This window comes from Heterodontus francisci, chromosome 12 (assembly GCF_036365525.1).
Source record: "Heterodontus francisci isolate sHetFra1 chromosome 12, sHetFra1.hap1, whole genome shotgun sequence".
Classification (NCBI taxonomy): Eukaryota; Metazoa; Chordata; class Chondrichthyes; order Heterodontiformes; family Heterodontidae; genus Heterodontus; species Heterodontus francisci.
In genome coordinates, this window is record NC_090382.1 from 120,694,851 (window position 1) to 120,839,029 (window position 144,179).

Below are 144,179 nucleotides of genomic sequence, written 5' to 3' on the forward strand. Positions count from 1 at the left end.
AGGCTGAAAGATGGAGAGAAAGTGAAAGATGGAGTGCAGGTGAAAGATGGAGAGAAACTGAAAGGAGAGAAAGTGAAAGATGGATGGAGAGTTGGTGAAAGATGGAGAGAAAGTATAAGATGGAGAGAAGGTGAATGATGGAGAGGAAGTGAAAGATGGAGAGTGGGTGAATGATGGAGAGAAAGTGAAAGATGGAGAATGGGTGAAAGATGGAGAGAAACTGGAAGATGGAGAGAAAGTGAAAGATGGAGAGAAAGTGAAAAGAGAGAAGGTAAAAGATGGAGAGAAGGTGAATGATGGAGAGGAAGTGAAAGATGGAGAGTGGGTGAAAGATGGAGAGAAAGTGAAAGATGCAGAGTGGGTGAAAAATGGAGAGAAGGTGAAAGATGCATGGAGAGATGGTGAAAGATGGAGAGAAGTGAAAGTTGGAGAGTGGGTAAAAGATGGAGAGAAGGTGAATGATGGAGAGGAAGTGAAAGATGAAAAGTGGGTAAAAGATGGAGAGAAAGTGAAAGATGGAGAGAAGGTGAATGGTGGAGAGGAAGTGAAGGATGGAGAGTAGGTGAAAGATGGAGAATGGGTGAAAGATGGAGACAAAGTGAAAGATGGTGAGAAAGTGAAAGATGGAGAATGGATGAAAGATGGAGAGAAAGTGAAAGGTGGTGAGTGGGTGAAAGATGGAGAGAAAGTGAAAGATGGAGAGAGAGTGAAAGGAGTGATGGTGAAAGATGGAGAGAAACTGAAAGGAGAGAAGGTGAAAGATGGAGAGCAAGTGAAAGATGGAGAATGGTTGAAAGAAGGAGAGAGAGTGAAAGATGGAGAAAGAGAGTGTAAGATGGAGAGAAAGTGAAAGGAGAGTGGGTGAAAGATGGAGATAAAGTGAAAGATGAAGAGAAAGTGAAAGATGAAGTGAAAGATGGAGAGAAGGTGAAAGATGGCGAGTAGTTGAAAGATGTCGGGAAAGTGAAAGGAGAGAGGGTGAAAGATGGAGAGAAAGTGAAAGATGGAGTGTAGGTTAATGATGGTTAGGTGAAAGATGGAGAGGAAGTGAAAGATGGAGAGATGGTGAAAGATGGAGAGTAGGTGAAAGATGTCGGGAAAGTGAAAGAAGAGAGGGTGAAAAATGGAGAGAAACTGAAAGGAGAGAAGGTGAAAGATGGGGAGAAAGTGAAAGATGGAGAGTGAAAAAAAGAGAGTGGGTGAAAGATGGAGAGAAAGTGAAAGATGGAGAGAGAGTGAAAGATGGAGAGAAAGTGAAAGGAGAGAGGGTGAAAGATGGAGAGTGGGTGAAAGATGGAGAGAAAGTGAAAGATGCAGAGTGGGTGAAAAATGGAGAGAAGGTGAAAGATGCATGGAGAGATGGTGAAAGATGGAGAGAAGTGAAAGTTGGAGAGTGGGTAAAAGATGGAGAGAAGGTGAATGATGGAGAGGAAGTGAAAGATGAAAAGTGGGTAAAAGATGGAGAGAAAGTGAAAGATGGAGAGAAGGTGAATGGTGGAGAGGAAGTGAAGGATGGAGAGTAGGTGAAAGATGGAGAATGGGTGAAAGATGGAGACAAAGTGAAAGATGGGAGAAAGTGAAAGATGGAGAATGGATGAAAGATGGAGAGAAAGTGAAAGGTGGTGAGTGGGTGAAAGATGGAGAGAAAGTGAAAGATGGAGAGAGAGTGAAAGGAGTGATGGTGAAAGATGGAGAGAAACTGAAAGGAGAGAAGGTGAAAGATGGAGAGCAAGTGAAAGATGGAGAATGGTTGAAAGAAGGAGAGAGAGTGAAAGATGGAGAAAGAGAGTGTAAGATGGAGAGAAAGTGAAAGGAGAGTGGGTGAAAGATGGAGATAAAGTGAAAGATGAAGAGAAAGTGAAAGATGAAGTGAAAGATGGAGAGAAGGTGAAAGATGGCGAGTAGTTGAAAGATGTCGGGAAAGTGAAAGGAGAGAGGGTGAAAGATGGAGAGAAAGTGAAAGATGGAGTGTAGGTTAATGATGGTTAGGTGAAAGATGGAGAGGAAGTGAAAGATGGAGAGATGGTGAAAGATGGAGAGTAGGTGAAAGATGTCGGGAAAGTGAAAGAAGAGAGGGTGAAAAATGGAGAGAAACTGAAAGGAGAGAAGGTGAAAGATGGGGAGAAAGTGAAAGATGGAGAGTGAAAAAAAGAGAGTGGGTGAAAGATGGAGAGAAAGTGAAAGATGGAGAGAGAGTGAAAGATGGAGAGAAAGTGAAAGGAGAGAGGGTGAAAGATGGAGAGAAAGTGAAAGATGAAGAGAAAGTGAAAGATGAAGTGACAGATGCAGAGAAGGTGAAAGATGGCAAGTGGGTGAAAGATGCAGAGTAGGTGAAAGATGTAGGGAAAGTGAAAGGAGAGAGGCTGAAAGATGGAGAGAAATTGAAAGATGGAGTGCAGGTGAAAGATGGAGAGAAAGTGAAAGATGGAGAGTTCCCAATAGATGGAGAGAAGGTGAATGATGGAGAGGAAGTGAAAGATGGAGAGTGGGTGAATGATGGAGAGAAAGTGAAAGATGGAGAATGGGTGAAAGATGGAGAGAAACTGGAAGATGGAGAGGAAGTGAAAGATGGAGAGTGGGTGAAAGATGGAGAGAAAGTGAAAGATGCAGAGTGGGTGAAAAATGGAGAGAAGGTGAAAGATGGATGGAGAGATGGTGAAAGATGGAGAGAAAGTGAAAGATGGAGAGTTGGCAATAGATGGAGAGAAGGTGAATGATGGAGAGGAAGTGAATGATGTAGAGGCGGTGATAGATGGAGATAGGTGAAAGATGGATTGCAGGTGAAAGATGGATGGAGAGTTGGTGAAAGATGGAGAGAAAGTGAAAGATGGAGATTGGGTATAAGATGGAGAGAAGGCGAATGATGGAGAAGAAGTGAAAGATGGAGAGTGAGTGAAAGATGGAGAGAAAGTGAAAGATGGAGATTGGGTATAAGATGGAGAGAAGGTGAATGATGGAGAGTGGGTGAAAGATAGAGAGGAAGTGAAAGATGGAGAGTGGGTGAAAGATGGAGAGAAAGTGAAAGATGGAGAAAGAGAGTGAAAGATGGAGAGAAGGCGAAAGATGGAGAGTTGGTGAATGATGAAGAGAAGGTGAAAGATGGAGAATCAGTGAAAGATGGAGAAAGAGAGTGAAAGATGGAGAGAAAGTGAAAGATGGAGTGAGAGAGTGGAAGATGGAGAGAAGGTGAAAGATGGAGGGAAAGTGAAAGGAGAGAGGGTGAAAGATGGAGAGAAAGTGAAAGATGGAATGTAGGTTAAAGATAGTTAGGTGAAAGATGGAGAGGAAGTGAAAATGGAGATAGAGTGAAAGATGGAGAGTGAAAAATGGAGAGAGAGTGAAAGGGGAGAGGGTGAAAAATGGAGAGAAACTGAAAGGAGAGAAAGTGAAAGATGGGGAGAAAGTGAAAGATGGAGAGTGAAAAATGGAGAGAGAGGGAAAGGGGAGAGGGTGAAAAATGGAGAGAAACTGAAAGGAGAGGAGGTGAAAGATGGAGAGAAAGTGAAAGATGGAGAGTGGGTGAAAGATGGAGAGTGAGTGAAAGATGGAGAGAGAGTGAAAAATAGAGAGTGGGTGAAAGATGGAGAGAGAGTGAAAGATGGAGAGTGGGTGAAATATGGAGAGAAGGTGAAAGATGGATGGAGAGATGGTGAAAGATGGAGAGAAAGTGAAAGATGGAGAGTTGGCAATAGATGGAGAGAAGGTGAATGATGGAGAGGAAGTGAATGATGTAGAGGCGGTGATAGATGGAGAGTAGGTGAAAGATGGATTGTAGGTGAATGATGGATGGAGAGTTGGTGAAAGATGGAGAGAAAGTGAAAGATGGAGATTGGGTATAAGATGGAGAGAAGGCGAATGATGGAGAAGAAGTGAAAGATGGAGAGTGAGAGAAAGATGGAAAGTGAAAGATGGAGATTGGGTATAAGATGGAGAGAAGGCGAATGATGGAGAAGAAGTGAAAGATGGAGAGTGAGTGAAAGATGGAGAGAAAGTGAAAGATGGAGATTGGGTATAAGATGGAGAGAAGGTGAATGATGGAGAGTGACTGAAAGATGGAGAGAAAGTGAAAGATGGAGAGTGGGTGAAAGAAAGAGAGGAAGTGAAAGATGGAGAGTGGGTGAAAGATGGAGAGAAAGTGAAAGATGGAGAAAGAGAGTGAAAGATGGAGAAAGAGAGTGAAAGATGGAGAGAAAGTGAAAGATGGAGTGAGAGAGTGGAAGATGGAGAGAAGGTGAAAGATGGAGGGAAAGTGAAAGGAGAGAGGATGAAAGACGGAGAGAAAGTGAAAGATGGAGTGTAGGTTAAAGATAGTTAGGTGAACGATGGAGAGGAAGTGAAAATGGAGACAGAGTGAAAGATGGAGAGTGAAAGATGGAGAGAGAGTGAAAGGGGAGAGGGTGAAAAATGGAGAGAAACTGAAAGGAGAGGAGGTAAAAGATGGAGAGAAAGTGAAAGATGGAGAGTGGGTGAAAGATGGAGAGAAGGTGAAAGATGGATGGAGAGATGGTGAAAGATGGAGAGAAGTGAAAGTTGGAGAGTGGGTAAAAGATGTAGAGAAGGTGAATGATGGAGAGGAAGTGAAAGATGAAAAGTGGGTAAAAGATGGAGAGAAAGTGAAAGATGGAGAGAAGGTGAATGGTGGAGAGGAAGTGAAGGATGGAGAGTAGGTGAAAGATGGAGAATGGGTGAAAGATGGAGACAAAGTGAAAGATGGTGAGAAAGTGAAAGATGGAGAATGGATGAAAGATGGAGAGAAAGTGAAAGGTGGTGAGTGGGTGAAAGATGGAGAGAAAGTGAAAGATGGAGAGAGAGTGAAAGGAGTGATGGTGAAAGATGGAGAGAAACTGAAAGGAGAGAAGGTGAAAGATGGAGAGCAAGTGAAAGATGGAGAATGGTTGAAAGAAGGAGAGAGAGTGAAAGATGGAGAAAGAGAGTGTAAGATGGAGAGAAAGTGAAAGGAGAGTGGGTGAAAGATGGAGATAAAGTGAAAGATGAAGAGAAAGTGAAAGATGAAGTGAAAGATGGAGAGAAGGTGAAAGATGGCGAGTAGTTGAAAGATGTCGGGAAAGTGAAAGGAGAGAGGGTGAAAGATGGAGAGAAAGTGAAAGATGGAGTGTAGGTTAATGATGGTTAGGTGAAAGATGGGGAGAAAGTGAAAGATGGAGAGTGAAAAATGGAGAGAGAGGGAAAGGGGAGAGGGTGAAAAATGGAGAGAAACTGAAAGGAGAGGAGGTGAAAGATGGAGAGAAAGTGAAAGATGGAGAGTGGGTGAAAGATGGAGAGAAGGTGAAAGATGGAGAGAGAGTGAAAAATAGAGAGTGGGTGAAAGATGGAGAGAGAGTGAAAGATGGAGAGTGGGTGAAATATGGAGAGAAGGTGAAAGATGGATGGAGAGATGGTGAAAGATGGAGAGAAAGTGAAAGTTGGAGGGTGGGTAAAAGATGTAGAGAAGGTGAATGATGGAGAGGAAGTGAAAGATGGAGAGTGGGTAAAAGATGGAGTGGGTAAAAGATGGAGAGAAAGTGAAAGATGGATGGAGAGATGGTGAAAGATGGAGAGAAAGTGAAAGATGGAGAGTTGGCAATAGATGGAGAGAAGGTGAATGATGGAGAGGAGGTGAATGATGTAGAGGCGGTGATAGATGGAGAGTAGGTGAAAGATGGATTGTAGGTGAAAGATGGATGGAGAGTTGGTGAAAGATGGAGAGAAAGTGAAAGATGGAGATTGGGTATAAGATGGAGAGAAGGCGAATGATGGCGAAGAAGTGAAAGATGGAGAGTGAGTGAAAGATGGAAAGTGAAAGATGGAGATTGGGTATAAGATGGAGAGAAGGCGAATGATGGAGAAGAAGTGAAAGATGGAGAGTGAGTGAAAGATGGAGAGAAAGTGAAAGATGGAGAGTGGGTGAAAGATGGAGAGAAAGTGAAAGATGGAGAAAGAGAGTGAAAGATGGAGAAAGAGAGTGAAAGATGGAGAGAAAGTGAAAGATGGAGTGAGAGAGTGGAAGATGGAGAGAAGGTGAAAGATGGAGGGAAAGTGAAAGGAGAGAGGGTGAAAGATGGAGAGAAAGTGAAAGATGGAGTGTAGGTTAAAGATAGTTAGGTGAAAGATGGAGAGGAAGTGAAAATGGAGATAGAGTGAAAGATGGAGAGTGAAAGATGGAGAGAGAGTGAAAGGAGAGAGGGTGAAAAATGGAGAGAAACTGAAAGGAGAGGAGGTAAAAGATGGAGAGAAAGTGAAAGATGGAGAGTGGGTGAAAGATGGAGAGAAGGTGAAAGATGGATGGAGAGATGGTGAAAGATGGAGAGAAGTGAAAGTTGGAGAGTGGGTAAAAGATGCAGAGAAGGTGAATGATGGAGAGGAAGTGAAAGATGAAAAGTGGGTAAAAGATGGAGAGAAAGTGAAAGATGGAGAGAAGGTGAATGGTGGAGAGGAAGTGAAGGATGGAGAGTAGGTGAAAGATGGAGAATGGGTGAAAGATGGAGACAAAGTGAAAGATGGTGAGAAAGTGAAAGATGGAGAATGGATGAAAGATGGAGAGAAAGTGAAAGGTGGTGAGTGGGTGAAAGATGGAGAGAAAGTGAAAGATGGAGAGAGAGTGAAAGGAGTGATGGTGAAAGATGGAGAGAAACTGAAAGGAGAGAAGGTGAAAGATGGAGAGCAAGTGAAAGATGGAGAATGGTTGAAAGAAGGAGAGAGAGTGAAAGATGGAGAAAGAGAGTGTAAGATGGAGAGAAAGTGAAAGGAGAGTGGGTGAAAGATGGAGATAAAGTGAAAGATGAAGAGAAAGTGAAAGATGAAGTGAAAGATGGAGAGAAGGTGAAAGATGGCGAGTAGTTGAAAGATGTCGGGAAAGTGAAAGGAGAGAGGGTGAAAGATGGAGAGAAAGTGAAAGATGGAGTGTAGGTTAATGATGGTTAGGTGAAAGATGGGGAGAAAGTGAAAGATGGAGAGTGAAAAATGGAGAGAGAGGGAAAGGGGAGAGGGTGAAAAATGGAGAGAAACTGAAAGGAGAGGAGGTGAAAGATGGAGAGAAAGTGAAAGATGGAGAGTGGGTGAAAGATGGAGAGAAGGTGAAAGATGGAGAGAGAGTGAAAAATAGAGAGTGGGTGAAAGATGGAGAGAGAGTGAAAGATGGAGAGTGGGTGAAATATGGAGAGAAGGTGAAAGATGGATGGAGAGATGGTGAAAGATGGAGAGAAAGTGAAAGTTGGAGGGTGGGTAAAAGATGTAGAGAAGGTGAATGATGGAGAGGAAGTGAAAGATGGAGAGTGGGTAAAAGATGGAGTGGGTAAAAGATGGAGAGAAAGTGAAAGATGGATGGAGAGATGGTGAAAGATGGAGAGAAAGTGAAAGATGGAGAGTTGGCAATAGATGGAGAGAAGGTGAATGATGGAGAGGAGGTGAATGATGTAGAGGCGGTGATAGATGGAGAGTAGGTGAAAGATGGATTGTAGGTGAAAGATGGATGGAGAGTTGGTGAAAGATGGAGAGAAAGTGAAAGATGGAGATTGGGTATAAGATGGAGAGAAGGCGAATGATGGCGAAGAAGTGAAAGATGGAGAGTGAGTGAAAGATGGAAAGTGAAAGATGGAGATTGGGTATAAGATGGAGAGAAGGCGAATGATGGAGAAGAAGTGAAAGATGGAGAGTGAGTGAAAGATGGAGAGAAAGTGAAAGATGGAGAGTGGGTGAAAGATGGAGAGAAAGTGAAAGATGGAGAAAGAGAGTGAAAGATGGAGAAAGAGAGTGAAAGATGGAGAGAAAGTGAAAGATGGAGTGAGAGAGTGGAAGATGGAGAGAAGGTGAAAGATGGAGGGAAAGTGAAAGGAGAGAGGGTGAAAGATGGAGAGAAAGTGAAAGATGGAGTGTAGGTTAAAGATAGTTAGGTGAAAGATGGAGAGGAAGTGAAAATGGAGATAGAGTGAAAGATGGAGAGTGAAAGATGGAGAGAGAGTGAAAGGAGAGAGGGTGAAAAATGGAGAGAAACTGAAAGGAGAGGAGGTAAAAGATGGAGAGAAAGTGAAAGATGGAGAGTGGGTGAAAGATGGAGAGAAGGTGAAAGATGGATGGAGAGATGGTGAAAGATGGAGAGAAGTGAAAGTTGGAGAGTGGGTAAAAGATGCAGAGAAGGTGAATGATGGAGAGGAAGTGAAAGATGAAAAGTGGGTAAAAGATGGAGAGAAAGTGAAAGATGGAGAGAAGGTGAATGGTGGAGAGGAAGTGAAGGATGGAGAGTAGGTGAAAGATGGAGAATGGGTGAAAGATGGAGACAAAGTGAAAGATGGTGAGAAAGTGAAAGATGGAGAATGGATGAAAGATGGAGAGAAAGTGAAAGGTGGTGAGTGGGTGAAAGATGGAGAGAAAGTGAAAGATGGAGAGAGAGTGAAAGGAGTGATGGTGAAAGATGGAGAGAAACTGAAAGGAGAGAAGGTGAAAGATGGAGAGCAAGTGAAAGATGGAGAATGGTTGAAAGATGGAGAGAGAGTGAAAGATGGAGAAAGAGAGTGAAAGATGGAGAAAGAGAGTGAAAGATGGAGAGAAAGTGAAAGGAGAGTGGGTGAAAGATGGAGATAAAGTGAAAGATGAAGAGAAAGTGAAAGATGAAGTGAAAGATGGAGAGAAGGTGAAAGATGGCGAGTAGGTGAAAGATGTCGGGAAAGTGAAAGGAGAGAGGATGAAAGATGGAGAGAAAGTGAAAGATGGAGTGTAGGTTAATGATGGTTAGGTGAAAGATGGAGAGGAAGTGAAAGATGGAGAGATGGTGAAAGATGGAGAGTAGGTCAAAGATGTCGGGAAAGTGAAAGAAGAGAGGGTGAAAGATGGAGAGAAAGTGAAAGATGGAGTGTAGGTTAATGTTGGTTAGGGGAAAGATGGAGAGGAAGTGAAAGATGGAGATAGAGTGAAAGGTGGAGAGTGAAAGATGGAGAGAGAGTGAAAGGAGAGAGGGTGAAAAATGGAGAGAAACTGAAAGGAGAGAAGGTGAAAGATGGGGAGAAAGTGAAAGATGGAGAGTGAAAAAAAGAGAGTGGGTGAAAGATGGAGAGAAAGTGAAAGATGGAGAGAGAGTGAAAGATGGAGAGAAAGTGAAAGGAGAGTGGGTGAAAGATGGAGATAAAGTGAAAGATGAAGAGAAAGTGAAAGATGAAGTGACAGATGCAGAGAAGGTGAAAGATGGCAAGTGGGTGAAAGATGCAGAGTAGGTGAAAGATGTAGGGAAAGTGAAAGGAGAGAGGCTGAAAGATGGAGAGAAAGTGAAAGATGGAGTGCAGGTGAAAGATGGAGAGAAACTGAAAGGAGAGAAAGTGAAAGATGGATGGAGAGTTGGTGAAAGATGGAGAGAAAGTATAAGATGGAGAGAAGGTGAATGATGGAGAGGAAGTGAAAGATGGAGAGTGGGTGAATGATGGAGAGAAAGTGAAAGATGGAGAATGGGTGAAAGATGGAGAGAAACTGGAAGATGGAGAGAAAGTGAAAGATGGAGAGCAAGTGAAAAGAGAGAAGGTAAAAGATGGAGAGAAGGTGAATGATGGAGAGGAAGTGAAAGATGGAGAGTGGGTGAAAGATGGAGAGAAAGTGAAAGATGCAGAGTGGGTGAAAAATGGAGAGAAGGTGAAAGATGGATGGAGAGATGGTGAAAGATGGAGAGAAAGTGAAAGATGGAGAGTTGGCAATAGATGGAGAGAAGGTGAATGATGGAGAGGAAGTGAAAGATGGAGAGTGGGTAAAAGATGGAGTGGGTAAAAGATGGAGAGAAAGTGAAAGATGGAGAGAGAGTGAAAGGAGTGATGGTGAAAGATGGAGAGAAACTGAAAGGAGAGAAGGTGAAAGATGGAGAGCAAGTGAAAGATGGAGAATGGTTGAAAGATGGAGAGAGAGTGAAAGATGGAGAAAGAGAGTGAAAGATGGCGAGAAAGTGAAAGGAGAGTGGGTGAAAGATGGAGATAAAGTGAAAGATGAAGAGAAAGTGAAAAATGAAGTGAAAGATGGAGAGAAGGTGAAAGATGGCGAGTTGGTGAAAGATGTCGGGAAAGTGAAAGGAGGGAGGGTGAAAGATGGAGAGAAAGTGAAAGATGGAGTGTAGGTTCATGATGGTTCGGTGAAAGATGGAGAGGAAGTGAAAGATGGAGAGAAGGTGAAAGATGGAGAGTAGGTGAAAGATTTCGGGAAAGTGAAAGGAGAGAGGGTGAAAGATGGAGAGAAAGTGAAAGATGGATGTGTAGGTTAATGTTGGTTAGGGGAAAGATGGAGAGGAAGTGAAAGATGGAGATAGAGTGAAAGGTGGAGAGTGAAAGATGGAGAGAGAGTGAAAGGAGAGAGGGTGAAAAATGGAGAGAAACTGAAAGGAGAGAAGGTGAAAGATGGGGAGAAAGTGAAAGATGGAGAGAGAGTGAAAAAAAGAGTGGGTGAAAGATGGAGAGAGAGTGAAAGATGGAGAAAGAGAGAGAAAGATGGAGAGAAAGTGAAAGGAGAGAGGGTGAAAGATGGAGAGAAAGTGAAAGATGAATAGAAAGTGAAAGATGAAGTGACAGATGGAGAGAAGGTGAAAGATGGCAAGTGGGTGAAAGATGCAGAGTAGGTGAAAGATGTAGGGAAAGTGAAAGGAGAGAGGCTGAAAGATGGAGAGAAAGTGAAAGATGGAGTGTAGGTGAAAGATGGTTAGGTGAAAGATGGAGAGAGGGTGAAAGATGGAGAGAAACTGAAAGGAGAGAAAGTGAAAGATGGATGGAGAGTTGGTGAAAGATGGAGAGAAAGTATAAGATGGAGAGAAAGTGAATGATGGAGAGGAAGTGAAAGATGGAGAGTGGGTGAATGATGGAGAGAAAGTGAAAGATGGAGAACGGGTGAAAGATGGAGAGAAACTGGAAGATGGAGAGAAAGTGAAAGATGGAGACAGTGACAGATGGAGAGATGGTGACAGATGGAGAGACAGTGAAAAATAGTGAGTGGGTGAAAAATGGAGAGAGAGTGAAACATGGAGAAAAAGTGAAAGATGGAGAGAAGGTGAAAGATGGATGGAGAGATGGTGAAAGATGGAGAGAAAGTGAAAGATGGAGAGTGGGTAAAAGATGGAGAGAAGGTGAATGATGGAGAGGAAGTGAAAGATGGAGAGAAAGTGAAAGATGGAGAATGGGTGAAGGATGGAGAATGGGTGAAAGGCGGAGAGAAGGTGAAAGATGGAGAAGAGGTGAAAGATGGAGTGAAAGTGAAAGCTGGAGAATGGGTGAAAGATGGAGAGAAAGTGAAAGATGGAGAGAGAGTGAAAGATGGAGACAGAGTGAAAGATTGAGAGAGGGTGAAAGATGGAGAGAAGTTGAAAGATGGAGAGAGGGTGAAAGATGGAGGGAAAGTGAAAGATGGAGAGTGAAAGATGGAGAAAGAGAGTGAAAGATGGAGAGAGAGTGAAAGATGGAGTGAGAGAGTGGAAGATGGAGAGAAGTTGAAAGATGGAGGGAAAGTGAAAGGAGAGAGGGTGAAAGATGGACAGAAACTGAAAGGAGAGAAGGTGAAAGATGGAGAGAAAGTGAAAGATGGATGGAGAGTTGGTGAAAGATGGAGAGAAAGTGAAAGATGGAGATTGGATAAAAGATGGAGAGAAAGTGAAAGATGGAGAATGGGTGAAAGTTGGAGAGAAAGTGACAGATGGAGAGAAGGTGAAAGATGGAGAGAGAGTGAAAAATAGAGAGTGGGTGAAAGATGGAGAGAGAGTGAAAGATGGAGAGAAAGTGAAAGATGGAGAGTGGGTGAAAGATGGAGAGAAAGTGACAGATGGAGAGAAGGTGAAAGATGGAGAGCGAGTGAAAAATAGAGAGTGGGTGAAAGATGGAGAGAGAGTGAAAGATGGAGAGAAAGTGAAAGATGGAGAGTGGGTAATAGATGGAGATAAGGTGAATGATGGAGAGGAAGTGAAAGATGGAGAGAAAGTGAAAGATGGATGGAGAGTTAGTGAAAGATGAAGAGAAAGTGAAAGATGGAGAGTGGGTAATCGATGGAGAGAAGGTGAATGATGGAGAGGAAGTGTAAGATGGAGAGTGGGTGAAAGATGGAGAGAAAGTGAAAGATGGAGAATGGGTGAAAGATGGAGAGAAAGTGAAAGATGGAGAGTGGGTGAAAAATGGAGAGAATGTTAAAGATGGATGGAGAGATGGTGAAAGATGGAGAGAAAGTGAAAGATGGCGAGTGGGTAAAAGATGGAGAGAAGATGAATGATGGAGAGAAAGTGAAAGATGCAGAATGGGTGAAAGATGGAGAGAAAGTGAAAGATGGAGAATGGGTGAAAGATGGAGAGAAAGTGAAAGATGGAGAGTGGGTGAAAGATGGAGAGAAGGTGAAAGATGGAGAGAGAGTGAAAAATAGAGAGTGGGTGAAAGATGGAGAGAGAGTGAAAGATGGAGAGTAGGTGAAAGATGGAGAGAAGGTGATAGATGGATGGAGAGTGGGTGAAAGATGGAGAGAAAGTGAAAGATGGAGAGTGGGAAAAGATGGAGAGAAGGTGAATGATGGAGAGGAAGTGAAAGATGGAGAGTAGGTGAAAGATGGAAAGTGAAAGATGGAGAATGGGTGAAAGATGGAGAGAAAGTGAAAGATGGAGAATAGGTGAAAGATGGAGAGAAAGTGAAAGATGGAGAGAAGGTGAAAGGAGTGAGGGTGAAAGATGGAGAGAAACTGAAAGAAGTGAAGGGAAAAGATGGAGAGTGGGTGAAAGATGGAGAGAAAGTGAAAGATGGAGAATGGGTGAAAGATGGAGAGAAAGTGAAAGATGGAGAGTGGAAAAAAGATGGAGAGAAAGTGAAAGATGGAGAGAGAGTGAAAGGAGTGAGGGTGAAAGATGGAGAGAAACTGAAAGAAGTGAAGGGAAAAGATGGAGAGTGGGTGAAAGATGGAGAGAAAGTGAAAGATGGAGAATGGGTGAAAGATGGAGAGAAAATGAAAGATGGAGAGTGGGTGAAAGATGGAGAGAAAGTGAAAGATGGAGAATGGGTGAAAGATGGAGATAAAGTGAAAGATGGAGAGTGGGTGAAAGATGGAGAGAAAGTGAAAGATGGAGAGTGGGTGAAAGATGGAGAGAAAGTGAAAGATGGAGAGAAGGTGAAAGATGGAGAATGGATGAAAGATGGAGAGAAAGTGAAAGATGGAGAATGGGTGAAAGATGGAGAGAAAGTGAAAGATGGAGAGTGGGTGAAAGATGGAGAGAAAGTGAAAGATGGAGAGAGTGAAAGGAGTGAGGGTGAAAGATGGAGAGAAACTGAAAGGAGAGAAGGTGAAAGATGGGGAGAAAGTGAAAGATGGATGGAGAATGGATGAAAGATGGAGAGAAAGTGAAAAATGGAGAGAGAGTGAAAGGAGTGAGGGTGAAAGATGGAGAGAAACTGAAAGGAGAGAAGGTAAAAGATGGAGAGTGGGTGAAAGATGGAGAGACAGTGAAAGGTGGTGAGTGGGTGAAAGATGGAGAGAAAGTGAAAGATGGAGAGAGAGTGAAAGGAGTGATGGTGAAAGATGGAGAGAAACTGAAAGGAGAGAAGGTGAAAGATGGAGAGCAAGTGAAAGATGGAGAATGGTTGAAAGATGGAGAGAGAGTGAAAGATGGAGAAAGAGAGTGAAAGATGGAGAAAGAGAGTGAAAGATGGACAGAAAGTGAAAGGAGAGTGGGTGAAAGATGGAGATAAAGTGAAAGATGAAGAGAAAGTGAAAGATGAAGTGAAAGATGGAGAGAAGGTGAAAGATGGCGAGTAGGTGAAAGATGTCGGGAAAGTGAAAGGAGAGAGGATGAAAGATGGAGAGAAAGTGAAAGATGGAGTGTAGGTTAATGATGGTTAGGTGAAAGATGGAGAGGAAGTGAAAGATGGAGAGATGGTGAAAGATGGAGAGTAGGTGAAAGATTTCGGGAAAGTGAAAGGAGAGAGGGTGAAAGATGGAGAGAAAGTGAAAGATGGATGTGTAGGTTAATGTTGGTTAGGGGAAAGATGGAGAGGAAGTGAAAGATGGAGATAGAGTGAAAGGTGGAGAGTGAAAGATGGAGAGAGAGTGAAAGGAGAGAGGGTGAAAAATGGAGAGAAACTGAAAGGAGAGAAGGTGAAAGATGGGGAGAAAGTGAAAGATGGAGAGAGAGTGAAAAAAAGAGTGGGTGAAAGATGGAGAGAGAGTGAAAGATGGAGAAAGAGAGAGAAAGATGGAGAGAAAGTGAAAGGAGAGAGGGTGAAAGATGGAGAGAAAGTGAAAGATGAATAGAAAGTGAAAGATGAAGTGACAGATGGAGAGAAGGTGAAAGATGGCAAGTGGGTGAAAGATGCAGAGTAGGTGAAAGATGTAGGGAAAGTGAAAGGAGAGAGGCTGAAAGATGGAGAGAAAGTGAAAGATGGAGTGTAGGTGAAAGATGGTTAGGTGAAAGATGGAGAGAGGGTGAAAGATGGAGAGAAACTGAAAGGAGAGAAAGTGAAAGATGGATGGAGAGTTGGTGAAAGATGGAGAGAAAGTATAAGATGGAGAGAAAGTGAATGATGGAGAGGAAGTGAAAGATGGAGAGTGGGTGAATGATGGAGAGAAAGTGAAAGATGGAGAACGGGTGAAAGATGGAGAGAAACTGGAAGATGGAGAGAAAGTGAAAGATGGAGACAGTGACAGATGGAGAGATGGTGACAGATGGAGAGACAGTGAAAAATAGTGAGTGGGTGAAAAATGGAGAGAGAGTGAAACATGGAGAAAAAGTGAAAGATGGAGAGAAGGTGAAAGATGGATGGAGAGATGGTGAAAGATGGAGAGAAAGTGAAAGATGGAGAGTGGGTAAAAGATGGAGAGAAGGTGAATGATGGAGAGGAAGTGAAAGATGGAGAGAAAGTGAAAGATGGAGAATGGGTGAAGGATGGAGAATGGGTGAAAGGCGGAGAGAAGGTGAAAGATGGAGAAGAGGTGAAAGATGGAGTGAAAGTGAAAGCTGGAGAATGGGTGAAAGATGGAGAGAAAGTGAAAGATGGAGAGAGAGTGAAAGATGGAGACAGAGTGAAAGATTGAGAGAGGGTGAAAGATGGAGAGAAGTTGAAAGATGGAGAGAGGGTGAAAGATGGAGGGAAAGTGAAAGATGGAGAGTGAAAGATGGAGAAAGAGAGTGAAAGATGGAGAGAGAGTGAAAGATGGAGTGAGAGAGTGGAAGATGGAGAGAAGTTGAAAGATGGAGGGAAAGTGAAAGGAGAGAGGGTGAAAGATGGACAGAAACTGAAAGGAGAGAAGGTGAAAGATGGAGAGAAAGTGAAAGATGGATGGAGAGTTGGTGAAAGATGGAGAGAAAGTGAAAGATGGAGATTGGATAAAAGATGGAGAGAAAGTGAAAGATGGAGAATGGGTGAAAGTTGGAGAGAAAGTGACAGATGGAGAGAAGGTGAAAGATGGAGAGAGAGTGAAAAATAGAGAGTGGGTGAAAGATGGAGAGAGAGTGAAAGATGGAGAGAAAGTGAAAGATGGAGAGTGGGTGAAAGATGGAGAGAAAGTGACAGATGGAGAGAAGGTGAAAGATGGAGAGCGAGTGAAAAATAGAGAGTGGGTGAAAGATGGAGAGAGAGTGAAAGATGGAGAGAAAGTGAAAGATGGAGAGTGGGTAATAGATGGAGATAAGGTGAATGATGGAGAGGAAGTGAAAGATGGAGAGAAAGTGAAAGATGGATGGAGAGTTAGTGAAAGATGAAGAGAAAGTGAAAGATGGAGAGTGGGTAATCGATGGAGAGAAGGTGAATGATGGAGAGGAAGTGTAAGATGGAGAGTGGGTGAAAGATGGAGAGAAAGTGAAAGATGGAGAATGGGTGAAAGATGGAGAGAAAGTGAAAGATGGAGAGTGGGTGAAAAATGGAGAGAATGTTAAAGATGGATGGAGAGATGGTGAAAGATGGAGAGAAAGTGAAAGATGGCGAGTGGGTAAAAGATGGAGAGAAGATGAATGATGGAGAGAAAGTGAAAGATGCAGAATGGGTGAAAGATGGAGAGAAAGTGAAAGATGGAGAATGGGTGAAAGATGGAGAGAAAGTGAAAGATGGAGAGTGGGTGAAAGATGGAGAGAAGGTGAAAGATGGAGAGAGAGTGAAAAATAGAGAGTGGGTGAAAGATGGAGAGAGAGTGAAAGATGGAGAGTAGGTGAAAGATGGAGAGAAGGTGATAGATGGATGGAGAGTGGGTGAAAGATGGAGAGAAAGTGAAAGATGGAGAGTGGGAAAAGATGGAGAGAAGGTGAATGATGGAGAGGAAGTGAAAGATGGAGAGTAGGTGAAAGATGGAAAGTGAAAGATGGAGAATGGGTGAAAGATGGAGAGAAAGTGAAAGATGGAGAATAGGTGAAAGATGGAGAGAAAGTGAAAGATGGAGAGAAGGTGAAAGGAGTGAGGGTGAAAGATGGAGAGAAACTGAAAGAAGTGAAGGGAAAAGATGGAGAGTGGGTGAAAGATGGAGAGAAAGTGAAAGATGGAGAATGGGTGAAAGATGGAGAGAAAGTGAAAGATGGAGAGTGGAAAAAAGATGGAGAGAAAGTGAAAGATGGAGAGAGAGTGAAAGGAGTGAGGGTGAAAGATGGAGAGAAACTGAAAGAAGTGAAGGGAAAAGATGGAGAGTGGGTGAAAGATGGAGAGAAAGTGAAAGATGGAGAATGGGTGAAAGATGGAGAGAAAATGAAAGATGGAGAGTGGGTGAAAGATGGAGAGAAAGTGAAAGATGGAGAATGGGTGAAAGATGGAGATAAAGTGAAAGATGGAGAGTGGGTGAAAGATGGAGAGAAAGTGAAAGATGGAGAGTGGGTGAAAGATGGAGAGAAAGTGAAAGATGGAGAGAAGGTGAAAGATGGAGAATGGATGAAAGATGGAGAGAAAGTGAAAGATGGAGAATGGGTGAAAGATGGAGAGAAAGTGAAAGATGGAGAGTGGGTGAAAGATGGAGAGAAAGTGAAAGATGGAGAGAGTGAAAGGAGTGAGGGTGAAAGATGGAGAGAAACTGAAAGGAGAGAAGGTGAAAGATGGGGAGAAAGTGAAAGATGGATGGAGAGTTGGTGAAAGATGGAGAGAAAGTGAAAGATGGAGATTGGATAAAAGATGGAGAGAAAGTGAAAGATGGAGAATGGGTGAAAGTTGGAGAGAAAGTGACAGATGGAGAGAAGGTGAAAGATGGAGAGAGAGTGAAAAATAGAGAGTGGGTGAAAGATGGAGAGAGAGTGAAAGATGGAGAGAAAGTGAAAGATGGAGAGTGGGTGAAAGATGGAGAGAAAGTGACAGATGGAGAGAAGGTGAAAGATGGAGAGCGAGTGAAAAATAGAGAGTGGATGAAAGATGGAGAGAGAGTGAAAGATGGAGAGTGGGTAATAGATGGAGATAAGGTGAATGATGGAGAGGAAGTGAAAGATGGAGAGAAAGTGAAAGATGGATGGAGAGTTAGTGAAAGATGAAGAGAAAGTGAAAGATGGAGAGTGGGTAATAGATGGAGAGAAGGTGAATGATGGAGAGGAAGTGTAAGATGGAGAGTGGGTGAAAGATGGAGAGAAAGTGAAAGATGGAGAATGGGTGAAAGATGGAGAGAAAGTGAAAGATGGAGAGTGGGTGAAAAATGGAGAGAATGTGAAAGATGGATGGAGAGATGGTGAAAGATGGAGAGAAAGTGAAAGATGGCGAGTGGGTAAAAGATGGAGAGAAGATGAATGATGGAGAGAAAGTGAAAGATGCAGAATGGGTGAAAGATGGAGAGAAAGTGAAAGATGGAGAATGGGTGAAAGATGGAGAGAAAGTGAAAGATGGAGAGTGGGTGAAAGATGGAGAGAAGGTGAAAGATGGAGAGAGAGTGAAAAATAGAGAGTGGGTGAAAGATGGAGAGAGAGTGAAAGATGGAGAGTAGGTGAAAGATGGAGAGAAGGTGATAGATGGATGGAGAGTGGGTGAAAGATGGAGAGAAAGTGAAAGATGGAGAGTGGGAAAAGATGGAGAGAAGGTGAATGATGGAGAGGAAGTGAAAGATGGAGAGTAGGTGAAAGATGGAAAGTGAAAGATGGAGAATGGGTGAAAGATGGAGAGAAAGTGAAAGATGGAGAATAGGTGAAAGATGGAGAGAAAGTGAAAGATGGAGAGAAGGTGAAAGATGGAGAATGGATGAAAGATGGAGAGAAAGTGAAAGATGGAGAATGGGTGAAAGATGGAGAGAAAGTGAAAGATGGAGAGTGGGTGAAAGATGGAGAGAAAGTGAAAGATGGAGAGAGAGTGAAAGGAGTGAGGGTGAAAGATGGAGAGAAACTGAAAGAAGTGAAGGTAAAAGATGGAGAGTGGGTGAAAGATGGAGAGAAAGTGAAAGATGGAGAATGGGTGAAAGATGGAGAGAAAATGAAAGATGGAGAGTGGGTGAAAGATGGAGAGAAAGTGAAAGATGGAGAATGGGTGAAAGATGGAGATAAAGTGAAAGATGGAGAGTGGGTGAAAGATGGAGAGAAAGTGAAAGATGGAGAGTGGGTGAAAGATGGAGAGAAAGTGAAAGATGGAGAGAAGGTGAAAGATGGAGAATGGATGAAAGATGGAGAGAAAGTGAAAGATGGAGAATGGGTGAAAGATGGAGAGAAAGTGAAAGATGGAGAGTGGGTGAAAGATGGAGAGAAAGTGAAAGATGGAGAGAGTGAAAGGAGTGAGGGTGAAAGATGGAGAGAAACTGAAAGAAGTGAAGGTAAAAGATGGAGAGTGGGTGAAAGATGGAGAGAAAGTGAAAGATGGAGAATGGGTGAAAGATGGCGAGAAAGTGAAAGATGGAGAGTGGGTGAAAGATGGAGAGAAAGTGAAAGATGGAGAGTGGGTAATAGATGGAGATAAGGTGAATGATGGAGAGGAAGTGAAAGATGGAGAGAAAGTGAAAGATGGATGGCGAGTTAGTGAAAGATGGAGAGAAAGTGAAAGATGGAGAGTGGGTAATAGATGGAGAGAAGGTGAATGATGGAGAGGAAGTGTAAGATGGAGAGTGGGTGAAAGATGGAGAGAAAGTGAAAGATGGAGAATGGGTGAAAGATGGAGAGAAAGTGAAAGATGGAGAGTGGGTGAAAAATGGAGAGAATGAGAAAGATGGATGGAGAGATGGTGAAAGATGGAGAAAGTGAAAGATGGCGAGTGGGTAAAAGATGGAGAGAAGATGAATGATGGAGAGAAAGTGAAAGATGGAGAATGGGTGAAGATGGAGAGAAAGTGAAGATGGAGAATGGGTGAAAGATGGAGAGAAAGTGAAAGATGTAGAGTGGGTGAAAGATGGAGGGAGGTGAAAGATGGAGAGAAGGTGAAAGATGGAGAGAGAGTGAAAAATAGAGAGTGGGTGAAAGATGGAGAGAGAGTGAAAGATGGAGAGTGGGTGAAAGATGGAGAGAAGGTGATAGATGGATGGAGAGTGGGTGAAAGATGGAGAGAAAGTGAAAGATGGAGAGTGGGAAAAGATGGAGAGAAGGTGAATGATGGAGAGGAGTGAAAGATGGAGAGTAGGTGAAGATGGAAAGTGAAAGATGGAGAATGGGTGAAAGAGGAGAGAAAGTGAAAGATGGAGAGATGGGTGAAAGATTGAGAGAAAGTGAAAGATGGAGAGAAGGTGAAAGATGGAGAATGGATGAAAGATGGAGAGAAAGTGAAAGATGGAGAATGGGTGAAAGATGGAGAGAAAGTGAAAGATGGAGAGAGAGTGAAAGAGTGAAGGTAAAAGATGGAGAGTGGGCGAAAGATGGAGAGAAAGTGAAAGATGGAGAATGGGTGAAAGATGGAGAGAAAGTGAAAGATGGAGAGTGGGTGAAAGATGGAGAGAAAATGAAAGATGGAGAGTGGGTGAAAGATGGAGAGAAAGTGAAAGTGGAGAATGGGTGAAAGATGGAGATAAAATGAAAGATGGAGAGTGGGTGAAAGATGGAGAGAAAGTAAAAGATGGAGAGTGGGTGAAAGATGGAGAGAAAGTGAAAGATGGGAGAAAGTGAAGATGGAGAATGGATGAAAGCTGGAGAGAAAGTGAAAGATGGAGAATGGGTGAAAGATGGAGAGAAAGTGAAAGATGGAGAGTGGGTGAAAGATGGAGAGAAAGTGAAAGATGGAGAGAGAGTGAAAGGAGTAAGGGTGAAAGATGGAGAGAAACTGAAAGAAGTGAAGGTAAAAGATGGAGAGTGGGTGAAAGATGGAGAGAAAGTGAAAGATGGAGAATGTGTGAAAGATGGAGAGAAAGTGAAAGATGGAGAGTGGGTGAAAGATGGAGAGAAAATGAAAGATGGAGAGTGGGTGAAAGATGGAGAGAAAGTGAAAGATGGAGAGAGAGTGAAAGGAGTGAGGGTGAAAGATGGAGAGAAACTGAAAGAAGTGAAGGTAAAGATGGAGAGTGGGTGAAAGATGGAGAGAATGTGAAAGATGGAAAATGGGTGAAAGATGGAGAGAAAGTGAAAGATGGAGAGAGAGTGAAAGGAGTGAGGGTGAAAGATGGAGAGAAACTGAAAGAAGTGAAGGTAAAAGATGGAGAGTGGGTGAAAGATGGAGAGAAAGTGAAAGATGGAGAATGGGTGAAAGATGGAGAGAAAGTGAAAGATGGAGATGGGTGAAAGATGGAGAGAAAATGAAAGATGGAGAGTGGGTGAAAGATGGAGAGAAAGTGAAAGATGGAGAATCGGTGAAAGATGGAGATAAAGTGAAAGATGGAGAGTGGGTGAAGATGGAGAGAAAGTGAAAGATGGAGAGTGGGTGAAAGATGGAGAGAAAGTGAAAGATGGAGAGAAAGTGAAAGATGGAGAATGGATGAAAGATGGAGAGAAAGTGAAAGATGGAGAATGGGTGAAAGATGGAGAGAAAGTGAAAGATGGAGAGTGGGTGAAAGATGGAGAGAAAGTGAAAGATGGAGAGAGAGTGAAAGGAGTGAGGGTGAAAGATGGAGAGAACTGAAAGAAGTGAAGGTAAAAGATGGAGAGTGGGTGAAAGATGGAGAGAAAGTGAAAGATGGAGAATGGGTGAAAGATGGAGAGAAAGTGAAAGATGGAGAGTGGGTGAAAGATGGAGAGAAATGAAAGATGGAGAGTGGGTGAAAGATGGAGAGAAAGTGAAAGATGGAGAGAGAGTGAAATGAGTGAGGGTGAAAGATGGAGAGAAACTGAAAGAAGTGAAGGTAAAGATGGAGAGTGGTTGAAAGATGGAGAGAAGTGAAAGATGGAGAATGGGTGAAAGATGGAGAGAAAGTGAAAGATGGAGAGTGGGTGAAAGATGGAGAGAAAATGAAAGATGGAGAGTGGGTGAAAGATGGAGAGTAAGTGAAAGATGGAGAATGGGTGAAAGATGGAGATAAAGTGAAAGATGGAGAGTGGGTGAAAGATGGAGAGAAAGTGAAAGATGGAGAGTGGGTGAAAGATGGAGAGAAAGTGAAAGATGGAGAGAGAGTGAAAGGAGTGAGGGTGAAAGATGGAGAGAAACTGAAAGAAGTGAAGGTAAAAGATGGAGAGTGGGTGAAAGATGGAGAGAAAGTGAAAGATGGAGAATGGGTGAAAGATGGCGAGAAAGTGAAAGATGGAGTGGGTGAAAGATGGAGAGAAAGTGAAAGATGGAGAGTGGGTGAAAGATGGAGAGAAAGTGAAAGATGGAGAATGGGTGAAAGATGGAGAGAAAGTGAAAGATGGAGAGTGGGTGAAAGATGGAGAGAAAGTGAAAGATGGAGAGAAAGTGAAAGATGGAGCGAGAGAGAGTGAAAGATGGAGAGAAAGTGAAAGATGGAGAGAAAGTGAAAGATGGAGAATGGATGAAAGATGGAGAGAAAGTGAAAATGGAGAGAGAGTGAAAGGAGTGAGGGTGAAAGATGGAGAGAAACTGAAAGGAGAGAAGGTAAAAGATGGAGAGTGGGTGAAAGATGGAGAGACAGTGAAAGGTGGTGAGTGGGTGAAAGATGGAGAGAAAGTGAAAGATGGAGAGAGAGTGAAAGGAGTGATGGTGAAAGATGGAGAGAAACTGAAAGGAGAGAAGGTGAAAGATGGAGAGCAAGTGAAAGATGGAGAATGGTTGAAAGATGGAGAGAGAGTGAAAGATGGAGAAAGAGAGTGAAAGATGGAGAGAAAGTGAAAGGAGAGTGTGTGAAAGATGGAGATAAAGTGAAAGATGAAGAGAAAGTGAAAGATGAAGTGAAAGATGGAGAGAAGGTGAAAGATGGCGAGTAGGTGAAAGATGTCGGGAAAGTGAAAGGAGAGAGGATGAAAGATGGAGAGAAAGTGAAAGATGGAGTGTAGGTTAATGATGGTTAGGTGAAAGATGGAGAGGAAGTGAAAGATGGAGAGATGGTGAAAGATGGAGAGTAGGTCAAAGATGTCGGGAAAGTGAAAGAAGAGAGGGTGAAAGATGGAGAGAAAGTGAAAGATGGAGTGTAGGTTAATGTTGGTTAGGGGAAAGATGGAGAGGAAGTGAAAGATGGAGATAGAGTGAAAGGTGGAGAGTGAAAGATGGAGAGAGAGTGAAAGGAGAGAGGGTGAAAAATGGAGAGAAAATGAAAGGAGAGAAGGTGAAAGATGGGGAGAAAGTGAAAGATGGAGAGTGAAAAAAAGAGAGTGGGTGAAAGATGGAGAGAAAGTGAAAGATGGAGAGAGAGTGAAAGATGGAGAGAAAGTGAAAGGAGAGTGGGTGAAAGATGGAGAGAAAGTGAAAGAGGAATAGAAAGTGAAAGATGAAGTGACAGATGGAGAGAAGGTGAAAGATGGAGAGTGGGTGAAAGATGGAGAGAAAGTGACAGATGGAGAGAAGGTGAAAGATGGAGAGCGAGTGAAAAATAGAGAGTGGATGAAAGATGGAGAGAGAGTGAAAGATGGAGAGGGGTAATAGAGGAGATAAGGTGAATGATGGAGAGGAAGTGAAAGATGGAGAGAAAGTGAAAGATGGATGGAGAGTTAGTGAAAGATGAAGAGAAAGTGAAAGATGGAGAGTGGGTAATAGATGGAGAGAAGGTGAATGATGGAGAGGAAGTGTAAGATGGAGAGTGAGGTGAAAGATGGAGAGAAAGTGAAAGATGGAGAATGGGTGAAAGATGGAGAGAATGTGAAAGATGGAGAGTGGGTGAAAATGGAGAGAATGTGAAAGATGGATGGAGAGATGGTGAAAGATGGAGAGAAAGTGAAAGATGGCGAGTGGGTAAAAGATGGAGAGAAGATGAATGATGGAGAGAAAGTGAAAGATGCAGAATGGGGAAAGATGGAGAGAATAGAGAAAGATGGAGAATGGGTGAAAGATAGGAGAGAAAGTGAAAGATGGAGAGTGGGTGAAAGATGGAGAGAAGGTGAAAGATGGAGAGAGAGTGAAAAATAGAGAGTGGGTGAAAGATGGAGAGAGAGTGAAAGATGGAGAGTAGGTGAAAGATGGAGAGAAGGTGATAGATGGATGGAGAGTGGGTGAAAGAGGGAGAAAGGGAAAGATGGAGAGTGGGAAAAGATGGAGAGAAGGTGAATGATGGAGAGGAAGTGAAAGATGGAGAGTAGGTGAAAAGATGGAAAGTGATAGATGGAGAATGGGTGAAAGATGGAGAGAAAGTGAAAGATGGAGAATAGGTGAAAGATGGAGAGAAAGGGAAAGATGGAGAGAAGGTGAAAGATGGAGATGGATGAAAGATGGAGAGAAAGTGAAGATGGAGAATGGGTGAAAGATGGAGAGAAAGTGAAAGATGAGAGTGGGTGAAAGATGGAGAGAAAGTGAAAAGTGGAGAGAGAGTGAAAGGAGTGAGGGTGAAAGATGGAGAGAAACTGAAAGAAGTGAAGGTAAAAGTTGGAGAGTGGGTGAAGATGGAGAGAAAGTGAAGATGGAGAATGGGGGAAAGAGGAGAGAAATGGAAAGATGGAGAGTGGGTGAAAGATGGAGAGAAAGTGAAAGTTGGAGAATGGGTGAAAGATGGAGATAATGTGTAAGATGGAGTGTGGGTGAAAGATGGAGAGAAAGTGAAAGATGGAGAGTGGGGGAATGATGGAGAGATAGTGATAGATGGTGAGAAGGTGAAAGATGGAGATGGATGAAGTTGGAGTGAGTGAATGATGGTGAAATGGGGAATGATGGAGAGAAGTGAAAGATGGAGGAGTGGGTGAAAGATGGAGAGAATGGGAAAGATGGAGAGAGTGAAAGGAGTGAGGGTGAAAGATGGAGAGAAACTGAAAGAAGTGAAGGGTAAAAGATGGGAGAGTGGTGTATGATGGTGAGAAAGTGAAAGATGGAGAATGGGTGAAAGATGGCGAGAAAGTGAATAGATGGAGAGTGGGGGTAAGATGGAGAGAATGGTGAAAGATGGAGAGTGGGTTAGAGATGGTGTTAAGGTGAATGTGGGAGTGAGTAGGGATTGTGGGTGAGTATGTGGATTGATGGTGGGAGGTAGTGATTGATGGTGTGTAGGGTTAGTGGGAGTGGAAGATGGAGAGTGGGTAATAGATGGAGAGAAGGTGAATGATGGAGAGGAAGTGTAAGATGGAGAGTGGGTGAAAGATGGAGAGAAAGTGAAAGATGGAGAATGGGTGAAAGATGGAGAGAAAGTGAAAGATGGAGAGTGGGTGAAAAATGGAGAGAATGTGAAAGATGGATGGAGAGATGGTGAAAGATGGAGAGAAAGTGAAAGATGGCGAGTGGGTAAAAGATGGAGAGAAGATGAATGATGGAGAGAAAGTGAAAGATGGAGAATGGGTGAAAGATGGAGAGAAAGTGAAAGATGGAGAATGGGTGAAAGATGGAGAGAAAGTGAAAGATGTAGAGTGGGTGAAAGATGGAGGGAGGGTGAAAGATGGAGAGAAGGTGAAAGATGGAGAGAGAGTGAAAAATAGAGAGTGGGTGAAAGATGGAGAGAGAGTGAAAGATGGAGAGTGGGTGAAAGATGGAGAGAAGGTGATAGATGGATGGAGAGTGGGTGAAAGATGGAGAGAAAGTGAAAGATGGAGAGTGGGAAAAGATGGAGAGAAGGTGAATGATGGAGAGGAAGTGAAAGATGGAGAGTAGGTGAAAGATGGAAAGTGAAAGATGGAGAATGGGTGAAAGATGGAGAGAAAGTGAAAGATGGAGAGATGGTGAAAGATTGAGAGAAAGTGAAAGATGGAGAGAAGGTGAAAGATGGAGAATGGATGAAAGATGGAGAGAAAGTGAAAGATGGAGAATGGGTGAAAGATGGAGAGAAAGTGAAAGATGGAGAGAGAGTGAAAGGAGTGAAGGTAAAAGATGGAGAGTGGGCGAAAGATGGAGAGAAAGTGAAAGATGGAGAATGGGTGAAAGATGGAGAGAAAGTGAAAGATGGAGAGTGGGTGAAAGATGGAGAGAAAATGAAAGATGGAGAGTGGGTGAAAGATGGAGAGAAAGTGAAAGATGGAGAATGGGTGAAAGATGGAGATAAAATGAAAGATGGAGAGTGGGTGAAAGATGGAGAGAAAGTAAAAGATGGAGAGTGGGTGAAAGATGGAGAGAAAGTGAAAGATGGGGAGAAAGTGAAAGATGGAGAATGGATGAAAGCTGGAGAGAAAGTGAAAGATGGAGAATGGGTGAAAGATGGAGAGAAAGTGAAAGATGGAGAGTGGGTGAAAGATGGAGAGAAAGTGAAAGATGGAGAGAGAGTGAAAGGAGTAAGGGTGAAAGATGGAGAGAAACTGAAAGAAGTGAAGGTAAAAGATGGAGAGTGGGTGAAAGATGGAGAGAAAGTGAAAGATGGAGAATGTGTGAAAGATGGAGAGAAAGTGAAAGATGGAGAGTGGGTGAAAGATGGAGAGAAAATGAAAGATGGAGAGTGGGTGAAAGATGGAGAGAAAGTGAAAGATGGAGAGAGAGTGAAAGGAGTGAGGGTGAAAGATGGAGAGAAACTGAAAGAAGTGAAGGTAAAAGATGGAGAGTGGGTGAAAGATGGAGAGAAAGTGAAAGATGGAAAATGGGTGAAAGATGGAGAGAAAGTGAAAGATGGAGAGAGAGTGAAAGGAGTGAGGGTGAAAGATGGAGAGAAACTGAAAGAAGTGAAGGTAAAAGATGGAGAGTGGGTGAAAGATGGAGAGAAAGTGAAAGATGGAGAATGGGTGAAAGATGGAGAGAAAGTGAAAGATGGAGAGTGGGTGAAAGATGGAGAGAAAGTGAAAGATGGAGAATCGGTGAAAGATGGAGATAAAGTGAAAGATGGAGAGTGGGTGAAAGATGGAGAGAAAGTGAAAGATGGAGAGTGGGTGAAAGATGGAGAGAAAGTGAAAGATGGAGAGAAAGTGAAAGATGGAGAATGGATGAAAGATGGAGAGAAAGTGAAAGATGGAGAATGGGTGAAAGATGGAGAGAAAGTGAAAGATGGAGAGTGGGTGAAAGATGGAGAGAAAGTGAAAGATGGAGAGAGAGTGAAAGGAGTGAGGGTGAAAGATGGAGAGAAACTGAAAGAAGTGAAGGTAAAAGATGGAGAGTGGGTGAAAGATGGAGAGAAAGTGAAAGATGGAGAATGGGTGAAAGATGGAGAGAAAGTGAAAGATGGAGAGTGGGTGAAAGATGGAGAGAAAATGAAAGATGGAGAGTGGGTGAAAGATGGAGAGAAAGTGAAAGATGGAGAGAGAGTGAAATGAGTGAGGGTGAAAGATGGAGAGAAACTGAAAGAAGTGAAGGTAAAAGATGGAGAGTGGTTGAAAGATGGAGAGAAAGTGAAAGATGGAGAATGGGTGAAAGATGGAGAGAAAGTGAAAGATGGAGAGTGGGTGAAAGATGGAGAGAAAATGAAAGATGGAGAGTGGGTGAAAGATGGAGAGTAAGTGAAAGATGGAGAATGGGTGAAAGATGGAGATAAAGTGAAAGATGGAGAGTGGGTGAAAGATGGAGAGAAAGTGAAAGATGGAGAGTGGGTGAAAGATGGAGAGAAAGTGAAAGATGGAGAGAGATGTGAAAGGAGTGAGGGTGAAAGATGGAGAGAAACTGAAAGAAGTGAAGGTAAAAGATGGAGAGTGGGTGAAAGATGGAGAGAAAGTGAAAGATGGAGAATGGGTGAAAGATGGCGAGAAAGTGAAAGATGGAGTGGGTGAAAGATGGAGAGAAAGTGAAAGATGGAGAGTGGGTGAAAGATGGAGAGAAAGTGAAAGATGGAGAATGGGTGAAAGATGGAGAGAAAGTGAAAGATGGAGAGTGGGTGAAAGATGGAGAGAAAGTGAAAGATGGAGAGAAAGTGAAAGATGGAGCGAGAGAGAGTGAAAGATGGAGAGAAAGTGAAAGATGGAGAGAAAGTGAAAGATGGAGAATGGATGAAAGATGGAGAGAAAGTGAAAAATGGAGAGAGAGTGAAAGGATGTGAGGGTGAAAGATGGAGAGAAACTGAAAGGAGAGAAGGTAAAAGATGGAGAGTGGGTGAAAGATGGAGAGACAGTGAAAGGTGGTGAGTGGGTGAAAGATGGAGAGAAAGTGAAAGATGGAGAGAGAGTGAAAGGAGTGATGGTGAAAGATGGAGAGAAACTGAAAGGAGAGAAGGTGAAAGATGGAGAGCAAGTGAAAGATGGAGAATGGTTGAAAGATGGAGAGAGAGTGAAAGATGGAGAAAGAGAGTGAAAGATGGAGAGAAAGTGAAAGGAGAGTGTGTGAAAGATGGAGATAAAGTGAAAGATGAAGAGAAAGTGAAAGATGAAGTGAAAGATGGAGAGAAGGTGAAAGATGGCGAGTAGGTGAAAGATGTCGGGAAAGTGAAAGGAGAGAGGATGAAAGATGGAGAGAAAGTGAAAGATGGAGTGTAGGTTAATGATGGTTAGGTGAAAGATGGAGAGGAAGTGAAAGATGGAGAGATGGTGAAAGATGGAGAGTAGGTCAAAGATGTCGGGAAAGTGAAAGAAGAGAGGGTGAAAGATGGAGAGAAAGTGAAAGATGGAGTGTAGGTTAATGTTGGTTAGGGGAAAGATGGAGAGGAAGTGAAAGATGGAGATAGAGTGAAAGGTGGAGAGTGAAAGATGGAGAGAGAGTGAAAGGAGAGAGGGTGAAAAATGGAGAGAAACTGAAAGGAGAGAAGGTGAAAGATGGGGAGAAAGTGAAAGATGGAGAGTGAAAAAAAGAGAGTGGGTGAAAGATGGAGAGAAAGTGAAAGATGGAGAGAGAGTGAAAGATGGAGAGAAAGTGAAAGGAGAGTGGGTGAAAGATGGAGATAAAGTGAAAGATGAAGAGAAAGTGAAAGATGAAGTGACAGATGCAGAGAAGGTGAAAGATGGCAAGTGGGTGAAAGATGCAGAGTAGGTGAAAGATGTAGGGAAAGTGAAAGGAGAGAGGCTGAAAGATGGAGAGAAAGTGAAAGATGGAGTGCAGGTGAAAGATGGAGAGAAACTGAAAGGAGAGAAAGTGAAAGATGGATGGAGAGTTGGTGAAAGATGGAGAGAAAGTATAAGATGGAGAGAAGGTGAATGATGGAGAGGAAGTGAAAGATGGAGAGTGGGTGAATGATGGAGAGAAAGTGAAAGATGGAGAATGGGTGAAAGATGGAGAGAAACTGGAAGATGGAGAGAAAGTGAAAGATGGAGAGAAAGTGAAAAGAGAGAAGGTAAAAGATGGAGAGAAGGTGAATGATGGAGAGGAAGTGAAAGATGGAGAGTGGGTGAAAGATGGAGAGAAAGTGAAAGATGCAGAGTGGGTGAAAAATGGAGAGAAGGTGAAAGATGGATGGAGAGATGGTGAAAGATGGAGAGAAAGTGAAAGATGGAGAGTTGGCAATAGATGGAGAGAAGGTGAATGATGGAGAGGAAGTGAAAGATGGAGAGTGGGTAAAAGATGGAGTGGGTAAAAGATGGAGAGAAAGTGAAAGATGGAGAGAGAGTGAAAGGAGTGATGGTGAAAGATGGAGAGAAACTGAAAGGAGAGAAGGTGAAAGATGGAGAGCAAGTGAAAGATGGAGAATGGTTGAAAGATGGAGAGAGAGTGAAAGATGGAGAAAGAGAGTGAAAGATGGCGAGAAAGTGAAAGGAGAGTGGGTGAAAGATGGAGATAAAGTGAAAGATGAAGAGAAAGTGAAAAATGAAGTGAAAGATGGAGAGAAGGTGAAAGATGGCGAGTTGGTGAAAGATGTCGGGAAAGTGAAAGGAGGGAGGGTGAAAGATGGAGAGAAAGTGAAAGATGGAGTGTAGGTTCATGATGGTTCGGTGAAAGATGGAGAGGAAGTGAAAGATGGAGAGAAGGTGAAAGATGGAGAGTAGGTGAAAGATTTCGGGAAAGTGAAAGGAGAGAGGGTGAAAGATGGAGAGAAAGTGAAAGATGGATGTGTAGGTTAATGTTGGTTAGGGGAAAGATGGAGAGGAAGTGAAAGATGGAGATAGAGTGAAAGGTGGAGAGTGAAAGATGGAGAGAGAGTGAAAGGAGAGAGGGTGAAAAATGGAGAGAAACTGAAAGGAGAGAAGGTGAAAGATGGGGAGAAAGTGAAAGATGGAGAGAGAGTGAAAAAAAGAGTGGGTGAAAGATGGAGAGAAAGTGAAAGATGGAGAGAGAGTGAAAGATGGAGAAAGAGAGAGAAAGATGGAGAGAAAGTGAAAGGAGAGAGGGTGAAAGATGGAGAGAAAGTGAAAGATGAATAGAAAGTGAAAGATGAAGTGACAGATGGAGAGAAGGTGAAAGATGGCAAGTGGGTGAAAGATGCAGAGTAGGTGAAAGATGTAGGGAAAGTGAAAGGAGAGAGGCTGAAAGATGGAGAGAAAGTGAAAGATGGAGTGTAGGTGAAAGATGGTTAGGTGAAAGATGGAGAGAGGGTGAAAGATGGAGAGAAACTGAAAGGAGAGAAAGTGAAAGATGGATGGAGAGTTGGTGAAAGATGGAGAGAAAGTATAAGATGGAGAGAAAGTGAATGATGGAGAGGAAGTGAAAGATGGAGAGTGGGTGAATGATGGAGAGAAAGTGAAAGATGGAGAACGGGTGAAAGATGGAGAGAAACTGGAAGATGGAGAGAAAGTGAAAGATGGAGACAGTGACAGATGGAGAGATGGTGACAGATGGAGAGACAGTGAAAAATAGTGAGTGGGTGAAAAATGGAGAGAGAGTGAAACATGGAGAAAAAGTGAAAGATGGAGAGAAGGTGAAAGATGGATGGAGAGATGGTGAAAGATGGAGAGAAAGTGAAAGATGGAGAGTGGGTGAAAGATGGAGAGAAAGTGAAAGATGGAGAGAGAGTGAAAGGAGTGAGGGTGAAAGATGGAGAGAAACTGAAAGAAGTGAAGGTAAAAGATGGAGAGTGGGTGAAAGATGGAGAGAAAGTGAAAGATGGAGAATGGGTGAAAGATGGCGAGAAAGTGAAAGATGGAGTGGGTGAAAGATGGAGAGAAAGTGAAAGATGGAGAGTGGGTGAAAGATGGAGAGAAAGTGAAAGATGGAGAATGGGTGAAAGATGGAGAGAAAGTGAAAGATGGAGAGTGGGTGAAAGATGGAGAGAAAGTGAAAGATGGAGAGAGAGTGAAAGATGGAGCGAGAGAGAGTGAAAGATGGAGAGAAAGTGAAAGATGGAGAGAAAGTGAAAGATGGAGAATGGATGAAAGATGGAGAGAAAGTGAAAAATGGAGAGAGAGTGAAAGGAGTGAGGGTGAAAGATGGAGAGAAACTGAAAGGAGAGAAGGTAAAAGATGGAGAGTGGGTGAAAGATGGAGAGACAGTGAAAGGTGGTGAGTGGGTGAAAGATGGAGAGAAAGTGAAAGATGGAGAGAGAGTGAAAGGAGTGATGGTGAAAGATGGAGAGAAACTGAAAGGAGAGAAGGTGAAAGATGGAGAGCAAGTGAAAGATGGAGAATGGTTGAAAGATGGAGAGAGAGTGAAAGATGGAGAAAGAGAGTGAAAGATGGAGAAAGAGAGTGAAAGATGGACAGAAAGTGAAAGGAGAGTGGGTGAAAGATGGAGATAAAGTGAAAGATGAAGAGAAAGTGAAAGATGAAGTGAAAGATGGAGAGAAGGTGAAAGATGGCGAGTAGGTGAAAGATGTCGGGAAAGTGAAAGGAGAGAGGATGAAAGATGGAGAGAAAGTGAAAGATGGAGTGTAGGTTAATGATGGTTAGGTGAAAGATGGAGAGGAAGTGAAAGATGGAGAGATGGTGAAAGATGGAGAGTAGGTCAAAGATGTCGGGAAAGTGAAAGAAGAGAGGGTGAAAGATGGAGAGAAAGTGAAAGATGGAGTGTAGGTTAATGTTGGTTAGGGGAAAGATGGAGAGGAAGTGAAAGATGGAGATAGAGTGAAAGGTGGAGAGTGAAAGATGGAGAGAGAGTGAAAGGAGAGAGGGTGAAAAATGGAGAGAAACTGAAAGGAGAGAAGGTGAAAGATGGGGAGAAAGTGAAAGATGGAGAGTGAAAAAAGAGAGTGGGTGAAAGATGGAGAGAAAGTGAAAGATGGAGAGAGAGTGAAAGATGGAGAGAAAGTGAAAGGAGAGTGGGTGAAAGATGGAGATAAAGTGAAAGATGAAGAGAAAGTGAAAGATGAAGTGACAGATGCAGAGAAGGTGAAAGATGGCAAGTGGGTGAAAGATGCAGAGTAGGTGAAAGATGTAGGGAAAGTGAAAGGAGAGAGGCTGAAAGATGGAGAGAAAGTGAAAGATGGAGTGCAGGTGAAAGATGGAGAGAAACTGAAAGGAGAGAAAGTGAAAGATGGATGGAGAGTTGGTGAAAGATGGAGAGAAAGTATAAGATGGAGAGAAGGTGAATGATGGAGAGGAAGTGAAAGATGGAGAGTGGGTGAATGATGGAGAGAAAGTGAAAGATGGAGAATGGGTGAAAGATGGAGAGAAACTGGAAGATGGAGAGAAAGTGAAAGATGGAGAGAAAGTGAAAAGAGAGAAGGTAAAAGATGGAGAGAAGGTGAATGATGGAGAGGAAGTGAAAGATGGAGAGTGGGTGAAAGATGGAGAGAAAGTGAAAGATGCAGAGTGGGTGAAAAATGGAGAGAAGGTGAAAGATGGATGGAGAGATGGTGAAAGATGGAGAGAAAGTGAAAGATGGAGAGTTGGCAATAGATGGAGAGAAGGTGAATGATGGAGAGGAAGTGAAAGATGGAGAGTGGGTAAAAGATGGAGTGGGTAAAAGATGGAGAGAAAGTGAAAGATGGAGAGAGAGTGAAAGGAGTGATGGTGAAAGATGGAGAGAAACTGAAAGGAGAGAAGGTGAAAGATGGAGAGCAAGTGAAAGATGGAGAATGGTTGAAAGATGGAGAGAGAGTGAAAGATGGAGAAAGAGAGTGAAAGATGGCGAGAAAGTGAAAGGAGAGTGGGTGAAAGATGGAGATAAAGTGTAAGATGAAGAGAAAGTGAAAAATGAAGTGAAAGATGGAGAGAAGGTGAAAGATGGCGAGTTGGTGAAAGATGTCGGGAAAGTGAAAGGAGGGAGGGTGAAAGATGGAGAGAAAGTGAAAGATGGAGTGTAGGTTCATGATGGTTCGGTGAAAGATGGAGAGGAAGTGAAAGATGGAGAGAAGGTGAAAGATGGAGAGTAGGTGAAAGATTTCGGGAAAGTGAAAGGAGAGAGGGTGAAAGATGGAGAGAAAGTGAAAGATGGATGTGTAGGTTAATGTTGGTTAGGGGAAAGATGGAGAGGAAGTGAAAGATGGAGATAGAGTGAAAGGTGGAGAGTGAAAGATGGAGAGAGAGTGAAAGGAGAGAGGGTGAAAAATGGAGAGAAACTGAAAGGAGAGAAGGTGAAAGATGGGGAGAAAGTGAAAGATGGAGAGAGAGTGAAAAAAAGAGTGGGTGAAAGATGGAGAGAAAGTGAAAGATGGAGAGAGAGTGAAAGATGGAGAAAGAGAGAGAAAGATGGAGAGAAAGTGAAAGGAGAGAGGGTGAAAGATGGAGAGAAAGTGAAAGATGAATAGAAAGTGAAAGATGAAGTGACAGATGGAGAGAAGGTGAAAGATGGCAAGTGGGTGAAAGATGCAGAGTAGGTGAAAGATGTAGGGAAAGTGAAAGGAGAGAGGCTGAAAGATGGAGAGAAAGTGAAAGATGGAGTGTAGGTGAAAGATGGTTAGGTGAAAGATGGAGAGAGGGTGAAAGATGGAGAGAAACTGAAAGGAGAGAAAGTGAAAGATGGATGGAGAGTTGGTGAAAGATGGAGAGAAAGTATAAGATGGAGAGAAAGTGAATGATGGAGAGGAAGTGAAAGATGGAGAGTGGGTGAATGATGGAGAGAAAGTGAAAGATGGAGAACGGGTGAAAGATGGAGAGAAACTGGAAGATGGAGAGAAAGTGAAAGATGGAGACAGTGACAGATGGAGAGATGGTGACAGATGGAGAGACAGTGAAAAATAGTGAGTGGGTGAAAAATGGAGAGAGAGTGAAACATGGAGAAAAAGTGAAAGATGGAGAGAAGGTGAAAGATGGATGGAGAGATGGTGAAAGATGGAGAGAAAGTGAAAGATGGAGAGTGGGTAAAAGATGGAGAGAAGGTGAATGATGGAGAGGAAGTGAAAGATGGAGAGAAAGTGAAAGATGGAGAATGGGTGAAGGATGGAGAATGGGTGAAAGGCGGAGAGAAGGTGAAAGATGGAGAAGAGGTGAAAGATGGAGTGAAAGTGAAAGATGGAGAATGGGTGAAAGATGGAGAGAAAGTGAAAGATGGAGAGAGAGTGAAAGATGGAGACAGAGTGAAAGATTGAGAGAGGGTGAAAGATGGAGAGAAGGTGAAAGATGGAGAGAGGGTGAAAGATGGAGGGAAAGTGAAAGATGGAGAGTGAAAGATGGAGAAAGAGAGTGAAAGATGGAGAGAGAGTGAAAGATGGAGTGAGAGAGTGGAAGATGGAGAGAAGTTGAAAGATGGAGGGAAAGTGAAAGGAGAGAGGGTGAAAGATGGACAGAAACTGAAAGGAGAGAAGGTGAAAGATGGAGAGAAAGTGAAAGATGGATGGAGAGTTGGTGAAAGATGGAGAGAAAGTGAAAGATGGAGATTGGATAAAAGATGGAGAGAAAGTGAAAGATGGAGAATGGGTGAAAGTTGGAGAGAAAGTGACAGATGGAGAGAAGGTGAAAGATGGAGAGAGAGTGAAAAATAGAGAGTGGGTGAAAGATGGAGAGAGAGTGAAAGATGGAGAGAAAGTGAAAGATGGAGAGTGGGTGAAAGATGGAGAGAAAGTGACAGATGGAGAGAAGGTGAAAGATGGAGAGCGAGTGAAAAATAGAGAGTGGGTGAAAGATGGAGAGCGAGTGAAAGATGGAGAGAAAGTGAAAGATGGAGAGTGGGTAATAGATGGAGATAAGGTGAATGATGGAGAGGAAGTGAAAGATGGAGAGAAAGTGAAAGATGGATGGAGAGTTAGTGAAAGATGAAGAGAAAGTGAAAGATGGAGAGTGGGTAATCGATGGAGAGAAGGTGAATGATGGAGAGGAAGTGTAAGATGGAGAGTGGGTGAAAGATGGAGAGAAAGTGAAAGATGGAGAATGGGTGAAAGATGGAGAGAAAGTGAAAGATGGAGAGTGGGTGAAAAATGGAGAGAATGTGAAAGATGGATGGAGAGATGGTGAAAGATGGAGAGAAAGTGAAAGATGGCGAGTGGGTAAAAGATGGAGAGAAGATGAATGATGGAGAGAAAGTGAAAGATGCAGAATGGGTGAAAGATGGAGAGAAAGTGAAAGATGGAGAATGGGTGAAAGATGGAGAGAAAGTGAAAGATGGAGAGTGGGTGAAAGATGGAGAGAAGGTGAAAGATGGAGAGAGAGTGAAAAATAGAGAGTGGGTGAAAGATGGAGAGAGAGTGAAAGATGGAGAGTAGGTGAAAGATGGAGAGAAGGTGATAGATGGATGGAGAGTGGGTGAAAGATGGAGAGAAAGTGAAAGATGGAGAGTGGGAAAAGATGGAGAGAAGGTGAATGATGGAGAGGAAGTGAAAGATGGAGAGTAGGTGAAAGATGGAAAGTGAAAGATGGAGAATGGGTGAAAGATGGAGAGAAAGTGAAAGATGGAGAATAGGTGAAAGATGGAGAGAAAGTGAAAGATGGAGAGAAGGTGAAAGATGAAGAATGGATGAAAGATGGAGAGAAAGTGAAAGATGGAGAATGGGTGAAAGATGGAGAGAAAGTGAAAGATGGAGAGTGGGTGAAAGATGGAGAGAAAGTGAAAGATGGAGAGAGAGTGAAAGGAGTGAGGGTGAAAGATGGAGAGAAACTGAAAGAAGTGAAGGGAAAAGATGGAGAGTGGGTGAAAGATGGAGAGAAAGTGAAAGATGGAGAATGGGTGAAAGATGGAGAGAAAATGAAAGATGGAGAGTGGGTGAAAGATGGAGAGAAAGTGAAAGATGGAGAGTGGGTGAAAGATGGAGAGAAAGTGAAAGATGGAGAGAAGGTGAAAGATGGAGAATGGATGAAAGATGGAGAGAAAGTGAAAGATGGAGAATGGGTGAAAGATGGAGAGAAAGTGAAAGATGGAGAGTGGGTGAAAGATGGAGAGAAAGTGAAAGATGGAGAGAGTGAAAGGAGTGAGGGTGAAAGATGGAGAGAAACTGAAAGGAGAGAAGGTGAAAGATGGGGAGAAAGTGAAAGATGGATGGAGAGTTGGTGAAAGATGGAGAGAAAGTGAAAGATGGAGATTGGATAAAAGATGGAGAGAAAGTGAAAGATGGAGAATGGGTGAAAGTTGGAGAGAAAATGACAGATGGAGAGAAGGTGAAAGATGGAGAGAGAGTGAAAAATAGAGAGTGGGTGAAAGATGGAGAGAGAGTGAAAGATGGAGAGAAAGTGAAAGATGGAGAGTGGGTGAAAGATGGAGAGAAAGTGACAGATGGAGAGAAGGTGAAAGATGGAGAGCGAGTGAAAAATAGAGAGTGGGTGAAAGATGGAGAGAGAGTGAAAGATGGAGAGAAAGTGAAAGATGGAGAGTGGGTAATAGATGGAGATAAGGTGAATGATGGAGAGGAAGTGAAAGATGGAGAGAAAGTGAAAGATGGATGGAGAGTTAGTGAAAGATGAAGAGAAAGTGAAAGATGGAGAGTGAGTAATAGATGGAGAGAAGGTGAATGATGGAGAGGAAGTGTAAGATGGAGAGTGGGTGAAAGATGGAGAGAAAGTGAAAGATGGAGAATGGGTGAAAGATGGAGAGAAAGTGAAAGATGGAGAGTGGGTGAAAAATGGAGAGAATGTGAAAGATGGATGGAGAGATGGTGAAAGATGGAGAGAAAGTGAAAGATGGCGAGTGGGTAAAAGATGGAGAGAAGATGAATGATGGAGAGAAAGTGAAAGATGCAGAATGGGTGAAAGATGGAGAGAAAGTGAAAGATGGAGAATGGGTGAAAGATGGAGAGAAAGTGAAAGATGGAGAGTGGGTGAAAGATGGAGAGAAGGTGAAAGATGGAGAGAGAGTGAAAAATAGAGAGTGGGTGAAAGATGGAGAGAGAGTGAAAGATGGAGAGTAGGTGAAAGATGGAGAGAAGGTGATGGATGGAGAGTGGGTGAAAGATGGAGAGAAAGTGAAAGATGGAGAGTGGGAAAAGATGGAGAGAAGGTGAATGATGGAGAGGAAGTGAAAGATGGAGAGTAGGTGAAAGATGGAAAGTGAAAGATGGAGAATGGGTGAAAGATGGAGAGAAAGTGAAAGATGGAGAATAGGTGAAAGATGGAGAGAAAGTGAAAGATGGAGAGAAGGTGAAAGATGGAGAATGGATGAACGATGGAGAGAAAGTGAAAGATGGAGAATGGGTGAAAGATGGAGAGAAAGTGAAAGATGGAGAGTGGGTGAAAGATGGAGAGAAAGTGAAAGATGGAGAGAGAGTGAAAGGAGTGAGGGTGAAAGATGGAGAGAAACTGAAAGAAGTGAAGGTAAAAGATGGAGAGTGGGTGAAAGATGGAGAGAAAGTGAAAGATGGAGAATGGGTGAAAGATGGAGAGAAAATGAAAGATGGAGAGTGGGTGAAAGATGGAGAGAAAGTGAAAGATGGAGAGAAGGTGAAAGATGGAGAATGGATGAAAGATGGAGAGAAAGTGAAAGATGGAGAATGGGTGAAAGATGGAGAGAAAGTGAAAGATGGAGAGTGGGTGAAAGATGGAGAGAAAGTGAAAGATGGAGAGAGTGAAAGGAGTGAGGGTGAAAGATGGAGAGAAACTGAAAGAAGTGAAGGTAAAGGATGGAGAGTGGGTGAAAGATGGAGAGAAAGTGAAAGATGGAGAATGGGTGAAAGATGGAGAGAAAGTGAAAGATGGAGAGTGGGTGAAAGATGGAGAGAAAATGAAAGATGGAGAGTGGGTGAAAGATGGAGAGAAAGTGAAAGATGGAGAATGGGTGAAAGATGGAGATAAAGTGAAAGATGGAGAGTGGGTGAAAGATGGAGAGAAAGTGAAAGATGGAGAGTGGGTGAAAGATGGAGAGAAAGTGAAAGATGGAGAGAGAGTGAAAGGAGTGAGGGTGAAAGATGGAGAGAAACTGAAAGAAGTGAAGGTAAAAGATGGAGAGTGGGTGAAAGATGGAGAGAAAGTGAAAGATGGAGAATGGGTGAAAGATGGCGAGAAAGTGAAAGATGGAGAGTGGGTGAAAGATGGAGAGAAAGTGAAAGATGGAGAGTGGGTAATAGATGGAGATAAGGTGAATGATGGAGAGGAAGTGAAAGATGGAGAGAAAGTGAAAGATGGATGGCGAGTTAGTGAAAGATGGAGAGAAAGTGAAAGATGGAGAGTGGGTAATAGATGGAGAGAAGGTGAATGATGGAGAGGAAGTGTAAGATGGAGAGTGGGTGAAAGATGGAGAGAAAGTGAAAGATGGAGAATGGGTGAAAGATGGAGAGAAAGTGAAAGATGGAGAGTGGGTGAAAAATGGAGAGAATGTGAAAGATGGATGGAGAGATGGTGAAAGATGGAGAGAAAGTGAAAGATGGCGAGTGGGTAAAAGATGGAGAGAAGATGAATGATGGAGAGAAAGTGAAAGATGGAGAATGGGTGAAAGATGGAGAGAAAGTGAAAGATGGAGAATGGGTGAAAGATGGAGAGAAAGTGAAAGATGTAGAGTGGGTGAAAGATGGAGGGAGGGTGAAAGATGGAGAGAACGTGAAAGATGGAGAGAGAGTGAAAAATAGAGAGTGGGTGAAAGATGGAGAGAGAGTGAAAGATGGAGAGTGGGTGAAAGATGGAGAGAAGGTGATAGATGGATGGAGAGTGGGTGAAAGATGGAGAGAAAGTGAAAGATGGAGAGTGGGAAAAGATGGAGAGAAGGTGAATGATGGAGAGGAAGTGAAAGATGGAGAGTAGGTGAAAGATGGAAAGTGAAAGATGGAGAATGGGTGAAAGATGGAGAGAAAGTGAAAGATGGAGAGATGGTGAAAGATTGAGAGAAAGTGAAAGATGGAGAGAAGGTAAAAGATGGAGAGTGGGCGAAAGATGGAGAGAAAGTGAAAGATGGAGAATGGGTGAAAGATGGAGAGAAAGTGAAAGATGGAGAGTGGGTGAAAGATGGAGAGAAAGTGAAAGATGGAGACAGAGTGAAAGGAGTGAAGGTAAAAGATGGAGAGTGGGTGAAAGATGGAGAGAAAGTGAAAGATGGAGAATGGGTGAAAGATGGAGAGAAAGTGAAAGATGGAGAGTGGGTGAAAGATGGAGAGAAAATGAAAGATGGAGAGTGGGTGAAAGATGGAGAGAAAGTGAAAGATGGAGAATGGGTGAAAGATGGAGATAAAATGAAAGATGGAGAGTGGGTGAAAGATGGAGAGAAAGTAAAAGATGGAGAGTGGGTGAAAGATGGAGAGAAAGTGAAAGATGGAGAGAAAGTGAAAGATGGAGAATGGATGAAAGATGGAGAGAAAGTGAAAGATGGAGAATGGGTGAAAGATGGAGAGAAAGTGAAAGATGGAGAGTGGGTGAAAGATGGAGAGAAAGTGAAAGATGGAGAGAAAGTGAAAGGAGTGAGGGTGAAAGATGGAGAGAAACTGAAAGAAGTGAAGGTAAAAGATGGAGAGTGGGTGAAAGATGGAGAGAAAGTGAAAGATGGAGAATGTGTGAAAGATGGAGAGAAAGTGAAAGATGGAGAGTGGGTGAAAGATGGAGAGAAAATGAAAGATGGAGAGTGGGGGAAAGATGGAGAGAAAGTGAAAGATGGAGAGAGAGTGAAAGGAGTGAGGGTGAAAGATGGAGAGAAACTGAAAGAAGTGAAGGTAAAAGATGGAGAGTGGGTGAAAGATGGAGAGAAAGTGAAAGATGGAGAATGGGTGAAAGATGGAGAGAAAGTGAAAGATGGAGAGAGAGTGAAAGGAGTGAGGGTGAAAGATGGAGAGAAACTGAAAGAAGTGAAGGTAAAAGATGGAGAGTGGGTGAAAGATGGAGAGAAAGTGAAAGATGGAGAATGGGTGAAAGATGGAGAGAAAGTGAAAGATGGAGAGTGGGTGAAAGATGGAGAGAAAATGAAAGATGGAGAGTGGGTGAAAGATGGAGCGAAAGTGAAAGATGGAGAATGGGTGAAAGATGGAGATAAAGTGAAAGATGGAGAGTGGGTGAAAGATGGAGAGAAAGTGAAAGATGGAGAGTGGGTGAAAGATGGAGAGAAAGTGAAAGATGGAGAGAAAGTGAAAGATGGAGAATGGATGAAAGATGGAGAGAAAGTGAAAGATGGAGAATGGGTGAAAGATGGAGAGAAAGTGAAAGATGGAGAGTGGGTGAAAGATGGAGAGAAAGTGAAAGATGGAGAGAGAGTGAAAGGAGTGAGGGTGAAAGATGGAGAGAAACTGAAAGAAGTGAAGGTAAAAGATGGAGAGTGGGTGAAAGATGGAGAGAAAGTGAAAGATGGAGAATGGGTGAAAGATGGAGAGAAAGTGAAAGATGGAGAGTGGGTGAAAGATGGAGAGAAAATGAAAGATGGAGAGTGGGTGAAAGATGGAGAGAAAGTGAAAGATGGAGAGAGAGTGAAAGGAGTGAGGGTGAAAGATGGAGAGAAACTGAAAGAAGTGAAGGTAAAAGATGGAGAGTGGTTGAAAGATGGAGAGAAAGTGAAAGATGGAGAATGGGTGAAAGATGGAGAGAAAGTGAAAGATGTAGAGTGGGTGAAAGATGGAGAGAAAATGAAAGATGGAGAGTGGGTGAAAGATGGAGAGAAAGTGAAAGATGGAGAATGGGTGAAAGATGGAGATAAAGTGAAAGATGGAGAGTGGGTGAAAGATGGAGAGAAAGTGAAAGATGGAGAGTGGGTGAAAGATGGAGAGAAAGTGAAAGATGGAGAGAGAGTGAAAGGAGTGAGGGTGAAAGATGGAGAGAAACTGAAAGAAGTGAAGGTAAAAGATGGAGAGTGGGTGAAAGATGGAGAGAAAGTGAAAGATGGAGAATGGGTGAAAGATGGCGAGAAAGTGAAAGATGGAGTGGGTGAAAGATGGAGAGAAAGTGAAAGATGGAGAGTGGGTGAAAGATGGAGAGAAAGTGAAAGATGGAGAATGGGTGAAAGATGGAGAGAAAGTGAAAGATGGAGAGTGGGTGAAAGATGGAGAGAAAGTGAAAGATGGAGAGAAAGTGAAAGATGGAGCGAGAGAGAGTGAAAGATGGAGAGAAAGTGAAAGATGGAGAGAAAGTGAAAGATGGAGAATGGATGAAAGATGGAGAGAAAGTGAAAAATGGAGAGAGAGTGAAAGGAGTGAGGGTGAAAGATGGAGAGAAACTGAAAGGAGAGAAGGTAAAAGATGGAGAGTGGGTGAAAGATGGAGAGACAGTGAAAGATGGAGAATGGGTGAAAGATGGAGAATGGGTGAAAGATGGAGAGTGGGTGAAAGATGGAGAGAGAGAGAGTGAAAGATGGAGAGATAGTGAAAGATGGAGAGAAGGTGAAAGATGGAGAGGGGAATGAGTGCCCGGAGGCAGTGAGAATGTTTCCCCTCCTCCCTGGGAGGTAGTGAGTTGCGAGGCTGCTCTGATAGGATCAGGTTAACACTCCGAGCTGAAATGCAATCGGATCCTGTTCATTTCCAGTCCCCTGAGCAATTCTGGCCCCGGATTTGCTGAACTTCTTTCATTGGAGCAGCAGATTCTTCAATCCCCGCCACCGTTCAGCTTCCAGCACAAAGATTCCACTGAGCGGAACAGCAACAAAAGAGAGAGGGAGGGAGAGGGAAAGTGCTCAAAGAAAAAGCAAACTGATGCAGAAATTCACAGTGACAGGTGCTGAAGGACGGGGGAGGAGACAGACGGAGCTAAAGTGATGAAGAGATAAATTGAGGTGAAGATCTGCCGGCAGAGGCTGAACAGACTGCAGCAGATCCTGACACACACACTCTGCTCATCCCTGCTTCCTGCTGGAGCCGGTTATTCCAGTTGCCTGTCTGCTGGAGCGGGGTTATTCCTGCTGCCCTTCTGCCTGTGTGTGTTTAAGCTCCTCCGGTTGAAGATTTCCTCGGGCTCTGCAGGATGTCCAGTGGAGACATTGTCCAGGTCCCTGATGATTCACATTTCACCTCGTTCCGGGAACAGTGTGAGCGCCAGGAAGGTTGGATGGTTCAATATAACAAGGGAGGCACAACCGTGTGGAACCGACAGCCGGAGGAGAATCGAGCTGTGCAGAAACTAAAGGTAAGGAGAGCAGAGACGGGATGGGAGGAATTAACTGGGCTGACACTCCAGTTACTGAGTCAGGGCTGCAGGGTCGGACCCTGTCTGCCCTCTGAGGTCGATGGAAAAGATCCTATTGCACTATTTCGAAGAGAAGCCGGGGAGTTCTACCCTGTGTCCTGTTTAATATTTATCCCTCGACCAACATCACTAAAACTGATTGACCTGGTTACTACCACATTGTTCTGTGTGGGATCTTGCTGTGTGCAAATTGGCTGCTGCATTTCCTACATTACAACAGCGACTACACTTCAAAAAGTCCTTCACTCCAGGTCCTGAAAGGCATCATGTAAATGCAAGTCCTTTTGTTATATAAAATGAAGTACAGACAATGGGACAGTAAAGTGCACTGTCAGGTGAAAACTCCTGTATTTTAAACTACTCCAGTATAAATCTGGGGGCCTTCTATAAAAGTCCCAGGCAATTAAAAATGGTTTAATTCAGAACATCAGATAATTTACATTTTGAGCAGTAACCCTGATTTGCTCTGCTATTTATGCCAGCTAATGCAAATAATTGGAAAAATTCAAAAATTTTTATCATAAAGAAGTGACTTTGGATTATTCGGAATAAATCGTGTTAATTTCGATGAATTCCATGACCCTGTTAATATTGTGGGATTTAATGTTTCAGAGAACTGACTTTGTTGGAAGGTGTTTGGGAAAAGCATTCCTTTGTATTCACCAAACTCTCAGCACAGCAAGGCAATTCAGGTTGAAATTATGAAGTTACGTTAAATCTGTATAGCACCTTGCTTAGACCACACTTAGAATATTGTGCACCATATTATTAAAAAGATTGATATAAAGCTGCTAAAGAAGGTGCAAAAAAGGTTAACAAGGTTGATACCAGAACTGAGCGGTTCTACCTATCAGTAAGATTGAACAGGCTGGGATGCTTTTCTCTGGAAAAGAGAAGGCTGAGGGGTCACCTGATAGAGGTCTTAAGATTATGGAAAAGTTTGATAGGATAGACAAAGAAAAGATGTTTCCACTTATGGGGAGAGACCAGAAATAGGGTCATAAATATAAGACAATCACTAACAAATCCAATCGGGAATTTAGAAGCAACTTCTTTACCCAGAGAGTGTGAGAATGCGAAATTTACGATCACAGGAAGTAGTTGAGGTGAACAGTGTAGATATATTTAAGGTGAAGCGAGATAAGGAGAAAGGAACAGAAGGATATGATAATACGGAGAGATAAAGGAGGGTGCGAGGAGGCTTGCGAGCGCATAAACACTGGCAGATACCAGTCGGGCCGAATGGCCTGTTCCTGTGCTGTACATTCGATGTAATTCTATGTAATGTGAAATGTGTCACTGAGTCACAAAAATATCACCCTGTCAGTTGTACAATGTCTGCAACAATGATGGAAAGATGTTCAACCCTTCTTCCTCAATGATAGAAAGATGTTCAACCCTTCTTCCTCAGTGATAGAAAGATGTTCAACCTTTCTTCCTCAATGATAGAAAGATGTTCAACCCTTCTTCCTCAGTGATAGAAAGATGTTCAACCCTTCTTCCGCAGTGATATAAAGATGTTCAACCTCACTTCTTCAATGATAGAAAGATGTTCAACCTTTCTTACTCAATGATAGAAAGATGTTCAACCTTTCTTCTTCAATGATAGAAAGATGTTCAACCTTTCTTCTTCAATGATAGAAAGATGTTCAACCCTTCTTCCTCAATGATAGAAAGATGTTCAACCTTTCTTCCTCAATGATAGAAAGATGTTCAACCCTTCTTCCTCAATGATAGAAAGATGTTCAACCTTTCTTCCTCAATGATAGAAAGATGTTCAACCCTTCTTCCTCAATGATAGAAAGATGTTCAACCTTTCTTCTTCAATGATAGAAAGATGTTCAGGCCCTTCTTACTCAGTGATAGAAAGATGTTCAACCTTTCTTCCTCAATGATAGAAAGATGTTCAACCTTTCTTCCTCAATGATAGAAAGATGTTCAACCCTTCTTCCTCAATGATAGAAATATGTTCAACCCTTCTTCCTCAGTGATAGAAAGATGTTCAACCCTTCTTCCGCAGTGATAGAAAGATGTTCAACCTTTCTTCTTCAATGATAGAAAGATGTTCAACCTTTCTTCCTCAATGACAGAAAGATGTTCAACACTTCTTGCTCAATGATAGAAAGATGTTCAACCTTTCTTCCTCAGTGATAGAAAGATGTTCAACCCTTCTTCCTCAGTGATAGAAAGATGTTCAACCCTTCTTCCTCAGTGATAGAAAGATGTTCAACCTTTCTTCCTCAATGATAGAAAGATGTTCAACCTTTCTTCCTCAATGATAGAAAGATGTTCAACCTTTCTTCTTCAATGATAGAAAGATGTTCAGGCCCTTCTTACTCAGTGATAGAAAGATGTTCAACCTTTCTTCCTCAATGATAGAAAGATGTTCAACCTTTCTTCCTCAATGATAGAAAGATGTTCAACCCTTCTTCCTCAGTGATAGAAAGATGTTCAACCCTTCTTCCTCAGTGATAGAAAGATGTTCAACCTTTCTTCCTCAATGATAGAAAGATGTTCAACCTTTCTTCCTCAATGATAGAAAGATGTTCAACCTTTCTTCTTCAATGATAGAAAGATGTTCAGGCCCTTCTTACTCAGTGATAGAAAGATGTTCAACCTTTCTTCCTCAATGATAGAAAGATGTTCAACCTTTCTTCCTCAATGATAGAAAGATGTTCAACCCTTCTTCCTCAATGATAGAAAGATGTTCAACCCTTCTTCCTCAGTGATAGAAAGATGTTCAACCCTTCTTCCGCAGTGATAGAAAGATGTTCAACCTTTCTTCTTCAATGATAGAAAGATGTTCAACCTTTCTTCCTCAATGATAGAAAGATGTTCAACCCTTCTTGCTCAATGATAGAAAGATGTTCAACATTTCTTCCTCAATGATAGAAAGATGTTCAACCCTTCTTCCTCAATGATAGAAAGATGTTCAACCCTTCTTCCTCAGTGATAGAAAGATGTTCAACCCTTCTTCCGCAGTGATAGAAAGAATTTCAACCTTTCTTCTTCAATGATAGAAAGATGTTCAAACTTTCTTCCTCAATGATAGAAAGATGTTCAACCTTTCTTCTTCAATGATAGAAAGATGTTCAACCCTTCTTCCTCAATGATAGAAAGATGTTCAACCTTTCTTCCTCAATGATAGAAAGATGTTCAACCTTTCTTCCTCAATGATCGAAAGATGTTCAGGCCCTACTTCCTCAATGATAGAAAGATGTTCAACCTTTCTTCCTCAATGATAGAAAGATGTTCAGGCCCTTCTTCCTCAATGATAGAAAGATGTTCAACCTTTCTTCTTCAATGATAGAAAGATGTTCAGGCCCTTCTTACTCAGTGATAGAAAGATGTTCAACCTTTCTTCCTCAATGATAGAAAGATGTTCAACCTTTCTTCCTCAATGATAGAAAGATGTTCAACCCTTCTTCCTCAATGATAGAAAGATGTTCAACCCTTCTTCCTCAGTGATAGAAAGATGTTCAACCCTTCTTCCACAGTGATAGAAAGATGTTCAACCTTTCTTCTTCAATGATAGAAAGATGTTCAACCTTTCTTCCTCAATGATAGAAAGATGTTCAACCCTTCTTCCTCAATGATAGAAAGATGTTCAACATTTCTTCCTCAATGATAGAAAGATGTTCAACCCTTCTTCCTCAATGATAGAAAGATGTTCAACCCTTCTTCCTCAGTGATAGAAAGATGTTCAACCCTTTTTCCTCAGTGATAGAAAGATGTTCAACCTTTCTTCCTCAATGATAGAAAGATGTTCAACCTTTCTTCCTCAATGATAGAAAGATGTTCAAACCTTCTTCCTCAATGATAGAAAGATGTTCAACCCTTCTTCCTCAGTGATAGAAAGATGTTCAACCCTTCTTCCGCAGTGAGAGAAAGAATTTCAACCTTTCTTCTTCAATGATAGAAAGATGTTCACCCTTTCTTCCTCAATGATAGAAAGATGTTCAACCTTTCTTCTTCAATGATAGAAAGATGTTCAACCTTTCTTCTTCAATGATAGAAAGATGTTCAGGCCCTTCTTCCTCAATGATAGAAAGATGTTCAACCCTTCTTCCTCAATGATAGAAAGATGTTCATCCCTTCTTCCTCAATGATAGAAAGATGTTCAACCTTTCTTCCTCAATGATTGAAAGATGTTCGAGCCCTTCTTCTTCAATGATAGAAAGATGTTCAGGCCCTTCTTCCTCAATGATAGAAAGATGTTCAACCCTTCTTCCTCAATGATAGAAAGATGTTCGGGCCCTTCTTCCTCAATCTTAGAAAGATGTTCGGGCCCTTCTTCCTCAATGATAGAAAGATGTTCGTGCCTTTCTTCCTCAATGATAGAAAGATGTACGGGCCCTTCTTCCTCAATGATAGAAAGATGTTGGGGCCCTTCTTCCTCAATGATAGAAAGATGTTCAACCTTTCTTCCTCAGTGATGGAAAGATGTTCGGGCCCTTCTTCCTCAATGATAGAAAGATGTTCGGGCCCTTCTTCCTCAATGATAGAAAGATGTTCAACCCTTCTTCCTCAGTGATAGAAAGATGTTCGGGCCCTTCTTCCTCAATGATTGAAAGATGTTCGAGCCCTTCGTCTTCAATGATAGAAAGATGTTCAGGCCCTTCTTCCTCAATGATAGAAAGATGTTCAACCCTTCTTCCTCAATGATAGAAAGATGTTCAACTCTTCTTCCTCAATGATAGAAAGATGTTCGGGCCCTTCTTCCTCAATGATAGAAAGATGTTCGGGCCCTTCTTCCTCAATGATAGAAAGATGATCAACCCTTCTTCCTCAGTGATAGAAAGATGTTCAACCTTTCTTCCTCAATGATAGAAAGGTGTTCAACCTTTCTTCGTCAATGACAGAAAGATGTTCAACCTTTCTTCCTCAACGATAGAAAGATGTTCAACCTTTCTTCTTCAATGACAGAAAGATGTTCAACCTTTCTTGTTCAATGATAGAAAGATGTTCAGGCCCTTCTTCCTCAATGATAGCAAGATGTTCAGGCCCTTCGTCCTCAATGATAGAAAGATGTTCAACCTTTCTTCCTCAATGATAGAAAGATGTTCAACCTTTCTTCTTCATTGATAGAAAGATGTTCAACCTTTCTTCTCCAATGATAGAAAGATGTTCAGGCCCTTCTTCCTCAATGATAGAAAGATGTTCAACCTTTCTTCCTCAATGATAGAAAGATGTTCAACCCTTCTTCCTCAATGATAGAAAGATGTTCAACCTTTCTTCTTCAATGATAGAAAGATGTTCAACCTGTCTTCTTCAATGATAGAAAGATGTTCAAGCCCTTCTTCCTCAATGACAGAAAGATGTTCAACCTTTCTTCCTCAATGATAGAAAGATGTTCATCCCTTCCTCCTCAATGATAGAAAGATGTTCAACCTTTCTTCTTCAATGATAGAAAGATGTTCAACCTTTCTTCCTCAATGATAGAAAGATGCTCAACCCCTCTTCCTCAATGATAGAAAGATGTTCAACCTTTCTTCTTCAATGATAGAAAGATGTTCAACCTTTCTTCCTCAATGATAGAAAGATGTTCAACCTTTCTTCTTCAATGATAGAAAGATGTTCAACCTTTCTTCCTCAATGATAGAAAGATGTTCAACCTTGCTTCTTCAGTGATAGAAAGATGTTCAACCTTTCTTCTTCAATGATAGAAAGATGTTCAGGCCCTTCTTCCTCAATGATAGAAAGATGTTCAACCCTTCTTCCTCAATGATAGAAAGATGTTCAACCTTTCTTCCTCAATGATAGAATGATGTTCAACCTTTCTTCCTCAATGATCGAAAGATGTTCAGGCCCTTCTTCCTCAATGATAGAAAGATGTTCAACCTTTCTTCCTCAATGATAGAAAGATGTTCAACCCTTCTTCCTCAATGAAAGAAAGATGTTCAACCTTTCTTCTTCAATGATAGAAAGATGTTCAGGCCCTTCTTACTCAGTGATAGAAAGATGTTCACCCTTTCTTCCTCAATGATAGAAAGATGTTCAACCTTTCTTCCTCAATGATAGAAAGATGTTCAACCCTTCTTCCTCAATGATAGAAAGATGTTCAACCCTTCTTCCTCAGTGATAGAAAGATGTTCAACCCTTCTTCCGCAGTGATAGAAAGATGTTCAACCTTTCTTCTTCAATGATAGAAAGATGTTCAACCTTTCTTCCTCAATGATAGAAAGATGTTCAACCCTTCTTCCTCAATGATAGAAAGATGTTCAACATTTCTTCCTCAATGATAGAAAGATGTTCAACCCTTCTTCCTCAATGATAGAAAGATGTTGAACCCTTCTTCCTCAGTGATAGAAAGATGTTCAACCCTTCTTCCTCAGTGATAGAAAGATGTTCAACCCTTTTTCCTCAGTGATAGAAAGATGTTCAACCTTTCTTCCTCAATGATAGAAAGATGTTCAACCTTTCTTCCTCAATGATAGAAAGATGTTCAAACCTTCTTCCTCAATGATAGAAAGATGTTCAACCCTTCTTCCTCAGTGATAGAAAGATGTTCAACCCTTCTTCCGCAGTGAGAGAAAGAATTTCAACCTTTCTTCTTCAATGAAAGAAAGATGTTCACCCTTTCTTCCTCAATGATAGAAAGATGTTCAACCTTTCTTCTTCAATGATAGAAAGATGTTCAACCTTTCTTCTTCAATGATAGAAAGATGTTCAGGCCCTTCTTCCTCAATGATAGCAAGATGTTCAAGCCCTTCTTCCTCACTGATAGAAAGATGTTCAAACTTTCTTCTTCAAAGATAGAAAGATGTTCAACCTTTCTTCTTCAATGATAGAAAGATGTTCAGGCCCTTCTTCTTCAATGATAGCAAGATGTTCAAGCCCTTCGTCCTCAATGATAGAAAGATGTTCAACCTTTCTTCCTCAATGATAGAAAGATGTTCAACCTTTCTTCCTCAATGATAGAAAGATGTTCAGGCCCTTCTTCCTCAATGATAGAAAGATGTTCAACCCTTCTTCCTCAATGATAGAAAGATGTTCAACCCTTCTTCCTCAATGATAGCAAGATGTTCAACCTTACTTCCTCAATGATAGAAAGATGTTGAACACTTCTTCCTCAATGATAGAAAGATGTTCAGGCCCTTCTTCCTCAATGATAGAAAGATGTTCAACCCTTCTTCCTCAATGATAGAAAGATGTTCATCCCTTCTTCCTCAATGATAGAAAGATGTTCAACCTTTCTTCCTCAATGATTGAAAGATGTTCGAGCCCTTCTTCTTCAATGATAGAAAGATGTTCAGGCCCTTCTTTCTCAATGATAGAAAGATGTTCAACCCTTCTTCCTCAATGATAGAAAGATGTTCGGGCCCTTCTTCCTCAATCTTAGAAAGATGTTCGGGCCCTTCTTCCTCAATGATAGAAAGATGTTCGTGCCTTTCTTCCTCAATGATAGAAAGATGTACGGGCCCTTCTTCCTCAATGATAGAAAGATGTTGGGGCCCTTCTTCCTCAATGATAGAAAGATGTTCAACCTTTCTTCCTCAGTGATGGAAAGATGTTCGGGCCCTTCTTCCTCAATGACAGAAAGATGTTCGGGCCCTTCTTCCTCAATGATAGAAAGATGTTCAACCCTTCTTCCTCAGTGATAGAAAGATGTTCGGGCCCTTCTTCCTCAATGATTGAAAGATGTTCGAGCCCTTCGTCTTCAATGATAGAAAGATGTTCAGGCCCTTCTTCCTCAATGATAGAAAGATGTTCAACCCTTCTTCCTCAATGATAGAAAGATGTTCAACTCTTCTTCCTCAATGATAGAAAGATGTTCGGGCCCTTCTTCCTCAATGATAGAAAGATGTTCGGGCCCTTCTTCCTCAATGATAGAAAGATGATCAACCCTTCTTCCTCAGTGATAGAAAGATGTTCAACCTTTCTTCCTCAATGATAGAAAGGTGTTCAACCTTTCTTCGTCAATGACAGAAAGATGTTCAACCTTTCTTCCTCAACGATAGAAAGATGTTCAACCTTTCTTCTTCAATGACAGAAAGATGTTCAACCTTTCTTCTTCAATGATAGAAAGATGTTCAGGCCCTTCTTCCTCAATGATAGCAAGATGTTCAGGCCCTTCGTCCTCAATGATAGAAAGATGTTCAACCTTTCTTCCTCAATGATAGAAAGATGTTCAACCTTTCTTCTTCATTGATAGAAAGATGTTCAACCTTTCTTCTCCAATGATAGAAAGATGTTCAGGCCCTTCTTCCTCAATGATAGAAAGATGTTCAACCTTTCTTCCTCAATGATAGAAAGATGTTCAACCCTTCTTCCTCAATGATAGAAAGATGTTCAACCTTTCTTCTTCAATGATAGAAAGATGTTCAACCTGTCTTCTTCAATGATAGAAAGATGTTCAAGCCCTTCTTCCTCAATGACAGAAAGATGTTCAACCTTTCTTCCTCAATGATAGAAAGATGTTCATCCCTTCCTCCTCAATGATAGAAAGATGTTCAACCTTTCTTCCTCAATGATAGAAAGATGCTCAACCCTTCTTCCTCAATGATAGAAAGATGTTCAACCTTTCTTCTTCAATGATAGAAAGATGTTCAACCTTTCTTCCTCAATGATAGAAAGATGTTCAACCTTTCTTCTTCAATGATAGAAAGATGTTCAACCTTTCTTCCTCAATGATAGAAAGATGTTCAACCTTGCTTCTTCAGTGATAGAAAGATGTTCAACCTTTCTTCTTCAATGATAGAAAGATGTTCAGGCCCTTCTTCCTCAATGATAGAAAGATGTTCAACCCTTCTTCCTCAATGATAGAAAGATGTTCAACCTTTCTTCCTCAATGATAGAAAGATGTTCAACCTTTCTTCCTCAATGATCGAAAGATGTTCAGGCCCTTCTTCCTCAATGATAGAAAGATGTTCAACCTTTCTTCCTCAATGATAGAAAGATGTTCAACCCTTCTTCCTCAATGATAGAAAGATGTTCAACCTTTCTTCTTCAATGATAGAAAGATGTTCAGGCCCTTCTTACTCAGTGATAGAAAGATGTTTACCCTTTCTTCCTCAATGATAGAAAGATGTTCAACCTTTCTTCCTCAATGATAGAAAGATGTTCAACCCTTCTTCCTCAATGATAGAAAGATGTTCAACCCTTCTTCCTCAGTGATAGAAAGATGTTCAACCCTTCTTCCGCAGTGATAGAAAGATGTTCAACCTTTCTTCTTCAATGATAGAAAGATGTTCAACCTTTCTTCCTCAATGATAGAAAGATGTTCAACCCTTCTTCCTCAATGATAGAAAGATGTTCAACATTTCTTCCTCAATGATAGAAAGATGTTCAACCCTTCTTCCTCAATGATAGAAAGATGTTCAACCCTTCTTCCTCAGTGATAGAAAGATGTTCAACCCTTCTTCCTCAGTGATAGAAAGATGTTCAACCTTTCTTCCTCAATGATAGAAAGATGTTCAAACCTTCTTCCTCAATGATAGAAAGATGTTCAACACTTCTTCCTCAGTGATAGAAAGATGTTCAACCCTTCTTCCGCAGTGAGAGAAAGAATTTCAACCTTTCTTCTTCAATGATAGAAAGATGTTCACCCTTTCTTCCTCAATGATAGAAAGATGTTCAACCTTTCTTCTTCAATGATAGAAAGATGTTCAGGCCCTTCTTCCTCAATGATAGAAAGATGTTCAGGCCCTTCTTCCTCAATGATAGCAAGATGTTCAAGCCCTTCTTCCTCAATGATAGAAAGATGTTCAACCTTTCTTCTTCAAAGATAGAAATATGTTCAACCTTTCTTCTTCAATGATAGAAAGATGTTCAGGCCCTTCTTCCTCAATGATAGCAAGATGTTCAAGCCCTTCGTCCTCAATGATAGAAAGATGTTCAACCTTTCTTCCTCAATGATAGAAAGATGTTCAACATTTCTTCCTCAATGATAGAAAGATGTTCAACCCTTCTTCCTCAATGACAGAAAGATGTTCAACCTTTCTTCTTCAATGATAGAAAGATGTTCAGGCCCTTCTTCCTCAATGATAGCAAGATGTTCAGGCCCTTCGTCCTCAATGATAGAAAGATGTTCAACCTTTCTTCCTCAATGATAGAAAGATGTTCAACCTTTCTTCTTCATTGATAGAAAGATGTTCAACCTTTCTTCTCCAATGATAGAAAGATGTTCAGGCCCTTCTTCCTCAATGATAGAAAGATGTTCAACCTTTCTTCCTCAATGATAGAAAGATGTTCAACCCTTCTTCCTCAATGATAGAAAGATGTTCAACCTTTCTTCTTCAATGATAGAAAGATGTTCAACCTGTCTTCTTCAATGATAGAAAGATGTTCAAGCCCTTCTTCCTCAATGACAGAAAGATGTTCAACCTTTCTTCCTCAATGATAGAAAGATGTTCATCCCTTCCTCCTCAATGATAGAAAGATGTTCAACCTTTCTTCTTCAATGATAGAAAGATGTTCAACCTTTCTTCCTCAATGATAGAAAGATGCTCAACCCTTCTTCCTCAATGATAGAAAGATGTTCAACCTTTCTTCTTCAATGATAGAAAGATGTTCAACCTTTCTTCCTCAATGATAGAAAGATGTTCAACCTTTCTTCTTCAATGATAGAAAGATGTTCAACCTTTCTTCCTCAATGATAGAAAGATGTTCAACCTTGCTTCTTCAGTGATAGAAAGATGTTCAACCTTTCTTCTTCAATGATAGAAAGATGTTCAGGCCCTTCTTCCTCAATGATAGAAAGATGTTCAACCCTTCTTCCTCAATGATAGAAAGATGTTCAACCTTTCTTCCTCAATGATAGAAAGATGTTCAACCTTTCTTCCTCAATGATCGAAAGATGTTCAGGCCCTTCTTCCTCAATGATAGAAAGATGTTCAACCTTTCTTCCTCAATGATAGAAAGATGTTCAACCCTTCTTCCTCAATGATAGAAAGATGTTCAACCTTTCTTCTTCAATGATAGAAAGATGTTCAGGCCCTTCTTACTCAGTGATAGAAAGATGTTCACCCTTTCTTCCTCAATGATAGAAAGATGTTCAACCTTTCTTCCTCAATGATAGAAAGATGTTCAACCCTTCTTCCTCAATGATAGAAAGATGTTCAACCCTTCTTCCTCAGTGATAGAAAGATGTTCAACCCTTCTTCCGCAGTGATAGAAAGATGTTCAACCTTTCTTCTTCAATGATAGAAAGATGTTCAACCTTTCTTCCTCAATGATAGAAAGATGTTCAACCCTTCTTCCTCAATGATAGAAAGATGTTCAACATTTCTTCCTCAATGATAGAAAGATGTTCAACCCTTCTTCCTCAATGATAGAAAGATGTTCAACCCTTCTTCCTCAGTGATAGAAAGATGTTCAACCCTTCTTCCTCAGTGATAGAAAGATGTTCAACCTTTCTTCCTCAATGATAGAAAGATGTTCAACCTTTCTTCCTCAATGATAGAAAGATGTTCAAACCTTCTTGCTCAATGATAGAAAGATGTTCAACACTTCTTCCTCAGTGATAGAAAGACGTTCAACCCTTCTTCCGCAGTGAGAGAAAGAATTTCAACCTTTCTTCTTCAATGATAGAAAGATGTTCACCCTTTCTTCCTCAATGATAGAAAGATGTTCAACCTTTCTTCTTCAATGATAGAAAGATGTTCAGGCCCTTCTTCCTCAATGATAGAAAGATGTTCAGGCCCTTCTTCCTCAATGATAGCAAGATGTTCAAGCCCTTCTTCCTCAATGATAGAAAGATGTTCAACCTTTCTTCTTCAAAGATAGAAATATGTTCAACCTTTCTTCTTCAATGATAGAAAGATGTTCAGGCCCTTCTTCCTCAATGATAGCAAGATGTTCAAGCCCTTCGTCCTCAATGATAGAAAGATGTTCAACCTTTCTTCCTCAATGATAGAAAGATGTTCAACCTTTCTTCCTCAATGATAGAAAGATGTTCAGGCCCTTCTTCCTCAATGATAGAAAGATGTTCAACCCTTCTTCCTCAATGATAGAAAGATGTTCAACCCTTCTTCCTCAATGATGGCAAGATGTTCAACCTTACTTCCTCAATGATAGAAAGATGTTGAACACTTCTTCCTCAATGATAGAAAGATGTTCAGGCCCTTCTTCCTCAATGATAGAAAGATGTTCAACCCTTCTTCCTCAATGATAGAAAGATGTTCAACCCTTCTTCCTCAATGATAGAAAGATGTTCAACCTTTCTTCCTCAATGATTGAAAGATGTTCGAGCCCTTCTTCTTCAATGATAGAAAGATGTTCAGGCCCTTCTTCCTCAATGATAGAAAGATGTTCAACCCTTCTTCCTCAATGATAGAAAGATGTTCAACCCTTCTTCCTCAATGATAGAAAGATGTTCAACCTTTCTTCCTCAATGATTGAAAGATGTTCGAGCCCTTCTTCTTCAATGATAGAAAGATGTTCAGGCCCTTCTTCCTCAATGATACAAAGATGTTCAACCCTTCTTCCTCAATGATAGAAAGATGTTCGGGCCCTTCTTCCTCAATCTTAGAAAGATGTTCGGGCCCTTCTTCCTCAATGATAGAAAGATGTTCGTGCCTTTCTTCCTCAATGATAGAAAGATGTACGGGCCCTTCTTCCTCAATGATAGAAAGATGTTCGGGCCCTTCTTCCTCAATGATAGAAAGATGTTCAACCTTTCTTCCTCAGTGATGGAAAGATGTTCGGGCCCTTCTTCCTCAATGATAGAAAGATGTTCGGGCCCTTCTTCCTCAATGATAGAAAAATGTTCAACCCTTCTTCCTCAGTGATAGAAAGATGTTCGGGCCCTTCTTCCTCAATGATTGAAAGATGTTCGAGCCTTTCGTCTTCAATGATAGAAAGATGTTCAGGCCCTTCTTCCTCAATGATAGAAAGATGTTCAACCCTTCTTCCTCAATGATAGAAAGATGATCAACTCTTCTTCCTCAATGATAGAAAGATGTTCGGGCCCCTCTTCCTCAATGATAGAAAGATATTCGGGCCCTTCTTCCTCAATGATAGAAAGATGTTCAACCCTTCTTCCTCAGTGATAGAAAGATGTTCAACCTTTCTTCCTCAATGATAGAAAGGTGTTCAACCTTTCTTCGTCAATGACAGAAAGATGTTCAACCTTTCTTCCTCAACGATAGAAAGATGTTCAACCTTTCTTCTTCAATGATAGAAAGATGTTCAAACTTTCTTCTTCAATGATAGAAAGATGTTCAGGCCCTTCTTCCTCAATGATAGCAAGATGTTCAGGCCCTTCGTCCTCAATGATAGAAAGATGTTCAACCATTCTTCCTCAATGATAGAAAGATGTTCAACCTTTCTTCTTCATTGATAGAAAGATGTTCAACCTTTCTTCTCCAATGATAGAAAGATGTTCAGGCCCTTCTTCCTCAATGATAGAAAGATGTTCAACTTTTCTTCCTCAATGATAGAAAGATGTTCAACCCTTCTTCCTCAATGATAGAAAGATGTTCAACCTTTCTTCTTCAATGATAGAAAGATGTTCAACCTGTCTTCTTCAATGATAGAAAGATGTTCAAGCCCTTCTTCCTCAATGATAGAAAGATGTTCAACCTTTCTTCCTCAATGATAGAAAGATGTTCATCCCTTCCTCCTCAATGATAGAAAGATGTTCAACCTTTCTTCTTCAATGATAGAAAGATGTTCAACCTTTCTTCCTCAATGATAGAAAGATGCTCAACCCTTCTTCCTCAATGATAGAAAGATGTTCAACCTTTCTTCTTCAATGATAGAAAGATGTTCAACCTTTCTTCCTCAATGATAGAAAGATGTTCAACCTTTCTTCTTCAATGATAGAAAGATGTTCAACCTTTCTTCCTCAATGATAGAAAGATGTTCAACCTTGCTTCTTCAGTGATAGAAAGATGTTCAACCTTTCTTCTTCAATGATAGAAAGATGTTCAGGCCCTTCTTCCTCAATGATAGAAAGATGTTCAACCCTTCTTCCTCAATGATAGAAAGATGTTCATCCCTTCTTCCTCAATGATAGAAAGATGTTCAACCTTTCTTCTTCAATGATCGAAGGATGTTCAACCTGTCTTCTTCAATGATAGAAAGATGCTCAACCCTTCTTCCTCAATGATAGAAAGATGTTCAACCCTTCTTCCTCAATGATAGAAAGATGTTCTACCTTCTTCAATGATAGAAAGATGTTCAACACTTCTTCCTCAATGATAGAAAGATGTTCAACCTTTCTTCTTCAATGGTAGAAAGATGTTCAACCTTTCTTCCTCAACGATAGAAAGATGTTCAACCTTTCTTCTTCAATGATAGAAAGATGTTCAACCTTTCTTCTTCAATGATAGAAAGATATTCAACCTTTCTTCTTCAATGATAGAAAGATGTTCAACCTTTCTTCCTCAATGATAGAAAGATGTTCAACCCTTCTTCCTCAGTGATAGAAAGATGTTCAGGCCTTTCTTCCTCAATGATAGAAAGATGTTCGGGCCCTTCTTCCTCAATGATAGAAAGATGTTCGGGCCCTTCTTCCTCAATGATAGAAAGATGTTCAACCCTTCTTCCTCAGTGATAGAAAGATGTTCGGGCCTTTCTTCCTCAATGATAGAAAGATGTTCGGGCCCTTCTTCCTCAATGATAGAAAGATGTTCGGGCCCTTCTTCCTCAATGATAGAAAGATGTTCAACCCTTCTTCCTCAGTGATGGAAAGATGTTCGGGCCCTTCTTCCTCAATGATAGAAAGATGTTCAACCCTTCTTCCTCAATGATAGAAAGATGTTCGGCCCCTTCTTCCTCAATGATAGAAAGATGTTCGGGCCCTTCTTCCTCAATGATAGAAAGATGTTCGGGCCCTCCTTCCTCAATGATAGAAAGATGTTCAACCCTTCTTCCTCAGTGATGGAAAGATGTTCAACCTTTCTTCCTCAATGATAGAAAGGTGTTCAACATTTCTTCTTCAATGATAGAAAGATGTTCAACCTTTCTTCCTCAACGATAGAAAGATGTTCAACCTTTCTTCTTCAATGATAGAAAGATGTTCAACCTTTCTTCTTCAATGATAGAAAGATGTTCAACCTTTCTTCTTCAATGATAGAAAGATGTTCAGGCCCTTCTTCCTCAATGATAGCAAGATGTTCAGGCCCTTCGTCCTCAATGATAGAAAGATGTTCAACCTTTCTTCCTCAATGACAGAAAGATGTTCAACCTTTCTTCTTCATTGATAGAAAGATGTTCAACCTTTCTTCTTCAATGATAGAAAGATGTTCAGGCCCTTCTTCCTCAATGATAGAAAGATGTTCAACCTTTCTTCCTCAATGATAGAAAGATGTTCAACCCTTCTTCCTCAATGATAGAAAGATGTTCAACCTTTCTTCCTCAATGATAGAAAGATGTTCAACCTTTCTTCCTCAATGATAGAAAGATGTTCAACCCTTCTTCCTCAATGATAGAAAGATATTCAACCTTTCTTCTTCAATGATAGAAAGATGTTCAACCTTTCTTCTTCAATGATAGAAAGATGTTCAGGCCCTTCTTCCTCAATGATAGAAAGATGTTCAACCCTTCTTCCTCAATGATAGAAAGATGTTCAACCCTTCTTCCTCAATGATAGCAAGATGTTCAACCTTACTTCCTCAATGATAGAAAGATGTTGAACACTTCTTCCTCAATGATAGAAAGATGTTCAGGCCCTTCTTCCTCAATGATAGAAAGATGTTCAACCCTTCTTCCTCAATGATAGAAAGATGTTCAACCCTTCTTCCTCAATGATAGAAAGATGTTCAACCTTCCTTCCTCAATGATTGAAAGATGTTCGAGCCCTTCTTCTTCAATGATAGAAAGATGTTCAGGCCCTTCTTCCTCAATGATAGAAAGATGTTCAACCCTTCTTCCTCAATGATAGAAAGATGTTCGGGCCCTTCTTCCTCAATCTTAGAAAGATGTTCGGGCCCTTCTTCCTCAATGATAGAAAGATGTTCGTGCCTTTCTTCCTCAATGATAGAAAGATGTTCGGGCCCTTCTTCCTCAATGATAGTAAGATGTTCGGGCCCTTCTTCCTCAATGATAGAAAGATGTTCAACCTTTCTTCCTCAGTGATAGAAAGATGTTCGGGCCCTTCTTCCTCAATGATAGAAAGATGTACGGGCCCTTCTTCCTCAATGATAGAAAGATGTTCAACCTTTCTTCTTCAATGATAGAAAGATGTTCATCCTTTCTTCCTCAATGATAGAAAGATGTTCAACCTTTCTTCTTCAATGATAGAATGATGTTCAACCTTTCTTCTTCAATGATAGAAAGATGTTCAACCCTTCTTCCTCAATGATAGAAAGATGTTCAACCCTTCTTCCTCGATAGAAAGCTGTTCGGGCCCTTCTTCCTCAATGATAGAAAGATGTTCGGGCCCATCTTCCTCAATGATAGAAAGATGTTCAACCCTTCTTCCTCAGTGATAGAAAGATGTTCAACCTTTCTTCCTCAATGATAGAAAGGTGTTCAACCTTTCTTCTTCAATGATAGAAAGATGTTCAACCTTTCTTCCTCAACGATAGAAAGATGTTCAACCTTTCTTCTTCAATGATAGAAAGATGTTCAACCTTTCTTCTTCAATGATAGAAAGATGTTCAGGCCCTTCTTCCTCAATGATAGAAAGATGTTCAACCCTTCTTCCTCAATGATAGAAAGATGTTCAACCCTTCTTCCTCAATGATAGAAAGATGTTCAACCTTTCTTCCTCAATGATTGAAAGATGTTCGAGCCCTTCTTCTTCAATGATAGAAAGATGTTCAGGCCCTTCTTCCTCAATGACACAAAGATGTTCAACCCTTCTTCCTCAATGATAGAAAGATGTTCGGGCCCTTCTTCCTCAATCTTAGAAAGATGTTCGGGCCCTTCTTCCTCAATGATAGAAAGATGTTCGTGCCTTTCTTCCTCAATGATAGAAAGATGTACGGGCCCTTCTTCCTCAATGATAGAAAGATGTTCGGGCCCTTCTTCCTCAATGATAGAAAGATGTTCAACCTTTCTTCCTCAGTGATGGAAAGATGTTCGGGCCCTTCTTCCTCAATGATAGAAAGATGTTCGGGCCCTTCTTCCTCAATGATAGAAAAATGTTCAACCCTTCTTCCTCAGTGATAGAAAGATGTTCGGGCCCTTCTTCCTCAATGATTGAAAGATGTTCGAGCCCTTCGTCTTCAATGGTAGAAAGATGTTCAGGCCCTTCTTCCTCAATGATAGAAAGATGTTCAACCCTTCTTCCTCAATGATAGAAAGATGTTCAACTCTTCTTCCTCAATGATAGAAAGATGTTCGGGCCCCTCTTCCTCAATGATAGAAAGATATTCGGGCCCTTCTTCCTCAATGATAGAAAGATGTTCAACCCTTCTTCCTCAGTGATAGAAAGATGTTCAACCTTTCTTCCTCAATGATAGAAAGGTGTTCAACCTTTCTTCGTCAATGACAGAAAGATGTTCAACCTTTCTTCCTCAACGATAGAAAGATGTTCAACCTTTCTTCTTCAATGATAGAAAGATGTTCAAACTTTCTTCTTCAATGATAGAAAGATGTTCAGGCCCTTCTTCCTCAATGATAGCAAGATGTTCAGGCCCTTCGTCCTCAATGATAGAAAGATGTTCAACCATTCTTCCTCAATGATAGAAAGATGTTCAACCTTTCTTCTTCATTGATAGAAAGATGTTCAACCTTTCTTCTCCAATGATAGAAAGATGTTCAGGCCCTTCTTCCTCAATGATAGAAAGATGTTCAACTTTTCTTCCTCAATGATAGAAAGATGTTCAACCCTTCTTCCTCAATGATAGAAAGATGTTCAACCTTTCTTCTTCAATGATAGAAAGATGTTCAACCTGTCTTCTTCAATGATAGAAAGATGTTCAAGCCCTTCTTCCTCAATGATAGAAAGATGTTCAACCTTTCTTCCTCAATGATAGAAAGATGTTCATCCCTTCCTCCTCAATGATAGAAAGATGTTCAACCTTTCTTCTTCAATGATAGAAAGATGTTCAACCTTTCTTCCTCAATGATAGAAAGATGCTCAACCCTTCTTCCTCAATGATAGAAAGATGTTCAACCTTTCTTCTTCAATGATAGAAAGATGTTCAACCTTTCTTCCTCAATGATAGAAAGATGTTCAACCTTTCTTCTTCAATGATAGAAAGATGTTCAACCTTTCTTCCTCAATGATAGAAAGATGTTCAACCTTGCTTCTTCAGTGATAGAAAGATGTTCAACCTTTCTTCTTCAATGATAGAAAGATGTTCAGGCCATTCTTCCTCAATGATAGAAAGATGTTCAACCCTTCTTCCTCAATGATAGAAAGATGTTCATCCCTTCTTCCTCAATGATAGAAAGATGTTCAACCTTTCTTCTTCAATGATCGAAGGATGTTCAACCTGTCTTCTTCAATGATAGAAAGATGCTCAACCCTTCTTCCTCAATGATAGAAAGATGTTCAACCCTTCTTCCTCAATGATAGAAAGATGTTCTACCTTCTTCAATGATAGAAAGATGTTCAACACTTCTTCCTCAATGATAGAAAGATGTTCAACCTTTCTTCTTCAATGGTAGAAAGATGTTCAACCTTTCTTCCTCACCGATAGAAAGATGTTCAACCTTTCTTCTTCAATGATAGAAAGATGTTCAACCTTTCTTCTTCAATGATAGAAAGATGTTCAACCTTTCTTCTTCAATGATAGAAAGATGTTCAACCTTTCTTCCTCAATGATAGAAAGATGTTCAACCCTTCTTCCTCAGTGATAGAAAGATGTTCAGGCCTTTCTTCCTCAATGATAGAAAGATGTTCGGGCCCTTCTTCCTCAATGATAGAAAGATGTTCGGGCCCTTCTTCCTCAATGATAGAAAGATGTTCAGGCCCTTCTTCCTCAATGATAGAAAGATGTTCAACCCTTCTTCCTCAATGATAGAAAGATGTTCAACCCTTCTTCCTCAATGATAGAAAGATGTTCAACCCTTCTTCCTCAATGATAGAAAGATGTTCAACCTTTCTTCTTCATTGATAGAAATATGTTCAACCTTTCTTCTTCAATGATAGAAAGATGTTCAGGCCCTTCTTCCTCAATGATAGAAAGATGTTCAACCTTTCTTCCTCAGTGATCGAAAGATGTTCAACCCTTCTTCCTCAATGATAGAAAGATGTTCAACCTTTCTTCTTCAATGATAGAAAGATGCTCAACCCTTCTTCCTCAATGATAGAAAGATGTTCAACCCTTCTTCCTCAATGATAGAAAGATGTTCAACCTTTCTTCCTCAATGATAGAAAGATGTTCAACCTTTCTTCTTCAATGATAGAAAGATGTTCAACCTTGCTTCTTCAATGATAGAAAGATGTTCAACCTTTCTTCTTCAATGATAGAAAGATGTTCAGGCCCTTCTTCCTCAATGATAGAAAGATGTTCAACCCTTCTTCCTCAATGATAGAAAGATGTTCAACCTTTCTTCTTCAATGATCGAAGGATGTTCAACCTGTCTTCTTCAATGATAAAAGATGTTCAACCCTTCTTCTTCAATGATAGAAATATGTTCAACCTTTCTTCTTCAATGATAGAAAGATGTTCAACCTTTCTTCTTCAATGATAGAAAGATGTTCATCCTTTCTTCCTCAATGATAGAAAGATGTTCAACCTTTCTTCTTCAATGATAGAATGATGTTCAACCTTTCTTCTTCAATGATAGTAAGATGTTCAACCCTTCTTCCTCAATGATAGAAAGATGTTCAACCCTTCTTCCTCGATAGAAAGCTGTTCGGGCCCTTCTTCCTCAATGATAGAAAGATGTTCGGGCCCATCTTCCTCAATGATAGAAAGATGTTCAACCCTTCTTCCTCAGTGATAGAAAGATGTTCAACCTTTCTTCCTCAATGATAGAAAGGTGTTCAACCTTTCTTCTTCAATGATAGAAAGATGTTCAACCTTTCTTCCTCAACGATAGAAAGATGTTCAACCTTTCTTCTTCAATGATAGAAAGATGTTCAACCTTTCTTCTTCAATGATAGAAAGATGTTCAGGCCCTTCTTCCTCAATGATAGCAAGACGTTCAGGCCCTTCGTCCTCAATGATAGAAAGATGTTCAACCTTTCTTCCTCAATGATAGAAAGATGTTCAACCTTTCTTCTTCATTGATAGAAATATGTTCAACCTTTCTTCTTCAATGATAGAAAGATGTTCAGGCCCTTCTTCCTCAATGATAGAAAGATGTTCAACCTTTCTTCCTCAGTGATCAAAAGATGTTCAACCCTTCTTCCTCAGTGATAGAAAGATGTTCAACCTTTCTTCTTCAATGATAGAAAGATGCTCAACCCTTCTTCCTCAATGATAGAAAGATGTTCAACCCTTCTTCCTCAATGATAGAAAGATGTTCAACCTTTCTTCTTCAATGATAGAAAGATGTTCAACACGTCTTCCTCAATGATAGAAAGATGTTCAACCTTTCTTCTTCAATGATAGAAATATGTTCAACCTTTCTTCCTCAATGATAGAAAGATGTTCAACCTTTCTTCTTCAATGATAGAAAGATGTTCAACCTTGCTTCTTCAATGATAGAAAGATGTTCAACCTTTCTTCTTCAATGATAGAAAGATGTTCAGGCCCTTCTTCCTCAATGATAGAAAGATGTTCAACCCTTCTTCCTCAATGATAGAAAGATGTTCAACCTTTCTTCTTCAATGATCGAAGGATGTTCAACCTGTCTTCTTCAATGATAGAAAGATGTTCAACCCTTCTTCTTCAATGATAGAAAGATGTTCAACCTTTCTTCTTCAATGATAGAAAGATGTTCAACCTTTCTTCTTCAATGATAGAAAGATGTTCATCCTTTCTTCCTCAATGATAGAAAGATGTTCAACCTTTCTTCCGCAATGATTGAAAGATGTTCAACCTTTCTTCTTCAATGATAGAAAGATGTTCAGGCCCTTCTTCCTCAATGATAGCAAGACGTTCAGGCCCTTCGTCCTCAATGATAGAAAGATGTTCAACCTTTCTTCCTCAATGATAGAAAGATGTTCAACCTTTCTTCTTCATTGATAGAAATATGTTCAACCTTTCTTCTTCAATGATAGAAAGATGTTCAGGCCCTTCTTCCTCAATGATAGAAAGATGTTCAACCTTTCTTCCTCAGTGATCGAAAGATGTTCAACCCTTCTTCCTCAATGATAGAAAGATGTTCAACCTTTCTTCTTCAATGATAGAAAGATGCTCAACCCTTCTTCCTCAATGATAGAAAGATGTTCAACCCTTCTTCCTCAATGATAGAAAGATGTTCAACCTTTCTTCTTCAATGATAGAAAGATGTTCAACACGTCTTCCTCAATGATAGAAAGATGTTCAACCTTTCTTCTTCAATGATAGAAAGATGTTCAACCTTTCTTCCTCAATGATAGAAAGATGTTCAACCTTTCTTCTTCAATGATAGAAAGATGTTCAACCTTGCTTCTTCAATGATAGAAAGATGTTCAACCTTTCTTCTTCAATGATAGAAAGATGTTCAGGCCCTTCTTCCTCAATGATAGAAATATGTTCAACCCTTCTTCCTCAATGATAGAAAGATGTTCAACCTTTCTTCTTCAATGATCGAAGGATGTTCAACCTGTCTTCTTCAATGATAGAAAGATGTTCAACCCTTCTTCTTCAATGATAGAAAGATGTTCAACCTTTCTTCTTCAATGATAGAAAGATGTTCAACCTTTCTTCTTCAATGATCGAAGGATGTTCAACCTGTCTTCTTCAATGATAGAAAGATGTTCAACCCTTCTTCTTCAATGATAGAAAGATGTTCATCCTTTCTTCCTCAATGATAGAAAGATGTTCAACCTTTCTTCTTCAATGATAGAATGATGTTCAACCTTTCTTCTTCAATGATAGAAAGATGTTCAACCCTTCTTCCTCAATGATAGAAAGATGTTCAACCCTTCTTCCTCGATAGAAAGCTGTTCGGGCCCTTCTTCCTCAATGATAGAAAGATGTTCGGGCCCATCTTCCTCAATGATAGAAAGATGTTCAACCCTTCTTCCTCAGTGATAGAAAGATGTTCAACCTTTCTTCCTCAATGATAGAAAGGTGTTCAACCTTTCTTCTTCAATGATAGAAAGATGTTCAACCTTTCTTCCTCAACGATAGAAAGATGTTCAACCTTTCTTCTTCAATGATAGAAAGATGTTCAACCTTTCTTCTTCAATGACAGAAAGATGTTCAGGCCCTTCTTCCTCAATGATAGCAAGACGTTCAGGCCCTTCGTCCTCAATGATAGAAAGATGTTCAACCTTTCTTCCTCAATGATAGAAAGATGTTCAACCTTTCTTCTTTATTGATAGAAATATGTTCAACCTTTCTTCTTCAATGATAGAAAGATGTTCAGGCCCTTCTTCCTCAATGATAGAAAGATGTTCAACCCTTCTTCCTCAATGATAGAAAGAAGTTCAACCTTTCTTCTTCAATGATAGAAAGATGTTCAACACGTCTTCCTCAATGATAGAAAGATGTTCAACCTTTCTTCTTCAACGATAGAAAGATGTTCAACCTTTCTTCCTCAATGATAGAAAGATGTTCAACCTTTCTTCTTCAATGATAGAAAGATGTTCAACCTTGCTTCTTCAATGATAGAAAGATGTTCAACCTTTCTTCTTCAATGATAGAAAGATGTTCAGGCCCTTCTTCCTCAATGATAGAAAGATGTTCAACCCTTCTTCCTCAATGATAGAAAGATGTTCAACCTTTCTTCTTCAATGATCGAAGGATGTTCAACCTGTCTTCTTCAATGATAGAAAGATGTTCAACCCTTCTTCTTCAATGATAGAAAGATGTTCAACCTTTCTCTTCAATGATAGAAAGATGTTCAACCTTTCTTCTTCAATGATAGAAAGATGTTCATCCTTTCTTCCTCAATGATAGAAAGATGTTCAACCTTTCTTCTTCAATGATAGAATGATGTTCAACCTTTCTTCTTCAATGATAGAAAGATGTTCAAGCCCTTCTTCCTCAATGATAGCAAGATGTTCAGGCCCTTCTTCCTCAATGATAGAAAGATGTTCAACCTTTCTTCCTCAATGATAGAATGATGTTCAACCTTTCTTCCTCAATGATAGAAAGATGTTCAGGCCCTTCTTCCTCAATGATAGAAAGATGTTCAGGGTCTTCTTCCTCAATGATAGAAAGATGTTCAACCTTTCTTCCTCAATGATAGAAAGATGTTCAACCTTTCTTCTTCAATGATAGAAAGATGTTCAACCTTTCTTCCTCAATCATAGAAAGATGTTCAACCTTTCTTCCGCAATGATAGAAAGATGTTCAACCCTTCTTCCTCAATGATAGAAAGATGTTCAACCTTTCTTCCTCAATGATAGAAAGATGTTCAACCCTTCTTCCTCAATGATAGAAAGATATTCAACCTTTCTTCTTCAATGATAGAAAGATGTTCAACCTATCTTCTTCAATGATAGAAAGATGTTCAGGCCCTTCTTCCTCAATGATAGGAAGATGTTCAACCCTTCTTCCTCAATGATAGAAAGATGTTCAACCCTTCTTCCTCAATGATAGCAAGATGTTCAACCTTACTTCCTCAATGATAGAAAGATGTTGAACACTTCTTCCTCAATGATAGAAAGATGTTCAGGCCCTTCTTCCTCAATGATAGAAAGATGTTCAACCCTTCTTCCTCAATGATAGAAAGATGTTCAACCCTTCTTCCTCAATGATAGAAACATGTTCAACCTTTCTTCCTCAATGATTGAAAGATGTTCGAGCCCTTCTTCTTCAATGATAGAAAGATGTTCAGGCCCTTCTTCCTCAATGATAGCAAGATGTTCAGGCCCTTAGTCCTCAATGATAGAAAGATGTTCAACCTTTCTTCCTCAACGATAGAAAGATGTTCAACCTTTCTTCTTCAATGATAGAAAGATGTTCAACCTTTCTTCTTCAATGATAGAAAGATGTTCAGGCCCTTCTTCCTCAATGATAGCAAGACGTTCAGGCCCTTCGTCCTCAATGATAGAAAGATGTTCAACCTTTCTTCCTCAATGATAGAAAGATGTTCAACCTTTCTTCTTTATTGATAGAAATATGTTCAACCTTTCTTCTTCAATGATAGAAAGATGTTCAGGCCCTTCTTCCTCAATGATAGAAAGATGTTCAACCCTTCTTCCTCAATGATAGAAAGATGTTCAACCTTTCTTCTTCAATGATAGAAAGATGTTCAACACGTCTTCCTCAATGATAGAAAGATGTTCAACCTTTCTTCTTCAACGATAGAAAGATGTTCAACCTTTCTTCCTCAATGATAGAAAGATGTTCAACCTTTCTTCTTCAATGATAGAAAGATGTTCAACCTTGCTTCTTCAATGATAGAAAGATGTTCAACCTTTCTTCTTCAATGATAGAAAGATGTTCAGGCCCTTCTTCCTCAATGATAGAAAGATGTTCAACCCTTCTTCCTCAATGATAGAAAGATGTTCAACCTTTCTTCTTCAATGATCGAAGGATGTTCAACCTGTCTTCTTCAATGATAGAAAGATGTTCAACCCTTCTTCTTCAATGATAGAAAGATGTTCAACCTTTCTCTTCAATGATAGAAAGATGTTCAACCTTTCTTCTTCAATGATAGGAAGATGTTCATCCTTTCTTCCTCAATGATAGAAAGATGTTCAACCTTTCTTCTTCAATGATAGAATGATGTTCAACCTTTCTTCTTCAATGATAGAAAGATGTTCAAGCCCTTCTTCCTCAATGATAGCAAGATGTTCAGGCCCTTCTTCCTCAATGATAGAAAGATGTTCAACCTTTCTTCCTCAATGATAGAATGATGTTCAACCTTTCTTCCTCAATGATAGAAAGATGTTCAGGCCCTTCTTCCTCAATGATAGAAAGATGTTCAGGGTCTTCTTCCTCAATGATAGAAAGATGTTCAACCTTTCTTCCTCAATGATAGAAAGATGTTCAACCTTTCTTCTTCAATGATAGAAAGATGTTCAACCTTTCTTCCTCAATCATAGAAAGATGTTCAACCTTTCTTCCTCAATGATAGAAAGATGTTCAACCCTTCTTCCTCAATGATAGAAAGATGTTCAACCCTTCTTCCTCAATGATAGCAAGATGTTCAACCTTACTTCCTCAATGATAGAAAGATGTTGAACACTTCTTCCTCAATGATAGAAAGATGTTCAGGCCCTTCTTCCTCAATGATAGAAAGATGTTCAACCCCTCTTCCTCAATGATAGAAAGATGTTCAACCCTTCTTCCTCAATGATAGAAAGATGTTCAACCTTTCTTCCTCAATGATAGAAAGATGTTCAACCCTTCTTCCTCAATGATAGAAAGATGTTCAACCTTTCTTCCTCAATGATAGAAAGATGTTCTACCCTTCTTCCTCAATGATAGAAAGATGTTCAACCTTTCTTCCTCAATGATAGAAAAATGTTCAACCCTTCTTCCTCAATGATAGAAAGATATTCAACCTTTCTTCTTCAATGATAGAAAGATGTTCAACCTATCTTCTTCAATGATAGAAAGATGTTCAGGCCCTTCTTCCTCAATGATAGGAAGATGTTCAACCCTTCTTCCTCAATGATAGAAAGATGTTCAACCCTTCTTCCTCAATGATAGCAAGATGTTCAACCTTACTTCCTCAATGATAGAAAGATGTTGAACACTTCTTCCTCAATGATAAAAAGATGTTCAGGCCCTTCTTCCTCAATGATAGAAAGATGTTCAACCCTTCTTCCTCAATGATAGAAAGATGTTCAACCCTTCTTCCTCAATGATAGAAACATGTTCAACCTTTCTTCCTCAATGATTGAAAGATGTTCGAGCCCTTCTTCTTCAATGATAGAAAGATGTTCAGGCCCTTCTTCCTCAATGATAGAAAGATGTTCAACCCTTCTTCCTCAATGATAGAAAGATGTTCGGGCCCTTCTTCCTCAATCTTAGAAAGATGTTCGGGCCCTTCTTCCTCAATGATAGAAAGATGTTCGTGCCTTTCTTCCTCAATGATAGAAAGATGTTCGGGCCCTTCTTCCTCAATGATAGAAAGATGTTCAACGCTTCTTCCTCAGTGATAGAAAGATGTTCGGGCCCTTCTTCCTCAATGATAGAAAGATGTTCAACCCTTCTTCCTCAATGATAGAAAGATGTTCAACCCTTCTTCCTCAATGATAGAAAGATGTTCGGGCCCTTCTTCCTCAATGATAGAATGATGTTCGGGCCCTCCTTCCTCAATGATAGAAAGATGTTCAACCCGTCTTCCTCAGTGATAGAAAGATGTTCAACCTTTCTTCCTCAATGATAGAAAGGTGTTCAACCTTTCATCTTCAATGATAGAATGATGTTCAACCTTTCTTCCTCAACGATAGAAAGATGTTCAACCTTTCTTCTTCAATGATAGAAAGATGTTCAACCTTTCTTCTTCAATGATAGAAAGATGTTCAGGCCCTTCTTCCTCAATGATAGCAAGATGTTCAGGCCCTTCGTCCTCAATGATAGAAAGATGTTCAACCTTTCTTCCTCAATGATAGAAAGATGTTCAACCTTTCTTCTTCATTGATAGAAAGATGTTCAACCTTTCTTCTTCAATGATAGAAAGATGTTCAGGCCCTTCTTCCTCAATGATAGAAAGATGTTCAACCTTTCTTCCTCAATGATAGAAAGATGTTCAAACCTTCTTCAATGATAGAAAGATGTTCAACCTGTCTTCTTCAATGATAGAAAGATGCTCAACCCTTCTTCCTCAATGATAGAAAGATGTTCAACCCTTCTTCCTCAATGATAGAAAGATGTTCAACCTTTCATCTTCAATGATAGAAAGATGTTCAACCTTTCTTCCTCAATGATAGAAAGATGTTCAACCTTTCTTCCTCAATGATTGAAAGATGTTCGAGCCCTTCTTCTTCAATGATAGAAAGATGTTCAGGCCCTTCTTCCTCAATGATAGAAAGATGTTCAACCCTTCTTCCTCAATGATAGAAAGATGTTCAACCCTTCTTCCTCGATAGAAAGCTGTTCGGGCCCTTCTTCCTCAATGATAGAAAGATGTTCGGGCCCATCTTCCTCAATGATAGAAAGATATTCAACCCTTCTTCCTCAGTGATAGAAAGATGTTCAACCTTTCTTCCTCAATGATACAAAGGTGTTCAACCTTTCTTCTTCAATGATAGAAAGATGTTCAACCTTTCTTCCTCAACGATAGAAAGATGTTCAACCTTTCTTCTTCAATGATCGAAGGATGTTCAACCTGTCTTCTTCAATGATAGAAAGATGTTCAACCCTTCTTCTTCAATGATAGAAAGATGTTCAACCTTTCTTCTTCAATGATAGAAAGATGTTCAACCTTTCTTCTTCAATGATAGAAAGATGTTCATCCTTTCTTCCTCAATGATAGAAAGATGTTCAACCTTTCTTCTTCAATGATAGAATGATGTTCAACCTTTCTTCTTCAATGATAGAAAGATGTTCAAGCCATTCTTCCTCACTGATAGCAAGATGTTCAGGCCCTTCTTCCTCAATGATAGAAAGATGTTCAACCTTTCTTCCTCAATGATAGAATGATGTTCAACCTTTCTTCCTCAATCATAGAAAGATGTTCAACCTTTCTTCCTCAATGATAGAAAGATGTTCAGCCTTTCTTCCTCAGTGATAGAAAGATGTTCGGGCCCTTCTTCCTCAATGATAGAAAGATGTACGGGCCCTTCTTCCTCAATGATAGAAAGATGTTCAACGCTTCTTCCTCAGTGATAGAAAGATGTTCGGGCCCTTCTTCCTCAATGATAGAAAGATGTTCAACCCTTCTTCCTCAATGATAGAAAGATGTTCAACCCTTCTTCCTCAATGATAGAAAGATGTTCGGGCCCTTCTTCCTCAATGATAGAAAGATGTTCGGGCCCTCCTTCCTCAATGATAGAAAGATGTTCAACCCTTCTTCCTCAGTGATAGAAAGATGTTCAACCTTTCTTCCTCAATGATAGAAAGGTGTTCAACCTTTCATCTTCAATGATAGAAAGATGTTCAACCTTTCTTCCTCAACGATAGAAAGATGTTCAACCTTTCTTCTTCAATGATAGAAAGATGTTCAACCTTTCTTCTTCAATGATAGAAAGATGTTCAGGCCCTTCTTCCTCAATGATAGCAAGATGTTCAGGCCCTTCTTCCTCAATGATAGAAAGATGTTCAACCTTTCTTCCTCAATGATAGAAAGATGTTCAAACTTTCTTCTTCATTGATAGAAAGATGTTCAACCTTTCTTCTTCAATGATAGAAAGATGTTCAGGCCCTTCTTCCTCAATGATAGAAAGATGTTCAACCTTTCTTCCTCAATGATAGAAAGATGTTCAACCCTTCTTCTTCAATGATAGAAAGATGTTCAACCTGTCTTCTTCAATGATAAAAAGATGCTCAACCCTTCTTCCTCAATGATAGAAAGATGTTCAACCTTCTTCCTCAATGATAGAAAGATGTTCAACCTTTCTTCTTCAATGATAGAAAGATGTTCAACCTTTCTTCCTCAATGATAGAAAGATGTTCAACCTTTCTTCCTCAATGATTGAAAGATGTTCGAGCCCATCTTCTTCAATGATAGAAAGATGTTCAGGCCCTTCTTCCTCAATGATAGAAAGATGTTCAACCCTTCTTCCTCAATGATAGAAAGATGTTCAACCCTTCTTCCTCGATAGAAAGCTGTTCGAGCCCTTCTTCCTCAATGATAGAAAGATGTTCGGGCCCATCTTCCTCAATGATAGAAAGATGTTCAACCCTTCTTCCTCAGTGATAGAAAGATGTTCAACCTTTCTTCCTCAATGATACAAAGGTGTTCAACCTTTCTTCCTCAACGATAGAAAGGTGTTCAACCTTTCTTCTTCAATGATCGAAGGATGTTCAACCTGTCTTCTTCAATGATAGAAAGATGTTCAACCCTTCTTCTTCAATGATAGAAAGATGTTCAACCTTTCTTCTTCAATGATAGAAAGATGTTCAACCTTTCTTCTTCAATGATAGAAAGATGTTCATCCTTTCTTCCTCAATGATAGAAAGATGTTCAACCTTTCTTCTTCAATGATAGAATGATGTTCAACCTTTCTTCTTCAATGATAGAAAGATGTTCAAGCCCTTCTTCCTCACTGATAGCAAGATGTTCAGGCCCTTCTTCCTCAATGATAGAAAGATGTTCAACCTTTCTTCCTCAATGATAGAATGATGTTCAACCTTTCTTCCTCAATGATAGAAAGATGTTCAGGCCCTTCTTCCTCAATGATAGAAAGATGTTCAGGATCTTCTTCCTCAATGATAGAAAGATGTTCAACCTTTCTTCCTCAATGATAGAAAGATGTTCAACCTTTCTTCTTCAATGATAGAAAGATGTTCAACCTTTCTTCCTCAATCATAGAAAGATGTTCAACCTTTCTTCCTCAATGATAGAAAGATGTTCAACCCTTCTTCCTCAATGATAGAAAGATGTTCAACCCTTCTTCCTCAATGATAGCAAGATGTTCAACCTTACTTCCTCAATGATAGAAAGATGTTGAACACTTCTTCCTCAATGATAGAAAGATGTTCAGGCCCTTCTTCCTCAATGATAGAAAGATGTTCAACCCTTCTTCCTCAATGATAGAAAGATGTTCAACCCTTCTTCCTCAATGATAGAAAGATGTTCAACCTTTCTTCCTCAATGATAGAAAGATGTTCAACCCTTCTTCCTCAATGATAGAAAGATGTTCAACGTTTCTTCCTCAATGATAGAAAGATGTTCAACCCTTCTTCCTCAATGATAGAAAGATGTTCAACCTTTCTTCCTCAATGATAGAAAGATGTTCAACCCTTCTTCCTCAATGATAGAAAGATATTCAACCTTTCTTCTTCAATGATAGAAAGATGTTCAACCTTTCTTCTTCAATGATAGAAAGATGTTCAGGCCCTTCTTCCTCAATGATAGAAAGATGTTCAACCCTTCTTCCTCAATGATAGAAAGATGTTCAACCCTTCTTCCTCAATGATAGCAAGATGTTCAACCTTACTTCGTCAATGATAGAAAGATGTTGAACACTTCTTCCTCAATGATAGAAAGATGTTCAGGCCCTTCTTCCTCAATGATAGAAAGATGTTCAACCCTTCTTCCTCAATGATAGAAAGATGTTCAACCCTTCTTCCTCAATGATAGAAAGATGTTCAACCTTTCTTCCTCAATGATTGAAAGATGTTCGAGCCCTTCCTCTTCAATGATAGAAAGATGTTCAGGCCCTTCTTCCTCAATGATAGAAAGATGTTCAACCCTTCTTCCTCAATGATAGAAAGATGTTCGGGCCCTTCTTCCTCAATCTTAGAAAGATGTTCGGGCCCTTCTTCCTCAATGATAGAAAGATGTTCGTGCCTTTCTTCCTCAATGATAGAAAGATGTTCGGGCCCTTCTTCCTCAATGATAGAAAGATGTTCGGGCCCTTCTTCCTCAATGATAGAAAGATGTTCAACCTTTCTTCCTCAGTGATAGAAAGATGTTCGGGCCCTTCTTCCTCAATGATAGAAAGATGTACGGGCCCTTCTTCCTCAATGATAGAAAGATGTTCAACGCTTCTTCCTCAGTGATAGAAAGATGTTCGGGCCCTTCTTCCTCAATGATAGAAAGATGTTCAACCCTTCTTCCTCAATGATAGAAAGATGTTCAACCCTTCTTCCTCAATGATAGAAAGATGTTCGGGCCCTTCTTCCTCAATGATAGAAAGATGTTCGGGCCCTCCTTCCTCAATGATAGAAAGATGTTCAACCCTTCTTCCTCAGTGATAGAAAGATGTTCAACCTTTCTTCCTCAATGATAGAAAGGTGTTCAACCTTTCATCTTCAATGATAGAAAGATGTTCAACCTTTCTTCCTCAACGATAGAAAGATGTTGAACCTTTCTTCTTCAATGATAGAAAGATGTTCAACCTTTCTTCTTCAATGATAGAAAGATGTTCAGGCCCTTCTTCCTCAATGATAGCAAGATGTTCAGGCCCTTAGTCCTCAATGATAGAAAGATGTTCAACCTTTCTTCCTCAATGATAGAAAGATGTTCAACCTTTCTTCTTCATTGATAGAAAGATGTTCAACCTTTCTTCTTCAATGATAGAAAGATGTTCAGGCCCTTCTTCCTCAATGATAGAAAGATGTTCAACCTTTCTTCCTCAATGATAGAAAGATGTTCAACCTTTCTTCCTCAATGATAGAAAGATGTTCAGGCCCTTCTTCCTCAATGATAGAAAGATGTTCAGGGTCTTCTTCCTCAATGATAGAAAGATGTTCAACCTTTCTTCCTCACTGATAGAAAGATGTTCAACCTTTCTTCTTCAATGATAGAAAGATGTTCAACCTTTCTTCCTCAATCATAGAAAGATGTTCAACCTTTCTTCCTCAATGATAGAAAGATGTTCAACCCTTCTTCCTCAATGATAGAAAGATGTTCAACCCTTCTTCCTCAATGATAGCAAGATGTTCAACCTTACTTCCTCAATGATAGAAAGATGTTGAACACTTCTTCCTCAATGATAGAAAGATGTTCAGGCCCTTCTTCCTCAATGATAGAAAGATGTTCAACCCTTCTTCCTCAATGATAGAAAGATGTTCAACCCTTCTTCCTCAATGATAGAAAGATGTTCAACCTTTCTTCCTCAATGATAGAAAGATGTTCAACCTTTCTTCCTCAATGATAGAAAGATGTTCAACCCTTCTTCCTCAATGATAGAAAGATGTTCAACCTTTCTTCCTCAATGAAAGAAAGATGTTCAACCCTTCTTCCTCAATGATAGAAAGATATTCAACCTTTCTTCTTCAATGATAGAAAGATGTTCAACCTTTCTTCTTCAATGATAGAAAGATGTTCAGGCACTTCTTCCTCAATGATAGAAAGATGTTCAACCCTTCTTCCTCAATGATAGAAAGATGTTCAACCCTTCTTCCTCAATGATAACAAGATGTTCAACCTTACTTCCTCAATGATAGAAAGATGTTGAACACTTCTTCCTCAATGATAGAAAGATGTTCAGGCCCTTCTTCCTCAATGATAGAAAGATGTTCAACCCTTCTTCCTCAATGATAGAAAGATGTTCAACCCTTCTTCCTCAATGATAGAAAGATGTTCAACCTTTCTTCCTCAATGATTGAAAGATGATCGAGCCCTTCCTCTTCAATGATAGAAAGATGTTCAGGCCCTTCTTCCTCAATGATAGAAAGATGTTCAACCCTTCTTCCTCAATGATAGAAAGATGTTCGGGCCCTTCTTCCTCAATCTTAGAAAGATGTTCAGGCCCTTCTTCCTCAATGATAGAAAGATGTTCGTGCCTTTCTTCCTCAATGATAGAAAGATGTTCGGGCCCTTCTTCCTCAATGATAGAAAGATGTTCGGGCCCTTCTTCCTCAATGATAGAAAGATGTTCAACCTTTCTTCCTCAGTGATAGAAAGATGTTCGGGCCCTTCTTCCTCAATGATAGAAAGATATTCAACCCTTCTTCCTCAATGATAGAAAGATGTTCAACGCTTCTTCCTCAGTGATAGAAAGATGTTCGGGCCCTTCTTCCTCAATGATAGAAAGATGTTCAACCCTTCTTCCTCAATGATAGAAAGATGTTCAACCCTTCTTCCTCAATGATAGAAAGATGTTCGGGCCCTTCTTCCTCAATGATAGAAAGATGTTCGGGCCCTCCTTCCTCAATGATAGAAAGATGTTCAACCCTTCTTCCTCAGTGATAGAAAGATGTTCAACCTTTCTTCCTCAATGATAGAAAGGTGTTCAACCTTTCATCTTCAATGATAGAAAGATGTTCAACCTTTCTTCCTCAACGATAGAAAGATGTTCAACCTTTCTTCTTCAATGATAGAAAGATGTTCAACCTTTCTTCTTCAATGATAGAAAGATGTTCAACCCTTCTTCCTCAATGATAGCAAGATGTTCAGGCCCTTCGTCCTCAATGATAGAAAGATGTTCAACCTTTCTTCCTCAATGATAGAAAGATGTTCAACCTTTCTTCTTCATTGATAGAAAGATGTTCAACCTTTCTTCTTCAATGATAGAAAGATGTTCAGGCCCTTCTTCCTCAATGATAGAAAGATGTTCAACCTTTCTTCCTCAATGATCGAAAGATGTTCAACCCTTCTTCTTCAATGATAGAAAGATGTTCAACCTGTCTTCTTCAATGATAGAAAGATGCTCAACCCTTCTTCCTCAATGATAGAAAGATGTTCAACCTTCTTCCTCAATGATAGAAAGATGTTCAACCTTTCTTCTTCAATGATAGAAAGATGTTCAACCTTTCTTCCTCAATGATAGAAAGATGTTCAACCTTTCTTCCTCAATGATTGAAAGATGTTCGAGCCCTTCTTCTTCAATGATAGAAAGATGTTCAGGCCCTTCTTCCTCAGTGATAGAAAGATGTTCAACCCTTCTTCCTCAATGATAGAAAGATGTTCAACCCTTCTTCCTCGATAGAAAGCTGTTCGGGCCCTTCTTCCTCAATGATAGAAAGATGTTCGGGCCCATCTTCCTCAATGATAGAAAGATGTTCAACCCTTCTTCCTCAGTGATAGAAAGATGTTCAACCTTTCTTCCTCAATGATAGAAAGGTGTTCAACCTTTCTTCTTCAATGATAGAAAGATGTTCAACCTTTCTTCCTCAACGATAGAAAGATGTTCAACCTTTCTTCTTCAATGATAGAAAGATGTTCAACCTTTCTTCTTCAATGATAGAAAGATGTTCAGGCCCTTCTTCCTCAATGATAGCAAGACGTTCAGGCCCTTCGTCCTCAATGATAGAAAGATGTTCAACCTTTCTTCCTCAATGATAGAAAGATGTTCAACCTTTCTTCTTCATTGAGAGAAATATGTTCAACCTTTCTTCTTCAATGATAGAATGATGTTCAGGCCCTTCTTCCTCAATCATAGAAAGATGTTCAACCTTTCTTCCTCAGTGATCGAAAGATGTTCAACCCTTCTTCCTCAATGATAGAAAGATGTTCAACCTTTCTTCTTCAATGATAGAAAGATGCTCAACCCTTCTTCCTCAATGATAGAAAGATGTTCAACCCTTCTTCCTCAATGATAGAAAGATGTTCAACCTTTCTTCTTCAATGATAGAAAGATGTTCAACGCGTCTTCCTCAATGATAGAAAGATGTTCAACCTTTCTTCTTCAATGATAGAAAGATGTTCAACCTTTCTTCCTCAATGATAGAAAGATGTTCAACCTTTCTTCTTCAATGATAGAAAGATGTTCAACCTTTCTTCCTCAATGATAGAAAGATGTTCAACCTTGCTTCTTCAATGATAGAAAGATGTTCAACCTTTCTTCTTCAATGATAGAAAGATGTTCAGGCCCTTCTTCCTCAATGATAGAAAGATGTTCAACCCTTCTTCCTCAATGATAGAAAGATGTTCAACCTTTCTTCTTCAATGATCGAAGGATGTTCAACCTGTCTTCTTCAATGATAGAAAGATGTTCAACCCTTCTTCTTCAATGATAGAAAGATGTTCAACCTTTCTTCTTCAATGATAGAAAGATGTTCAACCTTTCTTCTTCAATGATAGAAAGATGTTCATCCTTTCTTCCTCAATGATAGAAAGATGTTCAAACTTTCTTCTTCAATGATAGAATGATGTTCAACCTTTCTTCTTCAATGATAGAAAGATGTTCAAGCCCTTCTTCCTCAATGATAGCAAGATGTTCAGGCCCTTCTTCCTCAATGATAGAAAGATGTTCAACCTTTCTTCCTCAATGATAGAATGATGTTCAACCTTTCTTCCCCAATGATAGAAAGATGTTCAGGCCCTTCTTCCTCAATGATAGAAAGATGTTCAGGGTCTTCTTCCTCAATGATAGAAAGATGTTCAACCTTTCTTCTTTAATGATAGAAAGATGTTCAACCTTTCTTCTTCAATGATAGAAAGATGTTCAACCTTTCTTCCTCAATCATAGAAAGATGTTCAACCTTGCTTCTTCAATGATAGAAAGATGTTCAACCTTTCTTCTTCAATGATAGAAAGATGTTCAGGCCCTTCTTCCTCAATGATAGAAAGATGTTCAACCCTTCTTCCTCAATGATAGAAAGATGTTCAACCCTTCTTCCTCAATGATTGAAAGATGTTCAACCTTTCTTCTTCAATGATCGAAGGATGTTCAACCTGTCTTCTTCAATGATAGAAAGATGCTCAACCCTTCTTCCTCAATGATAGAAAGATGTTCAACCCTTCTTCCTCAATGATAGAAAGATGTTCTACCTTTCTTCTTCAATGATAGAAAGATGTTCAACCTTTCTTCTTCAATGATAGAAAGATGTTCAACCTTTCTTCCTCAACGATAGAAAGATGTTCAGCCTTTCTTCTTCAATGATAGAAAGATGTTCAACCTTTCTTCTTCAATTATAGAAAGATGTTCAACCTTTCTTCTTCAATGATAGAAAGATGTTCAACCTTTCTTCCTCAATGATAGAAAGATGTTCAACCTTTCTTCTTCAATGATAGAATGATGTTCAACCTTTCTTCTTCAATGAGAGAAAGTTGTTCAAGCCCTTCTTCCTCAATGATAGCAAGATGTTCAGGCCCTTCTTCCTCAATGATAGAAAGATGTTCAACCTTTCTTCCTCAATGATAGAAATATGTTCAACATTTCTTCCTCAATGATAGAAAGATGTTCAGGCCCTTCTTCCTCAATGATAGAAAGATGTTCAGGCCCTTCTTCCTCAATGATAGAAAGATGTTCAACCTTTCTTCTTCAATGATAGAAAGATGTTCAACCTTTCTTCCTCAATGATAGAAAGATGTTCAACCCTTCTTCCTCAGTGATAGAAAGATGTTCAACCTTTCTTCTTCAATGATAGAAAGATGTTCAACCTTTCTTCCTCAATGATAGAAAGATGTTCAGGCCCTTCTTCCTCAATGATAGAAAGATGTTCAGGCCCTTCTTCCTCAATGATCGAAAGATGTTCAACCCTTCTTCCTCAATGATAGAAAGATGTTCAACCTTTCTTCTTCAATGATAGAAAGATGTTCAACCTTCTTCTTCAATGATAGAAAGATGTTCAACCTTTCTTCTTCAATGATAGAAAGATGTTCAGGCCCTTCTTCCTCAATGATAGAAAGATGTTCAACCTTTCTTCCTCAATGATCGAAAGATGTTCAACCATTCTTCCTCAATGATAGAAAGATGTTCAACCTTTCTTCTTCAATGATAGAAAGATGTTCAACCTGTCTTCTTCAATGATAGAAAGATGCTCAACCCTTCTTCCTCAATGATAGAAAGATGTTCAACCCTTCTTCCTCAATGATAGAAAGATGTTCAACCTTTCTTCTTCAATGATAGAAAGATGTTGAACACTTCTTCCTCAATGATAGAAAGATGTTCAACCTTTCTTCTTCAATGATAGAAAGATGTTCAACCTTTCTTCTTCAATGATAGAAAGATGTTCAACCTTTCTTCTTCAATGATAGAAAGATGTTCAACCTTTCTTCCTCAATGATAGAAAGATGTTCAACCTTGCTTCTTCAATGATAGAAAGATGTTCAACCTTTCTTCCTCAGTGATAGAAAGATGTTCAGGCCCTTCTTCCTCAATGATCGAAAGATGTTCAACCCTTCTTCCTCAATGATAGAAAGATGTTCAACCCTTCTTCCTCAATGATTGAAAGATGTTCAACCTTTCTTCTTCAATGATCGAAGGATGTTCAACCTGTCTTCTTCAATGATAGAAAGATGCTCAACCCTTCTTCCTCAATGATAGAAAGATGTTCAACCCTTCTTCCCCAATGATCGAAAGATGTTCTACCTTTCTTCTTCAATGATAGAAAGATGTTCAGCCTTTCTTCTTCAATGATAGAAAGATGTTCAACCTTTCTTCCTCAACGATAGAAAGATGTTCAGCCTTTCTTCTTCAATGATAGAAAGATTTTCAACCTTTCTTCTTCAATTATAGAAAGATGTTCAACCTTTCTTCTTCAATGATAGAAAGATGTTCAACCTTTCTTCCTCAATGATAGAAAGATGTTCAACCTTTCTTCTTCAATGATAGAATGATGTTCAACCTTTCTTCTTCAATGATAGAAAGATGTTCAAGCCCTTCTTCCTCAATGATAGCAAGATGTTCAGGCCCTTCTTCCTCAATGATACAAAGATGTTCAACCTTTCTTCCTCAATGATAGAAATATGTTCAACATTTCTTCCTCAATGATAGAAAGATGTTCAGGCCCTTCTTCCTCAATGATAGAAAGATGTTCAGGCCCTTCTTCCTCAATGATAGAAAGATGTTCAACCTTGCTTCTTCAGTGATAGAAAGATGTTCAACCTTTCTTCTTCAATGATAGAAAGATGTTCAACCTTTCTTCCTCAATGATAGAAACATGTTCAGGCCCTTCTTCCTCAATGATAGAAAGATGTTCAGGCCCTTCTTCCTCAATGATCGAAAGATGTTCAACCCTTCTTCCTCAATGATAGAAAGATGTTCAACCTTTCTTCTTCAATGATAGAAAGATGTTCAACCTTCTTCTTCAATGATAGAAAGATGTTCAACCTTTCTTCTTCAATGATAGAAAGATGTTCAGGCCCTTCTTCCTCAATGATAGAAAGATGTTCAACCTTTCTTCCTCAATGATAGAAAGATGTTCAACCATTCTTCCTCAATGATAGAAAGATGTTCAACCTTTCTTCTTCAATGATAGAAAGATGTTCAACCTGTCTTCTTCAATGATAGAAAGATGCTCAACCCTTCTTCCTCAATGATAGAAAGATGTTCAACCCTTCTTCCTCAATGATAGAAAGATGTTCAACCTTTCTTCTTCAATGATAGAAAGATGTTGAACACTTCTTCCTCAATGATAGAAAGATGTTCAACCTTTCTTCTTCAATGATAGAAAGATGTTCAACCTTTCTTCTTCAATGATAGAATGATGTTCAACCTTTCTTCTTCAATGATAGAAGGATGTTCAAGCCCTTCTTCCTCAATGATAGCAAGATGTTCAGGCCCTTCTTCCTCAATGATAGAAAGATGTTCAACCTTTCTTCCTCAATGATAGAAATATGTTCAACATTTCTTCCTCAATGATAGAAAGATGTTCAGGCCCTTCTTCCTCAATGATAGAAAGATGTTCAGGCCCTTCTTCCTCAATGATAGAAAGATGTTCAACCTTGCTTCTTCAGTGATAGAAAGATGTTCAACCTTTCTTCCTCAATGATAGAAAGATGTTCAACCTTTCTTCCTCAGTGATAGAAAGATGTTCAACCTTTCTTCTTCAATGATAGAAAGATGTTCAACCTTTCTTCCTCAATGATAGAAACATGTTCAGGCCCTTCTTCCTCAATGATAGAAAGATGTTCAGGCCCTTCTTCCTCAATGATCGAAAGATGTTCAACCCTTCTTCCTCAATGATAGAAAGATGTTCAACCTTTCTTCTTCAATGATAGAAAGATGTTCAACCTTCTTCTTCAATGATAGAAAGATGTTCAACCTTTCTTCTTCAATGATAGAAAGATGTTCAGGCCCTTCTTCCTCAATGATAGAAAGATGTTCAACCTTTCTTCCTCAATGATAGAAAGATGTTCAACCATTCTTCCTCAATGATAGAAAGATGTTCAACCTTTCTTCTTCAATGATAGAAAGATGTTCAACCTGTCTTCTTCAATGATAGAAAGATGCTCAACCCTTCTTCCTCAATGATAGAAAGATGTTCAACCCTTCTTCCTCAATGATAGAAAGATGTTCAACCTTTCTTCTTCAATGATAGAAAGATGTTGAACACTTCTTCCTCAATGATAGAAAGATGTTCAACCTTTCTTCTTCAATGATAGAAAGATGTTCAACCTTTCTTCTTCAATGATCGAAAGATGTTCAGCCCCTTCTTCCTCAATGATAGAAAGATGTTCAACCTTACTTCCTCAATGATAGAAAGATGTTCAACCCTTCTTCCTCAATGATAGAAAGATGTTCAACACTTCTTCCTCAATGATTGAAAGATGTTCAACCCTTCTTCCTCAATGATTGAAAGATGTTCAAGCCTTCTTCCTCAATGATAGAAAGATGTTCGGGCCCTTCTTCCTCAATCTTAGAAAGATTTTCCGGCCCTTCTTCCTCAATGATAGAAAGATGTTCGGGCCCTTCTTCCTCAATGATAGAAAGATGTTTGGGCCCTTCTTCCTCAATGATAGAAAGATGTTCAACCCCTTCTTCCTCAATTTTAGAAAAATGTTCGGGCCCTTCTTCCTCAATGATAGAAAGATGTTCAGGCCTTTCTTCCTCAATGATAGAAAGATGTTCGGGCCCTTCTTCCTCAATGATAGCAAGATGTTCAACCCTTCTTCCTCAATGATAGAAAGATGTTCAACCCTTCTTCCTCAATGATAGAAAGATGTTCAACCTTTCTTCCTCAATGATAGAAAGATGTTCGAGCCCTTCTACCTCAATGATAGAAAGATGTTCGGGCCCTTCTTTCTCAATGATAGAAAGATGTTCAGGCCCTTCTTCCTCAATGATAGAAAGATGTTCGGTCCCTTCTTTCTCAATGATAGAAAGATGTTCAACCCTTCTTTCTCAGTGATAGAAAGATGTTCAGGCTTTTCTTCCTCAATGATAGAAAGATGTTCGGGCCCTTCTTCCTCAATGACAGAAAGATGTTCAACCCTTCTTCCTCAGTGATAGAAAGATGTTCGGGCCTTTCTTCCTCAATGATAGAAAGATTTTCGGGCCCTTCTTCCTCAATGATAGAAAGATGTTCGGGCCCTTCTTCCTCAATGATAGAAAGATGTTCAACCCTTCTTCCTCAGTGATAGAAAGATGTTCGGGCCCTTCTTCCTCAATGATAGAAAGATGTTCAACCCTTCTTCCTCAATGATAGAAAGATGTTCAACCCTTCTTCCTCAATGATAGAAAGATGTTCGGGCCCTTCGTCCTCAATGATAGAAAGATGTTCGGGCCCTTCTTTCTCAATGATAGAAAGATGTTCAGGCCCTTCTTCCTCAATGATAGAAAGATGTTCAACCCTTCTTCCTCAGTGATAGAAAGATGTTCGGGCCCTTCCTTCTCAATGATAGAAAGATGTTCAGGCCCTTCTTCCTCAATGATAGAAAGATGTTCAACCCTTCTTCCTCAATGATAGAAAGATGTTCAGGACCTTCTTCCTCAATGATAGCAATATGTTCAACCCTTCTTTCTCAATGATGGAAAGATGTTCAGGCCCTTCTTCCTCAATGATAGAAAGATGTTCAACCTTTCTTCCTCAATGATAGAAAGATGTTCAACCCTTCTTCCTCAATGATAGAAAGATGTTCAACCCTTCTTCCTCAATGATAGAAAGATGTTCGGGCCCTTCTTTCTCAATGATAGAAAGATGTTCAGGCCCTTCTTCCTCAATGATAGAAAGATGTTCAACCCTTCTTCCTCAATGATAGAAAGATGTTCAGGACCTTCTTCCTCAATGATAGCAATATGTTCAGGCCCTTCTTCCTCAATGATAGAAAGATGTTCAGGCCCTTCTTCCTCAATGATAGAAAGATATTCAACCCTTCTTCCTCAATGATAGAAAGATGTTCGGGCCCTTCTTCCTCAATGATAGAAAGATGTTCAACCTTTCTTCGTCAATGATAGAAAGATGTTCAACCCTTCTTCCTCAATGATAGAAAGATGTTCAACCCTTCTTCCTCAATGATAGAAAGATGTTCAGGCCCTTCTTCCTCAATGATAGAAAGATGTTCAGGCCCTTCTTCCTCAATGATAGAAAGATGTTCAGGCCCTTCTTCCTCAATGATAGAAAGATATTCAACCCTTCTTCCTCAATGATAGAAAGATGTTCGGGCCCTTCTTCCTCAATGATAGAAAGATGTTCGGGCCCTTCTTCCTCAGTGATAGAAAGATGTTCAACCCTTCTTCCTCAATGATAGAAAGATGTTCAGGCCCTTCTTCCTCAATGATAGAAAGATGTTCAGGCCCTTCTTCCTCAATGATAGAAAGATGTTCAGGCCCTTCTTCCTCAATGATAGAAAGATATTCAACCCTTCTTCCTCAATGATAGAAAGATGTTCGGGCCCTTCTTCCTCAATGAGAGAAAGATGTTCGGGCCTTTCTTCGTCAATGATAGAAAGATGTTCAACCCTTCTTCCTCAATGGTAGAAAGATGTTCAACCCTTCTTCCTCAATGATAGAAAGATGTTCAGGCCCTTCTTCCTCAATGATAGAAAGATGTTCAGGCCCTTCTTCCTCAATGATAGAAAGATGTTCAGGCCCTTCTTCCTCAATGATAGAAAGATATTCGGGCCCTTCTTTCTCAATGATAGAAAGATGTTCAGGCCCTTCTTCCTCAATGATAGAAAGATGTTCGGTCCCTTCTTTCTCAATGATAGAAAGATGTTCAACCCTTCTTTCTCAGTGATAGAAAGATGTTCAGGCTTTTCTTCCTCAATGATAGAAAGATGTTCGGGCCCTTCTTCCTCAATGACAGAAAGATGTTCAACCCTTCTTCCTCAGTGATAGAAAGATGTTCGGGCCTTTCTTCCTCAATGATAGAAAGATTTTCGGGCCCTTCTTCCTCAATGATAGAAAGATGTTCGGGCCCTTCTTCCTCAATGATAGAAAGATGTTCAACCCTTCTTCCTCAGTGATAGAAAGATGTTCGGGCCCTTCTTCCTCAATGATAGAAAGATGTTCAACCCTTCTTCCTCAATGATAGAAAGATGTTCAACCCTTCTTCCTCAATGATAGAAAGATGTTCGGGCCCTTCGTCCTCAATGATAGAAAGATGTTCGGGCCCTTCTTTCTCAATGATAGAAAGATGTTCAGGCCCTTCTTCCTCAATGATAGAAAGATGTTCAACCCTTCTTCCTCAGTGATAGAAAGATGTTCGGGCCCTTCCTTCTCAATGATAGAAAGATGTTCAGGCCCTTCTTCCTCAATGATAGAAAGATGTTCAACCCTTCTTCCTCAATGATAGAAAGATGTTCAGGACCTTCTTCCTCAATGATAGCAATATGTTCAACCCTTCTTTCTCAATGATGGAAAGATGTTCAGGCCCTTCTTCCTCAATGATAGAAAGATGTTCAACCTTTCTTCCTCAATGATAGAAAGATGTTCAACCCTTCTTCCTCAATGATAGAAAGATGTTCAACCCTTCTTCCTCAATGATAGAAAGATGTTCAGGCCCTTCTTCCTCAATGATAGAAAGATGTTCAGGCCCTTCTTCCTCAATGATAGAAAGATATTCAACCCTTCTTCCTCAATGATAGAAAGATGTTCGGGCCCTTCTTCCTCAATGATAGAAAGATGTTCAACCTTTCTTCGTCAATGATAGAAAGATGTTCAACCCTTCTTCCTCAATGATAGAAAGATGTTCAACCCTTCTTCCTCAATGATAGAAAGATGTTCAGGCCCTTCTTCCTCAATGATAGAAAGATGTTCAGGCCCTTCTTCCTCAATGATAGAAAGATGTTCAGGCCCTTCTTCCTCAATGATAGAAAGATATTCAACCCTTCTTCCTCAATGATAGAAAGATGTTCGGGCCCTTCTTCCTCAATGATAGAAAGATGTTCGGGCCCTTCTTCCTCAGTGATAGAAAGATGTTCAACCCTTCTTCCTCAATGATAGAAAGATGTTCAGGCCCTTCTTCCTCAATGATAGAAAGATGTTCAGGCCCTTCTTCCTCAATGATAGAAAGATGTTCAGGCCCTTCTTCCTCAATGATAGAAAGATATTCAACCCTTCTTCCTCAATGATAGAAAGATGTTCGGGCCCTTCTTCCTCAATGAGAGAAAGATGTTCAACCTTTCTTCGTCAATGATAGAAAGATGTTCAACCCTTCTTCCTCAATGGTAGAAAGATGTTCAACCCTTCTTCCTCAATGATAGAAAGATGTTCAGGCCCTTCTTCCTCAATGATAGAAAGATGTTCAGGCCCTTCTTCCTCAATGATAGAAAGATGTTCAGGCCCTTCTTCCTCAATGATAGAAAGATATTCAACCCTTCTTCCTCAATGATAGAAAGATGTTCAACCCTTCTTCCTCAATGATAGAAAGATGTTCAGGCCCTTCTTCCTCAATGATAGAAAGATATTCAACCCTTCTTCCTCAATGATAGAAAGATGTTCGGGCCCTTCTTCCTCAATGATAGAAAGATGTTCAACCTTTCTTCGTCAATGATAGAAAGATGTTCAACCCTTCTTCCTCAATGATAGAAAGATGTTCAACCCTTCTTCCTCAATGATAGAAAGATGTTCAGGCCCTTCTTCCTCAATGATAGAAAGATGTTCAGGCCCTTCTTCCTCAATGATAGAAAGATGTTCAGGCCCTTCTTCCTCAATGATAGAAAGATATTCAACCCTTCTTCCTCAATGATAGAAAGATGTTCAACCCTTCTTCCTCAATGATAGAAAGATGTTCAGGCCCTTCTTCCTCAATGATAGAAAGATGTTCAGGCCCTTCTTCCTCAATGATAGAAAGATGTTCAGGCCCTTCTTCCTCAATGATAGAAAGATATTCAACCCTTCTTCCTCAATGATAGAAAGATGTTCGGGCCCTTCTTCCTCAATGATAGAAAGATGTTCGGGCCCTTCTTCCTCAGTGATAGAAAGATGTTCGGGCCCTTCTTTCTCAATGATAGAAAGATGTTCAGGCCCTTCTTCTTCAATGATAGAAAGATGTTCAGGCCCTTCTTCCTCAATGATAGAAAGATGTTTGGGCCCTTCTTCCTCAATGATAGAAAGATGTTCAGGCCCTTCTTCCTCAGTGATAGAAAGATGTTCAGGCCCTTCTTCCTCAATGATCGAAAGATGTTCAACCCTTCTTCCTCAATGATAGAAAGATGTTCAACCTTTCTTCTTCAATGATAGAAAGATGTTCAACCTTCTTCTTCAATGATAGAAAGATGTTCAACCTTTCTTCTTCAATGATAGAAAGATGTTCAGGCCCTTCTTCCTCAATGATAGAAAGATGTTCAACCTTTCTTCCTCAATGATAGAAAGATGTTCAACCATTCTTCCTCAATGATAGAAAGATGTTCAACCTTTCTTCTTCAATGATAGAAAGATGTTCAACCTGTCTTCTTCAATGATAGAAAGATGCTCAACCCTTCTTCCTCAATGATAGAAAGATGTTCAACCCTTCTTCCTCAATGATAGAAAGATGTTCAACCTTTCTTCTTCAATGATAGAAAGATGTTGAACACTTCTTCCTCAATGATAGAAAGATGTTCAACCTTTCTTCTTCAATGATAGAAAGATGTTCAACCTTTCTTCTTCAATGATCGAAAGATGTTCAGCCCCTTCTTCCTCAATGATAGAAAGATGTTCAACCTTACTTCCTCAATGATAGAAAGATGTTCAACCCTTCTTCCTCAATGATAGAAAGATGTTCAACACTTCTTCCTCAATGATTGAAAGATGTTCAACCCTTCTTCCTCAATGATTGAAAGATGTTCAAGCCTTCTTCCTCAATGATAGAAAGATGTTCGGGCCCTTCTTCCTCAATCTTAGAAAGATTTTCCGGCCCTTCTTCCTCAATGATAGAAAGATGTTCGGGCCCTTCTTCCTCAATGATAGAAAGATGTTTGGGCCCTTCTTCCTCAATGATAGAAAGATGTTCGGGCCCTTCTTCCTCAATTTTAGAAAAATGTTCAGGCCCTTCTTCCTCAATGATAGAAAGATGTTCAGGCCTTTCTTCCTCAATGATAGAAAGATGTTCGGGCCCTTCTTCCTCAATGATATAAAGATGTTCAACTCTTCTTCCTCAATGATAGAAAGATGTTCAACCCTTCTTCCTCAATGATAGAAAGATGTTCAACCTTTCTTCCTCAATGATAGAAAGATGTTCGAGCCCTTCTACCTCAATGATAGAAAGATGTTCGGGCCCTTCTTTCTCAATGATAGAAAGATGTTCAGGCCCTTCTTCCTCAATGATAGAAAGATGTTCGGGCCCTTCTTTCTCAATGATAGAAAGATGTTCAACCCTTCTTTCTCAGTGATAGAAAGATGTTCAGGCTTTTCTTCCTCAATGATAGAAAGATGTTCGGGCCCTTCTTCCTCAATGACAGAAAGATGTTCAACCCTTCTTCCTCAGTGATAGAAAGATGTTCGGGCCTTTCTTCCTCAATGATAGAAAGATTTTCGGGCCCTTCTTCCTCAATGATAGAAAGATGTTCGGGCACTTCTTCCTCAATGATAGAAAGATGTTCAACCCTTCTTCCTCAGTGATAGAAAGATGTTCGGGCCCTTCTTCCTCAATGATAGAAAGATGTTCAACCCTTCTTCCTCAATGATAGAAAGATGTTCAACCCTTCTTCCTCAATGATAGAAAGATGTTCGGGCCCTTCGTCCTCAATGATAGAAAGATGTTCGGGCCCTTCTTTCTCAATGATAGAAAGATGTTCAGGCCCTTCTTCCTCAATGATAGAAAGATGTTCAACCCTTCTTCCTCAGTGATAGAAAGATGTTCGGGCCCTTCCTTCTCAATGATAGAAAGATGTTCAGGCCCTTCTTCCTCAATGATAGAAAGATGTTCAACCCTTCTTCCTCAATGATAGAAAGATGTTCAGGACCTTCTTCCTCAATGATAGCAATATGTTCAACCCTTCTTTCTCAATGATGGAAAGATGTTCAGGCCCTTCTTCCTCAATGATAGAAAGATGTTCAACCTTTCTTCCTCAATGATAGAAAGATGTTCAACCCTTCTTCCTCAATGATAGAAAGATGTTCAACCCTTCTTCCTCAATGATAGAAAGATGTTCAGGCCCTTCTTCCTCAATGATAGAAAGATGTTCAGGCCCTTCTTCCTCAATGATAGAAAGATATTCAACCCTTCTTCCTCAATGATAGAAAGATGTTCGGGCCCTTCTTCCTCAATGATAGAAAGATGTTCAACCTTTCTTCGTCAATGATAGAAAGATGTTCAACCCTTCTTCCTCAATGATAGAAAGATGTTCAACCCTTCTTCCTCAATGATAGAAAGATGTTCAGGCCCTTCTTCCTCAATGATAGAAAGATGTTCAGGCCCTTCTTCCTCAATGATAGAAAGATGTTCAGGCCCTTCTTCCTCAATGATAGAAAGATATTCAACCCTTCTTCCTCAATGATAGAAAGATGTTCGGGCCCTTCTTCCTCAATGATAGAAAGATGTTCGGGCCCTTCTTCCTCAGTGATAGAAAGATGTTCAACCCTTCTTCCTCAATGATAGAAAGATGTTCAGGCCCTTCTTCCTCAATGATAGAAAGATGTTCAGGCCCTTCTTCCTCAGTGATAGAAAGATGTTCAGGCCCTTCTTCCTCAATGATAGAAAGATATTCAACCCTTCTTCCTCAATGATAGAAAGATGTTCGGGCCCTTCTTCCTCAATGATAGAAAGATGTTCAACCTTTCTTCGTCAATGATAGAAAGATGTTCAACCCTTCTTCCTCAATGATAGAAAGATGTTCAACCCTTCTTCCTCAATGATAGAAAGATGTTCAGGCCCTTCTTCCTCAATGATAGAAAGATGTTCAGGCCCTTCTTCCTCAATGATAGAAAGATGTTCAGGCCCTTCTTCCTCAATGATAGAAAGATATTCAACCCTTCTTCCTCAATGATAGAAAGATGTTCAACCCTTCTTCCTCAATGATAGAAAGATGTTCAGGCCCTTCTTCCTCAATGATAGAAAGATATTCAACCCTTCTTCCTCAATGATAGAAAGATGTTCGGGCCCTTCTTCCTCAATGATAGAAAGATGTTCAACCTTTCTTCGTCAATGATAGAAAGATGTTCAACCCTTCTTCCTCAATGATAGAAAGATGTTCAACCCTTCTTCCTCAATGATAGAAAGATGTTCAGGCCCTTCTTCCTCAATGATAGAAAGATGTTCAGGCCCTTCTTCCTCAATGATAGAAAGATATTCAACCCTTCTTCCTCAATGATAGAAAGATGTTCAACCCTTCTTCCTCAATGATAGAAAGATGTTCAGGCCCTTCTTCCTCAATGATAGAAAGATGTTCAGGCCCTTCTTCCTCAATGATAGAAAGATGTTCAGGCCCTTCTTCCTCAATGATAGAAAGATGTTTGGGCCCTTCTTCCTCAATGATAGAAAGATGTTCAGGCCCTTCTTCCTCAGTGATAGAAAGATGTTCAGGCCCTTCTTCCTCAATGATAGAAAGATGTTTGGGCCCTTCTTCCTCAATGATAGAAAGTTGTTCAACCCTTCTTCCTCAGTGATAGAAAGATGTTCAACCTTTCGTCTTCAATGATAGAAAGATGTTCATCCCTTCTTCCTCAATGATAGAAAGATGTTCAACCTTTCTTCCTCAATGATAGAAAGATGTTCAACCCTTCTTCCTCAATGAAAGAAAGATGTTCAACCCTTCTTCCTCAATGATAGAATGATGTTCGGGTCCTTCTTCCTCAGTCTCCGTTTGCTTTTTGAACTGCACTTTGTTTCACTGTGACATCGGCAGGAGGGAAGGAGAGGAGAGAGAGCATGGTATTAGGTGGAACAAACTGAACCAAACACAAAAAGATGTTGGAGAAAAATGAACTAAAGAGATAAATATAAAGCAGCCCTTAGAGAGATTTGTAGAGAATGTATATTATAGGAAGAGACCATTCAGCCCAACTCATTCTTGCTGGTGTTTCTTCTCCATATGGGCTACCTCCCACCCTTCCTCATCTAACCCTATCAATATAATCATATCTTAGTTGGCAGCACTTCGGCTCCAATTCAGATAGTTGTGGGTTTAAGTCCTACTCCAGAGACATAAGCACAGAAATCAAGACTAAGGCTCCAGTGCAAGATTGAGGGAGTGCTACACGATCAGTTGTTCTGCCTTTGAGTGAGACATTAAAGTAAGGTCCTATCTGCTCCCTCAAGTGGATGTAAAAGATCAATGGCACTACTACAAGAAGACCTGGGGAATTATTCCTTGTGTCTTGCCCATTATTTATCCTTCAACCAACAACACATAAGCAGGCTATCTGGTCATAATCACATTGCTGTTTGCGGCAGTTCGCTGTGTATATATTGCCTGCTGTGTTTCCTACATTGCAACAGTGACTACACTGCAAAAGTACTTCATTGGCTGCAAAGTGCCATGGAACGTTCTGAGGTTGTGAAAGGCGCTATATAAATGCAAACCTTTCTTTTTCCTATTCCGTTCCCCCTCATTTGTTTATCTAGCTTCTCCTTAAATACATCAGCGCTCTTTGCCTCAACCACTCGCTGTGGTAGCGAGTTCCACATTCTCACCTCTCTCTGGGTAAAGAAGTTTCTCCTGAATTCCCCATTGGATTTATGAGTGACTGTCTTATATTTGTGACCCCTAGTTTTGGAAGGTTAAGGGAAGTTAGTAAAAAGTTATAAAGGGTTTTAATTTGGGAAACAGGGAGAAACTATTTCCACTGGCAGCATGGTCATGAGCCAGAGGAAATAGATTTATTTTAATTGGCAGAAGAACCAAGGTGCAGGGGAGATGGGAGAGGGGGAGATGGGGGGGGAGGGAGAGGGGGAGATGGGGGCAGGAGGAGATGGGGGAGGGAGAGATGGGGGCAGGAGGAGATGGGAGAGGGAGAGATGGGGAGGGAGGGAGAGGGGGAGATGGCGGGGGAGGGAGAGGGGGAGATGGCGGGGGAGGGAGAGGGGGAGATGGGGGCAGGAGGAGATGGGGGAGGGAGAGATGGGGGCAGGAGGAGATGGGAGAGGGGGAGATGGCGAGGGAGGGAGAGGGGGAGATGGCGGGGGAGGGAGAGGGGGAGATGGGGGCGGGGGGAGGGGAGGGGAGGGGTGACATTGTGGAGATTTTTTTTACGTAGTGAGTTGTTGTGATCTGGAATGCACTGACTGAAAGGATGGTTGAAGGTTTTCAAAAGAGAATTGGATATATACTTAAAATGGAAAAAATGTTGCAGTGCAATGAAGGAAGACCAGGGCAGTGGGACTGATTGGAAAGCTCTTTCAAAGAACAGACACAGGCACGATGGGCTGAATGGCCTCCTCCTGTGTTGTAAGATTCTATTGATTCTGTGAACATCCAATTTTTAATATATTGTGCAAACTGGTGCACACATTGTAAACTAACACTACATCCATCTGGTGTGATCGAATTTACCAGCACTAAATGAACAGTTAACATCTCATTAGACTGCCAACGTACTTCAGTAACATAACAACAAGCATTGAACCTGCAGCACTAGAGAACAGAGGTCAGAAACAGCACTGAAACTAAATCGCCTGCATTATTCTCAAGTTGGCAGGCTGTGACTAGTGGGGTACCACAAAGATCAATGCTTGGACCCCAGCTGTTCACAATGTGTATCAATGATTTGGATGTAGGGACCAAATGTAATATTTCCAAGTTCGCGGATGACACTAAACTAGGTGGAAATGTGTGTTGTGAGGAAGATACAAAGTGGCTTCCAGGGGATTGGGACAGACTTAGTGAGTGGGCAAGTGCATAGCAGATGGTTATCCACTTTGGTATGAGGAACAGATGTGCAGTGTATATCTTAAATGGTAAGAGATTAGAAAGTGTAGATGTACAAAGGGACCTGGGTGTCTTGTCAATAAGTCACTGAAAGCTAACATGCAGGTGCAGCAAGCAATTAAGAAGGCTAAAATAAAAGCAAAATACTGCGGATGCTGGAAATCTGAAATAAAAACAAGAAATGCTGGAACCACTCAGCAGGTCTGGCAGCATCTGTGGAAAGAGAAGCAGAGTTAACGTTTCGGGTCAGTGACCCGATGAAGGGTCACTGACCCGAAACGTTAACTCTGCTTCTCTTTCCACAGATGCTGCCAGACCTGCTGAGTGGTTCCAGCATTTCTTGTTTTTAATTAAGAAGGCTAATGGTATGTTAGCCTTTATCGCAAGAGGATTTGCGTGCAGGAGTAGTGAAGACTTGCTTCAATTGTATAGAACCATTGTTCGACCACACCTGGAGTACTGTGTGCAGTTTTGGTCCCCTTACCTTAGGAAGGATATTATTGCCATAGAGGGAGTGCAACAAAGGTTCACCAGACTTGTTCCCGGGATGGCGGGACTGTCCTATGAAGAGAGATTGGGGAAACTGGAACTGTATTCTCTAGAGTTTCGAAGAATGAGAGGTGATCTCATTGAAACCTACAAGATACTTAAAGAGATAGACAGGGTAGATGCAGCTAAGATGCTTCCCCTGGTTGGGGAGTCTAGAACCAGGGAACACAATTTCAAAATAAGAGAGAGGCCACTTAGGACAGAGATGAGGATAAATGTTTTTACTCAGAAGGTTGTGAATCTTTGGAATTCTCTACCCCAGAGGGCTGTGGAAGTTCAGTCATTGAGTATGTTTAAAGCAGAGATTGACAGATTTCTAAATACCGATGACATAAGGCGATATGGGGATAGTGTGGGAAAAAAGGCATTGAAATGGATGATCAGCCATGATCATATTGAATAGTGGAGTAGGCTTGATGGGCTGAATGGCCTACTCCTGCCCTATGTTCCCACTGTTTTATAAAAATGAAAAATCATTACTAGTGGTTACTTTTCCCAAGGGTATTTAACATCTGTCTCATTTATGTCAAACACCAACAAATGCAACTTTTTGAGCCCAATGTATAATAATATTAACATGAAAATCTTAGTTTTCTGATTTTTATGTTGCAGTTTCCTCCCCTGATAAATTAATGTAAAGTTCCTATCTCTTCCATCATAATGAGTTTCAAAATTCTTATGAGCATTTGAAATGCCATAGCATACAAGGCTACGGGCCAAGTGCTGGAAAATGGGATTAGAATAGTTAGGTGCTTGATGGCCGGCACAGACACGATGGGCTGAAGGGCCTGTTTCTGTGCTGTATAACTCTACGACTCTTTGACTCTAATTGGATTAATATATGATGCATCATTTCCAAGGCACTTAATAACATAGAGTCATAGAATCGTAAAGCACAGAAGGAGGCCATTCAGCCCATCATGCCTTTGCTGCCTCTTTAAAAGAGCTATCCAATTAGTCCCACTCCACTACTCTTTCTCCATAGCCTTGCAAATTTTTTCAACTTCAGTATTTTTCCAGTTCCCTTTTGAAAGTTATTATTAATTCTGCTTCCAGCACCCTTTCAGGCAGCGCATTCCAGATCTTTGTTTTATTTATTTGTTCATGGGATGTGGGCGTTGCTGGCTAGGCCAGCATTGATTGCCCATCCCTCATTACCCTTGAACTGAGTGGCTTGCTAGGCCATTTCAGAGGGCATTTAAGAGTCGACCACATTGCTGTGTGTCTGGAGTCACATGTCGACCAGACCAGCAGATTTCCTTTCCTAAAGGGCATTAGTGAACCAGATGGGTTTTTACAACAATCGACAATGGTTTCATGGCCACCATTAGACTAGCTTTTTTAAAAAAATTCCAGATTTATTAATTGAATTCAAATTTTACCATCTGCTGTGGTGGGATTTGAACCCATGTCGCCAGAGTATTAGCTAGAGCCTCTGAATTACTAATCCAGTGATATTACCACTACGTCACCACCTCCCCCTGCCAATAACTCCCTACCTAAAAAGCTTTTCCATCATGTTGCCTCTTCTTTTTAAATTACTTTAAATCTGTGTCCTCTGTTTACCTACCCGCCTGTCACTGGAAATAATTTTTCCTTATTTAATTGATAAGGCACCAGGACCGGGTGAGATGCATCCAAGGATACTGAGGGAAGTGAAGGTGAAAATTGCAGAGGCACTAGTCATAGTTTTCTAGGCTTTCTTAGACTCAGGGGTGGTACCTGAGGAATGGAGAATTGTGCCCTTGTTCGAAAAAGGATGTGAAGATAAGCCTAGCAACTACAGGTCAGTCAGTTTAACTTCAATGGTGGGGAAACTTCTCAAAACAAAAATTCAGGACAAAATTAACAGTCACTTGAACAAATACGGGCTAAGTAAGGAAAGCCAGCACGGATTTGTTAACGGAAAATTGTGTTTAGCTAATTTACTGAATTTTTTTAAGGGGTAGCAGAGAGGGTTGATGAGGGTAATGCTGTTGATGTGGTGTACACGGACTTCCAAAAGACATTTGATACAATGCCACACAACAGACTTGTGAACAAAGTATAGCTCATGGAATAAAAGGGACAGTAGCAACATGGATACGGAATTGGCTGAGTGACAGGAGACAGAGAGTAGTGGATAATGGATGTTTTTTGGACTGGAAGAAAGTTTGTAGAAAGTTCCCCAGGGATCCCTTCCTCTTCCTGATATATATATTAATGACCTAGACCTTGGTGCACAGGGCACAATTTCAAAATTTGCGGATGATACAAAGCTTGGAAGCATTTTGAACTGTGAGGAGGATAGTGTAGAACTTCAAAAGGATGTAGACAGATTGGTGGAATGGGCAGACAGGTGGCAGATGAAGTTCAATGCAGAGAAGTGTGAAGTAGGAAGAACACAGAGAGACAATACTAAATAAAGGGTACAGCTCTAAAGGTGGTGCAGGAGCAGAGGGACGTAGGTGTATATGATTTGATTTGATTTAGAGATACAGCACTGAAACAGGCCCTTCGGCCCACTGAGTCTGTGCTGACCATCAACCACCCATTTATACTAATCCTACACTAATCCCATATTCCTACCACATCCTCACCTGTCCCTATATTCCCCTACCACCTACCTATACTAGGGGCAATTTATAATGGCCAATTTACTTATCAACCTGCAAGTCTTTTGGCTGTGGGAGGAAACCGGAGCACCCGGAGAAAACCCACGCGGTCACAGGGAGGACTTGCAAACTCCACACAGGCAGTACCCAGAATTGAACCCGGGACGCTGGAGCTGTGAGGCTGCGGTACTACCACTGCGCCACTGTGCCTAATTAATCATTGAAGGTGGCAGGACAGGTTGAGAGAGTGGTTAATAAAGCAGACAGTATCCTGGGCTTCATTAATAGGGGCATAGAGTAAAAGAGCAAGGAAATTATGTAGAACTTGGATAAGACACTAGTTCGGCCTCAGCTGGTGGTATTGCGTCCAGTTCTGGGTGCTGCACTTTAGTAAAGAAGGCATCGGAGATAGTACAGAAAAAATTCACAAAAATGGTTCCAGGGATGAGGAATTTCAGTTGTGAAGATAGATTGGAGAAGTTAGGACTGTTTTCCTTGGAGAAGAGAAGGCTGAAAGGAGATTTGATAGAGGTATTCAAAATCATGAGGGGTCTGGACAGAGTAGATAGAGAGAAACTGTTCCCACTTGTGAAAGGATTGAGAACGAAAGGGCACAGATTTAGGGAAATTGGCAAAAGAAGCATTGGTGACATGTGGAAAAACATTTTCAAGCAGTGAGTGGTTCGGATCTGGAAAGCACTGCCAGAGAGGGTGATTAAGTAGATTCAATCGAGGCATTCAAAAGGGAATTTGACTGTTCTCTAAGAAGGAGGAATGTGCAGAGTAATGGGGAGAAGAAGGCAGGGGAGTGGCACTAAGTGAATTGCTCATTCAGAGAGCCGGTGCAGACACGATGGGCTGAATGGCCTCCTTCTGTGCTGTAACAATTCTGTGATTATCAAAATTCTTCATGGTTTTGAACAGTGGAGCTCTCAACATTGGTACTAGATTTATTTAGTGATTTTGCATTTGAAATGAAATATAGTTTCTTGTGTCTTCCAGTCGCACAGATTACATAAAAAGTTTTGCAATTCAGATGGTTCACTTATCTTGGCCAGTATTAGAGGGCTTTGAGCAGGATACATGACAGAATAGTAAAGTTACAGGCGACTAAGGGAAGTCTCTGGATTCACTGCATATAAAAATGACATTGACAGAGACTGATAACTGCAGAGGAATAAATCTAAAGTGAAGGGGTTTATAGCTTCCCAATAAGAACTGTGGGTTTAACCATGAGTGATGTGGAAGCTTGGCAGGTACAGCATCTGTCTCTCAAACAGTAAGTTTTAAATTTGAGTGCTGAAGTCCAGTGCTATTATGGAAAGACATGAATGCAAATGTTAAACTGAGGAAATTCAAGTCAGATTTCATGAATGCTTTGTCAGCAAATTATGAAGTCTGTCATAGTCTATCAAGGTCACATCTTACTGTGTGTGCTTACAGTTGTGAAGATTAAAAGTACAGGGCCCTATATATGTCCAAAGCAATTAGATTTTGATTTATGGATGGAACTGATAAAGTCTATTTGTGTTAAGAAAATCTCTTTGTCACCAGCCATTGTGAATGTGTTTATGTTTCCAATATGGAAGCCACGTTCAGGTATATGTGAATTATATACATATGTCATTGACCTTCTATTTGAATCCTGGCTCAGTGATTGGCAGAAATCCAGGAGTCAAAGGGTAAAGGACAGCAGTACAAGTACACAATCTGTGCCTTCATCAATCTAATACCTTTGGGACAGATGGTATTCGGAAGAATGGTGCATTGGGCTTCTGTCTTCTTTGGCCTCCTTATCTCGAGAGACAATGGGTCAGCGCCTGGAGGTGGTCAGTGGTGTGTGGAGCAGCGCCTGGAGTGGCTATAAAGGCCAACTCTAGAGTAACAGGCTCTTCCACAGGTGCTGCAGAAAAATTTGTTTGTCGGGGCTGTTACACAGTTGGCTCTCCCCTTGCACCTCTGTCTTTTTTCCTGCCAACTACTAAGTCTCTTCAACTCGCCACACTTTAGCCCCGCCTTTATGGCTGCCCACCAGCTCTGGCGAATGCTGGCAACTGACTCCCACAACTTGTGATCAATGTCACAGGACTTCATGTTGCGTTTGCAGACATCTTTAAAGCGGAGACATGGTCGGCCGGTGGGTCTGATACCAGCGGTGAGCTCGCTGTACAATGTGTCTTTTGGGATCCTGCCATCTTCCATGCGGCTCACATGGCCAAGCCATCTCAAGCGCCGCTGACTCAGTAGTGTGTATAAGCTGGGGATGTTGGCCGCCTCGAGGACTTCTGTGTTGGAGATACGGTCCTGCCACCTGATGCCAAGTATTCTCCGGAGGCATCGAAGATGGAAGATAGATCCCAACTATATGTCATGAAACATACTTTAAACAACCTTGGGAGTCTACAGCTTCAAGTCTCCATCTAGCTGGCCTGTGTGTGAAGGAGAGAAGTCAAAAAGGAAGCATAATTCTTCGGCTTGGTTTAATTACAACTCCAACTAGCAAATCATAAAATGCTATTGATAGTTGGAGACTAATGGGGAGTGAAATCCATTCTTGAGTAAAGACGTTGAAAGCAAAGTCACATATGTCTCAGGATCCAACTCCATTGCAAATCAAAATTTTACACAAGTCATTGGGAGCATTGTATATGCTGGTAGGTATTCTACCATCAAACGGACAATCCTGCCTTTATATTGATCAAATTGTAATTGTGTGCTTTGGAAAAAAGACCAATGGTACAATGGTACCTTATGGTACAGGACCAATGGTGCAGAGATGAAAATGTTGAAATACATGATTAACACGGGTGTATGCAGATTATTTAATTTACACTATAACCTCCAGATTAGTAGAATTACAGACACACAGTTTTAATGATGCAGCTACATCAAAGGGCCTGTTTCAAAGTGCAGAAGTCCCAGGAAATTCTGGCATAAATCACTTATGGCAAATCTGTGCCATGTTATAATTTCCTCAGGCTTTTGTGACGTTCTGCTGAGGTCTTCATCAAAACAGTTGAAAGTTGATACAACGGCTCCACTCCCCCATTAAAAAAATAGGAACGTCGGAACAGGAAAAAGAACAAAGAACAAAGATAATTACAGCACAGGAACAGGCCCTTCGGCTCTCCAAGCCTGCGCCGATCCAGATCCTCTCTCTAAACATGTCGCCTATTTTCTAAGGTTCTGTATCTCTTTTCTTCCTGCCCATTCATGTATCTGTCTAGATACATCTTAAAAGACGCCATCGTGCCCGCACCTACCACCTCCGCTGGCAACGCGTTCCAGGCACCCACCACCTTCTGCGTAAAGAACTTTCCACGCATATCCCCCCTAAACTTTTCCCCTTTCACTTTGAACTCGTGTCCTCTAGTAATTGAATCCCCCACTCTGGGAAAAAGCCTCTTGCTATCCACCCTGTCTATACCTCTCATGATTTTGTACACCTCAATCAGGTCCCCCCTCAATCTCCGTCTTTCTAATGAAAATAATCCTAATCTACTCAACCTCTCTTCATAGCTAGCGCCCTCTCTACCAGGCAACATCCTGGTGGACCTCCTCTGCACCCTCTCCAAAGCATCCACATCCTTTTGGTAATGTGGCGACCAGAACTGTACGCAGTATTCCAAATGTGGCCGAACCAAAGTCCTATACAACTGTAACATGACCTGCCAACTCTTGTACTCAATACCCCGTCCGATGAAGGAAAGCATGCCGTATGCCTTCTTGACCACTCTATTTACCTGCGTTGCCACCTTCAGGGAACAGTGGACCTGAACACCCAAATCTCTCTGGACATCAATTTTCCCCAGGACTTTTCCATTTACTGGATAGTTCACTCTTGAATTGGATCTTCCAAAATGCATCACCTCGCATTTGCCCTGATTGAACTCCATCTGCCATTTCCCTGCCCAACTCTCCAATCTATCTATATTCTGCTGTATTCTCTGACAGTCCCCTTCACTATCTGCTACTCCACCAATCTTAGTGTCATCTGCAAACTTGCTAATCAGTCCACCTATACTTTCCTCCAAATCATTAATGTATATCACAAACAACAGTGGTCCCAGCACGGATCCCTGTGGAACACCACTGGTCACACGTCTCCATTTTGAGAAACTCCCTTCTACTGCTACTCTCTGTCTCCTGTTGCCCAGCCAGTACTTTATCCATCTAGCTAGTACACCTTGGACCCCATGCGCCTTCACTTTCTCCATCAGCCTGCCATGGGGAACCTTATCAAACGCCTTACTGAAGTCCATGTATATGACATCTACAGCCCTTCCCTCATCAATCAACTTTGTCACTTCCTCAAAGAATTCTATTAAGTTGGTAAGACATGACCTTCCCTGCACAAAACCATGTTGCCTATCACTGATAAGCCCATTTTCTTCCAAATGGGAATAGATCCTATCCCTCAGTATCTTCTCCAGCAGCTTCCCTACCACTGACGTCAGGCTCACCGGTCTATAATTACCTGGATTATCCCTGCTACCCTTCTTAAACAAGGAGACAACATTAGCAATTCGCCAGTCCTCCGGGACCTCACCCGTGTTTAAGGATGCTGCAAAGATATCTGTTAAGGCCCCAGCTATTTCCTCTCTCGCTTCCCTCAGTAACCTGGGATAGATCCCATCCGGACTTGGGGACTTGTCCACCTTAATGCCCTTTAGAATACCCAACACTTCCTCCCTCCTTATGCCGACTTGACCTAGTGTAATCAAACATCTGTTCCTAACCTCAACATCCGTCATGTCCCTCTCCTCGGTGAATACCGATGCAAAGTACTCGTTTAGAATCTCACCCATTTTCTCTGAGTCCAAGCATAACATTCCTCCTTTGTCCTTTAGTGGGCCAATCCTTTCTCTAGTTACCCTCTTGCTCCTTATATATGAATAAAAGGCTTTGGGATTTTCTTTAACCCTGTTTGCTAAAGATATTTCATGACCCCTTTTAGCCCTCTTAATTCCTCGTTTCAGATTGGTCCTACATTCCCGATATTCTTTCAAAGCTTCGTCTTTCATCAGCCGCCTAGACCTTATGTATGCTTCCTTTTTCCTCTTAGCTAGTCTCACAATTTCACCTGTCATCCATGGTTCCCTAATCTTGCCATTTCTATCCCTCATTTTCACAGGAACATGTCTCTCCTGCACTCTAATCAACCTCTCTTTAAAAGCCTCCCACATATCACATGTGGATTTACCTTCAAACAGCTGCTCCCAATCTACATTCCCCAGCTCCTGCCGAATTTTGGTATAGTTGGCCTTCCCCCAATTTAGCACTCTTCCTTTAGGACCACTCTCGTCTTTGTCCATGAGTATTTTAAAGCTTACGGAATTGTGATCACTATTCCCAAAGTAGTCCCCTACTGAAACTTCAACCACCTGGCCGGGCTCATTCCCCAACACCAGGTCCAGTATGGCCCCTTCCCGAGTTGGACTATTTACATACTACTCTAGAAAACCCTCCTGGATGCTCCTTACAAATTCTGCTCCATCTAGACCTCTAACACTAAGTGAATCCCAGTCAATGTTGGGAAAATTAAAATCTCCTATCACCACCACCCTGTTGCTCCTACATCTTTCCATAATCTGTTTACATATTTGTACCTCTATCTCACGCTCGCTGTTGGGAGGCCTGTAGTACAGCCCCAACATTGTTACCGCACCCTTCCTATTTCTGAGTTCTGTCCATATTGCCTCACTGCTCGAGTCCTCCATAGTGCCCTCCTTCAGCATAGCTGTGATATCCTCTTTGACCAGTAATGCAACTCCTCCACCCCTTTTACCTCCCTCTCTATCCCGCCTGAAGCATCGATATCCTGGGATATTTAGTTGCCAATCATGCCCTTCCCTCAACCAAGTCTCAGTCATAGCAATAACATCATACTCCCAGGTACTAATCCAAGCCCTAAGTTCATCTGCCTTACCTACTACACTTCTTGCATTAAAACAAATGCACCTCAGACCACCAGTCCCTTTATATTCATCATCTGCTCCCTGCCTGCTCTTCCCCTTAGTCACACTGACTTCATTATCTAGTTCCTTACAGGCTTTTGTTACTACCTCCTTACTGTCAACTGACCTCCTCAATTGGTTCCCATCCCCCTGCCACATTAGTTTAAACCCTCCCCAACAGCGTTAGCAAAAGCACCCCCAAGGACATTGGTTCCAGTCCGGCCCAGGTGTAGACCGTCCAATTTGTAATAGTCCCACCTCCCCCAGAACCGGTCCCAATGTCCCAAAAATCTGAACCCCTCCTTCCTGCACCATCTCTCAAGCCACGCATTCATCCTGACTATTCTTTCATTTTTACTCTGACTATCACGTGGCACTGGTAGCAATCCTGAGATTACTACCTCTGAGGTCCTGCTTTTTAACTTGGCTCCTAACTCCCTAAACTCTGCTTGTAGGACCTCATCCCGTTTTTTACCTATATCATTGGTGCCTATGTGCACAACGACAACTGGCTGTTCACCCTCCCCTTTCAGAATGTTCTGCAGCCGATCTGAGACATCCCTGACCCGTGCACCTGGGAGGCAACATACCATTCGGGAGCCTCGTTTTCGACCACAGAACCACCTATCTACTCCCCTTACAATCGAATCCCCGATGACTATAGCCCTTCCACTCTTTTTCCCGCCCTTCTGAACAGCAGAGCCAGCCACGGTGCCATGGACCTGGCTACTGCTGCCTTCCCCTGGTGAGCCATCTCCCTCAACAGTATCCAAAACGGTATACTTGTTTTGGAGGGAGATGACCGCAGGGGACTCCTGCGCTGCCTTCCTGCTCTTTCTCTGCCTTTTGGTCACCCATTCCCTTTCGCCCTCAGAAATCCTAATCTGCGGTGTGACCATTCACTAAACGTGCTATCCACGACCTCCTCAGCATCACGCATGCTCCAAAGTGAGTCCATCCGCAGCTCGAGAGCCGTCATGCGGTCTAACAAGAGCTGCAGTTGGACACACTTCCTGCACGTGAAGGAGTCAGGGACATCAGCCGTGTCCCTGAGCTCCCACATTGAGCAAGAGGAGCATGACACAGGTCTGAGATCTCCTGCCATTTTTAATCTTAAGCTTAACTTAGTTAAATGAAAAAGGAACGAAAAGTTTTTACCAATCACGATAAAACCAGAGAAATAGAAAAAGCCTTACCTTATAAGCACCCCACCGAGTCCTTTTTTATTGGTTAGAGGAGTAGGGCGGGTGGGAGACACTACAAGTGTGGTGTCTCGGGTTCAGAAACCGCCCAAATATATAGTGTTTTACTGACCCAGCAGCCCCCTGGCCTCCGCCGAAAACAAAAGGAAATTAAGTTTACTTTCAAACTGACCTTCCCAGCTGCTCACTCGCTCACACTCTGCTCCCGAAAAAGCTGCTGCAATGAAAGGAGTGGGCCATTCGGTCCTTTGAGCCAGCTCCACCATTCAATTAGATCATGGCTGATGATTTACCTCAGTGACACTTTCCTGCACTATCCCCATATCCCTTGATGTCATTAGCATCCAGATATCTATCGATTTCTATCTTGAACATGCTCAATGATTGAGCTTCCACGGCCCTCTGGGGTAGAGAATTCCAAAGATTCAGCACCCTTTGAGTGAAGAAATTCCTCCTCATTTCATTCTTAAATGGCCTACCCCTTATTTTGAGACTATGTCCCCTGGTTCTGGTCTCACAGTCAGGAGAAATATACTATCTACATTTACCCTGTCACGCCCTGTAAGAATTTTGTAAGTTTCAATAAGATTACCTCTCATTCTTCGAAATTCTAGAGAATACAGGCCCAGTTTCCTTAATCTGTCCTCATAAGACAATCTCACCATCCCAGGGATTCGTCTGGTGAACCTCCATTGCACTCCCCTTATGGCAAGTATATCCTTCCTCAGATAAGAAAACCAAAACTTTACACAATACTCCAGGTGTGGTCTCACCAAGGCTCTATACAATTGCAGCAAGACTTACTCCTGTACTCAAAACCCCTTGCAATGAAGGCCAACATATCATTTGCCTTCCTAATTGCTTGCTGCACCTGCATGCTAGCTTTTAGTGACTCATGAACGAGGACACCCAGGTCCCTTTGGACTTCACACTTACTCATGTTATATTCCATCTGCCATGTTCTTGCCCATTCACTTAGCCTGTCCAACTTCCCTGGAAGCCTCCTTGCATCCTCCTCACAACTTACGTTCCCACCTAGGTTTGTGTCATCAGCAAATTTGGAAATATTACATTTGGTCCCCACATCCAAATCATTTCTATCGATTGTGAACAGCTGTGGCCCCAGCACTGATCCTTGCGGTACCCCACTAGTAACAGCCTGTCATCCTGAGAATGATGACTCGTTTATTCCTACTCTCTTTTCTGTCTGTTAACCAACTCTCAAACCTTACCACTATATTACCCCCAATCCCATGTGCTCTATCTTTGTTTACTAACCTCCTGTGTGGGACTTTATCAAAAGCCTTCTGAAAATCCAAATACACCACATCTATGATGCAAGGAACATCCTCAAAAAAACTCCAGCAGGTTTGTCAAACATGATTTTCCTTTCAGAAATCCATGCTGACTCTGCCCCATCATATCATTATTTTTTAAGTGTCTAACAGCAGTAATGAAAACTTTCTTTGATTCACATTAATCTTCTCGATGATTGTGGGTACACTGATAACAAAAAGCCCAGGTCATAATTTTGAATTTTAATAAAAGTTGAATCTGACAAAATTGTTTTTCTGCAGTTGCCCTCAACAATGTAGATTTTTACTCATTTCAACTTGCGTGATCCGTCCAATGTTGTATCAAAATGTTTAATGTATAAAATTATAATTGGGTGAATTCTAACATCCTTAAGATATGTATATGTGAAGAGAATCAATTGCTATAAATTCAGTACAGATATAGTAGGAGAGAGAGGCAAGCTTACTTTTAAACAAAATAGTTCACAGCATCTTCTTCAAAGTTAGCACATCTTTAACTGTCATTCTCACACAAGCAGAAAACACTAATTGAATTCTCCATTCAAACCCACTGTGAAAAAAGAGGCTTGAGTGACCCACGATAACTAACCACTCCATCCTGATTCACTATCCACATTATGCATTCCATAGTTCAAAGAGACTTAGCTGTTGGCAGGAAAAAAGACAGAAGCGCAAGGAGAGAGCCAACTGTGTAACAGCCCCGACAACCAATTTTATCTACAGCACCTGTGGAAGAGTCTGTCACTCTAGAATTGGCCTTTATAGCCACTCCAGGCGCTGCTCCACAAACCACTGACCACCTCCAGGTGCTTACCCATTGTCTCTCGAGACAAGGAGGCCAAAGAAGAAGAAATTCAAAGGTATTGGAAATCAGGGAAGGGAATGGTAACATTAAAATCCCAGCTCTTTGGTTAATGCATAAGCACAAATGAAGTTGTGTAGTGCACAGGAAACTGAAAATTGGGACATTTGAAAGAGATGAGAGGCTGTCTCTGTTTACCACCACTTTCCAAGAATTTGCTACTGGCTTCACCATTTGTGATTTGCTGCTACACCCACTGTAGCATGTTCAAATTACAAATCCAGAAACCTTTGGTGTAAGTTTTGAATAGCGAGGTTAGCATACAGAATGTGAAATTCATGGTGTGTGTCGTCGATCTCCCAGTTGCAGGAAACATTGGGCCAATGTTGACAAGTTCTATCAGTGACATTTCCATGGTTACTCAAAGCTTGTCAAAAATGCTGTTGGGATGAATGAGGTACGAATCGATTTGACGTGACTCCACTCCCCACTCGGTGGATAATAGTTTCATACATTAACCACTCAGTATAATACATTCAATCATAATCCAATATAATAAATTTCTTATTTGATCCTTCTTTAATAATTAGACCATATAGGATGGACCCTCTGTAACATACTTCTGTATTCAGCTGTATTATTCTTCTACTCTGAAAGATTGATTTGAAGAGGTTTTAAATGAATTTGATAAACAGAATATATTTCTGCTACACTAAGAAATGCTTAAATAAATAAAGCTTCAAAGGACACCTGCAATTAAAATAAAATCAACCTCGGCAACACTTGCCTAGATGTGCTGTCCTGCTGGATTTTACTTGTTTGAATTTTTAAGGGTATTGCTGATGTTAAACAATACACTAAACTGAAAGACACATTTTCTCTTGGGCTTTATTGATCATAATTGATCTTAAATCTGACTCCAGTATTTGCACCTTGCTGTTTCCCTCAAAACAGATCCTACATCAGTCATTAGAGTTTGTGATGTATGTGTGTCTATCTGCCAAAAAGTGCCTCTGCAGTTTAGGTGCTAACGTAATCAGTTTCTGTGCATTGATAAGTAACAATAAGGATGAAATTCAATATCAAATGCTGCCTTTACAACTTAGTCAGCAATTCGTTGTGCTAACGCATGCACTACATAGCTGTTCTGATGAAATTCAGCGATGAAGCGAGACTGGATAGACTCGGGTTGTTTTCCTCAGAGCAGGGAAGGCTGAGGGGGGATCTGTTTGAGGTATACAAAATTATGAGGGGCATAGATAGGGTAGGTAGGAAGAAACATTTTTCCTTAGCGGAGGTGTCAATAACCAGGGGCATAGATGTAAGGCAAGGGGCATCATGTTTAGAGGGGATTTGAGGAAAATGTTTTTCACCCAGAGGGTGGTTGGAATCTGGAACACACTGCCGGAAGGGGTGGTAGAGGCAGGGACACTCAACATTTAAAAAGTGTTTAGATGAGCATTTGAAATGCCATAGCATACAAGGCTGCTGGCCAAGTGCTGGAAAATGGGATTAGAATGGAAGGGTGCTTGATGGCCGGCACAGACACGATGGGCCAAAGGGCCTGTTTCTGTGTTGTATAACTCTATGGCTCTACTGTTTATGGTTTCAAAGCAAACCGTCTGGGGTCGAATCCCTCTGAGCAGTGGCAACGTTTTAAAATGCCCTTACATATGTGAAAGGAATATTTTGTCAAAAGATGAGGTTGGTAACCACCAGGAAAATATAATGGCCTTGAATTTGCTGAAAAAATAATGCCATGTAAATGACACTCTGTTATAAAATTGCCCAGATGATGTGGCGAAGGTGAGACACCTGTGAATTGCGAATCACCACATGTTGCTGTGTGATTTGCTTACTCTGCCATAACCCTTGCAAAAACGGGAGCTCGCTTACAACATCCCCATAATTTTCATGAAGCTGTTGCATTTGCATCTGTCTTTACCAAGGGAGAAGATGCTGTTTAAGGCATGGTGAAAAAGGAGATGATTGAGATACGGGATGGTCTAAAATTTGATAAAGAGGAGATATTATATAGGCTGGCTGCAATTAAAGTTGATAAGTCACCAGGACCGGATGATATGCATCCAAGGATACTTAGGGAAGTAAAGGTGGAAATTGCGGAGGCACTGGCCATAATCTTCCAATCCTCCTTTGACTCGGGGTGGTGCCAGAGGACTGGAGAATTGCAAATGTTACACCCTTGTTCAAAAACAGGGTGTAAAGATAAACCCAGAAACTACAGGCCAGTCAGTTTAACCTTGGTGGTGGAAAAACTTTTAGAAATGATAATTCAGGACAAAATTAATAGTTACTTGAACAGATGTGGATTAATTAAGGGAAGCCAGCATGAATTTGTTAAACAAAAATCATGTTTAACTAACTTGCTTGAGTTTTTTTGATGAGGCAACAGAGTGTGTAGATGAATGTAATGCAGTTGATATGGTGTACAGGGACTTCCAACAGGAGTTTGATAAAGTGCTACATAACAGGCTTGTAAGCAAAGTTAGAGCCCATGGAATAAAAGGGACAGTAGCAACGTGAATACAAAATTGGATGAAGGACAGGAAATGGAGAGTAGCTATGGCCGATTATTTTTTGGACTGGAGAAAGGTATATAGTGGTTTTCCCAATGGGTCGGTGTAGGGACCATAGAGTCATAGAGTCATAGAGTTGTACAGCATAGAAACAGGCCCTTTGGCCCACCGCGTCCATGCCGACCAAAATGCCTATCTATACTAATCCTACCTGCCTGCATTAATTCCATATCCCTCTATGCCTTGCTCATTCAAGTACCTGTCCAGATACCTCTTAAATGTTGCTACTGTTCCTGCCTCCACCACCTCCTCAGGCAGCTCATTCCAGATACCCACTATTCTTTGTGTGAACGATTTACCCCTTTGATCCCCTTTAAACCTCCTCCCTCTCACCTTAAATCTATGCCCTCTAGTTTTAGTCACCCCTACCATGGGAAACAGACTCTGGCTATCTACCCTATCTATGCCTCTCATAATTTTATATACCTCTATCATGTCCCCTCTCAGCCTCCTTTGCTCCAGGGAAAACAGACCCAGCCTATCCAATCTCTATTTATAACTCAAACTCTCCAAACCAGGCAACATCTTTGTGAATCTTTTCTGCACCCTCTCTAGCTTAATCACATCTTTCCTGTAGTGCGGCGACCAGAACTGCACACAGTACTCCAAATGCGGCCTAACCTATGTTATATACAACTGTAACATGACGTCCCATGCCTCCTTCTTTGTCCTAACCAGACCCTCAATATCCCTCGTCAACCAAGGTTCCCTAAACCTGCCAGCCTTGCCCTTCCATCTAACAGGAACATGCCGGCCCTGAACTCTTCCTATCTCACTTTTAAAAGCCTCCCACTTGCCAGACGTCCCTTTACCTGTAAACAGCCTCTCCCATTCAACTTTTGAGAGTTCCTGTCTGATGCCATCGAAATTAGCCTTCCCCCAATTTAGGACTTCAACCTGAGGACCAGTCCTATCCTTTTCCATAACTATCTTGAAGTTAATAGAGTATGGTCACTGGTCCCAAAGTGCTCCCTTACTGACACATCAACCACATGCCCATCCTCATTTCCTAAGAGGAGGTCAAGTGTTGCCCCTTCTCTAGTAGGTCCATCCACATACTGCTTCAGAAAACTATCCTGGACATACTTAACAAATTCTTCCCCATCTGATCCCTTAGCACTAAGGCAGTCCCAGTCAATATTAGGGAAGTTAAAATCACCTACTATTACAACCCTATAATTCCTACATCTATCTGTGATTTCCCTACATATATGCTCCTCCACTTCCCTCTGACTATTGGGGGGCCTATAGTATAATCCCATCAAAGTGATCACCCCTTTCTTATTTCTAAGTTCTACCCATACGGCCTCGCTGGACATTCCCCCCGGGATATCCTCTCTAAGTAATGTCCATGATGTCCTCCCTAATCAATAGTGCATCTCCCCCTCCTCTCTTACCTCCACCTTTGTCATGCCACACTTGATCAAATTTTTTGAAGAAGAAACAAGGAAGATAGGTGAGGGCCGTGCAGTAGATGTGGTGTACATGGATTTTCGCAAGGCTTTTGACAAGGTCCCACAAGGCAGACTGGTTAAAAAAATAAAATCCCATGGGATCCAGGAAATGCAGCAAGGTGGATACAAAATTGGCTCAGTGGCAGGAAACAAAGGGTAATTGTTGACGGGTATTTTAGAGACAGGAGGGCTGTTTCCAGTGACGTTCCGCAGGGCTCAGTACTGGGTCTCCTGATTTTTGTGGTATATATTAACGATTTGGATGTAAATGTAGGGGGCATGATCATGACCTTTGCAGACGACACAAAGATTGATCGTGTGGTAGATAGCTGGGAGGATAGCTGTAGGCTGCAGGAAGATATTGATGGTCTGGTCAGATGGGCAGAAAAGTGGCAAATGGAATTCAAACCAGAAATGTGTGAGGTGAAGCATTTGTGGAGGTCAAACAAAGCAAAGGAATACACGATTGATGGGAAAATGCTGAGAAGTGTAGAGGAAGTGAGGAAGTGAATGTCCACAGATCCCTGAAGGTAGCAGGACGGGTCAATAAGGTAGTTAAGAAGGCAGATGGAATCCTTTCCTTTATTAGCTGAGGTATAGAATATAAGAGCAGGGAGGTTATGCTGGAACTGTATAACTCATTGGTTAGGCCACAATGTGAGTACTGTGTGCAGTTCTGGTCACTTCACTACAGAAAGGATGTAATTACACTAGAGAGGGTACAGAGGAGATTTATGAGGATGTTGCCAGGACTGGAAAAAAGCAGTTGTGAGGAAAGATTGGATAGGCTGGGGTTGTTCTCCTTGGAACAGGGAAGGCTGAGGGGAAATTTGATGGAGATGTACAACATTTTGATGGGCCTGGATAGAGTGAAGGTGAAGGGTCTATTCACCTCAGCAGAGAGGTCATTGACAAGGGGGCATAGATTTAAAGTGATTGGTAGAAAAATTAGAGGGGAGATGAGGAAAAACTTTTTCACCTGGAGGGTGGTGGGGGTCTGGAACTCACTGCCTGAAAGGGTAGTTGAGGCAGAAACCCTCAACTCATTCAAAAGGACCAATTGCTGCAAGGTGGGATTAGAATGGGTGGTTTGTTTTTCAACCGGCACAGACACGATGGGCCAACTGGCCTCTTTCTGTGTCTAAAACTTTCTATATTTCTATTTAAAGGCCTGGGGAGCAAAAAATCCCAGTCTAGCTCCCCAGGCCCAGTGGAGATGGACTCGCCACTGACTTTTCGGCTGGTGGACGGGGCCTCCCACCCAACAAATAATTCTGGCCCAGGAAACTATAGGCCAGTTAGTCTAACATCTGTCATTGTGTAAATGCTAGAATTCATGATTAATCCATGAGTAGCAGGCCATTTAGAAAATCAGAATGCAATCAGGCAGAGTCAACATGGTTTTATGGAAGGGAAATTGTGTTTGACAAATGTATTAGAGTTCTTTGAGGATGTAACAAGCAGAGTGGATAAAGGGGAACCAGTAGATGTAGTGTATTTGGATTTCCAAAAGGCATTCGATAAGATTCCACATTAAAGGATATTACACAAGATAAAAGCTCATGGTGTTGGGGGTGATATATTTGCATAGATAGAGGATTGGCTAACAAACAGGGAATAGAGAGTCAGGATAAATGGGGCAGTTTCAGGTTGACAAACTGTAACTCGTAGAGTGCCAGTGGGATCAGTGCTGGAGCTTCAACTATTACAATGCTATTAGGCAGGAACTGGGGAGCATAAATTGGGAACAGATGTTCTCAGGGAAATGCACGACAGAAATGTGGAGGTTGTTTAGGGAGCACTTGCTGCGACTGCTGGATAGGTTTGTCCCGATGAGGCAAGGAAGGGATGGTAGGGTGAAGGAACCTTGGATGACAGGAGATGTGGAACAGCTAGTCAAGAGGAAGAAGGAAGCTTACTTAAGGTTGAGGAAGCAAGGATTAGACAGGGCTCTAGAGAGTTACAAGGTAGCCAAAAAGGAACTGAAGAATGGACTTAGGAGAGCTAGAAGGGGACATGAAAAAGTCTTGGCGGGTCGGATTAAGGAAAATCCCAAGGCGTTCTACACTTATGTGAGGAACAAGAGGATGGCCAGAGTGAGGGTAGGGCCGATCAGGGATAGTGGAGGGAACTTGTGCCTGGAGTCGGAGGAGGTAGGGGAGGTCCTAAATGAATACTTTGCTTCAGTATTCACTAGTGAGAGGGACCTGGTCGTTTGTGAGGACAGTGTGAAACAGGCTGATATGCTCGAACAGGTTGATGTTAAGAGGAAGGATGTGCTGGAAATTTTGAAAGACATGAGGACAGATAAGTCCCCGGGGCCAGACGGGATATACCCAAGGATATTAAAGGAAGCGAGGGAAGAGATTGCCGCGCCTTTGGCGATGATCTTTGCATCCTCACTGTCCACTGGAGTAGTACCAGATGATTGGAGGGTGGCAAATGTTATTCCCTTGTTCAAGAAAGGGAATAGGGATAACCCTGGGAATTGTAGACCATTCAGTCTTACGTCGGTAGTGGGCAAATTATTGGTGAGGATTCTGAGAGACAGGATTTAAGATTATTTGGAAAAGCATAGTTTGATTAGAGACAGTCAGCATGGCTTTGTGAGGGGCAGGTTATGCCTCACAAGCCTTGTTGAATTCTTTGAAGATGTGACAAAACACATTGATGAAGGAAGCGCAGTGGATGTGGTGTATATGGATTTTAGCAAGGCATTTGATAAGGTTCCCCATGGTAGGCTCATTCAGAAAGTAAGGAGGCATGGGATACAGGGAAAGTTGGCTGTCTGGATACAAAATTGGCTGGCCCACAGAATACAGAGGGTGTTAGTAGCTGGAAAGTATTCAGCCTGGAGCTCAGTGACCAGTGGTTTAGTTTAGAGATACAGCACTGAAACAGGCCCTTCGGCCCACCGAGTCTGTGCCAACCATCAACTACCCATTTATACTAATCCTACACTAATCCCATATTCCTACCACATCCCGACCTGTCCCTATATTTCCCTACCACCTACCTATACTAGGGGCAATTTATAATGGCCAATTTACCTACCAACCTGCAAGTCTTTTGGCTTGTAGGAGGAAACCGGAGCACCCGGGGAAAACCCACGCAGACACAGGGAGAACTTGCAAACTCCACACAGGCAGTACCCAGAATTGAACCCAGGTCGCTGGAGCTGTGAGGCTGCGGTGCTAACCACTGCGCCACTGTGCCGCAGGGATCTGTTCTGGGACCTCTGCTCTTTGTGATTTTTATAAATGACTTGGATGAGGAAGTGGAAGGCTGGGTTAGCAAGTTTGCCGATGACACGAAGGTTGCTGGAGTTGTGGATAGTGTGGAAGGCTGTTGTAGGTTGCAACGGGACATTGACAGGATGCAGAGCTGGGCTGAGTAGTGGCAGACGGAGTTCAACCTGGAAAAGTGTGAAGTGATTCATTTTGGAAGGTCGAATTTGAATGCAGAATACAGGCTTAAAGACAGGATTCCTGGTCGTGTGGAGGAACAGAGGGATCTTGGGGTCCATGTCCATAGATCGCTCAAAGTTGCCACCCAAGTTGATAGGGTTGTTAAGAAGGCGTATGGTGTGTTGGCTTTCATTAACAGGGGGATTGAGTTTAAGAGCCGCGAGGTTATGCTGCAGCTCTATAAGGCCCTGGTTAGACCACACTTGGAATATTGTGTTCAGTTCTGGTCGCCTCATTATAGGAAGGATGTGGAAGCTTTAGAGAGGGTGCAGAGGAGATTTACCAGGATGCTGCCTGGACTGGAGGGCATGTCTTACAAAGAAATGTTGAGGGTGCTAGGGCTTTTCTCATTGGAACGAAGAAGGATGAGAGGTGACTTGATAGAGGGGTACAAGATGATGAGAGGCATCGATAGAGTGGATAGCCAGAGACTTTTTTCCAGGGCGGAAAGGGCTATCACCGAAATGCTCTCCCACCGAGAGATCTGCCACCTGGCCTGGTTCGTTGCCAAGCACCAAATCCAATATAGCCTCCCCTCCAGTCGGCCTATCTACATATTGAGTCAGGAAACCTTCCTGGACACACCTGACAAAATCTGCTCCATCCAAACTATTTGCACTAAGGAGGTTCCAATCAATATTAGGGAAGTTGAAGTCACCCATGACAACAACCCTGTTACTTCTGCACCTTTCCAAAATCTGCCTCCCAATCTGTTCCTCCGTGTCTCTGTTGCTATTGGGGGGTCTATAGAAAACTCACAATAAAGTGACTGCTCCTTTCCTGTTTCTGACTTCCACCCATACTGACTCAGTAGACAAACCCTCCTCGATGACCTCCCTTTCTGCAGCTGTGATACTATCCCTGATTAGCAATGCCACTCCCCCACCTCTTTTACCTCCCTCCCTATTCCTTTTGAAACATCTAAACCCCAGAACATCCAACATCCATTCCGGCCCCTGTGATATCCAAGTCTCCGTAATGGCCACAACATCGTAGCTCCAAGTACTGATCCATGCTTTAAGTTCATCACCCTTACTCCTGACACTTCTTGCGTTAAAATAGGCACACTTCAACCCATCATACTGGCTGCAACTTTGCCCTGTCAACTGTCTAACCTTCCTCACAGACTCTCTGCACTCTGTATCTGCCTGTTCAACAGCTACCCCATCCACTGATCCGTGGCTCCGGTTCCCATCCCCCTGCCAAACTAGTTTAAACCCTCCCGAAGAGCTCTAGCAAACCTCCCGCCCAGGATATTGGTGCCCCTCCAGTTTAGATGCAACCCGTCCTTCTTGTACAGGTCCCACCTTCCCCGGAAGGTATCCCAATGATACACATATCTGAATCCCTCCCTCCTACACCAGTTCTGTAGCCACGTGTTCAGCTGCACTCGCTCCCTGTTTCTAGCCTCACTAGCACGTGGCACCGGTATCAATCCTGAGATTACTACTCTGCTCGTCCTGCCTTTCAGCTTCCAACCTAACTCCCTATATTCGCTTTTCAGGTCCTCACCCCTTTTCCTAGCTATGTCATTGGTACCGATGTGTACCACAACTTCTGGCTGCTCCCCCTCCCCCTTAAGAATCCCGTAGATTCGATCCGAGACATCCCTGACCCTGGCACCCAGGAGGCAACATACCATCCGGGAGTCTCGTTCGCGACCACAGAATCTCCTGTCTGTTCCTCTAACCATTGAATCTCCTATCACTATTGCTCTCCTATTTTCCCCCCTTCCCTTCTGAGCCACAGAGCCAGGCTCAGTGCCAGAGACCTGGCCGCTGTGGCTTTCCCCTGGTAGGTCGTCCCCCCCAACAGTATCCAAAACGGTGTACTTATTATTGAGGGGAACGGCCACAGGAGATCCCTGCACTGTGCTTGTACTGTTCGAGTCATTGCAAGTCTTGCTTCACCGCCACATGCTAATAGCTGACTGAACACACAGCACAAAGCTTTGCATCACTGTGACATATGAATAATTTACTTTATTGGAAGTGAGGATCAATTTCCTTTTGGTTCTTTTTATGGAATTATTTTTCCTGAAATTTGTACACTGTTACATAAAAGTGATTGCTCGCAGTGATCACTTAATGTGTTCCTTTTTCTGCTATTAAATAAGTCCCGCCCCCACGAAGTAATAGTGGACAGTGAAATCTCATACATTAAGTCTTCATCCACTAATAGTGCAAACAGTAATTTTCAAGCTTATAACTTAGAACGTTACATAAACAGTCATATCTGTGACCACACTTGGAAAATTGAAAAGAAAAGCAGCATTTATTTAGCACTGTTCACAATCTCAAGACATTCCAAAGTACTTTACTGCCAGTAAAATACCTTTCAATTTGTAATGTAGGAAATACACAGCCAATTTGTTCATGGTAAGGTCCCACAAACAGAGATAATGAACAGATCATCTTTTTTAATTGATGTTAATAAATATAATGGTCAGCATACTGCTCTCCTGTGAGATAGTAACAGGGGATTTTGTATATCCACCGAAGAGGACATTTGGACTTTTCATTAACTGCTCATCTGAAAAGCAGCACCTCCAACAGTGCGGCACTCCCTCATTACGGCACTTGACTGACAGCCTAAATTTTGTACTCAATGACTTGAAACCACATATCTTTTGACTCAGAGCTGAGAGTGTTGTCAACTAAGCCACAGCTGATATTTTACAGACGCCTTATGAATTCTTGTAGTAATTCAAAGTGATTGCTCAGAATACAAGGCAACCTTTCATTGTAATGAAACTTCTATTAACAACTGCCATTATTTCCATCCACTGGTCTTGTTTCTATTTCAGTTTGGTATTGATATTATAGCCACTGTTGAGATTACAACATGACTGTGATCCTCCAGGGTTTATATTTACAATGCTCAGTTTCAGAGTGTGAGTTGAATGCTATCTGGTTACCAGTTCAATGCATAAAGCAAGCTTTTCTCTGCTGCAGGAGTTCCTGATTAAAAGTCTTTGGAGTCATAGGCCAGAATTTTACGGCCTGTCAGAGGAGCGGGCTGGTGCCTGGGGGGGGGGTGTAAAATTGAGCGGGAGGCGGGGGTGCTGTTGCTGATGCCTTCCCGTCCCCGCTGCAATTTTACCAGGGGCAATGGTGGCGAGAAACGGCCTGCCTGCCCCAGCCAATCAAGGCCCTTAAGTGGCCAATTAACTGTCAGTTCAGGGCCACCTCCCGCCGTCACTGGAATTTTACCCGCGGCCAGAGGGCGCCTCAGGCCCTCAGAACATCGCCAGGTACATGGATATGGTATATGGATAAAGGAGAATGATGGGGTATAGATTAAATTGTCCTTGACAGAGGACAAAGGATCGGCACAACATCGTGGGCCGAAGGGCCTGTTCTGTGCTGTATTTTTCTATGTTTTTTCTATGTTCTATGTTCTATGTACAGCTTGGCGGCCTCCTTGCGGGCTGGGGGGGGCCTCCTGATCGGGAACCCTGTGCCCACAGACGGCCGCCCCTGAAGCCCCAACTGCCCCCACTGAAAGAAAGCTCCCCCACCCTCAGAACCCCCCTTCACCTCACCGAGGCCTGGCCAATTGTCCCTGGTGAGGCCCCACAAACATACCTGTCTTCCGGGGCCGATGTCCACTATCCTGCTGAAGCTGGATGCAGGACATGCAGAGGCCACCTTGCCAGTGGCTGTGCTGGGACTGAGAGCTGCCAGCGGGCTGATTGACCGGCAGCTCCATTCGGTGGGACTCCCTGCCTCACGGAGGTGGAAGTCCCTCCCAAGTCCAATTAAGGGCCTGGGCCATGTAAAATCTCGATGCGGCTTCCAGGCCTGGCTGAGGCAGGCTTGCCCTCGACTTTTTGGCCAGTGGGCGGGGCCTCCCTCCCAATGTAAATTTCTGGCCATAGAGTCAATTATGGCACAGAAAGAGGCCATTCCATCCATAAATTCTCTGTACATTGCTCTGTAGAGCAATCCAGCCAGTCGCATTCACATGCTCTATCCCCGTAGTCATACAAGTTTCTTTCCTTCAAGTGCCCATCCAATTTCCTTTTGAAATCATTTATTGTCTCCCCTTTCACCACTCGAATGGGCCACGAGTTCCAAGTCATTAGCACTCGCTGTGTAAAACAGTTCTTCCTAAAATTCCCCCTGCATCTCTTGCCCAAAACCTTCAATCTGTGTTCACTAGTCCTTATACCATCAGATAATGGAATAAGTTTTCCCTTGTCTCACTTATCTGAGCCTGTCATAATTTTGAACACCTCTATAAAATCTTCCCTCAATCTCCTTTGCTCCAAGGAGAACAACTCCAGCTTTTCCAACCGAACCTTGAAGCTAAAATCCTCCATCCCTGGAACCATTTTGGTAAATCTCATCTGCACCCAGTCAAGGACCGTCACATCCCTCCTGAAGTGTGGTGACCAGAACTGGACGCAATACTCTATTTGTGAACTAACCCGAGATTTATGAAGGTTCAACATAACTTCCCTGTTTTAGTACTCAATACTTCTGTGTATGGAGTTCAAGATTCCATATGCTTTGCTGACCATTCTCTCAATATGTCCTGCCACCTTTAAAGATCTGTTTGTGTAGAACTATACATTTTGTTCCAGGCACCACTAGGGAATGGCCAAATGCATACTCTGGTTAAGCACAGGTTCATGCTTTACTTTTTATATTCAGTCATGGGATGCGGGCGTCACTGGCAAGTCCAGCATTTATTGCCCAGCCCAAATTGCCTTTTGGAAAGTGGTGATGAGCTGCCTTCTTGAACCGCTGCAGCCCTTGAGAAGTAGGTACACCCACAGTGCTGTTAGGAAGGGAGTTCCAGGATTTTGACCCAGCGACAGTGAAGGAACGGCGATATAGTTCCAAGTCAGGATGGTGTGTGACTTGGAGGGCAACTTGCAGGTGATGGTGTTCCCATGCATCTGCTGCCCTTGCCCTTCTAGGTGGTAGAGGTCATGGGTTTGGAAGGTGCTGTATGAGGAGCCTTGATAGGTTGCAGTACGTCTTGTAGATGGTACACACTGCTGCCACTGTGCGTCAGTGGTGAAGGGAGTGAATGTTTGTTGATGGGGTGCCAATCAAGCGGGCTGCTTTGTCCTGGATGGTGTCGAGCTTCGAGTGTTGTTGGAGCTGCACCCATCCAGGCAAGTGGAGAGTATTCCATCACACTCCTGACTTGTGCCTTCTAAATGGTGGACTGGCTTTGGGGAGTCAGGAGGTGAGTTACTTGCTGCATAAATCCCAGCCTCTGACCTTCTCTTGTCACCACAGTATTTATCTGGCTGGTCCAGTGCAGTTTCTGGTCAATGGTGTCCCCCAGGTTGTTGATGGTGAACAATTCAGTGATGATAATAACTTTGAATGTCAAGGGGAGATGGTTCTTCAGTTCTGATGAAGGGTCACTGACCTGAAACTTTAACTCTGCTTCTCTCTCCGCAGATGCTGTCAGACCTGCTGAGTTTTTCCAGCGCTTTCCGCTTTTATTTCAGATTTCCAGCATCCACAGTATTTTGCTTTTATATTATTATGGTTTGAGATGGTCGTTGTCTGACACTTGTGTGGTTCAAATGCTACTTGCCACTTATCAGCCCAAGCCTGAATGTTGTCCAAAAGAACATAAGAAATAGGAGCAGGAGTAGGCCATTCGGCCCCTCAAGCCTGCCCCGTCATTCAATAAGGTAATGGCTGATCTGCCCCAGACCTCAACTCCTCTTTGGTGCCAGCTCCTCATAGCCCTCAAATCCCCAATATTTCAAAAATCTGTCTACCTCCTCTTTAAATACTTTCAGTGATTTGCCTCCACAACTCTCTGGGGTAGAGAATTCCAGATATTCACTACCCTCTGAGAGAAGAAATTCCTTCACATCTCTGTTTTAAATGAGTGTCTCCTTATTCTGTAACTATGTCCTCTACAAAGAACAAACAAAGAACAGTACAGCACAGGAACAGGCCATTCAGCCCTCCAAGCCTGCGCTGATCTTGATGCCTGCCTAAACTAAAACCTTCTGCACTTCCGGGGACCATATCCCTCTATTCCCATCCTATTCATGTATTTGTCAAGATGCCTCTTAAACGTCGCTATCATACCTGCTTCCACCACCTCCCCCGGCAGCAAGTTCCAGGCACTCACCACCCTCTGTGAAGAACTTGCCTCGCACATCCCCTCTAAACTTTGCCCCTCTCACCTTAAACCTATGTCCCCTAGTAACTGACTCTTCCACCCTGGGAAAAAGCATCTGACTCTCCACTCTGTCCATGCCGCTCATAACTTTGTAAACCTCTATCATGTCACCCCTCCACCTCCGTCGTTCCAGTGAAAACAATCTGAGTTTATCCAACCTGCCCTCATAGCTAATGCCCTCCAGACCAGACAGGTAAACCTCTTCTGTACCCTCTCCAAAGCCTCAACGTCCTTCTGGTAGTGTGGCAACCAGAATTGGACGCAATATTCTAAGTGTGGCCGAACTAAAGTTCTGTACAGCTGCAGCATGACTTGCCAATTTTTATACTCTATGCCCCGACCGATGAAGGCAAGCATGCCGTATGCCTTCTTGACTACCTTATCCACCTGCGTTGCCACTTTCAGTGACCTGTGGACCTGTAGGCCCAGATCTCTCTGCCTGTCAATACTCCTAATGGTTCTGCCATTTACTGTATACTTCCGACCTGCATCAGATCTTCCAAAATGCATTACCTCACATTTGTCCGGATTTAACTCCATCTGCCATTTCTCCACCCAAGTCTCCAACCGATCTATATCCTGCTGTATCCTCTGACAATCCTCATCACTATCCGCAACTCCACCAACCTTTGTGTCGTCCGCAAACGTACTAATCAGACCAGCTACATTTTCCTCCAAATCATTTATATATACTACAAACAGCAAAGGTCCCAGCACTGATCCCTGCGGAACACCACTAGTCACATCCCTCCATTCAGAAAAGCACCCTTCCACTGATACCCTCTGTCTTCCATGACAGAACCAGTTCTGTATCCATCTTGCCAGCTCACATCTGATCCCGTGTGACTTCACCTTGTGTACCAGTCTGCCATGAGGGACCTTGTCAAAGGCTTTACTGAAGTCCATATAGATAACATCCACTGCTCTTCCTTCACCAATCATCTGTGTCACTCCCTCAAAAAACTCAATCAAAAAATTCGTGAGACACGACCTCCCCTTCACAAAACCATGCTGCCTCTCGCTAATATGTTTGTTTGTTTCCAAATGGGAGTAAATCCTGTCCCGAAGAATCCTCTCTAATAGTTTCCCTACCACTGACGTAAGGCTCACCGGCCTATAATTTCCTGGATTATCCTTGCTACCCTTAAACAAAGGAACAACATTGGCTATTCTCCAGTCCTCTGGGACCTCACCTGTAGCCAATGAGGATGCAGAAATGTCTGTCAAGGCCCCAGCAATTTCTTCCCTTGCCTCCCTCAGTCTTCTGGGGTAGATCCCATCAGGCCCTGGGGACTTATCTACCTTAATGCTTTGCAAGACACCCAACACCTCCTCCTTTTTGATAATGAGGTGACTGAGACTATCTACACTCCCTTCCCTTGGCTCATCATCCACCAAGTCCTTCTCTTTGGTGAATACTGATGCAAAGTACTCATTTAGTACCTCGCCCATTTTCTCTGGCTCCACACATAGATTCCCTTCTCTATCCTTCAGTGGGCCAACCCTTTCCCTAGTTACCCTCTTGCTCTTTATAAACGTATAAAAAGCCTTGGGATTTTCCTTAATCCTGTTTGCCAATGACTTTTCATGACCCCTTTTAGCCTTCCTGACTCCTTGCTTAAGTTCCTTCCTACTGTCTTTATATTCCTCAAGGGATTCGTCTGTTCCTCGCCTTCCAGCCCTTACAAATGCTTCCTTTTTCTTTTTGGCGAGGCTCACAATATCCCATGTTATCCAAGGTTCCCGAAACTTGCCAAACTTATCCTTCTTCCTCACAGGAACATGCTGGTCCTGGATTCTAATCAACTGACGTTTGAAAGACTCCCACATGTCAAATGTTGATTTACCCTCAAACAGCCGCCCCCAATCTAAATTCTTCAGTTCCTGCCTAATATTGCTATAATTAGCCTTCCCCCAATTTAGCACCTTCACCCGATGACTACTCTTATCCTTATCCATAAGTACCTTAAAACTTATGGAATTATGGTCACTGTCCCCGAAATGCTCCCCTACTGAAACTTCGACCACCTGGTCGGGCTCATTCCCCAATACCAGGTCCAGTACTGCCCCATCCCTAGTTGGACTATCTACATATTGTTTCAAGAAGCCCTCCTGGATGCTCCTTACAAATTCTGCCCCATCCAAGCCCCTAGCACTAAGTGAGTCCCAGTCAATATTGGGGAAGTTAAAATCACCCACCACTACAACCCTGTTACCTTTACATCTTTCCAAAATCTGTCTACATATCTGCTCCTCTACCTCCCGCTGGCTGTTGGGAGGCCTGTCGAAAACCCCCAACATCGTGACTGCACCCTTCATATTCCTGAGCTCCACCCATATTGCCTCGCTGCATGACCCCTCCGAGGTGTCCTCCCGCAGTACAGCTGTGATATTCTCCTTAACCAGTAATACAACTCCCCCACCCCTTTTACATTCCCCTCTATCCCGCCTGAAGCTTCTAAATACTGGAACATTTTGCTGCCAATCCTGTCCTTCCCTCAACCAAGTCTCTGTAATAGCAACAACATCATAGTTCCAAGTACTAATCCAAGCTCTAAGTTCATCTGCCTTACCTGTTATGCTTCTCGTATTGAAACAAATGCACTTCAGACCACCAGTCCCGCTGTGCTCAGCAACATCTCCCTGCCTGCTCTTCCTCTTAGTCTTACTGGCCTTATTTACTCGTTCCCCCTCATTTATTTCACTAGCTGTCCTACTGCTCTGGTTCCCACCCCCCTGCAACACGAGTTTAAACCCTCCCGAGTGACGCTAGCAAACCTCGCAGCCAGCGTATTTGTGCCCCTCCAGTTTAGATGCAACCAGTCCTTCTTGTACAGGTCCCACCTGTCCCTGAAGAGATCCCAATGGTCCAGATATCGGAAACCCTCCCTTCTACAGCTGCTCAGCCACGTGTTTAGCTGCACTATCTTCCTATTTCCAGCCTCACTGGCACGTGGCACAGGAGTAATCCAGAGATTACAACCCTCGAGGTCCTGTCTTTTAACTTTCTACTGAACTCCCTAAACTCCCCCTGCAGGACCTCATCACTCTTCCTGCCTATGTCGTTGGTACCGATGTGTACCACAACCTCTGGCTGTTCACCCTCCCCCTTCAGAATGCCCCCTGTCCGTTCAGAGACATCCTTGACCCTGGCACCAGGGAGGCAACATACCTTCCTGGAGTCTCTTTCACGTCCACAGAAGCGCCTATCTGTGCCCCTGACTATAGAGTCCTCTATAACTATTGCTCTTCTGCGCTTTGTCCCTCCCTGCTGAACAACAGTGCCAGCCGTGGTGCCACTGCTCTGGCTGCTGTTGTTTTCCCCTGATAGGCCATCCCCCCCAACAGTATCCAAAACAGTATACTTGTTAGAGAGGGGGATAGCCACAGGGGATTCCTGCACTGACTGCCTGCCCCTTCTAGCGGTCACCCATCTATCTGCCTGCACCTTGGGTGTAACCACTTCTCTAAAACTCCTGTCTATGACACTTTCTGCCACCTACATGCCCCTAAGTGCATCCAGTTGCCGCTCCAACCGATCCATGCGGTCTGTGAGGAGCTGCAACTGGGTACACTTCCTGCAGATGTAGTCGCCCGGAACGCTGGAAGCATCACGGACCTCCCACATCTCACAGGTGAAGCACTTCACCCCTCTAACTGACATTTCTAGCACGAATTAATAAATTAATTTAAAATAAATAAATGCTTATTAAATCCTTACTAAATTATGTTACAATTAACTATATGGTCCCTGGAATTGCGCTGCTGGTTCCTAGAAAATTCCCAATCCTCTGGCCTACCAGTAGTTTTCGCCGCTTTGTATGCCTTCGTTTTTGATTGGATACTCTCCTTGACCGCCTTTGTTAACCACGGGTGGTTCATCCTTCTCATCGAGTCCTTCTTTTTGACTGGGATAAATTTTTGCTGAGAGTTATGAAATATCTGCTTAAATGTCTGCCACTGCTCATCCACTGACCTTCCCCTTGGTCTATTTCCCAGCCCACTTTAGACAACTATTTATTCATACCTCTGTAATTGCCCTTGTTTAAGTTGTGGACACTGGTTTGAGACCCGAGTTACTCGCCCTCAAACTGAATTTGAAATTCTACCATATTGCGATCGCTTCCCCCTGCGCCCCAGAGGATCCTTCACTACGATATCTCTTATTAATCCTACTTCATTGCACATTACTAAATCTAAAATAGCCTGTTCCCTGGTAGGTTCTGCAACGTATTGCTCTAAGTAACAATCCCTGATGCACTCTGCAAATTCGTCTTCTATGTTACCTCTGCCAATCTGATTTGTCCAGTCAATATGCAGATTAAAATCACCCATGACAATTGTAGCGCCCTTCTTACACGTCTCCATTATTTCCTGATTAATATCTTGTCCGACAGTGAGGCAACTCTTCCTATAGACGACTTCCACCCGTGACTTCTTCCCCTTGCTATTCTTTATTTCCACCCAAACTGATTCCACATCATGATCTATTGCACCTATATCACTACTCACCACTGAACTGATACCTTCCTTTATTAACAAAGTTACCTCACCTCCTTTTCCTTTTTGCCTATTTTTCCAGAACGTCGAATACCCTTGAATATTGAGTTTCTAGTCTTGGTCACCCAGCAACCACGTCTCTGTAATAGCTATAAGTCATATTCATTTATTTCTATTTGTGCCGTCAACTCATCTATCTTGTTACAAATGCTGCGTGCATTCAGATAAAGAACCTTAAGCTTTGACTTTTTACCATTATTACTCATTCTGGTTCTAATTTCTGCTGCACTCTTATGCTTATATTTTCTGCCCCTTCCTCTCACACTTTGATTACCGTTCGCCTCTTCATTACCCTGCACCTCTGCTCTCTCATTTCTTTTTGATTTTTTAAACTTCCCTTCTATTTCCCTGATGTTCTGACCAATATTTATCCCTCAATCATCATAAAAACAGACAACTTGGTCATTATCATATTACTGTTTGTGAGAGCTTGTTTGGAGCATTTGTTTGCCGTTGTTTCCTACATTGCAACAGCGACTACACTCCAAACAACCTCATTGACTGTAAAGCACTTTGGTATGTCCTCTGGTCATGAAAGGTGCTATATAAATTCAAGTCTTTCTTTCAGCAAGTTTGGAACATGTTAAAGGTGACACTGACCTAAATGTCAGTGCAATTGCGTCAATGAGCTGCCTACAATGTCTATATATCTAATACAACACATTACACTGCCGAGACTTCATTTGACATCTCAAAGTGGAAAGGTTGACTGCATCAGCAATAAATAGGACTGTTCCTCATGGTTCTGTGATCTGTGTTAAATGAGTTTCTTCTAATAATAGCTTATTAATCATAAGAAATTGCAGCACTGGGAAGGCAACAGATAATGCAGCAGCTTCAATAATTGCTTTTAGTAATTGTTCCCTTGCCTAAGGCTATCGTAACATCCAGAGTATATCATGGGCACAAGTCCTAAACTGGCTCATCAAAAATACCCAACCTCTCACTGGGAACTGAAAAAGAGATAAGTGACAGAATATTTGTTCTGGGGTCGAGATCCCGACAGTGGGATAATTTCCGGGTCACACGGCTTTGATGTGCCGTTCATGCGCTGATTTTTGATTGAAAGGCCAATTAATGGCCAGAGGGTGTACACTCGCCCATCTGACCGAACCATCAAAATCTTCCTGCAGCCTACAGCTCTCCTTCTCGCCAGAGGGAGGCCCTCCAGCATTGAAGGAACTACAGCATGTTGATGCAGGTAAGGGTGAGAGAGGGAGGTGCCTCTCAGAACATTTAAAATCTTACAACTTAAAAATAGTCACAAGTGCCAGATTGTTTTCTTGGTGGGAAAGCCTCTCCTCCAGCCTTTTGTAAGTCAGCTGTGGTTGGGGTGGGGGTGGGGGGAGGGGGGGAGGGGGGTGCTTAACTATTGAGATGGAGGGCTGGCCCTGCAGTCTGCTACCTTGAGGCTGCCTCCTATCTCTGGCCATGTTTCAGCCACTTCAGGAGGCCCACCTGCTGACTGGAAAATTCCAGAAAGAGGCCCGAATAGGCTCCTTAATTGGCTCAAGTGGCGACCCGCTGCTTGTGGGTTGGTAGCCATTGTGCCACCGACTCAGCCTCCTGAAAAATGGTGCAGAGGCAAGACCATGGTGATAAACCGGCACACAGACCAGCGGCCAGAAATTCAGGACTCGCCTGCCTCTGGAGCCAATTAAAAATTCAACCGAAAGATTTTGTTTTAGAATTGAGGTCATAGAATGTTTACAGCACAGAAGGCGATTCAGCCCATCCTGTCCATGCCGGCTCTCTGTCAGAGCACCTCAGCTAGTCCCGCTCTCCTGCCCTTTCACTGTAGCCCTGAAAATCTTTTATCTTCAGATAATTATCCAATTCCTTTCTGAAAGCCATGACTGAATGTTCCTCCACCACCCTCTTCAACAGTGCATTCCAGATCCTAAACACTCACTGAACCTGCCTCCACCACACTCTCAGACAGTACATTCCAGATCCTAAACACTCACTGAACCTGCCTCCACCACACTCTCAGACAGTACATTCCAGATCCTAAACACTCACTGAACCTGCCTCCACCACACTCTCAGGCAGTGCATTCCAGATCCTAAATACACACTGAACCTGCCTCCACCACACTCTCAGACAGTGCATTCCAGATCCTAAACACTCAAAGAACAAAGAACAAAGAACAGTACAGCACAGGAACAGGACATTCGGCTATCCAAGCCTGCACCGATCTTGATGCCTGCCTAAACTAACACCTTCTGCACTTCCGGGTCCCATATCCCTCTATTGCCTTCCTATTCATATATTTGTCAAGATGTCTCTTAAACGTCGCTCTCATATCTGCTTCCACCAACTGCCCTGGCAGCAAGTTCCAGGCACTCACCAACCTCTGTGTAAAAAACTTGCCTCGCACATCCCCTCTAAACTTTGCACCTCGCACCTTAAACCTATGTCCCCTAGTAACTGACTCTTCCACCCTGGGAAAAAGCATCGGACTATCCACTCTGACCATGCCGCTCATATCTTTGTAAACCTACATCATGTCACCCCTCCACCTCCGTCGTTCCAGTGAAAACAATCCGGATTTTTCCAACCTCTCCTCATAGCTAATGCACTCCAGACCAGGCAACATCCTGGTAAGCCTCTTCTGTACCCTCTCCAAAGCCTCCACGTCCTTCTAGTAGTGTGGCGACCAGAATTGCACGCAATATTCTAAGTGTGGCCTAACTAAGGTTCTAACTAAGCAACATGACTTGCCAATTTTTATACTCTATGCCCCGACCGATGAAGGCAAGCATGCCGTATGCCTTCTTGACTACCCTATCCACCTGCGTTGCCACTTTCAGTGACCTGTGGACCTGTAGGCCCAGATCTCTCTGCCTGTCAATAGTCCTAAGGGTTCTGCCATTTACTGTATACCTCCCACCTGCATTAGACCTTGCAGTATGCATTACCTCACATTTCTCCGGATTAAACGCCATCTGCAGTTTCTCCGCCCAAGTCTCCAACCGATCTATATCCTGCTGTATCCTCTGACAAACCTCATCATTATCCGCAATTCCACCAACCTTTGTGTTGTCCGCAAACTTACTAATCAGACCAGCTACATTTTCCTCCAAATCATTTATATATACTACAAAGAGCAAAGGTCCCAGCACAGATCCCTGCGGAACACCACCAGTCACATACCTCCATTCAGAAAAACACCCATCCACTGTTACCCTCTGTCTCCTGTGACTGAGCCAGTTCTGTATCCATCTTGCCAGCTCACCTCTGATCCCGTGTGACATCACCTTTTGCACCAGTCTGCCATGCGGTCAACACTCACTGAACCTGCCTCCACAAAACTCTCAGAGAGTGCATTCCAGATCCTAAACACACACTGAACCTGCCTCCACCACACGCTCAGACAGTGCATTCCAGATCCTAAACGCTCACTGAACCTGCCTCCACCACACTCTCAGACAGTGCATTCCAGATCCGAAACACTCACTGAACCTGCCTCCACCACACTCTAAGACAGTGCATTCCAGATCCTAAACACACACTGAACCTGCCTCCACCACACTCTCAGACAGTGCATTCCAGATCCTAAACACACACTGAACCTGCCTCCACCACACTCTCAGACAGTGCATTCCAGATCCTAAACACACACTGAACCTGCCTCCACCTCACTCTCAGACAGTGCATTCCAGATCCTAAACACTCACTGAACCTGCCTCCACCACACTCTCAGACAGTGCATTCCAAATCCTAAACACTCACTGAACCTGCCTCCACCACACTCTCAGACAGTGCATTCCAGATCCTAAACACTCACTGAACCAGTCTCCACCAACTCTCAGACAGTGCATTCCAGATCCTAAACACTCACTGAACCTGCCTCCACCACACTCTCAGGCAGTGCATTCCAGATCCTAAATACACACTGAACCTGCCTCCACCACACTCTCAGACACTGCATTCCAGATCCTAAACACTCACTGAATCTTCCTCCACCACACTCTCAGACACTGCATTCCAGATCCTAAACACTCACTGAAACAGCCTCCACTACACTCTCAAACAGTGCATTCCAGATCCTAAACACTCAATGAACGTGGCTCCACCGCACTCTCAGACAGTGCATTCCAGATCCTAAACACTCACTGAACCTGCCTCCACCACACTCTCAGACAGTGCGTTCCAGATCCCAACCATTCACTGAACCTGCCTTCACCACACTCTCAGACAGTGCATTCCAGATCCTAAACATTCACTGAATCTGCCTCCACCACTCTCTCAGACACTGCATTCCAGATCCTAAACACTCACTGAAACTGCCTCCACCACACTCTCAAACAGTGCATTCCAGATCCTAAACACTCACTGAACGTGGCTCCACCACACTCTCAGACAGAGCATTCCAGATCCTAAACACTCACTGAACCTGCCTCCACCACATTCTCAGACAGTGCATTCCAGATCCTAAACACACACTGAACCTGCCTCCACCACACTCTCAGACAGTGCATTCCAGATCCTAAACACTCACTGAATCAGCCTCCACCACATTCTCAGACAGTGCATTCCAGATGCTAAACACTCACTGAACCTGCCTCCACCACACTCTCAGACAGTGCATTCCAGATCCTAAACACTCACTGAGCCTGCCTCCACCACACTCTCAGACAGTGCATTCCTGATCCTAAACACACACTGAATCTGCCTCCACCACACTCTCGGGCAGGGCATTCCAGATCCTAAACACTCACTGAACCTGCCTCCACCAGACTCTCAGACAGTGTATTCCAAATCCTAAACACTCACTGAACCTGCCTCCACCACACTCTCAGACAGTGCATTCCAGGTCCAAAACACTCACTGAACCTGCCTCCACCACACTCTCAGAAAGTGCATTCCTGATCCAAAACACACACGGAACCTGCCTCCACCACACTCTCAGACAGTGCATTCCAGATCCTAAACACACACTGAACCTGCCTCCACCACACTCTCAGACAGTGCATTCCAGATCCTAAACACTCACTGAAACTGCCTCCAGCACACTCTCAGACAGTGCATTCCAGATCCTAAACACACACTGAAGCTGCTTCCACCACACTCTCAGACAGTGCATTCCAGATCCCAACCACTCACTGAACCTGCCTCCACCACACTCTCAGACAGTGCATTCCAAATCCTAAACACTCACTGAACCTGCCTCCACCATACTCTCAGACAGTGCATTCCAGATCCTAAACACACACTGAAGCTGCCTCCACCAGACTCTCAGACAGTGCATTCCAGATCCTAAACACTTACTGAACCTGCCTCCACCACACTCTCAGACAGTGCATTCCAGATCCTAAACACTCACTGAACCTGCCTCCACCAGACTCTCAGACAGTGCATTCCAAATCTTAAACACTCACTGAAGCAGCCTCCACCACACTCTCAGACAGTGCATTCCAGATGCCAAACACACACTGAACCCTCCCTCCACCACACTCTTGGACAATGTATTCAAGATCCTAACCACTCACTGAACCTGCCTCCACCAGACTCTCAGACAGTGCATTCCAAATCTTAAACACTCACTGAAGCAGCCTCCACCACACTCTCAGACAGTGCATTCCAGATGCCAAACACACACTGAACCCTCCCTCCACCACACTCTTAGACAATGTATTCCAGATCCTAACCACTCACTGAACCTGCCTCCACCACACTCTCAGACAGTGCGTTCCAGGTCCCAACCACTCACTGAACCTGCCTCCACCACACTCTCAGACAGTGCATTCCAGGTCCAAAACACTCACTGAACCTGCCTCCACCACACTCTCAGACAGTGCATTCCAGGTCCAAAACACTCACTGAACCTGCCTCCACCACACTCTCAGAAAGTGCATTCCTGATCCAAAACACACACGGAACCTGCCTCCACCACACTCTCAGACAGTGCATTCCAGATCCTAAACACACACTGAACCTGCCTCCACCACACTCTCAGACAGTGCATTCCAGATCCTAAACACTCACTGAAACTGCCTCCAGCACACTCTCAGACAGTGCATTCCAGATCCTAAACACACACTGAAGCTGCTTCCACCACACTCTCAGACAGTGCATTCCAGATCCCAACCACTCACTGAACCTGCCTCCACCACACTCTCAGACAGTGCATTCCAGATCCTAAACACTCACTGAACCTGCCTCCACCATACTCTCAGACAGTGCATTCCAGATCCTAAACACACACTGAAGCTGCCTCCACCAGACTCTCAGACAGTGCATTCCAGATCCTAAACACTTACTGAACCTGCCTCCACCACACTCTCAGACAGTGCATTCCAGATCCTAAACACTCACTGAACCTGCCTCCACCAGACTCTCAGACAGTGCATTCCAAATCTTAAACACTCACTGAAGCAGCCTCCACCACACTCTCAGACAGTGCATGCCAGATGCCAAACACACACTGAACCCTCCCTCCACCACACTCTTGGACAATGTATTCCAGATCCTAACCACTCACTGAACCTGCCTCCACCAGACTCTCAGACAGTGCATTCCAAATCTTAAACACTCACTGAAGCAGCCTCCACCACACTCTCAGACAGTGCATTCCAGATCCTAAACACTCACTGAACCTGCCTCCACCAGACTCTCAGACAGTGCATTCCAAATCTTAAACACTCACTGAAGCAGCCTCCACCACACTCTCAGACAGTGCATTCCAGATGCCAAACACACACTGAACCCTCCCTCCACCACACTCTTAGACAATGTATTCCAGATCCTAACCACTCACTGAACCTGCCTCCACCACACTCTCAGACAGTGCGTTCCAGGTCCCAACCACTCACTGAACCTGCCTCCACCACACTCTCAGACAGTGCATTCCTGATCCTAAACACTCACTGAACCTGCCTCCACCACACTCTCAGACAGTGCATTCCTGATCCTAAACACTCACTGAAGCTGCCTCCACCACACTCTCAGACAGTGCATTCCAGATCCTAAACACACACTGAAGCTGCCTCCACCAGACTCTCAGACAGTGCATTCCAGATCCTAAACACTTACTGAACCTGCCTCCACCACACTCTCAGACAGTGCATTCCAGATCCTAAACACTCACTGAACCTGCCTCCACCAGACTCTCAGACAGTGCATTCCAAATCTTAAACACTCACTGAAGCAGCCTCCACCACACTCTCAGACAGTGCATTCCAGATGCCAAACACACACTGAACCCTCCCTCCACCACACTCTTGGACAATGTATTCCAGATCCTAACCACTCACTGAACCTGCCTCCACCAGACTCTCAGACAGTTCATTCCAAATCTTAAACACACACTGAAGCAGCCTCCACCACACTCTCAGACAGTGCATTCCAGATCCTAAACACTCACTGAACCTGCCTCCACCAGACTCTCAGACAGTGCATTCCAAATCTTAAACACTCACTGAAGCAGCCTCCACCACACTCTCAGACAGTGCATTCCAGATGCCAAACACACACTGAACCCTCCCTCCACCACACTCTTAGACAATGTATTCCAGATCCTAACCACTCACTGAACCTGCCTCCACCACACTCTCAGACAGTATATTCCAGATACTAAACACTCACTGAACCTGCCTCCACCACACTCTCAGACAGTGCATTCCAGATACTAAACACTCACTGAACCTGCCTCCACCACACTCTCAGACAGTGCGTTCCAGGTCCCAACCACTCACTGAACCTGCCTCCACCACACTCTCAGACAGTGCATTCCTGATCCTAAACACTCACTGAACCTGCCTCCACCACACTCTCAGACAGTGCATTCCTGATCCTAAACACTCACTGAAGCTGCCTCCACCACACTCTCAGACAGTGCATTCCTGATGCTAAACACACACTGAACCTGCCTCCACCACATTCTCAGACATTGCATTCCAGATCCTAAACACTCACTGAACCTGCCTCCACCGCACTCTCAGACAGTGCATTCCTGATCCTAAACACTCACTAAACCAGCCTCCAGCACACTCTCAGACAGTGCATTCCAGATCCTAAACACACACTGAACCTGCCTCCACCACACTCTCAGACAGTGCATTCCAGATCCTAAACACTCACTGAAACTGCCTCCAGCACACTCTCAGACAGTGCATTCCAGATCCTAAACACACACTGAAGCTGCTTCCACCACACTCTCAGACAGTGCATTCCAGATCCCAACCACTCACTGAACCTGCCTCCACCACACTCTCAGACAGTGCATTCCAGATCCTAAACACTCACTGAACCTGCCTCCACCATACTCTCAGACAGTGCATTCCAGATCCTAAACACACACTGAAGCTGCCTCCACCAGACTCTCAGACAGTGCATTCCAGATCCTAAACACTTACTGAACCTGCCTCCACCACACTCTCAGACAGTGCATTCCAGATCCTAAACACTCACTGAACCTGCCTCCACCAGACTCTCAGACAGTGCATTCCAAATCTTAAACACTCACTGAAGCAGCCTCCACCACACTCTCAGACAGTGCATTCCAGATGCCAAACACACACTGAACCCTCCCTCCACCACACTCTTGGACAATGTATTCCAGATCCTAACCACTCACTGAACCTGCCTCCACCAGACTCTCAGACAGTGCATTCCAAATCTTAAACACTCACTGAAGCAGCCTCCACCACACTCTCAGACAGTGCATTCCAGATCCTAAACACTCACTGAACCTGCCTCCACCAGACTCTCAGACAGTGCATTCCAAATCTTAAACACTCACTGAAGCAGCCTCCACCACACTCTCAGACAGTGCATTCCAGATGCCAAACACACACTGAACCTGCCTCCACCACACTCTCAGACAGTGCTTTCCAGATCCTAAACAGTCGCTGAACCTGCCTCCACCACACTCTCAGGCAGTGCATTCCAAATCCTAAACACTCACTGACCCTCCCTCCACCACACTCTCAGACAGTGCATTCCAGATCCTAAACACACACTGAAGCTGCCTCCGCCACACTCTCAGACAGTGCATTCCTGATCCTAAACACACACTGAACATGCCTCCACCGGACTCTCAGACAGTGCATTCCAGATCCTAAACCCACACAGAACCTGCCTCCACCACACTCTCAGACAGTGCATTTCAGATCCTAACCACTCACTGAACCTGCCTCCACCACACTCTCAGACAGTGCATTCCAGATCCTAAACACTCACAGAACCTGCCTCCACCACACTCTCAGACAGTGCATTCCAGATCTTAAACACTCACTGAACCTGCCTCCACCAGACTCTCAGACAGTGCATTCCAAATCTTAAACACTCACAGAAGCAGCCTCCACCACACTCTCAGACAGTGCATTCCAGATCCTAAACACTCACTGAACCTGCCTCCACCAGACTCTCAGACAGTGCATTCCAAATCTTAAACACTCACTGAAGCAGCCTCCACCACACTCTCAGACAGTGCATTCCAGATCCTAAACACACACTGAACCCTCCCTCCACCACACTCTTAGACAATGTATTCCAGATCCTAACCACTCACTGAACCTGCCTCCACCACACTCTCAGACAGTGCGTTCCAGGTCCCAACCACTCACTGAACCTGCCTCCACCACACTCTCAGACAGTGCATTCCTGCTCCTAAACACTCACTGAACCTGCCTCCACCACACTCTCAGACAGTGCATTCCTGATCCTAAACACTCACTGAAGCTGCCTCCACCACACTCTCAGACAGTGCATTCCTGATCCTAAACACACACTGAACCTGCCTCCACCACATTCTCAGACATTGCATTCCAGATCCTAAACACTCACTGAACCTGCCTCCACCACACTCTCAGACAGTTCATTCCTCATCCTAAACACTCACTGAAGCTGCCTCCACCACACTCTCAGACAGTGCATTCCAGATCCTAAACACACACTGAACCTGCCTCCACCACATTCTCGGGCAGTGCATTCGAGTTCCTAAACACTCACTGAACCTGCCTCCACCGCACTCTCAGACAGTGCATTCCTGATCCTAAAAACTCACTAAACCAGCCTCCAGCACACTCTCAGACAGTGCATTCCAGATCCTAAACACACACTGAACCTGCCTCCGCCACACTCTCAGACAGTGCATTCCAGATCCTAAACACACACTGAACCTGCCTCCACCACATCACAGACAGTGCATTCCAGATCCTAAACACACACTGAACCTGCCTCCACCACACTCTCAGACAGTGCTTTCCAGATCCTAAACAGTCGCTGAACCTGCCTCCACCACACTCTCAGGCAGTGCATTCCAAATCCTAAACACTCACTGACCCTCCCTCCACCACACTCTCAGACAGTGCATTCCAGATCCTAAACACACACTGAACCTGCCTCCGCCACACTCTCAGACAGTGCATTCCTGATCCTAAACACACACAGAACCTGCCTCCACCACACTCTCAGACAGTGCATTCCAGATCCTAAACACACACTGAACCTGCCTCCACCACACTCTCAGACAGTGCATTCCAGATCCTAAACACACACTGAACCTGCCTCCGCCACACTCTCAGGCAGTGCATTCCAAATCCTAAACACTCACTGACCCTCCCTCCACCACACTCTCAGACAGTGCATTCCAGATCCTAAACACACACTGAACCTGCCTCCGCCACACTCTCAGACAGTGCATTCCTGATCCTAAACACACACTGAACCTGCCTCCGCCACACTCTCAGACAGTGCATTCCTGATCCTAAACACACACAGAACCTGCCTCCACCACACTCTCAGACAGTGCATTCCAGATCCTAAACACACACTGAACCTGCCTCCACCACACTCTCAGACAGTGCATTCCAGTTCCTGAACACACACTGAACCTGCCTCCACCACACTCTCAGACAGTGCATTTCAGATCCTAACCACTCACTGAACCTGCCACTACCACACTCTCAGACAGTGCATTCCTGATCCTAAACACACACAGAACCTGCCTCCACCACACTCTCAGACAGTGCATTCCAGATCCTAAACACACACTGAACCTGCCTCCACCACACTCTCAGACAGTGCATTCCAGTTCCTGAACACACACTGAACCTGCCTCCACCACACTCTCAGACAGTGCATTTCAGATCCTAACCACTCACTGAACCTGCCACTACCACACTCTCAGACAGTGCATTTCAGATCCTAACCACTCACTGAACCTGCCACTACCACACTCTCAGACAGTGCATTCCAGATCCTAAACACTCACAGAACCTGCCTCCACCACACTCTCAGACAGTGCATTCCAGTTCCTGAACACACACTGAACCTGCCTCCACCACACTCTCAGACAGTGCATTCCAGATCTTAAACAGTCACTGAATCTGCCTCCACCACACTCTCAGGCAGTGCATTCCAGATCCTAAACAGTCGCTGAATCTGCCTCCACCACACTCTCAGACAGTGCATTCCAGATCCTAAACACTCACTGAACCTGCCTCCACCACACTCTCAGGCAGTGCATTCCAGATCCTAAACAGTCGCTGAACCTGCCTCCACCACACTCTCAGGCAGTGCATTCCAGATCCGAAACACTCACTGAACCTGCTTCCACCACACTCTCAGACAGTGCATTCCAGATCCTAAACACTCACTGAACCTGCCTCCACCACACTCTCAGGCAGTGCATTCCAGATCCTAAACACTCACTGAACCTGCCTCCATCACAGTCTCAGGCAGTGCATTCCAGATCCGAAACACTCACGGAACCTGCTTCCACCACACTCTCAGACAGTGTATTCCAGATCCTAAACACTCACTGAACCTGCTTCCACCACACTCTCAGACAGTGCATTCCAGATCCTAAACACTCACTGAACCTGCCTCCATCACACTCTCAGGCAGTGCATTCCAGATCCGAAACTCTCACTGAACCTTCCTCCACCACACTCTCAGGCACTGCATTCCAGATCCGAAACACTCACTGAACCTGCCTCCACCACACTCTCAGTCAGTGCATTCCAGATGCAAAACACTCGCTAATCCTGCCTCCACCACACTCTCAGACAGTGCATTCCAGATCCTAAACACACTCTCAACCTGCCTCCACCACACTCTCAGACAGTGTATTCCAGATCCGAAACACTCACTGAACCTGCTTCCACCACACTCTCAGACAGTGCATTCCAGATCCTAAACACTCACTGAACCTGCCTCCACCACACTCTCAGACAGTGCATTCCAGATCCTAAACACACTCTCAACCTGCCTCCACCACACTCTCAGACAGTGCATTCCAGATCCTAAACACACACTGAATCTGCCTCCACCACACTCTCAGGCAGTGCATTCCAGATCCTAAAAACTCACTGACCCTCCCTCCACCACACTCTCAGACAGTGTATTCCAGATCCTAAACACTCACTGAACCTGCTTCCACCACACTCTCAGACAGTGCATTCCAGATCCTAAACACTCACTGAACCTGCCTCCATCACACTCTCAGGCAGTGCATTCCAGATCCGAAACACTCACTGAACCTGCTTCCACCACACTCTCAGACAGTGTATTCCAGATCCTAAACACTCACTGAACCTGCTTCCACCACACTTTCAGACAGTGCATTCCAGATCCTAAACACACACTGAACCTGCCACCACCACAATCTCGGGCAGTGCATTCGAGTTCCTAAACACTCACTGAACCTGCCTCCACCGCACTCTCAGACAGTGCATTCCTGATCCTAAACACTCACTAAACCAGCCTCCAGCACACTCTCAGACAGTGCATTCCAGATCCTAAACACACACTGAACCTGCCTCCGCCACACTCTCAGACAGTGCATTCCAGATCCTAAACACACACTGAACCTGCCTCCACCACATCACAGACAGTGCATTCCAGATCGGAAACACACACTGAACCTGCCTCCACCACACTCTCAGACAGTGCTTTCCAGATCCTAAACAGTCGCTGAACCTGCCTCCACCACACTCTCAGGCAGTGCATTCCAGATCATAAACACTCACTGAACCTGCCTCCACCACACTCTCAGACAGTGCATTCCAAATCCTAAACACTCACTGACCCTCCCTCCACCACACTCTCAGACAGTATATTCCAGATCCGAAACACTCACTGAACCTGCTTCCACCACACTCTCAGACAGTGCATTCCAGATCCGAAACACTCACTGAACCTGCCTCCAGCACACTCTCAGACAGTGCATTCCTGATCCTAAACACACACTGAACCTGCTTCCACCACACTCTCAGACAGTGCATTCCAGATCCGAAACACTCACTGAACCTGCCTCCAGCACACTCTCAGACAGTGCATTCCTGATCCTAAACACACACTGAACCTGCTTCCACCACACTCTCAGACAGTGCATTCCAGATCCGAAACACTCACTGAACCTGCCTCCAGCACACTCTCAGACAGTGCATTCCAGTTCCTGAACACACACTGAACCTGGCTCCACCATACTCTCAGACAGTGCATTCCAGATCCTAAACCCACACAGAACCTGCCTCCACCACACTCTCAGACAGTGCATTTCAGATCCTAACCACTCACTGAACCTGCCTCTACCACACTCTCAGACAGTGCATTCCAGATCCTAAACACTCACAGAACCTGCCTCCACCACACTCTCAGGCAGTGCATTCCAGATCCTAAACAGTCGCTGAACCTGCCTCCACCACACTCTCAGACAGTGCATTCCAGATCCTAAACACTCACTGAACCTGCCTCCACCACACTCTCAGACAGTGCATTCCAGATCCTAAACACTCACTGAACCTGCCTCCACCACACTCTCAGGCAGTGCATTCCAGATCCTAAACAGTCGCTGAACCTGCCTCCACCACACTCTCAGGCAGTGCATTCCAGATCCTAAACACTCACTGACCCACCCTCCACCACACTCTCAGACAGTGCATTCCAGATCCTAAACACTCACTGAACCTGCCTCCACCACACTCTCAGGCAGTGCATTCCAGATCCTAAACAGTCGCTGAACCTGCCTCCACCACACTCTCTGACAGTGCATTCCAGATCCTAAACACTCACTGAACCTGCCTCCACCACACTCTCAGACAGTGCATTCCAGATCCTAAACACTCACTGAACCTGTCTCCACCACACTCTCAGGCAGTGCATTCCAGATCCGAAACACTCACTGAACCTGCCTCCATCACACTCTCAGACAGTGCATTCCAGAAGCTAAACACTCGCTGAATCTGCCTCCACCACACTCTCAGACAGTGTATTCCAGATCCTAAACACTCACTGAACCTGCCTCCACCACACTCACAGACAGTGCATTCCAGATCCTAAACACTCACTGAACCAGCCTCCACCATACTCTCAGACAGTGCATTCCTGATCCTAAACACACACTGAACCTGCCTCCACCACACTCTCAGACAGTGCATTCCAGATTCTAAACACTCACTGAACCTGCCTCCACCACACTCTCAGACAGTGCATTCCAGATTCTAAACACTCACTGAACCTGCCTCCACCACACTCTCAGACAGTGCATTCCAGATCCTAAACACTCACTGAACCAGCCTCCACCACACTCTCAGACAGTGCATTCCAGATTCTAAACACTCACTGAACCTGCCTCCGCCACATCACAGACAGTGCATTCCAGATCGGAAACACACACTGAACCTGCCTCCACCACACTCTCAGACAGTGCTTTCCAGATCCTAAACAGTCGCTGAACCTGCCTCCACCACACTCTCAGGCAGTGCATTCCAGTTCCTGAACACACACTGAACCTGCCTCCACCACACTCTCAGACAGTGCATTCCAGATTCTAAACACTCACTGAACCTGCCTCCACCACACTCTCAGACAGTGCATTCCAGATCCTAAACACTCACTGAACCAGCCTCCACCACACTCTCAGACAGTGCATTCCTGATCCTAAACACACACTGAACCTGCCTCCACCAGACTCTCAGACAGAGCATTCCAGATCCTAAACACTTACTGCACCTTCCTCCACCAAACTCTCAGACAATGCATTCCAGATGCTAAACACACACTGAACCCTCCCTCCACCACACTCTTACACAGTGTAGTCCAGATCCTAACCACTCACTGAACCTGCCTCCACCACACTCTCAGACAGTGCGTTCCAGATCCCAACCACTCACTGAACCTGCCTCCACCACACTCTCAGACAGTGCATTCCAGATCCTAAACACTCACTGAACCTGCCTCCACCACACTGTCAGACAGTGCATTCCAAATCCTAAACACTCACTGAACCTGCCTCCACTACACTCTCAGACAGTGCAGTCCAGATCCTAAACACTCACTGAACCTGCCTCCACCACACTCTCAGACAGTGCATTCCTGATCCTAAACACACACTGAACCTGCCTCCACCACACTCTCAGACAGTGCATTCCAGATCCTAAACACTCACTGAACCTGCCTCCACCATACTCTCAGACAGTGCATTCCAGATCCTAAACACACACTGAACCTGCCTCCACCACACTCTTAGACAGTGCATTCCAGATCCGAAACACTCACTGAACCTGCCTCCACCGCACTCTCAGACAGTGCATTCCTGATCCGAAGCTCACACTGAACCCTCCCTCCACCACACTCTTAGACAGTGTATTCCAGATGCTAACCACTCACTGAACCTGCCTCCACCACACTCTCAGACATTGCATTCCAGATCCTAAACACACACTGAACCTGCTTCCACCACACTCTCAGACAGTGTATTCCAGATCCTAAACACTCACTGAACCTGCCTCCACCACACTCTCAGACAGTGCATTCCAGATCCTAAACACTCACTGAACCTGCCTCCACCACACTCTCATACAGTGTATTCCAGATCCCAACCACTCACTGAACCTGCCTCCACCACACTCTCAGACAGTGTATTCCAGATCCTAAACACTCACTGAACCTGCTTCCACCACACTCTCAGACAGTGTATTCCAGATCCTAAACACACACTGAAGCTGCCTCCACCACACTCTCAGACAGTGTATTCCAGATCCCAACCACTCACTGAACCTGCCTCCACCACACTCTCAGACAGTGTATTCCAGATCCTAAACACTCACTGAACCTGCTTCCACCACACTCTCAGACAGTGTATTCCAGATCCTAAACACACACTGAAGCTGCCTCCACCACACTCTCAGACAGTGTATTCCAGATCCTAAACACTTTCTGACCCTGCCTGCACCACACTCTCAGATACTGCATTCCGGATACTAAACACTCACTAAACCTGCCTCCACCACACTCTCAGACTGTGCGTTCCAGATCCTAAACACACACCGAAGCTGCCTCCACCACACTCTCAGACAGTGCATTCCTGATCCTAAACACACACTGAAGCTGCCTCCACCACACTCTCAGACAGTGCATTCCTGATCCTAAACACACACTGAACCTGCCTCCACCACACACTCGGCCAATGCATTCTAGATCCTAAACACTCACTGAACCAGCCTCCACCATACACTCGGCCAATGCATTCTAGATCCTAAACACTCACTGAACCTGCCTGCACCGCACTCTCAGACAGTGCATTCCAGATCATAAACACTCACTGAACCTGCCTCCACCACACACTCGGCCAATGCATTCTCGTTCCTAAACACTCACTGAACCTGCCTCCACCGCACTCTCAGACAGTGCATTCCAGATCCTAAACACACACTGAACCTGCCTCCACCACACTCTTAGACAGTGCATTCCAGATCCTGAACACTCACTGAACCTGCCTCCACCGCACTCTCAGACAGTGCATTCCAGATCCTAAACACTCACTGAAGCTGCCTCCACCACACTGTCAGACAGTGCATTCCAAATCCTAAACACTCACTGAACCTGCCTCCACTACACTCTCAGACAGTGCAGTCCAGATCCTAAACACTCACTGAACCTGCCTCCACCACACTCTTAGACAGTGCATTCCAGATCCGAAACACTCACTGAACCTGCCTCCACCGCACTCTCAGACAGTGCATTCCTGATCCGAAACTCACACTGAACCCTCCCTCCACCACACTCTTAGACAGTGTATTCCAGATCCTAACCACTCACTGAACCTGCCTCCACCACACTCTCAGACATTGCATTCCAGATCCCAACCACTCACTGAACCTGCCTCCACCACACTCTCAGACATTGCATTCCAGATCCCAACCACTCACTGAACCTGCCTCCACCACACTCTCAGACAGTGTATTCCAGATCCTAAACACTCACTGAACCTGCTTCCACCACACTCTCAGACATTGCATTCCAGATCCCAACCACTCACTGAACCTGCCTCCACCACACTCTCATACAGTGTATTCCAGATCCTAAACACACACTGAAGCTGCCTCCACCACACTCTCAGACAGTGTATTCCCGATCCTAAACACTTACTGAACCTGCCTGCACCACACTCTCAGATACTGCATTCCCGATACTAAACACTCACTGAACCTGCCTCCACCACACTCTCAGACTGTGCGTTCCAGATCCTAAACACACACCGAAGCTGCCTCCACCACACTCTCAGACAGTGCATTCCTGATCCTAAACACACACTGAAGCTGCCTCCACCACACTCTCAGACAGTGCATTCCGGATACTAAACACTCACTGAACCTGCCTCCACCACACTCTCAGACTGTGCGTTCCAGATCCTAAACACACACTGAAGCTGCCTCCACCACACTCTCAGACAGTGCATTCCTGATCCTAAACACACACTGAACATGCCTCCACCACACTCTCAGACAGTGCATTCCAGATCGGAAACACACACTGAACCTGCCTCCACCACACTCTCAGACAGTGCTTTCCAGATCCTAAACAGTCGCTGAACCTGCCTCCACCACACTCTCAGGCAGTGCATTCCAAATCCTAAGCACTCACTGACCCTCCCTCCACCACACTCTCAGACAGTGCATTCCAGATCCTAAACACACACTGAAGCTGCCTCCGCCACACTCTCAGACAGTGCATTCCTGATCCTAAACACACACTGAACCTGCCTCCACCACACTCTCAGACAGTGCATTTCAGATCCTAACCACTCACTGAACCTGCCACTACCACACTCTCAGACAGTGCATTCCAGATCCTAAACACTCACAGAACCTGCCTCCACCACACTCTCAGACAGTGCATTCCAGATCTTAACCACTCACTGAACCTGCCTCCACCAGACTCTCAGACAGTGCATTCCAAATCTTAAACACTCACTGAAGCAGCCTCCACCACACTCTCAGACAGTGGATTCCAGATCCTAAACACTCACTGAACCTGCCTCCACCAGACTCTCAGACAGTGCATTCCAAATCTTAAACACTCACTGAAGCAGCCTCCACCACACTCTCAGACAGTGCATTCCAGATGCCAAACACACACTGAACCCTCCCTCCACCACACTCTCAGACAGTGTATTCCAGATCCTAAACACACACTGAACCTGCCTCCACCACACTCTTAGACAATGTATTCCAGATCCTAACCACTCACTGAACCTGCCTCCACCACACTCTCAGACAGTATATTCCAGATACTAAACACTCACTGAACCTGCCTCCACCACACTCTCAGACAGTGCATTCCAGATACTAAACACTCACTGAAGCTGCCTCCACCACACTCTCAGACAGTGCTTTCCAGGTCCCAACCACTCACTGAACCTGCCTCCACCACACTCTCAGACAGTGCATTCCTGATCCTAAACACTCACTGAAGCTGCCTCCACCACACTCTCAGACAGTGCATTCCTGATCCTAAACACTTACTGCACCTTCCTCCACCAAACTCTCAGACAATGCATTCCAGATGCTAAACACACACTGAACCCTCCCTCCACCACACTCTTACACAGTGTATTCCAGATCCTAACCACTCACTGAACCTGCCTCCACCACACTCTCAGACAGTGCGTTCCAGATCCCAACCACTCACTGAACCTGCCTCCACCACACTCTCAGACAGTGCATTCCAGATCCTAAACACTCACTGAACCTGCCTCCACCACACTGTCAGACAGTGCATTCCAAATCCTAAACACTCACTGAACCTGCCTCCACTACACTCTCAGACAGTGCAGTCCAGATCCTAAACACTCACTGAACCTGCCTCCACCACACTCTCAGACAGTGCATTCCTGATCCTAAACACACACTGAACCTGCCTCCACCACACTCTCAGACAGTGCATTCCAGATCCTAAACACTCACTGAACCTGCCTCCACCATACTCTCAGACAGTGCATTCCAGATCCTAAACACACACTGAACCTGCCTCCACCACACTCTTAGACAGTGCACTCCAGATCCGAAACACTCACTGAACCTGCCTCCACCGCACTCTCAGACAGTGCATTCCTGATCCGAAGCTCACACTGAACCCTCCCTCCACCACACTCTTAGACAGTGTATTCCAGATGCTAACCACTCACTGAACCTGCCTCCACCACACTCTCAGACATTGCATTCCAGATCCTAAACACACACTGAACCTGCTTCCACCACACTCTCAGACAGTGCATTCCAGATCCTAAACACTCACTGAACCTGCCTCCACCACACTCTCAGACAGTGTATTCCAGATCCCAACCACTCACTGAACCTGCCTCCACCACACTCTCAGACAGTGTATTCCAGATCCTAAACACTCACTGAACCTGCTTCCACCACACTCTCAGACAGTGTATTCCAGATCCTAAACACACACTGAAGCTGCCTCCACCACACTCTCAGACAGTGTATTCCAGATCCTAAACACTTTCTGAACCTGCCTGCACCACACTCTCAGATACTGCATTCCGGATACTAAACACTCACTGAACCTGCCTCCACCACACTCTCAGACTGTGCGTTCCAGATCCTAAACACACACTGAAGCTGCCTCCACCACACTCTCAGACAGTGCATTCCTGATCCTAAACACACACTGAAGCTGCCTCCACCACACTCTCAGACAGTGCATTCCTGATCCTAAACACACACTGAACCTGCCTCCACCACACACTCGGCCAATGCATTCTAGATCCTAAACACTCACTGAACCAGCCTCCACCATACACTCGGCCAATGCATTCTAGATCCTAAACACTCACTGAACCTGCCTGCACCGCACTCTCAGACAGTGCATTCCAGATCATAAACACTCACTGAACCTGCCTCCACCACACACTCGGCCAATGCATTCTCGTTCCTAAACACTCACTGAACCTGCCTCCACCGCACTCTCAGACAGTGCATTCCAGATCCTAAACACACACTGAACCTGCCTCCACCACACTCTTAGACAGTGCATTCCAGATCCTAAACACTCACTGAACCTGCCTCCACCGCACTCTCAGACAGTGCATTCCAGATCCTAAACACTCACTGAAGCTGCCTCCACCACACTGTCAGACAGTGCATTCCAAATCCTAAACACTCACTGAACCTGCCTCCACTACACTCTCAGACAGTGCAGTCCAGATCCTAAACACTCACTGAACCTGCCTCCACCACACTCTTAGACAGTGCATTCCAGATCCGAAACACTCACTGAACCTGCCTCCACCGCACTCTCAGACAGTGCATTCCTGATCCGAAACTCACACTGAACCCTCCCTCCACCACACTCTTAGACAGTGTATTCCAGATCCTAACCACTCACTGAACCTGCCTCCACCACACTCTCAGACATTGCATTCCAGATCCCAACCACTCACTGAACCTGCCTCCACCACACTCTCAGACATTGCATTCCAGATCCCAACCACTCACTGAACCTGCCTCCACCACACTCTCAGACAGTGTATTCCAGATCCTAAACACTCACTGAACCTGCTTCCACCACACTCTCAGACATTGCATTCCAGATCCCAACCACTCACTGAACCTGCCTCCACCACACTCTCATACAGTGTATTCCAGATCCTAAACACACACTGAAGCTGCCTCCACCACACTCTCAGACAGTGTATTCCCGATCCTAAACACTTACTGAACCTGCCTGCACCACACTCTCAGATACTGCATTCCCGATACTAAACACTCACTGAACCTGCCTCCACCACACTCTCAGACTGTGCGTTCCAGATCCTAAACACACACCGAAGCTGCCTCCACCACACTCTCAGACAGTGCATTCCTGATCCTAAACACACACTGAAGCTGCCTCCACCACACTCTCAGACAGTGCATTCCGGATACTAAACACTCACTGAACCTGCCTCCACCACACTCTCAGACTGTGCGTTCCAGATCCTAAACACACACTGAAGCTGCCTCCACCACACTCTCAGACAGTGCATTCCTGATCCTAAACACACACTGAACATGCCTCCACCACACTCTCAGACAGTGCATTCCAGATCGGAAACACACACTGAACCTGCCTCCACCACACTCTCAGACAGTGCTTTCCAGATCCTAAACAGTCGCTGAACCTGCCTCCACCACACTCTCAGGCAGTGCATTCCAAATCCTAAGCACTCACTGACCCTCCCTCCACCACACTCTCAGACAGTGCATTCCAGATCCTAAACACACACTGAAGCTGCCTCCGCCACACTCTCAGACAGTGCATTCCTGATCCTAAACACACACTGAACCTGCCTCCACCACACTCTCAGACAGTGCATTTCAGATCCTAACCACTCACTGAACCTGCCACTACCACACTCTCAGACAGTGCATTCCAGATCCTAAACACTCACAGAACCTGCCTCCACCACACTCTCAGACAGTGCATTCCAGATCTTAACCACTCACTGAACCTGCCTCCACCAGACTCTCAGACAGTGCATTCCAAATCTTAAACACTCACTGAAGCAGCCTCCACCACACTCTCAGACAGTGGATTCCAGATCCTAAACACTCACTGAACCTGCCTCCACCAGACTCTCAGACAGTGCATTCCAAATCTTAAACACTCACTGAAGCAGCCTCCACCACACTCTCAGACAGTGCATTCCAGATGCCAAACACACACTGAACCCTCCCTCCACCACACTCTCAGACAGTGTATTCCAGATCCTAAACACACACTGAACCTGCCTCCACCACACTCTTAGACAATGTATTCCAGATCCTAACCACTCACTGAACCTGCCTCCACCACACTCTCAGACAGTATATTCCAGATACTAAACACTCACTGAACCTGCCTCCACCACACTCTCAGACAGTGCATTCCAGATACTAAACACTCACTGAACCTGCCTCCACCACACTCTCAGACAGTGCTTTCCAGGTCCCAACCACTCACTGAACCTGCCTCCACCACACTCTCAGACAGTGCATTCCTGATCCTAAACACTCACTGAAGCTGCCTCCACCACACTCTCAGACAGTGCATTCCTGATCCTAAACACTTACTGCACCTTCCTCCACCAAACTCTCAGACAATGCATTCCAGATGCTAAACACACACTGAACCCTCCCTCCACCACACTCTTACACAGTGTATTCCAGATCCTAACCACTCACTGAACCTGCCTCCACCACACTCTCAGACAGTGCGTTCCAGATCCCAACCACTCACTGAACCTGCCTCCACCACACTCTCAGACAGTGCATTCCAGATCCTAAACACTCACTGAACCTGCCTCCACCACACTGTCAGACAGTGCATTCCAAATCCTAAACACTCACTGAACCTGCCTCCACTACACTCTCAGACAGTGCAGTCCAGATCCTAAACACTCACTGAACCTGCCTCCACCACACTCTCAGACAGTGCATTCCTGATCCTAAACACA